General features: G+C 47.8%; 2 protein-coding genes and 2 long non-coding RNA genes across 8 annotated transcripts; 2 read left to right on the forward strand and 2 right to left on the reverse strand.

Moving 5' to 3' along the window:
• Positions 1 to 990: 990 nt before the first annotated feature.
• Positions 991 to 6,235, reverse strand: LOC129620675 (uncharacterized). The gene is made up of 3 exons (XR_008698655.1): positions 6,098 to 6,235; positions 3,324 to 3,373; positions 991 to 2,031 (listed from the first exon to the last, which is right to left on the reverse strand). It is a non-coding gene; the product is annotated as an uncharacterized LOC129620675 (long non-coding RNA).
• Positions 6,236 to 65,530: 59,295 nt separating this feature from the next.
• On the forward strand, positions 65,531 to 87,297 carry VASH1 (vasohibin 1). Its single transcript, XM_055538740.1, has 7 exons — positions 65,531 to 66,017; positions 73,865 to 73,953; positions 75,372 to 75,428; positions 77,005 to 77,079; positions 79,780 to 80,161; positions 82,010 to 82,122; positions 83,301 to 87,297. The coding sequence occupies exons 1-7, from the start codon at positions 65,715 to 65,717 to the stop codon at positions 83,371 to 83,373; spliced, it is 1,092 nt and encodes a 363-aa protein (XP_055394715.1). The 5' UTR covers positions 65,531 to 65,714; the 3' UTR covers positions 83,374 to 87,297.
• Positions 87,298 to 89,694: 2,397 nt separating this feature from the next.
• On the forward strand, positions 89,695 to 94,627 carry LOC129621839 (uncharacterized). 2 transcript variants are annotated; one of them, XR_008699716.1, is made up of 3 exons: positions 89,695 to 89,834; positions 93,946 to 94,050; positions 94,491 to 94,627. It is a non-coding gene; the product is annotated as an uncharacterized LOC129621839 (long non-coding RNA). The 2 variants fall into 2 exon arrangements; XR_008699715.1 differs by lacking the exon at positions 94,491 to 94,627 and having other exon boundaries at positions 93,946 to 94,171.
• On the reverse strand, positions 91,291 to 113,246 carry ANGEL1 (angel homolog 1). 4 transcript variants are annotated; one of them, XM_055538739.1, is made up of 10 exons: positions 113,107 to 113,246; positions 109,235 to 109,813; positions 107,621 to 107,847; positions 107,090 to 107,159; positions 106,080 to 106,513; positions 103,660 to 103,786; positions 103,240 to 103,350; positions 94,611 to 94,680; positions 93,923 to 94,022; positions 91,291 to 92,732 (listed from the first exon to the last, which is right to left on the reverse strand). In XM_055538739.1, the coding sequence occupies exons 1-10, from the start codon at positions 113,168 to 113,170 to the stop codon at positions 92,646 to 92,648; spliced, it is 1,869 nt and encodes a 622-aa protein (XP_055394714.1). In that variant the 5' UTR covers positions 113,171 to 113,246; the 3' UTR covers positions 91,291 to 92,645. The 4 variants fall into 4 exon arrangements, with proteins under 4 accessions (XP_055394714.1, XP_055394713.1, XP_055394711.1 ...); XM_055538738.1 differs by having other exon boundaries at positions 93,923 to 94,086; XM_055538736.1 differs by having other exon boundaries at positions 92,590 to 93,249.
• Positions 113,247 to 128,067: the final 14,821 nt, after the last annotated feature.

The following is a 128,067-nucleotide window of genomic DNA, read 5'->3' on the forward strand; positions in this document are numbered from 1 at the left end:
GCCTAAAGCTTATCCATGAATGTTCTAGAGCTGCATCATCCAAGATGGTGGGCACAAGCCCCACATGGACACGGAGCCCTTGAAACGTGGCTAGTTGGGATTGAGGTACACCAAAGTATATGAAGATCACCTGGAGGAGGAAAGGGCAACCCAATCCAGTATCCTTGTCCAGAAAAAAACTCCCATGGACTGAGGAGCCTGGCAGACTACAGTCCACAGGGTTGCAAAGAGGAGGACACGACTGAGTGATACAGCATGCAAAATACGACGTATAAAATGCATACTGACTTTCAAAGACTTAGGATGAAAAACAGGAAATGATCTCATTAATAATTTTAAGTTGAATAGTATTTTTACATATTAAGGTAAATAAAATACATCGTTAAAATGCATTTCACCTTGAGATTCTGGATTCCCAAATTATAAATATTTGCTTTAGCTCCTGCCCCACCAGATTCCCTACCGCCCCGTTTCCTGAGGTCATCGAGGTGGCTGTGCTAGGCAGGGCTGCCCAGGCCCCACCTCTACCCGTCTCTCGCCCACCAGCCCTGGCACTAGGAAGACATCACAGCCTCTTGGCAGAAATAGAGCACTGAGCCTCCACATGTGGGCAGGGGCCATTCAGCACAAGAAATGCCCCAGGGCCAAGGTTTCATGCTTCCTGCTGGTCCACCAGCCTCAGATGAAAATCCTCAAGCCCAAGTTCTAGGGTCTGTAGCTCCCAAAGACGTGGACCTGCCCAGCTGGCCATGTATAGAGTGACGCTCTCACGTCCCCAAGGCTACGTGAAGACCATGTGGTGGTCTCCTCCACAACCCACCGTGTCCCGAGGCCATGGAGACCCCATTCCCAGCAGCATGGGCATCATCTGAAAGATCACTAGAAATGCAAAATTTCAGACCCCACTCCAAATCTACTGAATCAGAATCTGCTTTTTTTTTTTTTTTTTTTTTGGCTGCGCTGGGTTCTCACTGCTGTGCAAGTTTTCTCTAGTTGCAGCGACCGGCGGCTACTCTTTGATGCAGTGCACAGGATTCTCATTGTAGCGGCTTCTCTTGTTGCGGAGCCCCGGCTCTAGACACATGGGCTTCAGTAGTTGTGGTTCCCGGGCTCTAGAGCACAGGCTTCAGTAATTGTGGTGCTTGGGCTTAGTTGCTCCACCACATGTGGAATCTTCCCAGACCAGGGATCAAACCTATACCCCCTGCATCGGCAGGCACGTTCTTATCCACTGTACCACTGGGGAGGTCCCAGAACCTACACTTTTAACAAGATGCCCAGGTGATTCATTCACAGTTGAAATTTTTGAGAAGCTTGGCTCTAATAGATAAAGTGGTGGGGTTGAGGTCTGAACAACTGGATTTGCATGCCAGCGGCATCCCATTCAGCCACTTACTAGCTGCATCACCTTGGAAAATTTACTTATCATATCTGAGCTTCAGCATCTTCATCTAAAGAACTAGAAACAATTATAACACCCCTCTCCATCTCCTGTGAGGATTATTGGAGCATATACTGAATATTGAAGTGATTTGTAACATATTGTGTGGTGTGCATTTCAGTCACTCAGTTGTGTCTGACTCTTAGCAGCCCTATGGCAACCAGGCCCACAGAGTCCTCTGTTCACGGGATTCTCTAGGCAAGAATACTGGAGTGGGTTGCCATTTCCTTCTTAAGGGGATCTTCACAACCCAGGGACCAAACCCACATCTCCTGAGTCTCCTGCACTGGTAGGCGATTCTTTGCCACTGAGCCATGAGGTGCTAGATAAACGTAACATTCCATTTCCTTTCACTGCGTGCATTTTTTCAAGTAACTGCAATGCTCTATGGGCCAAGAGGACTCCAATCCGTCTCCCTTCTCTCGTGAGGATGGAGCTCAGTCCCACTGAAACGATGGCGGCTGCGTCCATAGCGGCTACTCCTTGGACGTGGTCCTGGCCACTGTTTCTCAGGGTCCCATGTGGACTACTAAGACCAGGCAGCCTCAATGTGAGCGGAAGTCAAGCTGTTCACACCATTCCTGGGAGATCTGCCAGATTAACATTTATTAAGTCATAAAGAGGGAATATTGCAAAGAATATGGGCTTCTGAGACTAACAGATACGGCTTTAAATCCTAATTCTGCCACTTCCTAGCTGTGACCTTGAACAAGTCAGCTCACTTTCTCTGAGCCTCAGTTTCTTCCATTTGTACAATGAAAATAACAACACAGACTTTCCCAGACTGTTTTTGAGATCATGTATGTAAACGATCTAAGAGAGCACCTGGCGCTTACGTGCTCAATAAATTTTGCTGGATGCAGTAGTTACTGTTATAACCAATAAGAATTATTATAATGCCCATTACAGAGGTCTGGTTTCCCAATGACCATGAGGAGCTTGTCCGAGGCAAATCTTTTGGCCAAGAATACCTTAGGAGAAACATTCAGTAACTGACTGGTTATTAAGCTCCAATGGTACGCAAGGAAGCTTTGTGTGGCAGAAAGAGCGTACACTCTACTGTCAGAAGAGCCAGGTTTGTATTTCCAAGGCTCCTCCTCCTCCATTAGGATTCCAGAATGTGCCCGCTTACAGTGTAAGGAGGGAGAGAAGAGCAACCCAGAGCAGGAGCAACTCTGAGTCATAAATCAGAGAAGACTGTCCCTTTGCTGAGGGGAAAAGAAATGACTGGGGGAACAGGGATGAAAAAGGAGGGTATACCAGAGCACCCCCACTTCACAGGAAGTCAGAGATAACCTGCCGTCCAAGACAGAGTCCACAGGGTAGTCCCCTACCCTAAACCAGAGTAACGTTTGATTTTTTTACTCTTTGAGCAGCTTGGAACGTACTGGAAGTTAAGATAATGCAGTTTGTGTGTGTGTATACTCAGTTGTGTCCAACTCTTTGCGACCCCATGGACTGTAGCCCACCAGGTTCCTCTGTCCATGGTATTTCCCAGGCAAGAAAACTGGAGAGGGTTGCCATTTCCTTCTCCAGAGGATCTTCCCGACCCAGGGATCAAACCCTGTAGAGCAGCAGTTCCCAAACCCACATGTGCATCAGTCACAGAGAGTTCATTAAATATAGATTAGCAAGTGAAAGAAATTCTGCCTTAGAAATTGGAACCCACTTCTTCTGACTCTAAATTCTGTCCTTTTTTTATCACCCTTAAGTCTCCTGGAAGGATGGATAGGCACATGGATGGATGGATGGATGGATGGATCCATCCAAGTCAACAAAGATGGACCAAGTGAATGACTGTCTCCCCCATATAAGGCCACAAAACTGTGGATGGATAACAGAAACTGGGGTCTAACTTTGTCCATTGCCACTGTGTCCTTACCGTGGTTCTTAGGAAGAATCACTGAGCCCTGGAGTCCTGGCCAGAGAATTCTGGAACACAGATCAAAGGCAGCTTGATATAATAGAAATGGTGTGAGCTATAGGGTTATTAATAGAATACATGTGTTCAAGTCTAAGTGCTGGTAGTCCCTGGTTGTATGACCACATAGGACAAACTTTTACTGAACCTTGATTTTTCTCTTTTATTAAAAGAGGATATAAGTGTCCAACCCACAAGAGTGTTAACTACTCAAGTATAATAAATACTAGTTAATGTCTCTGTTAGGGACACAACCTCCAGGCCCCACTTCCTACCTGATCTGAAATCTGCCCCTGTGTGCTAAATCACTTCAGTCGTGTCTGACTCTCTGCACTCCAAGGAACTGTAGCCCACCAGGTTCCTCTGTCCATGGGATTCTCCAGGCAAGAATATTGGACTGAGTTGCCATGCCCTCTTCCAGAGGATCTTTCCAACCTAGGGATTGAACCCAGGTCTCTTATGCCTCCTGCATTAGCAGGTGGGTTCTTTACCACTAGGGCCACCTGGGAAGCCCATGAAATCCTTAGGGGGGATCTAATTACCTCTCGCATTTATAAACACAGCACTTTCAGGTACATGGTCTTATCTGAGTCCCACAACAGTTTGTGACTCTTGTAAGGTTGGGGGTTATAATTCCCAATTGACAGATAGTCGAGGCAATCAGAATGCAGAGAAGTTAAGTCACTTATTCAAGGTCACCCTGGCAACAAGCAAAGAGCCACAGATTTCAAGAGCATTTTTGGGCTCCAAGGGCTTCCCCTGTGACTCAGCTGGTAAAGAATATGCCTGCAACATAGGAGACCTGGGTTCGATCCCTGGGTTGGGAAGATCTCCTGAAGAAGAGAATGGCTATCCACTCCAGTGTACTGGCCTGCAGAATTCCAGGGGACTATATAGTCCACGGGGTCGCAAAGAGTCAGACATGACTGAACAACTTTTCACTGCACTTCGCTTAGGGCTCCAAGTCCAGTGGCCTTTTAACTACTCTCCACCGCCTTTCCCAGCAGAGGGCGCTGTCACATTAAACCCTAAAATCGCCTTTGCCATAATTTGGGAGTAGGGAGGGGTTACAGCTAAAATTAAGTTGGTTCTTCACATTTGTTCCAGGCTTCCCCGATGGCTCAACCGGTAAATAATCCGGTTATAATTTGTTATAATCCAGTTATAATTTGTTACTAAATTATAACTGGAGCATTCGAATTTTCAACTCCTATTCATATCTTGCTGTTTAAGACTGACTTGGCTGAAGGCATTCCTGGAAACTCTCTGGGAATCTTCTCTTCAAGGCTGTTTCGTGGACTCTTCACCCCTCTGGCCTTCAGAAGGCATGTGCGTCAGGGTTTCCGAGAGAGGAGGCTCTGTGAGGGGACAGAGTCTATTTATCCTAACTCGCTCTGTCGCCTCTAATGTACTGTCACATGGTGACTGGCTGTGCGACGCTAGAAACAATAAAACGCACGATTAGGAGCGTGGCTAATGCCTCCCAGGGAGTCAGGCTCTCTGGAGGTCACATCTCCCCGTGAATTCATCGTCCATGACGGTTTCCCCACGGCCTTCAGAGGGGCTCTGCTGTGGGGTCCCTCTCTTGCCCTTTCTCCTCTTTTCCCTGTGGAGCTGACAGTTGGGTGGAAAGTGCGGAGGGGGCAACAGAGAAGGTAGCAGAGCCCTCTCCACCCACTGACCCTCCAAGGTGAGAATGGACCCGCCTCACCCTTTCCGCGGGGTTGTCGCTCCTCATTCTTGCGTTCAACCCTTGCTTTCAAGAGCCTATCTAGCTCCGGCTTTTTTGACTCAGATGACCCAGAAAAAACAGATCCCACTGCAGTATTATTCCTCTGATTTTCTAAGTCTTCCTGGTTCTTTCCTTTTTGGAGAGACTAAAGGATTCGGGTCTTCCTTGGACTCTTTAACAAACATAGCTGACTTGACAAGCATGTCTCTTCCTCCAACCACACAGTCCCAGATATTAAAGCACTATTTTTTTTTTAAAGCACTATTTTTTATAAAGTCTCTCAGTTGTGTCCACCTCTTTGCGACCCCATGGACTATAGTTGTTTTCCAGGCCAGAATACTGGAGTCGCCTTTCCCTTCTCCGAGGGATCTTCCCAACCCAGGGATTGAACCCAGGTCTCCCTCATTGCAGGTGCATTCTTTACCAGCTGTTAACCCATCCTTCTGTCAACAGATGGGAGTGGCAGGAACTCAGGAAAAAGCTACAAAGAAGGGAACCATATAATCAAGTGCTGGGCATTTACAAGCCTACCTCCAACCTCACCCAGCCAGAGGTGGTGGAGTCCTCGTCTAGCTGACTCTAAGGCGGTTTTCTTCCCACCGTACCTGCCCTGAAATGATCCTAAATGTGGCCTTTTCTCAGGAGACCCATCAAGAGAAAGCCCAACAGTGCCACGGGCAGTAGGAGGAGGTGACACAGTCTTGCTGGGACAGTCATCAGAAATCTAGATCTTACTCAAGAAGCTGCATCCAAGCACCTGCCAGGGTATCCTTGACCTCGCTCTTGGAGGAGTCCAAGCACAGAATCCCTTATGTATCAAGGGCACATAAGGAAAAAACAGGTACTGGCTTAAGTGTGAAGTAAAGAAAGATGGTTATGAGCTCCTTTGCTCTCTCGAGCCTGGTTTGTTTCAGGCTCCCTCCTGCCTCACCTGTACCCTGTTGATGCACCTGTCCTGATCTTCAGAACACCAGGTACCACCCGGTCCATCTGATAAACTTACCTGCATTCCTGGATGTCAGAAGGTGAGCCAGGGAAGCAGCGTTAACTGGGGTCTTCTGGAGCTGAGATTAGCAGCTAGCAGGCACCCTTTCACTGACTCCAAGCCTGGGAACTTCAAGCCAAGCAGGATGGAGACCAGCCTGGAGAGTAAGGAGAAGGGGCTGTTTGGCACCCGTCACGTCACATTCCAGCAGCTCAGGGAACCCCGTTTCGGGCTCCTGTGACTCCCACCCATCAGCTTATGCCCTAAGGAACTTCCTTCGAGTCTCTAGGCCTCCAGCTCAGGCTCCCCTGACTGACAGGGTGCTGAGGTCACCCCCTCCTCTGACAGCCAGCGACAGCTCTGCAGGGTGCGGGGGCAGTCACCTCCAAGATGCTACCACATCTTTGGACGTCCCTTCTCTCTCGTCCCCAGCCCTTGCTACTCCCACCTACATCTAGACCCGGAGGGAAGGGTGCAGACTTGGCCCTGCCCATCTCCTATCCTCCCAGCCAAGGAAGGTCTCTTTGAAGGTCTCTTTGAAGGTCTCAAGGAGCTCATCTGGCCCCCATCACTGAACGCTTAGGAAGGGAACCCATCGTTGCAAAGGGAGCCCATTCCTGAGGAGGGCCAACATTGAGTGGAGCCAAGTCCAGTCCACTTGCCAGATAACAGAGGCTTGGATCTGGGAGTAAAGAGCTCCAGCTGAGCAGCTGCTCAGGCCCGGGGCTGGAGAAGTGGTCAGAGGAGGTGATGGGGCTTCACAAGGGAGGCAAGGTCCCCTGGACATTGCAGGTATCTCTTGCTTTCAGCGAGATCAATTAGGGGCCATCGTGTGCATCTCGAAAGGAAACTACCCTTGATAAAAGAAAATTTTAAAAAAGAAGAAAGAGTAACCATAGGGTTTCTCTGAGTAGCAACCACCCCCACTCTTTCCAAACCTGCTTCCAGAGAAACCAAACTCAAGTTTGGGGTCAGTTCCCTTGGCCTTGTCTCCAAGTCCACGCCTATGGTATTGGCACACCCACACCTCCCGGGAATTCAAAGACTCCCAGGAGGTTTCAGGGCAAACCAGCCTGGCTGGATTTCAAGACACAAGGTCTGCTAAACAAACCTAGAAGGCACTTTCCGAAAGTGGCGGCGGAAATGCCACAATGCAAATCGTGAAAACTCAGACCAGCGAGCGTAAGACTGGGCACAGCGTATTATTCTTCCCTTTATGTATTTAATTTTGGGGCATCTTGGGCAGTGCTGGATCAGCTGGAGCTAGAGATGGACTTACAGGCTCGGAGCCAAAGGAAGAAAGGCCAGAGGAGGAACAACCAGGGAGAAACAAAAAAGCAGGGAGACTCCACGGGACTGGCCGCTCCAGAGCCAAACTTGCAGCTCCAACAAAGCTGACTTTAAGCCGACCTTCAGCGGCGCTTCTTAGCAATGTACACCGGGCGATCGCTGGTAAATCTTTATTAATTTTAATTGGCGGCACCCATTTATAAGAACCATTAAAAAGGATAAATTGAGCCCATCCGGCGTAATGTCTTTTGTTAATTAGTTTGTCAGCACTGTTTTAATATCCCCTAATGACTTCATATTTCAGACCTGACATTAAAGGAGACGCTGTGAGAAAGGAAATGGTCTTATCACAGTGTACTGTAACGTTTTTCTTTTTTGAACAAAAAGTGTCCTTCCAAATGCTGACCAAGGTTAGATGTCATTTAATTCTCAAAGGCAGGTGCCCGAGGACTTCTGAGGTCCCCAAGTCCTGCCAGCCAATCGTTTCCCAACTGGCCCCCTTCCTCCAACCATCTCAGACACCCCAAAACGATCATTCATTTCTTCCCTCCTCCCTTCATTTATTCAACAGTTCCTGAGCCCCTCCGAATCAGGGAAATAGTTTGTTATGAAATCAAGCGAGACACAGATACTTTCTAAAAAAATAAAAATAAAAAAGGCTTAAACACTTTTCATTCTCCCTCCCACGGAGGGGCTTTCCTCTCAAGTTCTAGCCCATCGTTTCTGTTTGGGCAGGAAACAAAATACAGGAGGGAAGAGAGAGACCGCTATCTCAGATGGGCCTTGGCGGCGGGTTGCAAAGTTTTGCTCTCCAATCAGATGGAGAACTGATACCAGGTGGTTCTTCCAAGGAAGGAGAATGGGTGAGAGAGAGAGCGAGCCCTGCGTATGTCCTAGCACCCCTGCTTAGCCAGCGTTTGCCGTGGGGCACACAGGATGAAGCGCAGAAGTATTGAAAGCTTTTACAATTATTTACACACTTCTCAAGTCTAAACAAACAAAGAAAAAAGAGTAAATTAAGCTTTGCTAGTGTGCAATGAAGAGTCTCACGCCTTCTCTCTGCCTCAGCCTGCACGCCCAGGGCCCCCGTGACTCAGGGGCAAGGGTGAGGGAGCAAGTCAGGGGCAGCGTCCACCTGGCTCTCTGGGTGTTGTCCCACTCAGTTTATCTTTGCCTTGTTAAGTGAATTTATGGGTAATATTATCCAGGTTTAACTGCATTACTCTGACAAAAACCACAATTAGAGACTGAAGCTTAAAATCGCAGGATGACATGAAAAATGGCAGAGCTGAAACTTCTCTGGGTCCTGGGACAAGCTCTTTGTCAACCATATTAGGAGGCAAAAATAATGTTGCTCTAATCACATCTGACAAGCAACTGACCAGGAAAAAAAAAAAGTATGAAAAATTATCAAGAACAGTATTTGAAATGTGGATTTACATCCACTATTATTCACAGTAAACTTTGCCCTAGGCACATTCGGTGCCTTGAGATAGCAACTAATTAGTTCCATAATGGGATTAATTTATGCTTTGTGGATAAATAAATAGACATTAACGGAGGTGCATGCAAATTCAAAAACATTCCTACTGAGAGGGTGTGCAACCATAAATGCCTGGAGACCACCCAAGGATGGGACTCTTGGCAAGTCCTTAAACTCCTGAATCCTCAGTTATCTCATCTGTAAAATGGTAACAATTCCAACTATCTTGTAAGTTGTTCTAAAAATTAGAAATCAAGCATTTAAAGCACCCAGGCCAAGGTTTCCTTGGCGATCCAGTGGTTAAGAATCCTCCTTGCAATGCAAGGGACACCGGTTCAATCCCTGGTCCGGGAAGATCCCACATGCGACTTAGCCCATGTGCCACAACTGCTGAGCCGGTGCTCTAGAGCCTGTAAGCTGCAATACTGATCCCACGCGCTGCAACTGCCGAAGCCCGCACACCTAGAGCCTGTGCTCCAAAAGAGAAGCCACCACCATGAGAAGGCCAAGCACTGCAACAGAGTAGCCTCTACTCGCTGCAACTGGAGAAGGCTGCATGCAGCCTAGAAGACCCCGTGCAGCCAAAATAAAGAGTAATAAATATAAATAAATAAATCTTTAAAAGAAATAAATCTTAAGTGCCCATCCCAGAGCCCAGCACTGGATAGAACTCTCATCGTCATCAACACCCTTACCCTCACCATCACTTCAAAAAGCAATATGTTACCATCGCTTCCAACACAGTCTACAGCAACTATGGAATCACTGAAGATTAGAAACAGACAAAACTAAAGTCCCCTTAAGAGACAATAAGAATTTCTTACAGGGCTTAAAGCTCCCTGGATGCACTTCCTCAGAAGAACTTTATCCCTGGAGCCTTGTAGGAAGGCGGGCAGATCAGAAAGGAAGATGCCCTTAGGTGACATCGTTCCAAGTTTTAATCCTGCATCTGTCTGTTACGGTGCCTAAAAGAGCACTTTGGAGGTGCCTTTTGAGGGTTCTTGCAGGGGGTTTGCCATAAGTGGTCCCCTAATGAAAAACAAATGTTCGTGAGTGCATTTGGTCTCAACCAACATCTAGAAAGAGATTTTCAAGTCAGGATTTTGAGAGTGAGATCGAAGCCCGGGGGCAGGGGTGGGCAGTTGGGAGCAAGGATAGAGTAAGGGAGGGGAAGGGCAGGGCTAAAAGACAAAGTCAGGGATCCTGAGAGTCTGGTTGGCATTAGGCACACCCTAGCTTTGCTGAAATTGGCCCTTAGTCTCAACGAGGAGCTGGTCGACTTTTGAATATCTACACCTTCTCTTTTTCCTCCCTTCCTCTTCTCACTTCCCAACCTTGTCCAATCTCTCCCCCTAAAACAAGCACACACATATACACCTCAAAGCTTCTAGAGTTTTGAATTAAAAAAAAAAAAAAAAGAAGAAAGAGTTGGGATGAAAACAAGGTTCAAAAAACCAGGGACTCGCCCTGGTGGTCCAGTAGTTAAGAATCTGCCTTCTAATACAGGGGATGAGGGTTCGATCCCTGATCTGGGAACTAAGATCTCACATGCCGCAACAAAGCCTGCCCGGCAACGACTGACCCCTCATGCCCCACCTAGAGGAGCTACACCGAAGATCCTGAGGGTCGCAACTGAGACCCGATGCAGCCAAATAAATAAATATTTAAACAGAAAAAAAAGAACGAAACTCACTAGATTCTAATGTGGGGCAAAACTGAGAGGAAAACAGTGTGTGTGTTTGTGTGCATGTGCTGTATATTGTTTGCAGCTTTCAGCAACAACTAACCGTCATTCTCCAAAAACAAAATGCTATTAGCCCATACTATGAACTACATCTCACATTGAGTGTCAAAGATATTAAGGCAAATAAGAATAATAATAAACCTTGTCTTCAAGGAGCTCACCATTTAGGTGGCAACACCAACAAGCACGGCTTTCCCGGTGGCTCAGTGGTAAAGAATCTGGCTGCCAATGCGGGAGCCACAGGAGACGAAGGTTCGATCCCCGGATTGGGAAGATGCCCTGGAAGAGGAAATGGCAAACGACTCCCGTATTCTTGCCTGGGAAATCCCATGAACAGAAGATTCTGGTGGGTTAGAGTCCAAGGGGTCACAGAGTCAGACATGACTGAGCACCACCACCAACAGCAATAAGCACATCATGATAGAAAAATTGCCACACACTTTGATAGAGGTAAATCTATGGGGCATGGATGAGGAGGGTACCACCTGTTCTGCTGGTGAAGTTGGTTTGGGGAAAGCCTCATAATGGGAGTTGTCCCATAAAATAAATAGTTCTTAAAGCTTTGGTTTCTTATTGTGCAACGCTTCATGGAAAAGAGTATAAATGATGCACATGTACCATTTAAAAATAACAAATGAGTACCTGTGAACCCATGACTCAGCTGAACCCATGACTCAGCTTCCATATCTTTCAAATCCCTCTGAGTGTCCCTTTCTGATAATATCCTTACATGTAATTAATCAGTCCTTTGTTTTTACTTATAATTTTACCACATTTATATCTCACTAAACTAAATGTATTTTTGGTTTGCTTTGTTTTGAATTTTATGTAAATTATTTAATGCAGTATTATTCTTCTGAGGTGTGTTTTTTTCCTCAACATTTTGTGAGGTTTGTTGAGAATTATCTATATTCATATATGTAACTACAGTTAATTAGTGTTAATTGATGTATAGTAATCTGCTGTATGAACACACCCTAATTTATTGATCCATTTCACCACTTATAACTATTTAGTTGTTTCCAGTTTTTTGCTTTTATAAACAGGGACATTGGACATTCTTTTATAAGTTTCCTGGTTATATATGTCCCCTACAAGAGAAACTATGGGGTTGTCACTGGTATCCAGGAATGCAGTTGGCTTAAACATTGATTTTGTATCCCGAAGCTTTGCTAAATTGTCTCATTAGTTCAAAAATTTTACCTGTAATTTGTTTGGTATTTTTTATAGACAACCATATCATCTGAAAAATGGTAAACTTGTTTGTTTCTTTCAAATCCTTACATATATATTTATTTTCTTATATTACTATACTTGTTAAGACCTCCAATATGATGTATGGAAGTGATGCAAGCTGACATCTATGTCTAGCTCCTGATTTTAAAGAGAATGCTTTCAACATTTTACAATTAATTTTGACATTGTTAATATATTATTAACATTAGGCTAAAGAAGATTCCTTCTATTCAAAATTTGCTACGATTTTTTTTAATCGTAATTGAATTTTTAATTTTGCCAAAGTTCCTCTGCTTAAAAAAAAGTTGTAAGATTTTTTCACCTTGAATCTGTTAATATGGTAAATTACCTTATTCAGTTGTCTAACATTTAACCAACCTTGTATTCATAAGAAAAACCCAATATTAGATAACACAGATAACACATTATCTATGTTAATGTATGTAGCTACAATTAATTAGTTTTTATTAATGTAGAGACATCACTTTGCTGACAAACAGGTCCAAACAGTCAAAGCTATGGATTTCCCAGTAGTCATGTATGCATGTGAGAGTTGGACTATAAAGAAAGCTGAGCGCTGAAGAACTGATGCTTTTGAATTGATGCTGTGGTACTGAAGAAGACTCTAGAGAGTCCCTTGGACAGCAAGGAGGTCAAACCAGTCAATCCTAAAGGAAATCAACCCTGAATATTCACTGGAAGGACTGAAGCTGAAGCTCCATTACTTTGGCCACCTGATGTGAAGAGTAGACTCATTGGAAAAGACCCTGATGCTGGGAAAGACTGAAGGCAGGAGAAGGGGTGACAGAGGATGAGATGGTTGGATGGCATCACTGACCCAATGGACATGGGTTTGAGCAAGCTCTGGGAGATAGTGAAGGACAGGGAAGCCTGGCGTGCTGTGGTCCACAGGGTCACAAAGAGCTGGACACAGCTGAGTGTCTGAACAAAGTATTTTTGAATTTAATGCCTTTTAGTCCTAGCTGGCAGTGTTTTTGCCAATACAACTTTCACATAGATCTTGTGGGTTTCCAATTTATCTGATTCTGATTTGCTTTCTGCCATACAGCCACACTCACAATTCTTTTTTAGATAGGGCTTTCCCTGCTTTTGGAAAATTAGAACCCTTTTGTCTAGCTGAGCAGATCTAATAATATCACTATAAACTTCAGAAGTCTTATCTAAGGGTCTGATAGCCATACTCTTGACTCAATCTTTACTCTGAAGCCATTACTTTGAAAATAATTTATTGGCTTGAGGGACTGGAATTAAGACGTAGCTTTGGTTTCCAGCCCGTTAAGTCCTGGCTTTTCTAAAAGTCACTCTGAATTCTTCTTGCAAATTGAATAATTCTTTGTTTAGCTCATCCCTCTCTTCCCATACCTTATCATAGGCAGCCAAAAGAAACTAGCTGACACTTTCCACATTTCGCCTGGAAATCAGCTTATCAAAGTCCAGTTTCTCTGCATCATCACTAACATTTGATATTGTCACTAATTTGTATCTTAGCTGCTCTGATACATGTGCAGAAGTTTCTTACTATTTACTAAGTTTTAATTTACAGTTCCTTGTGCTTAGCCATTGAATATCTTTTCATGTACTTATTTTCCATGTGTATATAATTTTCAGTGAAATATTTCTTTATGTCTTTTTTCCATTTTCTAATTGAATTGTTGGCTTTTTTACTGTTGAGTAAAATATATATATGTATATATACATGCATATATAAATGTTTCATATATACATGAAACATACAGTCCTTTGTCAGACACGCAGTTTGCAACTATTTTTTCCCAGTCTGTAGCTTGTTTTTTTTTTTAACTTTTAAACAAGGTTTTTCTTTTATTTTTATTTCTTTGGTTACATTGGGTCTTAGCTGCGGCACACAGACTCATTAGTTGTGGCATTTGCATATCCTAAGAGTTTAAGTAAGATTTTTTCCAGAAAAACCTAACTGGAAAAAAATCCCAGGCTGAACTGACAGCTGCCTTCCAGCAACAGGAGACTGCTAGCAAATTTTAGAGGTCAACTTTCCAATTTCAAAACCTAAAAAAAAAATTTGGAAGAAGTGTTTCTAACTAAGTGACATTTGTGATGATGTTTCCATTGAGCCACCCCCTTCGCAACAGAGCAGAAAGTTTATTTGTATTTATGGCCACGCTGAGTCTTCTCTGCTGCATGCAGGCAGGCTCTATAGGGAGGGCCCAGTTAGTGGTATGTGGGATTAGCTGCTCCATGGCATGTGGGATCTTTCTGGATCAGGGATCGAACCCATGTCCCCTACATTGGCAGGTGGATTCTCAACTGCTGGACCACCAGGAAAGTCCCTGGAGCATAAAGTTTTAACTGGCACTTCTGAGAAAAGTGGGCTTCCCTGGTAGCTCAGATGGTTAAGAATCCGCTTACAATACAGCGGACTTGAGTTCGATCCCTGGCTCAGGAAGATCCCCTGGAGAAGGAAACGGCAATCCACTCCAGTGTTCTTGCCTGGGAAATCCTATGGACAGAGGAGTCTAGCAGACTACAGTCCATGGGGCCACAAAGAGTCGAACATGACTGAGCAACTAACACATTTTTGAGAGATGGCCAATCTACACATCCACTGCTCCTTGACCTAATACACAGACACACCGCGGTAACACACAATGCACCACTCACCACTGAATAATGGGGCTTCTGCCGTGGGTGCTTGCTAAGTCACTACAATCGTGTCCAACTGTATGCAGCTCTATGGACTGTAGCCCGCCAGGCTCCTCTGTCCATGGAATTCTCTAGGAAAGAACACTGGAGTGGGTTGCCATGCCCTTCTCCATCTGGTGTGGGTATCTGAGAGCTATTCTTCGATGAAACAGGGCTCTCCTCCCACCACGGAAGCTGGAACAAGGACAAGTGACCTAATCTCAGGACCCATGAAGACATAGAGAAGTGGGAACCATGGAGATCCTGCCTTCATGGCAACATCCAGTTTCCAGGCCCAGCAGGTGGCCGTGCCCACAGCCCCACACCCGTGTCTGGCAGTAAGGCCAGGCAAATGGGATGTCCAGTGTTGAACAGTGGCGGTGATAGCTGTCACCATTGGGCTGGTCCATGCTGCTATCTCTGCACTTCCGGGTGCCCGTTCCCCGTATCTGCCCCAATCCACTGCTCAGCCTTCCCAGACAGCCAGGGGCTTCCCAACATCCCTTCCAAAAGAGCCACTTTTGTAGCTTTCAGCTAAAACCTCAGCTGAGAATACATTATTTCCCTAAATCAAACCAACAAAACCTCAATGTAAATTTAAAGCTAAGTGAGTGAATTCGTGAGAGCCAAAAACTCTAAATGAACTCTCATCAACACCAGTTAATGGTTGTTTTTCACGAACCGCACATTGTTGTAGGCAATGCATTACCCTAGAAATAATTTTTTTAAGTGTAACCTTTTTCAGAAGAAAAGAAAAGATACATGGGTGATGGTTTAGGAAGACAAAATCAAAAAAAAACAAGTAAAAGATGACACATGATATATGAACTTGAGCACATAAAAGGCACAGAAAAACAGTCTTTAAAGATACTGCACAAAAGAGAATAAAGGAAAATCTTTTGCTGCTTAATTAGATGGGGACAGAGAGGAATGAGTAGCAGATGATAGGAAAAAATACAACATTTTGATCTGGTTCAGGCTTGATCCATATCAAAAAAAAATGATAAGGTGCAGAAAAGTCTAGTTAACACAGGGTCTTGGAGAAAGAAAGGACAAAGTTGCAGACAGCTTGAAACCAGGTCAGAAGCTAAGAAAATTCATTTGAATGAGCTGAGGTCCTGTAGATGCGCATATTAGGAAACTAAGTGAAGTTATTGCCCACAAGTGCAAGCTCAACAAACGTGTCAATTATTATTATTATTATGTTTGCAGTGCTGGTAATTACAGACATATTCATTCACAATGTTTTCCAGTAAGAATTGTTATCCGTTATAATCTGCAGGTGAATAAACTGGATCCAAAAGTCACGTGACAGGAATGGCATGGTCCTACTGCGTCTTTCTCAGAGCTACCTTCCTAGGTGGGGAGGTAAGGAGAGGGACAAAGACCCTAGAAGTACCAGGGCCTAGACTCTAGGCCAGATTCAGGGTAGCAGGTGCTAGAGGTAGGAGGTGTGCCAACTGCTGGCAGAGACAGAGAAGCCGCAATTGTACTGGGAATCAGCTCCAGGTCCTGTCTCAGCTCTGCAGCCTACTAGCTGTGTGACCATGAGAAAGTTAATCTCCGGCTCTGGGCCTCAGCTTCCCAGTGAAATGAGGAGATGGGTCCAGATGATCTTTGCCATCGCTTCATATTCAAAGTCTATGAGCTTGGCTAGGTTTCAGAAATTAATAAAGGGCTTCTAGGAAAGCTCATGAAGCCTGAGAAAGACTATTGTTTTTCATTTTCAGAACACATATATGTTTCTCTGGATTTCTGTTGCTTTGCCCAATACCCCTTCCATCCTGAGCTTAGCATCTTACTCCCACCTCCCTGTCTTTCCTTTGATGCACTATCCTTCCCATATTCCATGGGATTCTGACAGGGCCACCAATCACCTGTGGCCTAAGTGATTGGCCCAGCAGTTGGGCACATGACTCAAGATGACCAATCAGAATCTTTCCCTGAATGTTTATGTGTGGATACAGGGAGAAAAAAATGAACTCAGTCCTGGGGTTGGAACCACATTGTTTGAAGACCTCAGAGTCAGCTCCACTCAAAGCTTCTTAGCATGGGAAGCCCCAAATTCTACACATTTGGGGGTATCAGCTTCCTGTGGTTGCTATAAGAAATCACTACCAACTTGATGACATAAGTCACCAAGTTATAAGATATAAGAAATTTAATATAAGATATAAGAAATTCAATATAAGATAACAGAAATTTATTCTCTTATAATTCTGAAATCCTGAGCCCGAAATCAGTATTGCTGGACCAAAATCAGGCTGTCGGTAGGGCAGTGCTCGCTCCAGAGGAGAATCTGTTCCATGCTGCTTCTAGCTCCTGGTGGCTGCCTGCATTCCTTGGCTAGTGGTGACATCACTCCCGCCTCAGCCTCTGTGTCCACACTGCCCCGCTTCAGGCTGCATCCAATCTTCCCTGCCCTCCTCTTAGAAGGACACTTGGGATGGCATTTAGGGCTCACTTGGATAATCCAGGATAATCACATCTACAAAGGTCCTTTTCCCAAATAAGTAATGCTCACAGGTTCCAGGAATTAGGACCTGACATCTTTGAGGGGCCATTATTCTGCCCATTACAAAGTGTAAACCAGCTTGAATTCCATTTCTATTATTTGCTGCAGAAAGAGTTGTAACATAATATTTATTGTGCAAAATTAAGGAAATACCAGATATAAAGAAGAAAATATTAATAGACTCCCACCTCATCCAATCATTCAACTTAAAGAATGCCTAACATAGAACAAGAAGCTGATTAACAATCCAGAACAAAACTGACCTAATTTCTAGCTGCTGGAGCCTCATAGGAAGCTGATGAAAGAAAAAAAAAGTAAACAAGCAAATATAAACTGCTTTGAGGGGAACTAGGCTAATGCTTTATTGGCTTCCATTATTTTTATGCACATTTTTGCTATTGATATATGCAGTTTTATTATCTCACTTTCTTCACCTGGTTTTATATAATTAGCATTGCCCATGCCATTAAAAGTTCTTCTAAAGCAAGATTTTTATATTGCAAATATTCCTTTATCTGGACAAGCTATGTCATGCTTTGTTGTTGTTGAGTGGCTCAGTTGTGTCCAACTCTTTTGTGACCCCATGGACTGTAGCTCGCCAGGCTCCTTGGTCCATGGGATTTCCCAGGCAAGAATTCTGGAGTACATTGTCATTTCCTTCTTCAGGGGATCTTCCCAAACCAAGGATCAAACCTGCATCTTCTACATTGGCAGCGGATTCTTTATCACTGAGCCACCAGGAAAACCCATGGTATGTTTAGTCATTCTCTAATACTGTTTAAATTTCCTTTTTCTATCACAAACAATATAATGAACATCTTTACTTGAGTGGCTAATTGCTTCCATAGGAAAGGTTCTCAGAAGTGGAGAGAGTTACTAGGTTAGAAACTCTTTTTTGAATGATTCTGGATGAACACCACCAGGAGTCTATCCAGAAAGAACTCTAGTTCACATCCCTACAAAACTGTTTCACAGTGCCTCTCTCTACATTTTATTTTAAACTTCTGTCAAGCGGATGGGTTAAAAATTATATCTTTTTTTCAATATGTATTTTCTGATTATCAGAAAGAATGAATCTTTTTTTAATCTCAGCAATCAACTTTCTTTCTTCTATGAATTTTTTATGTCCCTTGCCATTTTTGCCATTAAATCATTAGCTTTTTTCCCTATGAATTGGCAATGTCCACGGCAAATAGCTTTTCCTGTTTTGCCACCTGCCTTTGTATTTTGTTTGTGATACTAATTTCAGATTTACGGCACCCAGAATTACGAGAGGCCACCGAGTTTGTGGTAATTTGTTACAATGGCCATTGGCAATGAATACTCCCCAAATGTGAACTTTTTAGCAGAAAGTGTTCTGGCTCTGCCTCTGGAGTTACTTCAGCACCTGCCAGGGGGCTTATTGTGAGGACAGGGTCAGCACTCCAGACGTCCTGATTCAGCCCCACAGAACTGCAATGTGACAATGCTCGTTTCTTTAGACTGGCCTTCACCTTCATTTTATGATTTACCATTTTTTTGGTACATATATGGTTCACTCTCAGGATTTACAAGTCCTAAAAACCAGTTTTGGTTTGTTTGTTTTTTTTAACCCTATTAATGCAGTAAGTTCTCTACTAAGCTGACATGCTTCTGACAAATCTACCCCATATGGAAAGAAAGATCTTGCAAGTTGGAATGCAAGGCCCAGCTGGAAGCATGCATAGATGTAGGACAGGATGCGCTCCTCTCCAACCCCACCCCGGAAGAGCACCAGGGTTTCACTGTCTCTATCGTGTTCATCTGCTTTCTGTGCGTTTTGGAAACCACCTAATATGACACATGCCTGAGTGTACAACGATGGTCCCTAACTGTACTGTAAAGTGGTCAGGCCAGCTAACATTCAAGGTTTTGTTTTTAACAAGTTGGGTACCCAAGGTGAGGGCCAGAGTTCAAAGGCTGAGTAAGAAGAATGTGAAAGTGTTGGTTGCTCAGTCATGTCCAACTCTTTGTGACCCCATAGACTTGGAGCCCGTCAGGCTCCTCTGTCCATGGATTTCTCCAGGCAAGAATACTGGAGTGGGTTACCATTCCCTTTTCCAGGGGATCTTCCCGATCCAGAGATTGAGCCCAGGTCTCCTGTATCGCAAGCAGATTCTTTACCACTGAGCCACTGAGGAAGTGCAATTTTAGAGGCCATCAAAGCAGAAATAGAGGAACCAGGTGTCTGGCAGCTGGAAAGAAACTAAGGAAGGAGTGGAGATGTTTAAAGGAGAATTTCATGAGTTTTATCACAAGGAATGTGATGCAAGCTTTCTTTTTCATCTCCTGATGAAAACTTCAGGGAAATATACATGCTCCACAGGTGTACATGGAATGGAGCCATCAGACAAGAAATGAAATGGTGAGAACAGTCTGGAGTTGCATGCTGGAAGGAGAGAGCCAGCCAAGCCCAGATGACAGAGGCCTGGGGCCCTCTGGCAGAGGAAGGTCACTCCCTGTGGTGTGACCGAGGGGAAGGCGGTGCTCTGGCTCAGCGGCCCACACTGGGCTGGGTTAACAGGATGGCACTCTGTGTGCCTTTCAGCTACCCTGACCAGAGTAAATTCATGCCTTCATCACTTTTCACCTGGAACTCCCCAGCAGCCTCTCACCCTCAGCAACCGGTATGGTCTAAGTCACAAGCCTGGAGCATTTCTCCTGGATTATAACCTTTGATGGCTCCCACTTGTCAGTCCTCTCCTGTGCACACAAAGGCTGGAGACACGGCCCCATCCAAGTTCCCATCTTCGTCCCTTCTGCCCTGAACGCAGAGCCACTGCCTCACCGGGCACCCACGCTCCAATCTCTGCACTCTGACGCATGCCCTTCCCCACCTGGAATGCCATCCCGACTCCCACGTCTCCCCAACAGACTCATGGGCTCCTTTCTCTGTGCTCCTAAAGCACATTAAACTTTACAAAGTGAAAGTGAACTCACTCAGTCGTGTCTGACTCTTTGCGACCCCATGGACTGTGGCCCACAAGACTCCTCCATCCATGGAATTTTCCAGGCAAGTGTACTGGAGTGGGTTGCCATTTCCTTCTCCAGGGGATCTTCCTGACCCAGGGCTTGAATCCGGGTCTCCCGCATTGCAGACAGACGCTTTACCATCAGAGCCACCAGGGAAGCACCTAAACTTACAAGGGTTCTTGCAAAACCAAGTTAAGTCTCTAGTAACCTATGACACACCAGGACTTCTGCTAAGTACTTTACTGTATTAACTCACAGAGCCTGCAACCCTGCGAGCTCAGTCCTACTGTTAGCTCATTCATGGATGAGGACATGGAAGATTACCTGTTCAGGTAACCTGTTCAGAGAGGTTACCTGTCTTGCCCAAGGGCATACAGCTGGTGAGCATGAGCAGATCTGACACCTAAGCCCTGGCCTCTTAACCGTCACGTCATGTGTCTTCTCGAAGCACTCCCCACCTTGTATTTTAACTGTGTGTCTATCCTCAGGATAACCTATTCCTAGCCCACTGAATCAGAGTGTCTCTGTCATTTTTATAGAGCCATCCAGGTGGTACAGGTTCTCAGTCAGGCTTCAGAGCGGGATGACCAATCATCTTGATTTGTCTGGCACTAAATCTTTTTGAAGACTTGTGCTTCATCTTTACAACAAAAGCACATTTTGCATTCTATTCCCTGAGGTAGCCATCTTTGTTTTTATGTTTTAACTGATATTCGGAAATAATCAAATAAAATGAATGCTCCAAGAGGTTGGCCATGTATGTGCTATGACCTTATGGCTCCCTTGGCATACCACCAGGCTCCCCAGCTTGAGAAATGCCCATCACTTGTCAGAGGAGACGGACGAAAGCCCAAAGAGACAGGATGAAGTGATTTTCCCAAGCCCATCCAAGTTGTCATAGAAACAGGAAGTGCTGGTTTCTTGGGCTTTCTGAGTATTGATTCTAACGGGCAGCTGTGTCCTCATTCAAGTATATTTTGAGGGCTTGGTTTATACTCCACTGGCTCTTCTCCGTTCCCAAGCTACCCCTGTTGGCTACATGCTACTTGCTGCATTTTCCTGCCAGGCTTTGGGAGGTGAAGAGCCAGCCAGACCCACAAAAGGGATTCTGGAGAGCCACCTCCCAGGACCAGCTGCCCTCACAGACCAAGGGAAGCATCCTCCAAATTCTTCTGGGCCCCCATCCACAACGTATTAGAAGCCAGTTCTCTAGCAAAGAGGAGAACGTCTTCACAAGGCTTTGAAATCCCTAGATGGGCTGCGTGTGATGTATTGTGCTGCTATTTAGCATGAGACTTAGAAAGAGCTTAACATGAAAGGAGAAAACCTTATGCTTTGATGTTAGTAAAAGAAACAGGCAACAAAATTAAATATGCAGAGTGAACTCAACTAAACTAGTGGGGGAAAGCATAAGAAAAAGGAAAGACTACAAGGAATTAAGCCAAGAAGTTAACAATAGTAGTTGCAGGAAAATGAGATTGTGGAGAATGTGGGGATGTGGAATTTGGGCTGTTTTTTATGTTTTTTTTACATTTTCTAAATTTTTCTCTGTGTGTGCTGGGTGGAGAGGATTGAACAGAAGGTGTCCTTCTCAAATTCCCAGTTCAGGAAAATACCAGTATGAGCACAGACTATTTTTAAAGTCTTGAAGGTGAGTCTTCAATGTGTTTATAGAGAAAGCCGTGTGGAACTTTCTGGGCTATTGTAGCTGCCAATTAATTAATGGTGGTAAAATAGCAAGTAGATTGCTTTGAAAAGAGTGCTTCTAAAATTCTTGAATTACTTTCAAATGGACTAAACATTCTCCATACAACTCTGTTCATATGTCTTATCATTTGGGGAACCCCTTTGACAGTTTAAAAGGAAAAGCAGCTTAACCCTTACCTAAGTCATCACAAATTCATAGACCCCATGTATTAATACTACAGGGTACATCTGTAGTATTAAGATTCCAGGGCACATCTGGCTTGACCCAACCACCCTGGCCTGCGGCAAAAGGGAGAGGGTCCTGAAGAAAATGACCAGGAGGCTCCCAGCCCAGTTGTCCAGATTCCCTGGGACCTTATAGGGGGCTGACCTCAGGACTGAGTTTCCTGACCTGTAATATGACGAGCACAGCCCAGACATATTGAAGATCTCTCCAAGCTATTCATGTATTCACTTTTACTTATTGAGCACCCACAGGCATGGCTCCAGGCACTGGGGACGGCACTGAATGAAGAAAAATCCCAGTTTTCTTGGCATTTCCTCTTCTTCCCACGCATGTAGAGCTCTGACCTTCTCTAGCATCTGTTACAGACAGGGCTCCTTTCTGCACATAATCACACACCGCCTGTCATGTGAGTTTGACCAACGTAATAGGGGAGAATCTTTTGCATTCTATTACCAGTTAATCACTAAAGGGATGTTGCTTAAATTATACGTAATAATCCATCTCTGAGAACCCTGACTTTCAGGTAATGAGCATTAAGCTGCAATACCTTTGTTTAGCTCACAGAAAATATCCTGACCAGACCCCCCTGTGAATGACTACACAGAGGAAGAAATTAACACATGTCCTCTGGAGGCTGACCAAAATCAGGAAACGTCTGACTTTACTCCCTTTCCTTTTAGTATAGAAGAAGCCTGGATTCCAACTCAGGCAAGATGGTCCTTTGGGGCATGAGTCCACCGTCTTCTTGGTTTGCTGCCTTTCCGAATAAAGTTGCTACTTCTTGCCCCCAACAACTCACCTCTAGATTGATCAGCCTGTCTATTGTGAGACAAGCAGTACAAAGCTTAGTAACATCAACTCGATTATAAGCCCCAAGGGAACAGAGACCAGGATTTCTGTTTCTGTATTCCCACAGTCCTTAATGCAACCCTAGCACCTTAGTTCTTTTAATTAGGAAAGCACAGTATCTACACATAGTAAGGACTTGACAAATGTTTGTTAGATAAATAATAAAGATCATACAACATGTTGGGCCCTTACAGATACCAGTTCCTGCGCTTCTCATAAAAGCCCTAAAATGTGGCAATTTACGATGGGGAGAGGTTAAGTGACGTTAAGATAAACAGTGGTGGATCCAGTATACAAGCCTGAGTCTCGACCTTCATGAAATAAAATGCAATAAGAAACAAGACAGTTTCTAAAGTATAAACTTTACAAAATGATGACGATGAGTTCTTCAGAGAAGGGAAGGATTTGTGAGGCCAGAATGGACAGGGAAGAAATGATGGCAAAAGTGGGGCTTCAGCTGGACTTTGAAGAATGGAAGAGAGGAGAAGGATGGCAAATATGACAGTGTATGAATCCATCAGGGCTTCCCTGATGGCTCAGCGGGTAAAGAATCCGCCTGCAATGCAGGAGACACTAGTTTGATCCCTGGGTCAAGAAGATCTGCTGGAGAAGGAAATGGCAAGCCACTCCAATATTCTTGCCTGGGAAACCCTAGGGACAGAGGAGCCTGGCGGACTACAGTCCATGGGGTCGCCGAGTCAGACGCGACTGAGCAACTAAGCACATAAATCCATGAGGTTCATAGCCCCCAGGCAATGGCAGAGTCAGACACGACTGAGCGACTAAGCACGTAAATCCATGAGGTTCATAGCCCCCAGGCAATGGCCTGGGATTAGGCTCCGCTGACTCAGGCACCCTAGTCAAACAATGGGTCTGATGCACGTTTCTCTAACAGCTGGAAAGTGATGAGAAAATAATTGTTCAATATGTGCAAAATATCGCTAGCCTAACTAAGCATGTGAACGAGCTTGAAATGAAGCCAGACGCCCTCCCTGCTGTGAACTCCAGGCTGCAGAGCAGAGCTGTTGGTGCTGTAGCACCTGAGTCTGACCCTGAGCAAAGCACCGGGGGGCAGGGAGCAGGTGGCTCTATGAGGCCTCCAGTGTGGTAATGGGGCCCCTTTGTACACTGCTTGTGTCCGCAGAGACTTGACCTCTGCCCTGTGCACTCTGACCCAGTGACCTCCCAGGAAGAGGTTATGTCACACCCACAAGATGCACCCACGGGCCTCCCGGGATGATGCAGGGAAGGCATCCTGGCCTTTAATCCTGGTGACTAGGATTCTAGACCCAGCTCTGCCATTTGTGAGTGTGTGACTCTGAACAATTTATGACCAGACTCTTGGCCTCTGAATGGGACAGTACAGTGCCTTCCTCACATGGTGCAGCACTCTCAAATCAGTTGAGATCAATTTAGTGCATCCAGACCAGGACTTCTTAGAATGATATGAAATGGAATAGCACAGGGAGGGTTCTGGCTTCCTCTGCCCAGACCCTCAGATTCCAGAGCTGTCCTTCATTCAGAGGCAAGAAGCACCAGAATCCTCTGACAGCAAGCCTGTCTTGGAGCTCCAAAATGAACAAACTCAACCGCAACAGAAACTGGAAGAATGCCCCCCCATCCCTACCCCCACACCCAGGAATGAGAGACTCAGTGTTGGTAAGAGAGACAGCTATTAAACTGTATTTTTGCTTTTGCTTGTTTGTTCCTCTAAAGTCACACAGTTTTACAAAAAAATAAAATATAGATCACAGTCTGTTAACAGTCTTAGAGCATGTGCTAAATATTGTTAAATTGCTCTCAAGGATAATACTAATTTAAAATATGAACAGTTACACAACATATACAGTCAGTACACATATGACACAACAGTAATTTATAAGTGACTGGCCTTATTGGGGCTTCCCAGGTGGCAATAGTGGTAAAGAACCTGCCTGCTAATGCAGGAGACATAAGAGATGCAGGTTCGATCCCTGGGTCTGGAAGATCCCCTGGAGGAGGGCATGGCAATCCACTCCAGTATTCTTGCCTGGAGAATCCCATGAACAGAGGAGCCTGGTGGGCTACAGTCTGTGGGGTTGCAACGAATCTGGACACGACTGAAGCAACTTCACACACACACACACACACATATACACACGCATCGTGTCAGAACAAAGATAGTGGTTATTCTTGGGTGGGGATAGTGAATGTTCCTCCTATATAAAACAGAAAAGCAAAGAAAAACAGAAAGAAATACACTATAGGGAAAATTTAACACACCATTCTCAGTATAAGATCAAATGGCAAAAATTGAGCAAAGACGTAGAAATCTTAACAACCGAATCAACAAGGTAAGCCTTTAAAATCACTTAATCCTGATTTAAGTGCACACACACACATGCACACACATATTTGGATTCTGATTAGAAGGGCATTGAACTTATATATTAATTTTAGAAGAAGTATATTTTATAAGTTGTTTCATCTAAGAGTATAAAGTAAATCTCTCCATTTGTTAATAAAGAGAAAAGCTATTGATTTTTGTATCTTTACCTTGTACACCACTGCCTTTCAAAATTCTATTAGTAATTTTAATAGTTATTCATTTTAGGGGACTTTCCTGGTGGTCCAGTGGCTGAGACTTCATGCTCCCAACACAGGGGGCCCGGGTTCGAACCCTGGTCATGGAACTAGATGCTACATGGCACAACTAAGAGTTCACATGCTGTCGCTAATGACCCCACGCGCCACATTAAAGATGGAAGATCCCACGTGCTACAGTTAAGACCCAGTGCAGACAAATTAAATTAATTAATTAAATAATAGTCTTTAGAAATAGTTATCAATTTTAATCATTTGTTATGAGACTAAGTTTGCAATCTGGCCTGACAGAAAGATAATTTAATAACATTCATATGGACTATTTCATTTATTTCATTAGTGAAAATCTCTAAAATTATTCCTCATTAACAATGATAAGGCAACCTTGTCCTGTTATTGATATTGCATGGACGACTCACTCTCTCAGGCGCTGCTCAGAATCAAAAGGAGCCTGTGTCCTATAGCCGCATACCCAGGAGGTTACCAAGGTCCTGATACAGTGTACCGAAAGTGAAAGTGAAAGTCGCTCAGTGGTGTCCAACTCTTTGCAACCCCATGGACTATTCAGTCCATAGAATTCTCCAGGCCAGAATACTGGAGTGGGTAGCCTTTCCCTTCTCCAGGGGATGTTCCCAACCCAGGGATTGAACCCAGGTCTCCTGCATTGCAGGCAGATTCTTTACCAGCTGAGCCACGAGGGAAGCCCAAGAATACTGGAGTGGGTAGCCTATCCCTACCCAGGAGGTTACCAAGGTCCTGATACAATAGGGAATACAATACAAATCTGACTCTATATTGTATCTGTTTGTTTTGCTTTAACCTTTGTATTCTACTACTCTTGATTCAGGTTAAGAATGTTGCCTATAACCTGAAATACACAGGATATCCCATTCTCTGAACTTCAAAATGATAACACTTTTCCATGCACATAGAGATAAAAAGTTACAGAACAGAGAATAATATTTTTCTTGGAGGTTTATAAAACACTGTGACCAGACCTATGTGGAGAGCAGCAGAAGCAATATTTTCCAGCACCAAGAAGTGTGCAGCAACCAACCATACTCCCTCTCCTTTTAGCATAAAAGAAGACTGAATTCTTAACTCAGGGAAGACTATTCTTTGGGACCCTAGTCTGCCATCTTCTCAGTCTGCTAGCTTTCCAAATAAATTCACCATTCCTTGCCCCAACATCTCTCCATTTATTGGCCTGTTGTACACTGAGAAGTACCAGCTTGGACTCGGTAACACTAACCATCACAACCCTTCACTCCAGGAGCCTACAATAGCCTTTAGCTGTGGCCCCTGGGGAGGCCTGGCAATCCCAATCCTCTCTTCACACCCTTCACTTCTATGTCCCTAGCTCGGACCCCCATCACCTCGCTCCTGAGCTATTACAGTGGCCTCCCAACTGGCTTCTCTCCTCCTCCCATCCCCTCCTGTGTGCTCATGCCATCCGTACAGCACAGGGAAGACGGTGTGAGCTTTCAAAAGTACAAATCTGGGGCTTCCTTGGTAGCCCACTGGCTAAGGCTCTGTGCTCCCAAGGCAGGGGGCCTAGGTTTGATCCCTGGTCAGGGAACTAGATCCCACGTGGTACAACTGAAAAGATCCTGCACACCACAAGAAAGATCCCAGATGCTGCAACTAAGGTCCAGCTCAGCCAAATAAATACATTTTTTTTTTTAAATGCAACTCTGACCACGCCCCTCTTCCTTATCCCACTCTTCTGGGGATAAAGCTGGTACAAACCCATGAGGTGTCCTCCCATCCCCACTCTCCAGCTTTGTCTCCTCCACTTCCCCATTCTCTCAAGAACCCACTGTCTTTCATTTCCCCGAAAGCACCCTGCCCCTTCCTGTCTCACCATCTTGAACCTGCTTTTATTACTGCCTCACACACACCCTCCCTAACTCACACGTATCACCAGTCAATGACTCCCCAGGTGTACACTATATAATTATTCATTCACTTTTCATCTCTAGGCTATAAATTCCACCAGGATAGGGACTGTGCATTTCTGCCACTCTTAACTCCAGCACCCAATACAGAGCCTGGCTTCCTAGGAAATGTCCAATAACTATTTAAAATGAGTAAACTAGTGGGGATCAGTCTAACCCGCCAACTCCTCTTTTGTCCCCCGAAGAGGTAGACAGACATAAAAACGTCTTTTATTCTTATTTTTGAAATTCAGTTTGGCCGGGCACATGATGGTACTGTAGGCTGGTTTCTTCGTGGTCTCAAGGCTGGGTGTCACAACTGTTCTTTCCCCTGCCAGACCTTGGTCATGTCATGAAGTTTCTTTACCAGCCAGAAATGGATTATCTGTTGAGATTTCATCCCTGCCTGATCCACTACAACAAGGCTCTGAGTGGGGCCAAGTGAAGGAGGTATAATTCTTAATCACCTCCAGCACCTGGCTGCTTCTTCCACCGAAACCCAGCCAACTGCTACCCAACTCAGACTTCTTCCCTGCCTCTGCCCAGAGTTTTGTTCTTTATGATAGCCCATCTCATGGGTAAACACCAGAATCAGTTGGAATACGGGACAGTCCCAACAATCCCCCTTTTAAAGATATGCTCTAGAAAAGAACTCCAGCTAGTGCCCCTCCTTGGAGGCTGAAGTCTTAAGGCAGACATAGGATCCCCTGGACACTTATAATTTCAGCCTTCCTGCTGGTCTGCCCAAAGTGCTCATGAGGGCATGGCAGAGCCTGCAGGCAGTGTTTCGGAACGATTAACTATGAACGCAACAGGCACCCCTTCTCATGTGGTCAGCCAAATCACAAGTGTATTCCTTTCACTTATTATATTGTAGCTGAGACAATTAAGTATTGTGGCTGTAGCACAATTAAAACTCATGTAATTAAGGCAGGTGGGGGTGAGAAGAAAAGGACTCTGGTTCCAAAAGCTCAGCCTTGAAGTTGAACAAAACAGCAATATACATTTTCACCACTAGATGGAATGCTTCCTGCTTTATTCCCCCAGCTAGTCCAATCTGAAGTAGAGAAATGATCCCCAAGCAGCCCTCCCACAAACCAGTCCTGAGAAATATTCCCATGCAGACTCATAGAAGGTTAAGGGTGCACAAAAAATTGGTGAGATATTTTTGGCCAAACCTTTGCAGAAGAAGAAAGAGCCCAAGAAATCGGTGGACCTCAGGTTTACAAATTCTCCCAGGCCAACTTACTTTTGTATTATTCCACCCTGCCTCTTGACAGAAGTCATCCAAAAATCGACTTAAAAAGAGATAACAGTATGGGTGTCCTCAGTTTCTGAAAAATGTGTAGAGCCGTGTAATGATATGTGCACTTTTTTGTGGGTATGTAATACTGACAGATAGCATTTAAAAACCAGAGATATTACTTTGCCAACAAAGGTCCGTCTAGCCAAGGCTATGGTTTTTCCAGTGGTCATGTATGGATGTGAGAGTTGGACTGTGAAGAAAGCTGAGCCCTGAAGAACTGATGCTTTTGAACTGTTGTGTTGGAGAAGACTCTTGAGAGTCCCTTGGACTGCAAGGAGATCCAACCAGTCCATCCTAAAGGAGATCAGTCTTGGGTGTTCTTTGGAAGGAATGATGCTAAAGCTGAAACTCCAGTACTTTGGCCTCCTTATATGAAGAGTTGACTCATTGGAAAAGACTCTGATGCTGGGAGGGATTGGGGGCAGGAGGAGAAGGGGACAACAGAGGATGAGATGGCTGGATGGCATCACCGACTCGATGGACATGAGTTTGGGTAAACTCTGGGAGTTTGTGATGCACAGGGAGGCCTGGCCTGCTGCGATTCATGGGGTCACAAAGAGTTGGACATGACTGAGCGACTGAACTGAATACTGACAGAGAGAGAGGGAGAGCTAAGAATTACTCTTCCACAGATGGAGTGGGATGTTTGCCTAGATTGGCCTTGTTTATTTGTGAGCTTGGCGAGCCCTTGGCTGCTGAGCACTTGAAGTCTGGGATCCTTTACGCAGCTCTCTGCTCCCTGAAGCCCTCTGCAGCAACGGACGAAAGGACAGCCGAGGCCTCCAAGTCGATTGGAGCAAACTAAAGTGACTGCAACCAGCTGGGTGACTTTAGCCATGGGGCTTGCTCCTCAGAACCTCTATTTCAAAAAATGCAATATTGAACTACAGTATCAGCTAATCTCTGAGTGCAAATATATCAGAGAAATACCCAGCAGAGTGCTGCAATTATGGTAGTACAATGTTTCTCCAAGTATGGTCCAGGGACTCCTAAGGAGTCCCCTTCCCTTTTCCAATCCCATATCCATGGGAAGGCAGTTTTCTTTGCATACTTCCATCAAAACAATATATCGCAAGAGATTCAATGCATAAGCAGATATGATAATGGATAAACTAAATATTAACGAGATTTGAAAAAACAACAGCATTTTCAAAAATTTCTTTACTTGAAAAAGTATTAGTTATAGTTCAATAAAATACATAATTTATGTTAACATGCAATGGAGTTTTATTGTTTTTTAAATATATTGATAAGTATTTAGATTTTTCTCTGTTATACTTGATAATATGGGAAATATCAAATATATAAACAAAAGTTTTGGGGGGTTCTCAATTGCTTTTAAGAACATAAAAGGGTCCTGAGACCAAAAGTTTTGAGAACCACTATTATAGGAGCTTAATTAATCCTTTTATCAGCTCTGTTATTTATCTTTCATTCTTCAAAAGAAGAAAGTTATATATATAACAATGTTAATTGCGGTATTATCAACGTTAGGAAAAAAAAGACAAGCTGAATGTCTAATATCAGGAGAAAGGTTTAATAATGATAAAATATGCTGCATTAACCCAATGGGATTATATCATATAGTATTACATAATAATACAATTATTGTATGACATAATGTTGAGAGTGTAAAGACATAAATTGGTTCTGCCATTAACTGTAAAAATGTGAGATTGAAATCTAATACATAAAATGAAAACACTAAACACCTATTATGTTTGGATACTGAGACTATGGGCACTATTTTTCTTTAATTAAACTACCAGATATTAGCAGTAAGTGCGCATTTTAAGGGAGAAGGCAATGGCACCCCACTCCAGTACTCTTGCCTGGAAAATCCCATGGATGGAGGAGCCTGATAGGCTGCAGTCCATGGAGTCGCTAAGAGTTGGACACGACTGAGCGACTTCACTTTCACTTTTTCACTTTCATGCACTGGAGAAGGAAATGGCAACCCACTCCAGTGTTCTTGCCTGGAGAATCCCAGGGGCAGGAGAGCCTGGTGGACTGACGTCTATGGGGTCACACAGAGTCGGACATGACTGAAGTGACTTAGCAGCAGCAGCAGCACATTTTAAGACCTGGCTTTCCCAGGTCTCTCTCACACTAGGGCCAAAGAAGCCATTGCCTTTTTCTATTTAACAAGCCAAAAGCTTCCTGATTTTGAAAAGCCAACTTCCTCCAGCAGACCCCAATAAAAGTCTCTGTCTCACAGGCCTCTGGGAACAATCTCTGACAAATGGCAACCCTGTACAAACATACAACCCCCCAGCAGTAGCAACATATAAGAGAACAAGTACTGAATGGGAAAGAGTCCGGCGGTCAGTGGGTCATCGAGCAACCCCCGATCTTTGTAAAGGAAACAAAACTGCCCCTGCCCCGCACCTACAGAGTCTCCAGGACCCCTCCTCTCCTGTACCACTCCACCTCACAGTGTGAATTTGTTTTGTTTCATAGGCGTATTTATAAACTCCCTCTTAAGGCAACTGCTTCTGAGATGTTGAAGCGAAAAACACGGCCAGAAGGAGGATGCATGCTTCAGGGAACCCTTACCTCCAGTCCATTAACTGGGTGATGTTCATGTCTTTCCCGAGACCAGCTAGGGTGATTCCCCTTCTTAACTCCAAATGTGCTTATGGTTCTATTTTAGACTCCCAGGATGGGCAGCACCGGATAATTAAGGAGGTGATCTTATTCAGGCTCTTACAAGAGGGAGGTCATTCATTAAGGCAGAAAGACTTCACAGAGAAAAGGCAGGGGGGCCTGGGGTTTTATAGGCGAGAGAGTGGGGAGGACAGTGGACAACAGGTCTCATCTGAAGGGCGGGATGATCTCATCTGGAGCGGGGTGGGTCTCATCTGAAGGGTGGGATGGGAATAAGCTGAATCAGTGAAGGCAGGGTTATCCTTGGCAATTTCTCTACTGTCTTAGCTCTCAAGATTTCTGAGAGCACAGTGCTCAGATAAACTGCAACATGATCAACAGATAACCAAAGATCTGGACTCCCTTGCAGCAGAGAGGGGAAGAAATAAGTGGTGAGAGTGAGGCCCCAGATGCCTCCAGGGGAGGCGGTGAGACAGAGAAGGAAGAAGGGAGAAGGGGAGAACCCAGACATTCTCCTGGTGGCTGGGATTTTGGTCCTCAAATTCAGATCGCGTCTCCTCTGCCCTCCTCCTCCTCTCTCCCTCTTTCTTTCTTGGTTGGTGGATGAGAGAGAAGAATGTCAAAAGAAAACCAGGTCATTTCTTTTTTATTCTCCCAGACACACACACATGGAGAAAACTGGTCAGGAGCAAAAGATTCCAGCTAAATGCTTAGGGCTCCTTAAAGATATCTTTTGGAGAGAGAAAAAAAAAAAAAAAAAAGAGTTCACATGGTTGAATAGCTACAGTCACGATGAAAAGTTATAATTTTCCTTGGCATTACTGCTATTCTTACCAGTAGACCTTTTCCTAACAACTGTGGTAAAGGCAAGTCCCCCCAGCTTCTTTGTCCTAAAGCACTTGGTGTCAACCAGTGTAGCCAGCTGTGTGAATTTTTCCATTCACAGGGTTTGAGGATGGAAGAGAGCTATTTCCCTCATTAGTGGCTCTTTCCACCCCTGCAGGAACTGTTTGTGGAGGCTCCGTGCTGCTGGCTGCAGATAAAACAATCCAGGGAGGGGGGGCTGCTTTGGAAACTGGGGAATGGATGGGATTTTTCCATCTGGAATCACAAGGCTCTCGGTGGCAGGGCCAGATGGAACCATGGTCTGTCTGTGGAGACAAAGCTCCTCTATAAACTGGTCATGCAAACAAGAATATGAGGGTTTTTGACAACACGATGGCCAAGAGAGAGGAAACTGAGATTGGTTAGGAAATGCCAAGAGCAGATGACTCCAACTTTGGCGAATTAAGGCCTGGATGTAATTCAGCAAGGAGCTTCCTTGGGCTGATGAAAGCAAGGATTGGAAAGCTCTGAATTCAAAGTGGGAACGTTAGAAAAACAACTCAGAGTCAGCCAGTCTCCATCCTCTGAACTTAAGTCATCTTTCAGCTGGGAGCGAACATACTTCCTTAACGCACCAGAACAATGTTGGGACTTAGATTACTGTAAAGAATTTTACAAATGCTGAGTGTCCCTGTCAACACTGTTAATGAACATCCTCTAAGCAGCACTTAAGCCAAATTCCAAGGTCTAATTAGGGATTTGAAACAATGATATTTAACACAGGTTGCAAGTTTGCTTGAAGCTCCCAGCATCCAATTAGACGGATGGTAGCAGATTTCCCAGAGCACAGGAGATGAAAACCACCTGTCACAGCCTGTTCCCTAAGTCCTTCCTTCCAGGAGAGTTCTTTGTGTCACCGACTAATGCCAAAAGGAACACTTCTTGATCCTCAAACCCTATCTTCCAACCGAAGGTCTGTTAACAAGTTCTGTGCCCTAGAGCAGGTCACTTCCGCTCTCCAAACCTTAACTTTCTCTTCGATAAAAGTGCAGTCATTGGACAAGGTCCGTGTTTTCAAACTTTTTTTTTTTTAGAGCAGTGGAACCTTTTGTTTTTCCCCAGGGGAAACTTTATGATGGAGCCCAATTTGTAAATATTGTTTGGCATTTGGAGGAACTATAGTCAACACGTCACAGATCAGAACAATGGAAAGAAATAGCTCAGGTTTTTGTGCCTTGAGTCCCCAAGCAGACTATCCATTCCAGTGTATTCAACCACTTCTTGCAAGTATTAAGTGCTTTATAAATATTGTGTAGGAAAAAAAAAAAAAACGTGCTTCAGTGGAAAACTACGTATTGTTTAGAGCACACTCTTCCAGGTGACCTGACTGTGATGCTATGGGGACTCTTTCACGGCCTCTGAGCTATTTTACAACTCTGTAAATTGGAGATAAGTGATAGCAATGCAAATAACTATTGTTTATGGGCATACAAATAAAATCTGCCCTATGGAAGTTCAATTGACTTCCCTCTCAATTCCCCAGAGGAAAAAAGCCAATTTCCATCTATTTGTAAACATATTTCAACATTCCTTTACTCCATACATGTTTGTGTTCGACTTCTCATTTGAACAAGTTGTGACATTTCACCAACTCTCATTTATAATGAGCTAAGACATATATTCATATATTCGTTTATATTTATTATTATTAACATATATTCATTTATATTTGTATTGGTTTTTAGCTTGGTTTGAAAATCACCATAGTGACAGCTCTGAGAAATCGCTCCAAATAAAACTTAACCCGCAACTCTCACGTTGTGCATCTTTTTTAGTCGGCACAAATATTAAATCACAGTGCTTAGCAATCCCGATCAAACATGGGCCCTCTACATTGAAAGAGTCACCTAAAGCCAGTCTTCAAAGTCTCAGTAAATCCCCCAACTTGGTCCTCCTGCTCTGGGTGTGGTTCTCCCCATCACTGTAAGCAACAAACTTACAATGTTGCCCTCTCATCAGCTTGTTTTGATGATTTCGAGGAGATGGCATTTGAGAGAAGGGAAAAATATTTGGAGGCAATTGTGTGCATGAGCCTGAATTACTCAGGAAACTTTCTTCCCTGGTCAAGCTCAAGGGAATGATGGCATTTTTTTTTTCCTGTGTGGACACCAAATCTAGAGTTTAGGGGGCTGGAAGGAATCCAGGAGATGATCTAATCGCATCCTTCCTTTATGGATGAGGTCACTGGGACACACAGGAACAGGTCAGCCAGGGGCTGGGATGTGCATTCCAAGCTGCAGCTCTAGGCCAGGCGCCCAGCTTCCATTTGTTCTCTCACTCATTCGTTTTTCAACAACCACCTCCTGCAGGCCGGGCACTGTCGTGTGTGACGAGTGCTCAGAAGCGGGGTCACATTTTTGAGATATTTATTCCCTTCGCCCGCGTCCTCTTTTAGGCAAATCCTGAATTCTTTGTTCTTTTCTTTTCAAGAAAGGAGTGACAGGGGAAGAAGCTAAGACCTGCCTGTGAGCGCTTCCACTTCCAACCCCCGAAGTCTAAACACGGGAAGAACAGAGAAGACTGTAGGCAATGACTAAAAGTCCAGAAAAGGCTCTGCCTGGGCTGGTGTCGGAGGAGAAAGCAAGGGGGTGTCTGCGCCCTGGTCTGGGGCACAGGCCCCCGGGATGCCCACAGCAGAGCCCCTGTAGACAGGGCCCCAGGGGGCTCCAAGTTTCTGGGAGGCAAAGCAGCAGAGAATCCCCCTCCTCCCCAGGGCCATGTGGATGAGACTGACAGGCAGCTCCGGAGTGACCTGGAGGGCCAATAACGAGGACCAGACGCCCCGCACTATTAGGGTCTTGCCTCCATTAAGACTCTGAGATTTAAAAAAAAAATGGGGGTACGGGAAGTTGGTGCTGCAGAGGGACAGACACTCAGAGCCAAGAAGTTCCAGGATTTCACCTCAAATCGAGGACACGAGGACCGTTGTCTCTTTGCTCTCGGCCTCAACTAATCAAACTCCTGATCAGCACCGGGGGTAGTGGCCACTGCAGAAATAGAGGCCACCCACCCTCCAATACACTCTGGTCATAGGAAAAAGAAAAAGATGCTTCCTGCCTGGAGGTGGTTAAGGAACTCCTCGACAAAGAGCAATCCTGGAGAAATGATGCTGGGGTGGTGGACGCTGTTGATGCTTTTATCATGTCAGTATCTGCTGGGTGTCACCATATCCCGCTAGAAGAGCATCACTGACTCAACGGACGTGAATCTGAGCAAACTCCAGGAGAGAGCGAAAGACAGGGGAGCCTGTCATGCTGCAGTCCATGGGGTCACAAAGAGTTGGACAAGACTTAGCGATTAAACAACAACAACCACATCCAGGAACTGGGAGCAGAGGGGATGGGGGGAGGTCTGCCCCCACCCCCACCCCCCGGGGCAGGGAAGCACACACCAGCCTCAGTTCCGCCTTCCCAGGCAGGAGCGGATACGACCCCTGTGTGACCCCACAGGTGCAAGCTCCCCTCTTCCTTGCCAGCCTCCCAGTCAGATCCCAGATTCCAGTCCTCCCCAGTGCCCAAGAGGACCAAACTTTCAAAAGGAGGAAGGAAGGGGAGGGGAAGAAAGGATCATAAGAGAATGGAGGGTTTGGGAGAGGAGGGACGCAGGGATTGGAGAGGAAGGAGAAATCAGACAGGAAGAAATGAAACAAGGGACTAATTGTGAAATTGTGGCATCTGAGGCCTTGCGTCCTTTGAGGGGATCACAGGGCTCTCCGGAGGGCTGTTTCTGGGGTCTCTCATGCATGTAGTCGCTCAAATTTAGATTCACAAAGACCTCCAAATGAAATACTGAGAAGCACAGACCTGCATTTTAAGGAGATGATGCTCAATCTTCAACCTGAAGCTTGCCTTCATCCTGATCACCCCAGATGCAGTGCGCCAAGAGTCAATATTGTTCACCAATTCAATGATCATCCTGGCCAGTTCCACTGCAGTGTTTCCTTTGTATTTAGTGGACTAATCTGTTGAAGGCAAACATTTAAAATAAATCAAATTTTATAATGTTGTTAGGGTTCTGCTCTTTGTATTTTAATTCACAGGGAACCTTTAAAACTGGAAGCGATCCAAGTCTCTCTCAATCCCTGAGAGTCTGTGGTGCCACCTTCCACAGCCCCAGGCCATTATGGGGCCTGAGTTTCTCTTGGAGGACCCCCACAAGAACAAATAAAAAGCCCCATCAAATGCTCAGGTGGGAAGAAGTCAGGGTAGCATAACTGTTATAGAAAAAAATAATTCTGACGCTTGTTGAAATGAGAAGGAAGGTTTTATTTAGGACCATCATAGTATGTGTCAAGACTATTGCAGTAGGGTAGAGATATCAGGCCCAACTCCCAACACAAGAACAAGTGAGGATTTATAGCCAAGGAGCCAGGAGAGGGATGGGATATCAGTGGATGGGGAATCATTAAGAGGAGACATCATGAGTGGGGCATTCTTGCTAAATCAACAGGATTCTTGGTCAAGGCAGCCAGGGTGATCAGCTACCAAGAGTGGGGGAATCTCCCTAAACCTACTTAGCAGGATTCTTGCTACTGCAACTGGGCTGATGCAAGCCCAGCAAGGACAGGCTGAGGTTAGGGCATAGTCATGAAGTGGGCTCAGAGGAGCCTGACTCAAGAGTCTTTGTCAGTCCCAGGCAGTCCCAAGAACTCTGTCCCAGAGGGTGCCCAGCTACTGTGACCCCACACGAATTAGTTCTTCACAGGAGACTAAGAGGAAGGGAGAAAGGAGATGATCTGGATACCAGCTCAGGGCAGATGTGAGCCCTGGCACTGGGCTCTGTTTGTTGGTGACCCACCCAACAGCCTTTTCCTGACTTCCTCCTCTCACAGGAGGAGCTGGAAACACCAAAGACTCACCTCTCCAGTCTCCTTGGCATCTGGAAGAAACCTTGTAACCAGTTCTGGCCCAAAAGGGAGAAGGGGAATTCTCCATGAGCGGCTTTTGGGAAATATTTCCCTCTCTGGATGAGACTGTGGGAAGATAGCACGCCTGGTGACGAGGCAGGCATCCTCCATGGTCAGATGCAAGCCCAAGGACATAGCGTCCTTGGGGTATGCTGAAATGGAGGGGGAAAGAAGCCCGGGTCCCTGGTGACACTACCCACCTGCTACAGCAACCCCTAGCTGTCTACACCCAGACTTCTTAATTATGTGAGCTAACTAAGCAGCTTTTTGATGTAAACTACTCTTATGCTGGTTTCCATAACTTGCAGCCAAAACCACTGCCAGTCCCCAGGGCTGTGCTAGGATTTGTAAAGGACACCTAGGCATACAAGCCTTCTATTCTAGAAGTTATGGTCAAGGTGGGGAAACTAGACATATGTCCATGTGTTCAATGTCTTTTAACAATTTAGGATATAATCAGGGTTTAAACTGTAGTCACAATAATTCCACTCCCAGTGATCTTTCCCCTAAAAGTATATGCAAAGATATCCACTAAACTTTAACATATAATAAAGAAAATATGGCCATACCCTAAATGTTCAACAATAGGGGTTGAAATTACAGCCCATGCATAATATCATTAAAGATGATGATGTTGATCTATACTTAATGACAGGAAATCTCTAGATAATAATTGGGTGAAAAAAAACCAAGTTATTAACTGTGCACTAGTAAATCCACTCTTGTGCAGAAAAATATCTCTGAGTCCAGGTTAAATGTGAAGCTGTGAACCATGCTTGTTGTTATATGGTGCAATTATGATTGATTTTATTTTCTTTACACCTTTCTGTACCTTTTGCATTTGTTTCAAGAAACACATAATTATTTTATAATAACACCATTAAGAATTTTTAGAAATGCAACTGATTATATATATATATATATATATATATAATAGCAAGATTATTGTGAAGGAAGTGGAAGTGAAGGGAAGTGAAAGTCGCTCAGTAGTGTTCAACTCTTTGTGACCCTATGGACAATACAGTCCATGGAATTCTCTAGGCCAGAATACTGGAGTGGGTAGCCTTTCCCTTCTCCAGTAAGTCTATTAGTAATAGTAATATTACTACTAGTAATATTAATAGTAATTAATAAATATATATTAAGTCTATATATGGTAATAGAACTCAGTGGAGAGCTTTACAAAATCTGTCAATGAGACTTCCCTGGTGGTCCAGTGGTTAAGATGCCACGCTTCCATTGCAGGGGGCACAGGTTCAATCCCTAGTCAGAGAACTAAGATGCCACATGCTGTGCAGTGTGGCCAAAATACCAACAATTTGCAGAACAATATGGTATATGAGGAGGGTGGTGGAGAACACCAAAGATGATCCACAGTCACAGACACAGTTCATGGCTTTAAGAACCAGGTACCTACTTGGGGGCACTAAGGATCTGACCTTGGGTCCTCTCACTCACGTGCAGTTAAGCCAATCTACTGACACCAGGTAGCGGTAAAGAAAAGTACAGTATCTACTGTCGTCGTTGTTCAGTCGCTAAGTCGTGTCCAGCTCTTTTGTGACCCCATGGATTGTAGCCCACCAGGCTTCTCTGTCCATGGGGTTTCCCAGGCAAGAATACTGGAGTGGGTTGCCATTTGCTTCTCCAGGGAATCTTCTCCACCCAGGGATTGAATCTGTGTTTCCCATTTTGCAGCTGGTTTCTTTATCACTGAGCCACCTGGAAAGTCCAGAGCATTTATTATGTTTGTTATGTTTAGTTGTTCAGTCATGTCCGACTTTTTGCGGCCCCATGGACTGTAGACTGCCAGGCTCCTCTATCCACGGGATTCTCTAGGCAAGAATACTGGAGTGGGTTGCCATGCCCTCCCCCAGGGGATCTTCCCAACCCAGGGATCGAACCCAGGTCTCCTGCATTGCAGGCAGATTCTTTACCATCTGAGCCACCAGGGAAGCCCTAAGTAAACTAGTGTTCATGAGTATTTATTGCAGGGCTCCAAATAAGAAGGGGCAGGTCATGCTCAAAGGACCTTAACTTCCCAATGACTTTCAGGGGAGGAATTTTAAAGGCAATGTGAGGGAGGGGTCGCAGGCTCGCAATCAGCTCATGTACAGTTCTTGGCTTGGTTGGCACGGAAGTGGTTTCAAGTATCATCAACCTTTTGGTTTCAACTGGCCTAGGGTCCATGTGCTTGTGGTCACCAGTTTTCACGTGGCAGGGAATCTGCTTACTGTAAAAACAACTTAGGAATGTATGTCAAGCCTTTATCTTCCAGGGAACTGGGAATTCGGTGATTCTGCTGTGTGACAGATTTATAGTCTAAAGTGTTACCCGTTTCCCAGCCCAAGAGTTATTCTTTGTTTCTACATCTTCACATTTCCTAGTCATTAACTCTTGAACCAATCTTTTGAGACTCATGGGAGGCCTGGGAGACTGAAGCCTTTTAATTTATAAAACAGGGACAAGGGATTATATTTTGTTTCATAGACAGGTTCTGAAGTGGTTCTGTCCAGTTCTATGAACTATAGAGTATTCGTTACATATCTTACCCTCCCCAGGGTATAATATAGGATGTATAGCAAAGGAAAACACTAGATTGTAAGTATTTGGAATTATGGGAAATAACCCTAAATAAAACTCTTTGTAATTCAGGCATTGTGAATAACATCTAGGAAATGCTTTTGGATTCTGTAAGTTTTGCCTAGGAATTGTTTGAAAAGTCTGATTTAACACTCTGTAATATAGAAACCTAATTCTCACCAAAACCCTTTGTATTTCTTAGAGGCACAAATACATCAAAGGAGATTTCAATTTCTAACATACTTTCAAATCATAAATAGTGCTATCAGTTTGAACTCCGTGATATCCCGGTAGGCTTATCACTCACTTGGTGTGACTGTTTGATGCTGCCAGTGGCAGAGCGTAATCCTTGAGCTTGACCCTCTTTCCCTGTTTCCCAGGATATTCTAGCAAAATAGCATTCCATCACTCCTTAGACTAGAACAGCATTAAAATAACTGTGATTGCATTTAGCATTTGAATACAGGAAAAGATGATGAAGGTGGCAGAATGTGTCATCTCAAAACATGCCACCTTAGGGACTTCCTTGGCGGTTCAGTGGTTCAGGCTCTGCACTTCCACTGCAGGGGGGATGGGGTTCATCCCTGGTAAGATCATGGCATCCGGTCCCATCACTTCATGGGAAATAGATGGGGAAACAGTGGAAACAGTGTCAGACTTTATTTTTGGGGGCTCCAAAATCACTGCAGATGGTGATTGCAGCCATGAAATTAAAAGACACTTACTCCTTGGAAGGAAAGTTATGACCAACCTAGATAGCATAGTCAAAAGCAGAGACATTACTTTGCCAACAAAGGTCTGTCTAGTCAAGGCTATGGTTTTTCCAGTGGTCATGTATGGATGTGAGAGTTGGACTGTGAAGAAAGCTGAGCACCAAAGAATTGATGCTTTTGAACTGTGGGGTTGGAGAAGACTCTTGAGATTCCCTTGGACTGCAAGGAGATCCAGCAAGTCCATCCTAAAGGAAATCAGTCCTGAATATTCATTGGAAGGACTGATGCTAAAGCTGAAACTCCAATACTTTGGCCACCTCATGCGAAGAGTTGACTCATTGGAAAAGACACTGATGCTGGGAGGGATTAGGGGCAGGAGGAGAAAGGGATGACAGAGGATGAGATGGTTGGATGGCATCACTGACTCGATGGACAAGAGTCTGGGTGAACTCTGGGAGTTGGTAATGGACAGGGAGGCCTGGCGTGCTGCGATTCATGGGGTCACAAAGAATCAGACACGACTGAGTGACTGAACTGAACTGAACTGAAGGGAACTAAGGTCCCATAGGCCAAGTGGCATGGCCAAAAAAAAATTTTTTTTAAATGACACGTTGGCATAAGGGCTATTTTTAGCTAAAGAATAGCAGATGCAAGAATGTCATTCTGACCTTTCCTTTCCCCCCTGAAGGCAGGAATTAATACTCCCATGTGAAAGACCCCTCCTGTAACAGAGAAGAGTGACCTTGCCTCCACACCGGATCTACCCCTTTAGCGCTCACCTGTGTGCTCTGTTGTCTATGCTGAGTCATGCTGGCTCTATACCTTTTGCAAAAGAATGTTGTATGTAGCCTGAAATACACAGGATGGTCCATTCTCAAGGCTCTGACCTTTAAAGGTATAACACTTTTCAGTTCACATAGAGATTTAAAAAAAAAAAAAATGTTGCAGAACAGAGAATAACATTTGTCTCATTGGAGGTTTATAGGAACTTTGTAACCAGACCTACATGGACATTGCAAGAACAAAGGATTCTGGCACCAAAAGTTTGCAACAATCAGCCACCTCCCCCTCCCCTCCACTTTCTTCTTATAAAAGAAGCCTGAATTCTAACTCAGGTAAGACAAGTTCTTTGGGACCCTAGTCCTCCATCTTCTCAGTCTTTCTGGCTTTCCAAATAAAGTCACTACTCCTTGCCCCAACAGCTCGTCTCTTGATTTATTGGCCTGTTGTGCTGCAAGCCATATGACTTGACTCAGTTAACGCTCCTGATAACAGGAGGAAAGAACCACCAGAGATGGGGAGTCAAGGCAGAGAGAAATCTGTACAAAAACAGACCTTGTTAAGATTACTCTCATCTCTCTTTAGTCTCACTAGTGCTGCAATTCATGGGGTCGCAAAGAGTCGGACACGACTGAGTGACTGAACTTGAGCAATTTTTCCACAATTGCTACTCTTTGTTCAACCTAGCGTATGAGCACTGTGGCCTATTGGTTTCTTGGGGGGTCTTCTTTGTCCTCTGGAAAATCTGTATACTTTTATCCTATCAATCTGTCTTCAGTCAGTTCAGTTCAATCGCTCAGTTGTGTTCAACTCTTTGCGATCCCATGGACTGCTGCACGCCAGGCCTCCCTGTCCATCACCAACTGCCGGAGCTTGTTCAAACTCATGTGCATCGAGTTGGTGATGTCATCCAGCCATCTCATCCTCTGTCATCCCCTTCTCCTCCTGCCCTCAATCTTTCCCAGCATCAGGGTCTTTTCAAATGAGTCAGCTCTTCGCATCAGGTGGCCAAAGTATTGGAGTTTCAGCCTCAGCATCAGTCCTTCCAATGAACACCCAGGACTGATCTCCTTTAGGATGGACTGGTTGGATCTCCTTGCAGTCCAAGGGACTCTCAAGAGTCTTCTCCAACACCACAGTTCAAAAACATCAATTCTTTGGCACTCAGCTTTCTTTATAGTCCAACTCTCACATCCATACATGACTACTGAAAAAACCATGGCTTTGACTAGATGGACCTTTGTTGGCAAAGTAATGTCTCTGCTTTTTAATATGCTGTCTATGTTGGTCATAGCTTTTCTTTCAAGGAGCAAATGTCTTTTAATTTCATGGCTGCAGTCACCATCTGCAGTGATTTTGGAGCCCCAAAAAATAAAATCTCTGTTTCCATTGTTTCCCCATCTATCTGACATGAAGTGATAGGACTGGATGCCATGATCTTAGCTTTCTAAATGTTGAGTTTTAAGGCAACTTTTTCACTCTCCTCTTTCACTTTCATCAAGAGCCTCTTTAGTTCTTCTTCGCTTTCTGCCATAGGGATGGTGTCACTTGCATATCTGAGGTTACTGATATTTCTCCCTGCAATCTTGATTCCAGCTTGTGCTTCTGTCTTATGTCAGTTTAATTCTCAGGGCCAGCAGAGACCCTAAAAGGGTAGAGATAAAGTTACGCCTCCCCTACAGTATCTACACTTATTTGCCAAACCAAGCCACCCAGGATTTGGATAATATTGGTCCATCCCACGTTCCTGTGGTCACCTGCAGCTCTGAGGAACGCCCGCTGCATTACTTGACTGTAGGAATCACCTGGTGATCCTGATGGTATGCCATTGTCCTGTGTACCATCAATTCTGGCATTGGACTTGCTGGGACTCAGAGCAGGCTGCCTCAAGCTATGACGCAGTGATTATTTTGAATTAAAGTTACCTAGGAAACAGCCAGTGGGGGAAAAAATAATATAAAAAGAAACACTACAACACCCTCTCTTTCCCCCCTGAAAGGAGGAAATAAATCTCCCATGGGAAAGTATCCTCCTTATGCCAGGAGCATAGAAAGTTTTCTTATCACCAGAGTTAGGGAATTCAAGGCTAAGAAAACAGTATAAACAACTTTTGTCACTTCTTCATTGGTCTGCTATCCCAAGCACAAGGCCTCTTGTTTAAGCTTCACAAAAAAATTATTTCCTTGTCGAAAAATGATATAAACACAGTCTGCTTTAGTCATTCCAGGGGCCCTATTTCTATGAAACCTCCACACATATAAATTAAATTGCTTTTTTTCCCTTTCTCCTGCTCATCTGCTTTGTGTCAGTTGAATTATTTGACCAGCCCAAAGAACTCAAGAAGAGTAAGGGGGAAATATCCCCTTCCCCATGGGCTCAAACTACTTTTCCAATTTGCAGTGTGTATGTGTGTGAGCATGAGTGTGTGTTGAAGGCTCCGCTAAAAATCCGTGCATGGCCCTCTTGCCTGTTTCCTCCCACTCCCCAGATACAGGAAGTGGTTTGTCTCTCTTTGGTTGTGTAGGCACTTACTGGCCAGCCCCTTCAGCATCTCAACTTCTGTATTCATTCAAATATTTACTGAAGGCCTTCTATGGGCCAGGCACGGGGCTAGGTGCTGGGGGTGGGCAGTCATGGGCCGCAACTTCAGAGAACTTACAGCCTCATGTCAAAGACAAACCTTATTCAAAGAATCACACAATCAAATATAGTGCCTCTAAGTGCTTTTTTTGAAAAGATATTTCTATGTGGACCATTTTTTAAAGTTGTTATTGAATCTGTTACAATATTGCTTCTGTTTTATATTTTGCTTTTTTGGCCTCCAGGCAAGTGGGATCTTAGTTCCCCAACAAGGGATTGAACCCGCACCCCCTGCATTGGAAGGCGAAGTCTTAACTCCTGGACCACCTGGGAAGTCCCCCTCCAGGTGCTCTTTCTTCTTACTCTGAAATAGATTTAGATTCACATAGAAATAGTAAAGACTTCCTGTGTACCCTTTGCTCAGCTTGCTTCAATAATAGTACCCTATGTAGTCCCAGTACAATCAAAACCAGGAAATTAATATGGATACAATACTAAGCTATGGCCCTTATTAGATTTCTCTAGATGACACCACCCTTATGGCAGAAAGTGAAGAGGAACTAAAAAGCCTCTTGATGAAAGTGAAAGAAGAGAGTGAAAAAGTTGGCTTAAAGCTCAACATTCAGAAAACGAAGATCATGGCATCTGGTCCCATCACTTCATGGGAAATAGATGGAGAAACAGTGGAAACAGTGTCAGACTTTATTTTGGGGCGCTCCAAAATCACTGCAGATGGTGATTGCAGCCATGAAATTAAAAGACGCTTACTACTTGAAAGGAAAGTTATGACCAACCTAGATAGCATATTCAAAAGCAGAGACATTACTTTGCCAACAAAGGTCTGTCTAGCCAAGGCTATAGTTTTTCCAGTGGTCATGTATGGATGTGAAAGTTCGACTGTGAAGAAAGCTGAGCACCGAAGAATTGATGCTTTTGAACTGTGGTGTTGGAGAAGACTCTTGAGAGTCCCTTAGACTGCAAGGAGATCCAACCAGTCCATCCTAAAGGAGATCAGTCCTGGGTGTTCTTTGGAAGGACTGATGCTGAAGCTGAAACTCCAGTACTTTGGCCACCTGAGGTGAAGAGCTGACTCATTGGAAAAGACCCTGATGCTGGGAGGGATTGGGGGCAGGAGGAGGAGGGGACAACAGAGGATGAGATGGCTGGATGGCATCACTGACTCGATGGACATGAATTTGAGTGAACTCCGGGAGTTGGTGATGGACAGGGAGGCCTGGTGTGCTGTGATTCATGGAGTCACAAAGAGTCAGACACAATTGAGCGACTGAACTGACTGAACTGACTGAAGGGCTTTTTATTACATTAATTCTTTAGTAATTACAGCGATCTTGGGAAGTGCATACTATCATCACCCCCCTTTTATAGATGCGAAAACTGAGATCCAGAACAATTACATGACTTGCCCAAGATTGCAGCTTGGAAGTGGCACAGTGAGGACTGCAAACCCCCCAGCCAGGCTGTAAGGGGTCTGCTCCCCACTGCTGAACCACACCGCCTCTCAACACTCTCAACATTAGCCGAGCAGGTTTCCTTGTTCAAGCCCAAGAATCTTTCTACAACAACACTACAATAAATGGCCGGGGAGCTATTAGAAGAAGCTGTGACTCTTGGATGCCACCTTTAAAGTCAAAACATTTGCTTCTAAAATCAAAGTTTGTTTCAATGGCAAAGGCTTCCCAAAGGAAATTACTGTTTCAGTCACCATGGATGAAACAATGCTCTTGAGCTAACAAAGGCTGAGCTCTCAAACATTTCCCTCTGGTTGAAAACAACTTCAGTTGAAACATTTTGACTCTCAAAAGGAAGTTTCTTTGTAAGACACTGCAAGAAATGCAGGTGCAGTTATGGCACACTCCAAACAAAGCCTTCACAAAAGCCAACTTCCTCTCAAAATCATACAGTTTCCCACCGTCTCACTCCCACATAACTCAATGCCAAGGGAACTCTGCAAGAATACAGGTCTGCTTTGCATAAGAGAACATCAATCCCAAAATGGGGGTGAGGGGGGATCAAAAAATGTGAACAAGAAAAAACACCTTTTTTTGCTCAAGTATGCATCTGTGGGATTTGTTCTTACTATCAAAATGCAGAAGTTACTTAAATGACATCAGAGTTCCCACTTCTCCAGTGCTGAGATGAGCACTTCTAAGCCTGTTCCAAAGGCAATTGCATGACTATAACAAGGAGTCTCTTTTTTTAAGGTATCACTGTTAACATCAACATTTCATGATTCCATCTACAGCAGATTCTAGCTTGGGTTTTCTCTCCACTGTATTTGTCTTTCCTCTGATTTCAAGCCAGAAGTCAGGCCCTTTGAAATTGCTTACCTTCTGGATTTTGCAGCACAGAAAGCAAGAGAGCTGTAAATCAATGCCTCCTTTGCTTTTTGGGGGGTGGAAAGGTTGAAGAGGAGAGAGATAAGAACTAAGAAAATGTAGTGAAGAGGTATGTCCTCATAGTAAGAGTACCAAGAGAGAATCTTCCAGTCTGCAGTGTAGAGCCTTGCATCTCTTTCCAGCAAGACCTGAAGGGATGGATGGCTAACTGGTATACCTAGGGGTGCTGAGCCCCAGACACCAAAGCTTCAAGTCTCCTCAAGAGTCCTTTGCCTCAAATGTGGCATAGACACAGCGAGGATCTAAAGGAACATGCAAGACAGACACCAGGGTCTCAGAGTAGCCAGTGGGACTCAGGACAAGCAGAGTATTTCAGATGAGGTTTTAGAGCTTAAGGGTTCAAGATCTACCTGGAAAAGACAGGTGCTGTGGGGGAGACTCAATAATCACTGGAATTTAACTTCTCACCAGTTCAACACGTGGGATAAACCCAAGTTGACTTAATACAAAGAATTTAATGTTCTTGACTATCTGAGTTTGTGAACTGACATTCACACCAAGTATACATTCATCCACTGGTTCATTTGACTAATAGTTGCTGAGTTACCATCACACACTGAGAGGGGACCTCAGGACACAGGGGTTCCCCAGGCTCCCGTGATCACACGCTCACACATGTCCAGCCTAAAGCAAGGAGAGGCTGCTGCAGTATCAGCACAGGGAAGACAAAGCCCTGGGGTGTCTTACAGCAGTTCTCATAGAAGATCCAAGTTGCACTCGGATTTATCCGTTATTAATATATATATATATAGTGCATGAAGTTCAAAATGATACATGTAGGAATTTGTTCGAAGGAAATAATCATGGAGAGATTCAATGATTTTGCTGTAAGAATGATTATCTTACTGTCGTTTATGATAGAAAAAGCCTGGAAACAACAAAAATAGGTTCCACTCATTGGAATACTATGCAGGCATGAAGAAGGATGTTGAAAGTGTTATTTCTATAATTAAAAATTTATTTGAATTTAAGAAAAACAATTTAGAAGAGCATTTGATAATGTGGAAAGGCATGTTAAACAACAATACATTGTTGTTAAATATATATATATAAATCTGAGGAAATGTATTTTTAAAAATTTTTGTAAAATCAATATAAATATACATCTGTGTAAACATGTGTTGCATAAACAGGATACAGGTGCACTGGGAGGTAACAACAAAATATTAAAAGTGATTATTTCTACCAGCATCACATCATGACATTTGTGGGCCTTAGGAAATCTTGCTTTCATGGGTGTCTTCCTTCACCAAAAAAATGTTGAAAATTATATGTATTTGTTAATGATAATGTTACTTTATTTAGCTATTTATTTGTTTTTGGCTGTGCTGGCTCTTTTTTGCTACAGATGGGCTTTGTCTAGTTGCAGCGAGCGAGGGCTGCTCTCTAGTTGCAGTGCGTGGGCTTCTCATTCAGGCAGCTTCTCTTGTTGTTGAGCACAAGGTCTCGGGAGAAAAGGCTTCAGTAGTTGCGACTCATGGGCTCTAGAGTGCGGGCTTCAGGAGTTGTGGGCACCAGCTTGGTTGCCCCAGTGTCTCTGTTGCATGTTCCTTTAGATGCCCACTGTGTCTATGCCACATCTGGGGCAAAGGACCCTTGAGCAGACTCGAAGCTTTGGTGTCTCAGACTCAGCATGTGGGATCCCCCCAGACGGGGGATGGAATCTGTGTCCCTTGCATTCGCAGGCGGATTCTTAACCACTGGACTACCAGGGAAGCCCTGAAAATTATATTTTTGATGGCACCAGTATAAAGATGAATAGAATCCACGCTAGATTCATTGTTATATGTTCATTTTTTTCTTCTTATTTTAAGAGAAATTGAAATGAAAACATTTTCAGGCCCTAGGCTGTATGCTTCCCAGAGCTATTCCATATGGAATTACTTGATTTTTATTTCCTTCTTTTTGTCTGACTGCATTTTCTAAATTTTTCATACTGAAGACTTATTCTTTCATCATAATGAAAAACTATGTGAACAAATAAATTGGTAAACATAAGCACGTGGCTTACTTTATGCAACGCCAACATGCAAAACCGCCAACACAGCCCGAGAGGCAGTGCCTTCCAGGGACATTACGTGATGGACACGGCCTGGTCTCGCCCATCACGTGGCTTCCTGCTATAACTCACCACGAGACAAAACCTCTGATTCTCAGAACAAAGTCTCTCTCCTGCCTACCAGAGTGAATGGGTCCACACTCTGTGCTCCACACACAAAGACGACACAGCGAGCCCACACTGGCTTTACTGCTCCAGGGGTGGAGATGGTCAGCTATGTCCCAGCCACTCTCTGGCCCGGTCTGACAAGCATTTAGACAAGAGGGCAGACTCTGGCAACTGGGGAAAGGCCCGAAGCAGCACTTCTAGTTTCACTCGTGGCACCAGCATGTCATCAGCTGCTGGTCTTGGCCCAACTGTGAAGTTTGTCGAGACTTAAGAGATTTGATTGTACAAAGTCAGCCTTTCAAGTATGAGTTTTTAATTTATGAAAGAAGTGAAAGTGTTAAGTCACTCAGTCAGTGTCCAACTCTTTGTTATCCCATGGACTGTAGCCCGCAAGCCTCCTCCGTCCATGGAATTCTCCGGGCAAGAATACTGGAGTGGGCAGCCATTCCTTTCTCCAGGGGACCTTTTCAACACAGGGATCAAGCCCATGTCTCCCGCATCGCAGGCAGTTTCACTTGTTTCTTTAATTTATACATCCATGTATTTATTCCTGTGTTTGACAAATATTGATTAAGCATCTCTTCTGTGCCAGGCACTGTTGTAGGAACAGGAGACATGTGAAGAGGTGGTGAACAAGACTGATACGTTCCTGTTGTCACATTGCTGGAAGGAGAGACACTGAACCAGGGTACAGGGTGCTTTAAAGAGGGAGAAGCAGTGGGTGCTTGCGCAGGTGACAAGGGGACTGTGCCCAATCTAAGGAGGCCAGGATCCACCCTCCCCAAGGAATGAAAGTCTAAACCTAAGCATGGAAGGCCAGTAAGGGTGGACCAAACAGGGCAGGCAGAGGATCAGGAGAAAGAAGAACACACCAAGCAAAAGATGTACTTACTAATGTCAGAACCCAGGACTGGAGCCTGTGAGTAGCTAAGGAACTGAAGGTGTCCAAAAGGGTTGGTGAGTGTAGAAGAAAGTCAGGCTGGAAAGGCAGGCAGGGGCCAGAAGGATTATTTAACTCCAGTTAAGGAGCTGAGACTGTCCTTAATCCAATGGGAAATCATCACAGAGTTTTAAACAAAGGGGTGCTTTACTCCAGGGGGAAAAATGGATTGCCTGAATCTCCAGTAGAAGCCCTGAGTCACCAGTAATCGTTCTTGCATAAACCCTATAGTAAGGCTTACCCTAGCCTGGTTTAGACAACTGAAAGAAAGCAGAGATGTACGCTGGGACCTCTATGCCTCCCACAGTCTCCATCCCAGGCTTCAGAATCACATAAACAAGGAAACCTTAAAACAAAATGGAGTAGAAGTGGGAATACCCCACTGTCCTGAGTACTCCAGATTTACAATATTAATACATCTTGATCTTGCTGGCATACATCTTCCAGCTTTCTTTTTCTTCTTCAAAATTATCTTAACTCTTCTCAGCCGTTTGAATTTCCATATGACTTTTAGAATCAGCCTGTCCATTCCCACAAAATAAAACCTGCCAGTATTATGATTGGGATTGCACTAAATCTAAAGATGAATTTGGATAGAACTGACATCTTCATGGTATTGTGTCTTCTAATCTATGAAAATGATCTAGTTCTCAATTTATTAGGTTTTCTTGAATTTCTTTCAATGATATGCTGCTTCTAGTGAACAGGTCTTATGTATGTTTTGTCAAGTGACAGAAGTGATGTTTTAGGCAATTGTAGTGGGCAAATATTAAAGATACTAATTAAAGGAAATAATGTCTGGGGAAAGTTTGCAAAATACGAAACTTAATGCAAATCTGAGATATTCTTTCTCACCAACACTACAGGACACATCATTTTGGAAAGCCAGGATTCTACACGCCCGTAAGGCATCTTTCCCAGTAGCTATTGATTAACCAAGATGCTGAGACTATAGAACCAAGAACAGCCAAAAAAAAGGGGGGGGGGCACACCAGAGGCCAAGAAGAGAATTACTGGTCTGGAATAAACTCTTATAAAAAAAAAAAACACCAGCGTCTCAGTCTGAGATTGAATTTTCCCCAATAGCCACCAGATGGCCTCAGAAGGAAAAAGAACTCAAAAAGCACATACTTCGATGAAGCCTCAGGCAATTGAGACACTTAACACAAGATGTCATCCAATCTACGAGCTCCTGAAACTACTGCTGAGAGTTAATGTAGACTGGTGCTCAGTGCGAGCTGAGGCTCTGCTTCAGCTTCTCTGCCCGCCTCCAGCGTCACAGGAATTCCCCTGCACAGAACACACTAAGGTCAGAGCTGGCTTCTTCCTGGGAACAGTCCCCGGCGGTGCTAATGGCCTCACTTTCAGCTGCCTCTGAGTCTGAGCTAGTGACTCACAGCCGCTTCTCCGAGGCCAGCCTCACAGGCACCCTCCCGCTCCTGGCAAGCACTGCCTGCCACAGACCACAGCTCGGGTTCCCACCTCCTTCCTCTTTCCGCTGGTCTGGGGGAGACAATGGCCAAAAATGAAATCTTCAGGATATGAACAGTACTTCTAAAACACAAAAACGAGGCAGACGTTGTTGCTTTTTTACCCCTACATCATTCCATGGGAGTCTCTCGGACTCCTCTCTCTTATGATCAGTGTAACAACACTCATTATTCATGGAATCAACAAATATTTTTTTGAGCATGCGCCATGTACCAAGCAGTTTTTTAAGCACCCGTGATACAGCATGAATAGCACTGTCCCTTCCTTCCTGCAGCTTATACCATTGAGGGGAGAGGTGACTGTGTCCTCAGGGTGGGAGGAAAAGGGCAGGGAATTGGATTTTAGAAGCCCAGGGTTTTAGTGTGGCTCCCCCCACCCAAAAGCAGACCCTAAGATAAGGATTTGAGAGCAGGTCGCTTATTGAGGAAGTGATCCCAGAAGGCATATAACAAATGGGGAAGTGATAGGAAAAGAGGAAGCCATGGTGTGTTAATGGGGTAGGGGGAGTGTAATAAAACTGTGGGCAACTGAGGCTCAGTCCTGGAGGTCCCTCGTAGAGACTGTATAAAATGTGCCTAAAAGTACCCCATGTGGAGCAAGGAAGCTCAGAGGCTTATCCACCGACTCCCACCCCTGATCATTCGAGGGTCACTCCTAAGATCCTCACTCCCTGATAGCTCAGGCAGAGAGGCAGGAGGCCATGAGCACATGCAGGAGCTGTCTGCAGGTGACCTCTGAGATGAGAGACATGGGTGTGGGTAGCACCAGCAGTATCTGCTACTCCCGGTCATCTCGTTTCCTTAGAAGCCCAGCACCCAGAGTGGCAGGTGCACAGCAGGCATTCAATAAATATATGTAGAGTAACTGGGTGTTTTAGGCCACCATCAGGTGGCTCAGATGGTAAAGAGTTTGCCTGCAGTGTGGACTGCCAGGTTTGATTCCTGGAAGATCTCCTGGAGAAGGCAATGGCTACCCGCACCAGTATTCTTGCCTGAAGAATCCCATGGATAGAGGAGCCTGGCGGGTTATAGTCCATGGGGTTGCAAAGAGTCTAATACAACTGAGCGACTAACACAGACACACACACACACACACACACACATACACACACACACAGATGTTTTATTATATAAAAATCTCTTTAAAGCGGCCCTAGAGTCATCAGGCTGAGTGCCGAAGAATTGATGCTTTTGAACTGTGGTATTGGAGAAGGCTCTTGAGAGTCCCATGGACTGCAAGGAGATCCAACCAATCCATCCTAAAGGAGATCAGTCCTGAATATTCATTGGAAGGATTGATGTTGAAGCTGAAACTCCAATACTTTGGCCATCTGATGCAAAGAACTGACTCACTGGAAAAGACCATGATGCTGGAAAAGACTGAAGGCAGGAGGAGAAGGGGATGACAGAGGATGAGATGGTCGTATGGCATTACCGACTCAATGGACGTGAGTTTGAGTAAGCTCCGGGAGTTGGTGATGGACAGAGAAGCCTGGCGTGCTGTAGTCCATGGGGTTGCAAAGAGTCAGACACGACTGAGCAACTGAACTGAACTGAGAGTCATCAGGAGGAAGGACCCTGACCTTGGGAACTTGAACTTGGAAATAGTAGGCTTAAAGCACATTAAGCTGTATGATCTTGGGCAAGTCCCTTCCACTTTCAGATCTCAGTCTTCACAGTCTCCTTCATAAAAAGGAGACTCTCACATCTGCCTTGCTTGCCTCACTGGACTGTAACGAAGAGCCAATGAGAGACACGCTGTGAAAGGGCCTTGGAACACCAGAACACACTAGAACGATCTTTCTTGTGGAAAAAGCCTGGAATGGAATGGGATCTGAAAAAGTCGATTCATGGTCAAGTAAATTCTGTCTGTTTCCTCACTTTTAAAACAGGCACAATAATAATCAGGCCACAGCACATTTCAGAGTGCTGTGACGGGGCTCATGAGGCAAGACGATGGATTTCGTGGGTGCCGCTTCCTTCTGAAACTCTACAAAAATGGCAACAAAGAGATGTGGATTTTTAAAGGAGGGAATCATAAACTCACGATGACAGAGCAACAGGAGAGGAAATGACAGCAACAAAACGTTGGACACTGGAAAGTAAATGGCCAATTAGCTGACAGCTTAGCCAGTAGAGAAAGTTAAATACTTAGTGCTAGGGAAAGAAGGAACACAGCCTGCCCCAAACATCAGGCACCAGAAATCTCTGGAAGTGAGGGTGAAGGTGGGGCAAAGAACAGGAAGATCGGCTGGAAGTCTTTTTAAGAAGTCAGAGCTCCAAATCTCCTCAACCCTGGCAGAAACTCTGGGGGTGGCCCAAGCAAGCTGTGTTTCCACAAGCCCTCCAAATGATCCAGGGGCTCTCTGGAGATTGTCAGATTCCACAAAGATGCAGGCTTATGGTTGTCCTTATATGGTCTTAGCTAGTTTACAACCCTGTAAGGATAGACGTTTAGTTGTAGAAAAACTGAGAGTAATGCAAATGTTTCTTAGCCATGAAAGTGAAAATTAATTTCTCCTATATAGATACACTAGTTTTTAGAAAAACTAACCCCATTCCTTATGGATTTGAAAGTTGGACTGTGAAGAAAGCTGAGCCCTGAAGAACTGATGCTTTTGAACTGTGGTGTTGGAGAAGACTCTTGAGAATCCCTTGGACTGCAAGGAGATCCAGCAAGTCCATTCTAAAGGAGATCAGTCCTGGGTGTTCTTTGGAAGGAATGATGCTAAAGCTGAAACTCCAATACTTTGGCCACCTCATGTGAAGAGTTGACTCATTGGAAAAGACTCTGATGCTGGGAGGGAGTGGGGGCAGGAGGAGAAGGGGACGACAGAGGATGAGATGGTTTGATGGCATCACCAAGTTGATGGACATGAATTTGGGTGAACTCCGGGAGTTGGTGATAGACAGGGAGGCCTGACATGCTGCAATTCATGGGGTCGCAAAGAGCTGGACACAACTGAGCAACAGAACTGACTGAACTGAACCCCATTCCAGTTCGCTGCTCTATATTAAGTAGTAAATCCATTGGCAAATTCATCTCAATATTACTGATTATATAAGTCTGTTCAAATTTTCCTCCTAACTGGTTTTAACAACTTCCTAGTTCTCTCGTTATATAACAAATAAATCTTTAACACATATTCATTTTATACATGTATGACAGCTGTTTTTATCTTTTTGAAAAGTATGCTTTAGCACATGATTCTCAAAGTGAAGCTCTGGACCAGCCACAGCATCACCTGGGAACTTGTTAACGATGCAGGTTCTCAGATCTCGTCCAGAGCTGCTAAAGCAGAAATTCTGGGGGTGGGGCCCAGCCATTCATTCCATTAGGAGTCCCCAGGTTCTGATGCACACTCTGACACTGCTTTTGCACTTCTACAAAATGCTACCAAGATGCTCCTTTAGTCCAATCAGGTTGCTTATTGAGGAAATGATCCCTTGAGGCACTGGTAAGCAAATGGGGAAGTGACAGGAAAGGAGAAAAGTCGTGGTTTGTTAATGAGAGGGGTAAAACTGTGAGCAGCTGAGGCTCAGTCCTGGGGGCCCCTTATGGAGATTATATAAAATGTGCCTAAAATTACCCTACTGTGGAGCAAGGAGGCTCAGGGGCTTAGTAACCAACTCTCACCCTTGATTAGTAAAGGGTCACTCTTTTAATCTTTTGGACGAGCAGCATATGAGATCTTAGTTCCCTGTCCAGGGATCGAACCCCTGCATTAGCAGCACAGTTTTAACCTTTGGACCACCAGGAAAGGCCCACTCCTAGGATCTTTACTCCCTGGTATCAGGCAGAGAGGGGCAAGAGGCCATGAAACCTTGGAACTTGACAGTCTATGTGGTCTCAAACATAGCTCTGCCTGTGAGAACAGGCCAGGATACTCTTTTCTCGCATCTCCAGGGATGCCTCAACTGTCCCATCACTCACCTTCTGTCTCCTTGCAGCACCAAGAAGAGATGGAGCTGGACATAATATAAAATTCAAGATTCCTTGCGAGGAATAATTTTGGACCTACTGGCACCTGCTGGTCTGACTCTGTGGGACTAAAATCCTCAATTTCTGGATCTAATGGTCCCAAAGGGGTCATGATCCCAAAGAGAAGGGATCAGCATGAAGGGAAAAATGATCTCAGAACCCAGCCCCAAATGTGTTTATTTATTCTCTGCCTCCTGCCATAATAATAGACTGTTATTTCATTGCTGGCAGAGGCGAGATAACAAGCCCATTGTATGCTGCTGATCTGGGGCACATATGCCACCCATTTGTCTTGCAGCCCGACTGGGCGCTCTGCCCTGTTCGCAGGAAGCCCTCCCTGACAGCCGAATGCCACACAAGCCTGATAACTGCCCTTCACGGGGCAGAGGGGGGGGATCCACCAGAAACACGGCCTCCTCTTCCTCTGTATGATGGATGGGGTGGGAAGGGCATTCCGGCTACTCCTCACGACCACGGCCCAAGTCCTGCCGCTTAGCAGAGGTGTGAACTCGGACATGCTGCTTCGCCTCTTCTAGCCTCAGAATGCCGATGATAAGAACGCTTTCCTCAAGGGGTGCTGGTGATGGCTACAAAGCCCTTAACACAATCAGTGCAGGTGTTTGCACTCGGTGGTGGCGTTAGCTGGGTATGCGGTGGGGGGTTGATGATGAAATAAATTTCCTAAAAGTTCCCTGGAAGGAGAGTAGGGGCCATAGGTTAAAAAATGGGCAATAAGTGCAGGCTGAACTAACTGAGGCCGGGAAGGAGCTGGCTATAGAGGACCTGCTCCATCCAAGAGAAGCCCACAGCTGGCACTGAGGTCCTGGGGCAACTCATGTGACTATCCTTTGCTTTGTATGTGACAAGAGTGAGTCACAGGGCCAGTGGGAAGGCCAAACTGGAAAATCTGAGTGGACGCTCTTTGTCAAGCAGGAACACACTAATCAAATGATTCTTTTCCCCTCCTTTATTTATCACCCAAATCCTGTCTTATCAATGAGATCCTCCTAGGCCCAGCTAGAAGGGCTCTGCTTACCTAAAACCAGCGGTTGCCAATGGGGGTGACTGTCACAAGTGGGGACTTGCTTCTGGCTTCAGCGGGTAGAGGCCTTGGATGTTGTAAATATCTCACAACGCACAGGACAGCTCATCACAATCAAGAACTGTGCAGCCCCAACCACCAGCAGTGCCTAAAACCAAGCACCACTGCCTGGATTAGAGCGCATCTCTCCCTCCTCAATGCTCTCCAAACACCTCGTTTGAGCCTGTGTTGGGGCACTGGCCTGACTCTGCCAGGTGTTGTGGTTAGCTGGTGGCCTCCTGGGATAGCAGAAAGGACACAGCCTCTGAAACCTGGCTCTCAGTCACCTGCTGGCGAGGCCCCAGAAACAGTCCTTTATCTTCTCTAAGGCCATCTCCTCATCTGACAATGGAACTTGGAATCCTAATTTGCAAGGTCATGGTAAAGATGGTATAAAACTCTGTAGACAGCACCTGGCATGTGGTAAGTGCTCAGCAAGTTATAGGGTCTCGTCTTCCTAGACACAACCCAGAGGGCCGTAGTAATGTCTTACATATCTTTACATCACCTATAGAATCTTAGGCTATGCCATGCACAAAGCAGGTGCTCAGAAATGGCTGGACTAAAGTGAAATCTTGCCTGAAAGCCAGGGCTCAAGAAATAAGCCTAACCCTCCTCATGGACCTATAGTCCGACAACCTGTAAATGGTTTTGCTTTAATCCTTAGGATGCACCACTATTTCAGAACAGGATCTGCTTCTTGTTGTCACCAGGTCTTGGGTCCTTCCAGTGAGCAGGGAGGTTGAACTTTGATTCTTTCTGTTAAAGCCAGAGCCTTGGCTAGTGCTTGGGAGCAGCTACCACCATCCAGCCATTCCCACCCAGCTGACCAACTCGATAACCTGCCAGGAGCCAAACACCTCCAGGCCGCAGGACAAGGAGAACAAAGTCAAAGGAAACGCCAATTTCCTAACAAAGGAGGGAAGCAAGTCTGGATAAGTATGATTTGCTTGGAAAGTGGGAGAGGCCACCAGTCCATCCTCCAGATTAAACAGAGCCTTCCTAAACACACACCCGTCCACATCTACCCACGGATACACCCAGCTCGGCCACATTGTGGAACAAGTGTGAGAAGCCCAACTCTATCCCTTTGTACTGTAAAGCTCTCAAGGGCTCATCTACTGCTGGCTTTCTTCCCTGATACCGAAGACATCAAGAGGGGCTTCCCTGGTGGCTCAGCAGTACCGAATCCACCTGCCAATGCAGGAGACACAGGTTCAATTCCTGGCCCGGGAAGATCCCATATGCCTCAGAGCAACTAAGTCCATGTGCCACAACTGCTGAGCCTGTGCTCAGAGCCTGGGAGCCTCAGCTTCTGAGCCCACATGCCACGGCTACTGAGCCCATGCACCCTAGAACCCGTGCTCAACAACAGGAGAAACCACTGCAATGAGAAGCCCATGCACTGCAACCAGAGAGTATCTCTCCCTCACCACAGACAGAGAAAAGCCCAGGCAGCAACAAAGACCCAGCACAGCCAAAAATAATTTTTAAAAAAAGACATCAGGGAAGGCATATTGGACGAGAAGGGAGACAATGCAAGTGCGGCCCCTGCCAATAACAGGCTATGCAGTTTTCAGCAAGTCTCATCACCTCTCTGAGCCTCAGTTTCCCAACTCTGAAATGAAACCTGGACCAGCAGGGTCCTTCTGGCTGTGATATCCTTTGCTCTTTCTATGGCCAGTCGTGGCTTCACTCCCACGTAGACCTGCTGAATGCCATGCACACGAACCTCGATCCATTCTGAGTCCAGCCCTTGCTGCTCTCCACAGTCTGGATCTTAAATAGGTGGCCCCAGAGAATGGCAGGGGTGCGTGGTCTCCATCCCTCACTGTTAAAGTTCTCTGGAATAAGCACAATAGTCCTGCCCCTTCGCAGCCCCCCGAGGCCAGGCCAGGCTGCCCAGGAAGCATCAGGCAGGGTCTCAGATTGCAAAGATACGCGGTGACACAGACACTCTGCCAGCCCCCAGGAATCCAGGCCAAGAATAGTAATGCTCGCACCAAACATGGGCTTCTCTCTTAGCTCTGTCGGGAAAAAAAAATCTGCCTGCAACGCAGGAGACCTGGGTTCGATTCTTGGATCAGGAAGATCTCCTGGAGAAGGAAATGGCAACCTACTCCAGTTTTCTTGCCTGGAGAATTCCATGGACAGAGGAGGCTGGCAGGCAACAGTCCATGGGGTCACAAGAGTTGAACGTGACTTAGTGACTAAACCTACCACCACACCAAACATACACCATAATTTCTAGGTGTTTAAGCACTAACTGCTCCAGGTACAACACTGCTCTTAGCTGCTTTCTCCAAATCCCTTTAATTCCCTTAATAAAAGGAATCCAGGCACAACCATTCGTGAAAAGGAGAACTCCAATTCAAATCCCCTCCCCTGTCTTATCTCTGAATTTTCTTCCCTCCAGTTTCCCAGGACCCTCTCTGAGCTCACTGTCTGGGTCACATCAGCTTTGGCACTCCCCCTGACCCACAAAGGACTGCATCTCACCTGCACAAAGCTTTCTTTTCCACGCAGATCCACAGTAGGGCACCACTGTCTGCCAGTCACCCTGCACTCTCAACTACGGGGTAGTCTCAGGGTGGCGAAGGAGAAAGAGTACCAACTCTGGGATTGGAATCCCAACTGTACCAAGTCAGACGAGTTATAGCTCTCAATCTTTTTGCATCTTTGTTTGCTCATCTATAAACTGATATTAGCAAAACCTACCTTCCAAACGTCCTGGGGATTAATGAACAGACCTATAGTAGAGGCTCAGGAAAGGGTGCTATCTTTATACAGGTTTTTCACCAACTTGGCTGAGTAACACAGCTCCAGGCAAAAAAAACACTCAAACAACTTAAAACAGAAGCATTTTAAAACCAGAGTTCTGTTGGCACTCTATCGGAAGTGAACTGGACTCCTTTTGGTCTAAAGAAGAGCAGACTCATTCTTCTCTGAGAACTGTGCATTTGATTCAGACAGATGCCAAACGCAGGGAGAACTCTGATTCTGTTGTAAGAAGCCCAGGATGGAGGTCAGACCCACGCTGACTCAGGTTTTCAGGTTATCTAAAGCAACTCACGTCACCGGTCAGACCAGATTGCAGTGCTTCTCAAGCCCAGATACACATTAGCATCAGTCAGGGAGCTGTTCCAACCTATGGGTGAGCATGCCCCATCCCAATTTCACCAGAATCTCTGCTGGGAAGGGTGTGGTGTGCATGTGTGTGTGTGTGTGTGTGTCTCAGTCATGTCTTTGCGACCCTATGGACAATAGCCTACCTGGTTCCACTGTCCATGAAATTCTCCAGGCAAGAATACTGGAGTGGGTTGCCATTCCCTTCTCCAGGGGATCTTCGTGACCCAGAGGTCAAACCCAGTTCTCCTGAATTGCATGCAGATTATTTACCATCTGAGCCACCAGGGAAGGGCAGGGTATCAGTACTCTAAAGAACTCCCCAGATGATTCTCATGTGAGATCCACTGGACCAAATATCTCCATTATCCCTTCCAGGCATCCTGGAGCCTAAAATAATGTATGATTCAGAGTAGACACTTAGTATGCGTTTGCTGAATAAATGAATGAAGAGTCTGACTTGCCTTTTTGGCTATTTCCATATTCACAATGTATGGAATAAAAGAAGAGCAGAAAGAGCTGGATTCCAAGTAATAATCCCAAAGCAGTACTGTCTAATAGAAATTTCAGCAATGGTGGAAATATTCTGTAATCTGTGCTGCTCAGAACAGTAACTGTAAATGGGAGGCGGCTACTGAGTCCTTGAAATGTGGTCAGTGTGACTGAGGAATTGAATTTTAAATTTTATCCAATGTTAATTAAATTCAAATAGTCACATGACTCTGGCTACCATATTGGACAGTGCAAACACAGAGTATCCTTAATAAACACATCTACAACCGTGTACTTCCATGTCCTTCTTTTACTGACAGGATCCCATTTTCATTTAAGGCAGCCCCTCTTCCACCACCACCTGCAGTCTTTTGGGGACAGCTAATGAAGTTGCCCTGGCCTCCTCCCACCAAGGGGTGAGCCCAAGACCCAAGCTACGTCAACCAGATTCTCCTCTCCAGGAATTTTACTCTAGCTTCAGTGTCACAAGAACAGAAAATGAGTTGGAGTAGATTAATATCAGTTTTGGTGTTGCTATAAAGACACTGTGTATCGGTTTCCAAGACATTAGTCCAGAGTTTCACCACAGTGATACATGATGTGAGCTAGGCATCTGTGTATTAGTTTTCAGAACATTAGTCTGGAGTGTGATGATCACCACAGTGATATATGATGTGAGCTAGGCATCATTATCACCATCACCCTTGTCATCATCAAAGTCACTGATGTGCCAGCTCCTGAACTAAGTACTTAGTTTGCCTAGCTTCGCCGCGCATCCTTTCTTCATCCATAAAATGGGAATTAACTTGTCCTGACCTCTTCTATTTCTGCTTTATTGACTATGCCAAAGCCTTTGACTGTGTGGATCACAATAAACTGGAAAATTCTGAAAGAGATGGGAATACCAGACCACTTGACCTGTGTCTTGAGAAACCTATATGCAGGTCAGGAAGCAACAGTTAGAACTGGACATGGAACAATAGACTGGTTCCAAATAGGAAAATGAGTACGTCAAGACTGTATATTGCCACCCTGCTTGTTTAACTTATATGCAGAGTACATCATGAGAAACGCTGGACTGGAAGAAGCACAAGCTGGAATCAAGATTGCCGGGAGAAATATCAATAACCTCAGATATGCAGATGACACCACCCTTATGGCAGAAAGTGAAGAGGAACTACAAAGTCTCTTGATGAAAGTGAAAGAGGAGAGTGAAAAAGTTGGCTTAAAGCTCAACATTCAGAAAACTAAGATCATGGCCTTTGGTCCCATCACTTCATGGCAAATAGATGGGGAAACAGTGGAAACAGTGTCAGACTTATTTGGGGGGGCTCCAAAATCACTGCAGATGGTGATTGCAGCCATGAAATTAAAAGACTCTTACTCCTTGGAAGGAAAGTTACGACCAACCTAGATTGTACATTAAAAAGCAGAGACATTACTTTGCCAACAAAGGTTCGTCTAGTCAAGGCTATGGGTTTTCCATAGTCATGTATGGATGTGAGAGTTCGACTGTGAAGAAAGCTGAGTGCCAAAGAATTGATGCTTTTGAGCTGTGGTGTTGGAGAAGACTCTTGAAAGTCCTTTGGATTGCAAGGAGATCCAACCAGTCCATCCTAAAGGAGATCAGTCCTGGGTATTCATTGGAAGGACTGATGCTGAGGCTGAAACTCCAATACTTTGGCCACCTCATGCGAAGAGCTGACTCATTTGAAAAGACCCTGATGCTGGGAAAGATTGAGGGCAGGAGGAGAAGAGGATGACAGAGGATGAGATGGCTGGATGGCATCACCAACTCGATGCACATGAGTTTGGGTGAACTCTGGGAGTTGTTGATGGACAGGGAGGCCTGGCGTGCTGCGATTCATGGGGTCGCAAAGAGTCAGACACGACTGAGCGACTGAACTGAACTGAACTGAACCTCTTCCAGCATTTTCGTGAAGACAGACAACATTCATAGAGCTTTGAGCCAAATAATGAGTTACTCAAGTGTTGGTTAGTAGTATTGCTCTCCGGGCATTGGTATAGGGGAATCATGAGAGGATTTGAGGCAAGACACATTATCTGGGCCCAGTTCACAAGCTGTGTGACACCAGGCAAGACACTAGTCCTTTATGGGCTTTCAGCTAAAATGAGAGAGCATTAGATACATCCTTTTCCAGTTTGGCCATTTTCTAACTTATTTGCATGCCCCACCCTCCTTGCCTGACACCATCCCTCACAACTTCTAAGAATACACTACAGAAAAGTCTCTGGCCAAGACCATGCTGGCCTTGTGGCCAACTCATTTCTTCTTTCCCCAACAACCCACCTGACCAAAAAGTTGTTTGGGGTAAGCACTCCTGTACCGTGCATTAAAGCATCTAGCAAAGCACTCTACTGGAATCATGCTTAAACATCTCCTCCACTGGTAGACCACAGGCCTGCCAGGACAAAGACCATGTCCCTCTTATTCACCACTGTATCCCCAGTCCCTAGTACAGAGTCAGGCACATAGAAGGTGCTCAATAGGTATTACTGTTTGAATAAATACCCCCAATCTATTTTACTATTTATCATTTCAGGAAACCCACAGTATTTGTTACTTAATGCTGTATAATATAAAGTATCTCAATAATAAATATCAATGTAATAAATAATAAAATCTCAAGAGTATCTCAAAACTTACTGGCTTAAAACATCAATGATCACTTCTTATCTCCCAGTTTTTGTGGGAGAGAAATTCAGACAGGGCACAGTGAGGTTGGCTTGTCTCTGCTCCACATCTGGGACCTTGGTTGGAAGACTCAAAGGCTGGGGCCAGAATCAGCTCAGTTCACCACCTGTCCAGTGGTTGAGGCCAGCTGTTGCCCGAGAGCCAAGCTGAGCTGAGCTGAGCTGAAGGTATCGGCCAGGTCACCTCATGTCACCTCTGCCGTGTGGCTTGTGCTTCCTCACAACATGGCGGCTCAGCTCCCAGGGTGGGTGTCCTCAGAGAGTAGGAGACAGCCTCCTTAAAGGAGAAAGACAGAGGATATGTCACCTTTTAATGACCTAGGCTTCAGGGGTCATCCCATCACTTCCACCACCTTCTATCCATGAAAAGCCTGTCACTACGTCCAGCCCACATTAATGAGAAGGGAATTAGACTCCATCTTCTGAGAAAAGTGGTAAAGAACTTGCACATCTACTTTAAAACAACCACAACCACTTAGTTAGCACAAGAGGCAAGATGCCTAATGAAAGCTAAGTGTCTGGAGAAGCAAGAAAATTTGAATTCAGTTCAAATTATTAGCTGTGTGACTTGAGGAAATGATTCTCTGAGGCTGGGTTTCCCCACCAAAACAACGAATAGATTGCAATTATCAGTCCCTGGTGGTATCCACCAGCTTGGAGTCTTCTTGCCTCAGTTCAGTTCAGTCCAGTCTCTCAGTCGTGTCCCACTCATTGCAACCCCATGGACTGCAGCACGCCAGGCCTTCTTGTCCATCACCAACTCCGGGAGTTTACTCAAACTCATATCCATTGAGTTGGTGATGCCATCCAACCATCTCATCCTCTGTCGTCCCCTTCTCCTCCTGCATTCAATACTTCTTGCCTCAAGATCTTAAAAGCATCCCCTCTTAACTAGCCTTTATTCATTTTGGCAGCATCACATGGCATGTGCGATCTTAATTTCCTGACCAGGGATCGAACCATGTCCCCTGTATCGGAAGGGAAGGGTCTTATCCACTGGACCACCAGACAAGTCCTTTAACCAGCTTTCTTGAAGTCCATTGACCCTTCCCATTTCTGATCACCTCCGGTTTCTGACACTGGAGGCAGCAAGAGGTTGCTCCTGGATCTAGGGGCCCCAGGATTCAGACACCAGGGGCAACTATAAGGAACAGATGTTTAACCACTGAGTACCTCGGGATTCTCCAAGGCCCTTTCAGTCCCAGCCCTGGGGACGTTGAGAAAGAACAAGCAGCAATCACAGCCTAAAGAAGCTGAATCTGCCTGCCAGGGGGCCCAGGAAGCTGCATTTACTTTTTCACGCCAACTGCTGGTGGAGGGGCAAGGGGAAGAGTCTCAAAGCATGTACCGTCACCCCAGCTGTCTCATTTTGGTGTTTTGGTCAAGTTCCTTGATTTTGCTCCTGGTTCATGGCACCACTTTGTGGAATGGGGAGGAGGGGGGAGGGTGTCTTGGGTCTCCGCAGTCCTGCCCACCCCCACCCCCCACGCCCTGCACACAACAGTGACCCGTACTTTCGCCATTTTTCTGGGCCGGCTGATCCTCCCTAGCCATCGCCACCCATGGGTCACGGTCCTAAGACCCAGGCGCAGCACCCTCACCGCACCCAACCCCCACCCCTCCACCGTCGTGTGCGCCAGGGTTCCCAGAGTCCAGGGAGGCCCACAAGGGGAGAAGCCGGCGCACCCCGCTATCGCCGGTGCAGGTCACGGGGTGGAAGCGGATGGGTTTTTAAGCCTTCACTTGCAGAGATCGTGATCCTGACCTTTGGATAGCCTCCTCTAAGGAACACGCGCGCTGGGAAGTCTCTGCTCACCCAGTGGGAAGACCTCGGCTGACAAATGGGGGAAACCGAGGTCCACAGAGGGCAGTGATCTGTTGGACGTCCCCACGCGAAATCAGACCACTGAATCCGGTCTAGGACCCTGGACTTCCAGGCCACAGTCTAGTTTCTAGACCCTGAGCGCCCCAGCCAGGCAGTCTCCCTAGGAAGTATCCAACAGCTAGCCTTCCGAGCCCGGAATCTCCGTGGAGTTTGCGCTCGCTTTGGCACGCTGCGAACACTTCCCACGCCCCCACCCTCCAGGAGCTCTGCTCCGGCTTCTCAGCTCCCAGAGAGGGGATAAGAGAGGAGCGCACGCCCACCGGCGTCCCGGTGATGACTTGGGGGTGAAGAATGGCTGCGGGAGGCGGAGGCCCCGGCGGGGACGCGCTGGCCCTTTAAGGGGGGGACGGAGCGCATGCGCGGCGCGGGCCAGAGTCGAGCCGGGTGGGCGGCAGGCCGGCCGGGTACCCCGCCGCCTGCCTGCTCGGTTGGCCTAAGCTTCGCCGGAGCCGAGACCTGCGCTGGGATCCGCGCGCGCGCGCAGCAAACTGCTCTCGGGGGACTAGCGTAGCCCGCGATCCCGGAGGCTTTGCCCCTGGGCTCCGGCTTCCTCCACGGACGTGGCTGCGCGAGCCTCCAGGCTTGCTCTCCCCGCCCCGCGGTCCTGCCTCCAGCCCTTAGCCGGGGGAGGCGGGGGTTCCGCGGGAGGCCGAGCGAACAGCCGAGGAGCATCCTTTGCCCGTCGCGGCCGCGCCACCGCCCATGCTGCAGCCGATCCAGGGCGGCGACCCTGTGGCCGCAGCCCGCCGCTCGGTGACCCTACGCACCGCCCGAGCGTTCCCAGCTGAGGCCCGGGACCGGGACCCGCGCCCCGCGATGGCTCGGCTGGCGCAGCGCGGCGCCGGGTGCCCGGCATCCGCCCGCTGAGACGCGCCGGGCTGGGGACCGGCGGGGCCTGGGCGCTCCCCACTTCGCCTCCCCGCCGCGCCCTTCCCGGGGGACTCCACTGCTCCTGCCCGGGGCGGGGGTGCGAGGGGACAGGAGACCAAGACAAAGCCCACTTTGTGCGGGGAGTTGGCGGCGGGCGTGGAATGTGCGCGTCGGCGCGCGCCCCCTCCCCGCGCCCCTGCCAGCTGCGAGTCTCGGCTCCCAGACTCGTCGCGTCCGAGAAATCGCGCCCTATCGCCGCCCTCCGATCCGGGGGTCGCGACCTCGGAGCCGACTCCCGGCCTGTAGTCGCCTCGGCCCCCCACCTCCGAGCGCGCACAGGTGTGAGCGTGCGGTATTTTGTAGAGGAATTTGTTGCTCTTCAAAAAACTGGGACCTGGGGCGCCCGGTCGCTGTGGGCACTCGTGCCTCGACCCTTTCGTGGCCGCAGATCTGAGCTGCCTGGCCTCAGTTTCCCTCCGGCTTTTCTCCTCGGGCAGCCCAGACTGCTGTCCGGTATTGTTCTCGCTCTCAAAGGGGGTGGGGGGTGCTTTGGTGAAAGCTGCCAAGTTGAGATGTATTCTCTGCATCCCGTTTTTCAAAAAGAACCAGGCTTCTAAGGCTCACCCTGGACAACCAAGCCCCTCTGCCCAGCACTTCACTTTGAGGCACTGATTTCCCCCCCCCCCCCCCTCCGCACCAAGTAGTGTTTTATTGTACGGAGCCACGCCCTGGTTTCTTAAAGGTGCCCTGCGCTCTGTTTGGCCATGTGTTATCTCTGCAGCTGGTGTGTGGGAGTCCTCCTGTGAGCCACCTTTTTTTTCTTTACCCCTGCCTGCTGCTACGTCCTCCCACCCACCCGTCAAGGATTTGGGGATGCCAGGGGGGAAGAAGGTTGTCGGGGGCGGCAGTACCGGCGCTGCCCCCACTGCCGCGGCTGTCCCCTCTGGGGTCCGGCGTTTGGAGACCAGCGAAGGAGCCTCTGCCCAGAGAGATGATGAGCCAGAAGAAGAAGGGGAAGAGGACCTACGAGATGGAGGCATCCCCTTCTTTATTAACCGGGGTGGGCTGCCTGTGGACGAGCCCACCTGGGAAAGGATGTGGAAACACGTGGCCAAGATCCACCCCGATGGAGAGAAGGTGGCTCAGCGGATCCGCGGGGCCACAGACCTGCCCAAGGTGAGGGCTTTGTTTGGGGCTTGGCGGGGGGCAAAGGGTAGGGGGGAGCTAAGGTTTTAGTGACTTGGGGGCTTCCAGAGCAAAGTGCCACTTTTCCTGTTGGGGTAGGGAGTTACTGGTAAAGTGTTAAAAATATAGATAGGTTGAACCTGTCCAGAAGAACTTTTACTTAATTGCCATTGAGGCTTTTTTGTGAGGTCCACATGCCCTGTTTCTAGGAGTGTCCTCCTCCGTCTCTTAAAATGCCCATGTGTTGTGGGCAGAGCAGCAGATAAACTTAGTAACACTAACGGGTGCCTCTACATCTTATTCGCTAAGCCAGAGAGCAGTGGGCAGAGAATGAATGACTGAGGACAGTCCAGGATTTCAGATATTGAGTAAATATTTTCATGTGTTTCGCTGAATTCTCCAAGAGCGTTGTGCATGAAGTGCAGTTTGAGGACCCATTTTTACAGACAAGGAAGCTGAAAACTCAAGTAGGAACTCAGGGCTCCATAGCCAGTAACTGGCAGGGCTGAGTCTCTCCCCCCGCAGGTCTTCTGGTTCCAGGGCCTCTGCTCCGTAGGATGAGGTTCCAGGGCAGTTAGAAGAGAGCCGTGGAGAGGGGCAAAGTGCAGGCATTTTTCTGTGCACGGCAAAAACAAAGTGCAGTCACTTTTCACGATGGCTGGCCTTCAGTTGTGTCCCCATGAGGGCCGAGGCTGTCTCATTCATCTTTGTCTTCCCAAGGCCTCCTGTGTGCCTGGCACAGAACCGGCACTTGTAAGCATTTGCTGAATGAAAGAGTATTTAAAACATTCTGTGCCCTATAGTACTTGGTGGGAAAACACGCCTGATTTTCTTTCCCCCAAAGTTATGGTTCAAGACTAAGGAAATACTCTCTCAAATGCAGAGACCTGAAATTCCCTAAGAAAAGTCAGTTGGACAGAGGTCGGAGCCCATGCTTATGTGTACTTGCCCAGATGAGAAGGAAGGGACCAGAGAGAGTGGCAGTTAAGGTGGATTAGACATGGAAACAGGTGGCCTGTTTTGTTCTCTTTTTACTAAGTTATTGGTAGAACCATCAGAGACTATCTTCTGGGACAAGCTGAATTCAGACAATCCCCAGGTTGAGAGTTGAGCTACTGCCTTATATTTTCAAGAGAAATTGAATATGATTTGATTTTGAATGGCTACATAATCACCTTCTGAGCTAATTCAGAATTAACTAACTCCCTGTGGTTGGCCATTGTTTCCAATAATTTTTTTCTTAAAATGAACACTGTGGTGCCCATTCTACAACATAAATTTAGGGACTCACCTCTGATTATTGGAGAAGGAAATGGCAACCCACTCCAGTATTCTTGCCTAGAGAAGCCCATGGACAGAGGAGCCTGGTGGGCTGCTGTCCATGGGGTTGCAAAGAGTCAGACATGACTGAAGTGACTTAGCAGCAGCAGCAGCTCTGATTATTTCCTTGAGATAAATTCCTGGAAAAGGAAGTATGGCATCAGAGGATAAGGACACCTGTTCCAATCACCCGCCTAGTTATAAACTCAAGCAGACCCCTGTTTGAGCCACAGTTTTCTCGCCTGAGGTTAAGAGTGGTGTTGATTGTAGTGAAGTTAAATGAGACAAAATGTGTTAAAGCATTTTTTTAATATATTAAAAAAAAAATTGTTCCGGGTCTCAGTTGCACGTGCAGGATCTTAGTGTGGCATACAAACTCTGAATTTCTGCATGTGGGATCTAGTTCCCTGACCAGGCATCAAACCCAGGCCCCTTGCACTTTGAGTGGAGAGTCTTAACCACTGAACCACCAGGGAATCCCTGTGTTAAAGCATTTAAGAAACTGTAATGCCTCAGACTGGTACAGATTACTGGGTGTTCATTCCCTCTGTCCATGCCCTTAATCAGGAGGGGTGGCTAGGTCTCACTCAGCATTTGTCCCAGTGAAGCCAGAGCCACATGCTTCTCCCACATGAGCAAGTCAGGGATTAGCAGATGGCCCTCTAGCCATCCTGCTGATGTCTAAATCAGGCTCTGGGAGAGTGTGAATGTTCCTCTATAGAACTGTCACCACTTCAAGGGACTAAAAACAAAATTGACGAGCTTATTAGCCACTGGTCTTGTAATGTCATCTTGTCATCTTCAACCTTCACACATAGAAAAGAAACTGATGAGGGAATAACGCTATTGTCTGTGGGGGGTGTCATGACTGACAGGAGCGTGGAAGGGATTTTGTGAGACGATTGAGAGAATTGAAACTCTCCCTCCTCAGTCAATTCAGTTCAGTTGCTCAGTCATGTCTGACTCTTTGTGACCCCACGGACTGCAGCACACCAGGCCTCCCTGTCCATCACCAACTCCCGGAGCCTTCTCAAACTCATGTCCATCGAGCTGGTGATGCCATCCAACCATCTCATCCTCTGTCATCCCCTTCTCCCGCCTTCAGTCTTTCCCAGCATCAGAGTCTTTTCCAATGAGTCCGTTCTTTGAATCAGGTGGCCAAAGTATTGGAGTTTCAGCTTCAGCATCAGTCCTTCCAATGAATATTTAGGACTGATCTCCTTCAGAATGGACTGGTTGGATCTCCTTGCAGTCCAAGGGACTCTCAAGAGTCTTCTCCAACACCACAGTTCAAAAACATCAATTCTTTGGCACTCAGCTTTCTTTATAGTCCAACTCTTACATCCATACATGACCACTGGAAAAACCATACCTTTGACTAGATGGACCTTTGTTGGCAAAGTAATGTCTCTGCTTTTTAATATGTTCCGTCATAGCTTTTTTCCAAGGAGCAAGCGTCTTTTAATTTTATGGCTGCAGTCACCATCTGCAGTGATTTTGGAGCCCTGAAAAATAAAGTCAGCCACTGATTCCACTGTTTCCCCATCTATTTCCCATGAAGTGATGGGACCAGATGCCATGATCTTAGTTTTCTTAATGTTGAGCTTTAAGCCAACTTTTTCATTCTCCTCTTTCACTTTCATCAAGAGGCTCTTTAGTTGTTCTTCGCTTTTCTGCCAGATGGGTGGTGTCATCTGGAGAAGCTCTATATAGTCAGCAAAAACGAGACTGGGAGCTGACTGTGGCTCAGATCATGAACCCCTTGTTGCTAAATTCAGGCTTAAATTGAAGAAAGTAAGGGAAACCACTAGATCATTCAGGTATGACCTAAATCAAATCCCCCTCCTCAAACCACAGGAAAAGTGTGGGGGGGGCAGTTTCCTCTACCTTGGCCCAGAGCAGGAGTCTTGGCCCCAGAGTCTGGGCAGAGTAGAGATGTCCAGGAGGCATCAGGGTCTGATCCCAGAGTGCCAGCAGCGTGGACCCAGCACTGGGCTGCCCCACCCCCACCCCAAGTGGCCCTGCCCTGAAGCTAACACAGAGGCAGCAGAGGTTACACCGTAGTGGGACCAGGAGTTTGTGCTAAGCCACTTCAGTCGTATCCAACTCTTTGTGACCCTCTAGACTGTAGCCCACCAGGCTCCTCTGTCCATGGGGATTCTCCAGGCAAGAATACTGGAGTGGGTCGCCATGCCCTCCTCCAGGGGATCTTCCCAACCCAGGGATCAAACCCGCATCTCTTATGTCTCCTGCATTGGTAGGCAGGTTCTTTACCACTAGCACCACCTGAGTAGTCCGCCAAGAGTTTGGGGGATAGCATAATGTTTTAAAAAGACCAGGCAAGCCAAAATTCAAAATGGGGAGATTTTACATCAGAATCCAGATTTTTTCAGGAAATGAGAAGATCTGAGAGCAGAGAATCTGTGACCCCACATGGCAGCAGGCAGCTGGGGCTAAGGGCTGGTTCCCCTCCCTGCAGGTGGTTGAGTCTGAGGTCCCTGCCATGTTGTGTGATAAAACATTGGATCCACCGTGTTGAAATCCTGGGTCTCCAGGAAGGGACGCAACCTTCTTGTGCCTCAGTTTCCTCAGCTATAAAATGGGCATAAGCACCATACCCACTTCCGAGGGGTCACTGGGAGGAATTGATGAAATAAAGCCTGTGAAGTGGGTAAGCTGTCATACGTACTCAGCAAATAGAGTCTGGAGAGACCACCCCAAGGGCATTTTGGGGAGATGTCCTCTAAAAGGGTGACACCAGTATGTTAACGGGCGACAGTTCCTAAAAGGATCGCAGATCTAGGAGTCATTTGTGTTCCTTTGTAAGACTGTCTCCTTGATGTTTCAAGCTGCCTCTAGCTTTTTTATTTTAATTATTATTTATTTATTCTTGGCTGTGCTGGGTCTTCGTTGAGGCACGTGGCTTTTCCCTAGTTGCGGCCCGTGGGGGCTGCTCTCTGTTACGGTGCACGGCTTCTCGTTGCAGTGCTTCTCTTGTTTCAGAACATGGGCTCTAAAGCGCTCAGGGGCTTCAGTAATTGTAGCACGTGGGCTTAGTTGCCCCACGGCACGTGGGATCTTAGTTCCTGGAGCAGGGATCAAACCCACATCCCCTGCATCGGTAGGTGGATTCTTAACCACTGGACCACCAGGGAAGTGCCCTGTCACCGCCTTTTTAAAAGCCCAGTGGCCAGGCATCCAGACCCAGCTGCCCAGGTTCTTCTGACTACGGCTCTAGACACTGAGCTCCTGCAGAAGGTGAATTTGGACATCTCCCCTCAAAAAGGCAGCACTGCCAGCGTCCTCATGGGCTGACCAGTGTCTGACACGCCCAGGAATAACAGCGACAGTGGGCAGGAGCCAAGTCCCTGCCGTGTGCCCGTCCCTGTCCCAAGACCTGGCTATGCAGTGTCTCATCTGGGCTCTGAGGCTGGTTCTGTTTTGGCACCCACTTTACAGGTGAGGTGTCCGAGGCATGGAGACGGTAAGGATCTTGCTTCCAGACAGTAAGCTGCGGGGCTGGGATTTAGACAGCGATGGGCTGGTTCTAGGTCCAGGTCTGTCAGCCTCTGGGCTTTATTGCTTCTTGTCCACACACTCAGCTGCAGGCTGCCTGACCTCCCCCAAGACTCCTTTCTGTTCTAGACTGAGATGGACTCCACCAGGGGGGACGCCTTAATAGAACTCAGGATTTCAGGGGGTTCCTGGAGCCAAGGTAACCCTTGGCCTTGGTAGTAGAGGAGGAGTCTTTCCTGGATGGATCTGGGCCAATATCACTTTCCTCCACTGTACGCCACTTAACCCCACCGCTCTGCAGCAAGGGAGCATTTCTGGAGTTCCTGGTTTGGGGTGGGGGTTGAGGGATTGCCAGCCCTCTAGTAGGTCTGATTATTTGGATATACAGACTCTTGCCTGTTTGTTTTGTTTTTGTGAACGTTCAGAAGAAAGATGCTGGCCTGTTGGTTGACATGAGTTAACATGGCACAGCCGTCAGCTCCCTCCAGCTATGCCACAGTGGTGGTGTCCTTTAAGGCCCTACTCATGAATCCAGGGTCTTTCTACACTTTTTATCTGGAGCCCTTTAGTTCTTACAGAGCCTCTAGTTCCTGGGTCCTGTGTCTAGATGGCAGGTGATACCCTCATGGTACCACCCGGCCCTGGTCCAGGGTTGGCTTGTGCAAGCTTGCTCAAAGGATTCTTGGACTACAGAGCCCTCCTTGTTTGAAATGTCTCGGGGGAGGGTGTACTTACAGTCTCTACCTCAAGCTCCTAGAAGTCACTAGATGCCCTCACGGGAAGTGGAGATGACTTGCCTGGGACCTTCCACCTGAAAAAGCCAGGTGCCGTGCTGTTTATAGTAAATGGTGCCGTCATTCCTCTGATAGCTCTCCCACCCTGTATCCTTGACCCAAGGAGGCCAGCCAGGCCCTCAGAGAGTTCTGGAGCCTGTCTTGTACATGGTGGCCGGGCAGGAAGACAGAGCACTCCCCATCTGGGGCTGTTATCCCCCTGCTGATTTTAAGCAGTGGCCACAGTTTGGGCAGCAGTGGCAAAGTAATGCCAACAAAGGTCTGTCTAGTCAAGGCTATGGTTTTTCCAGTAGTCATGTATGGATGTGAGAGTTGGGCTATAAAGAAAGCTGAGCGCTGAAGAATTGATGCTTTTGAACTGTGGTGTTGGAGAAGATTCTTGAGAGTCCCTTGGACTGCAAGGAGATCCAACCAGTCCATCCTAAAGGAGATCAGTCCTGAATATTCATTGGAAGGACTGATGCAGAAGCTGAAACTTCAATACTTTGGCCACCTGATGCAAAGAACTGACTCATTTGAAAAGACCCTGATGCTGGGAAAGATTGAAGGCAGGAGGAGAAGGGGACAACAGTGATTGAGATGGTTGATGGCATCACCGACTCAACGGACATGAGTTTGAGTAAACTCTGGGAGTTGGTGATGGGCAAGGAGGCCTGGCATTCTGCAATCCATGGGGTCGGAAAGAGCTGGACACGACTGAGCAACTGAACTGAACTGAACTAGTGGGGTGTGAAAGGGGAAGTAGCTGCCTCCAGACTGAGGTGTCAGCGGCTGGGGACTGCCCAGACCGGAAGGAGGGGGCCGGCAGGGCTGGGGAGGACGTTCACGCAGAGTAGTCTCCTGGGCAGGGCTTTCTCCCTTGCGCCTTGGCCCTTTGGGGCAAGTAGGTGCCTGTCAGAGGCTGTGGTGCCATCAGGAATCACTGGTGTTTCACTTCCTTCATGTCAGATCCCTGGCCACCTTACTTGAGAGGCTGTGCCCGCACCACCCCACAGGGAGCGCATCCCTCAGCCCAGCCCCGCCATGGGCTCCCGCTGGACCCGGCCCTTCACTCCCTGTACAGATGGATGCGCTCAGCAGCCCCCACCTGCTGGGGAGTAGGCTGAGGCCTAAGGGTGGCAGGGTGGGGCCTCGTCATGTGAGGAGCCCTGAGGCCACCTCAGAGCTGCCAGCGCTGGGAGCCAAGGGGGACCTCAGGGGGCTGGGCCATGGACCTGGAAAGCTGGTTCCTCTCTACCCAGGAAAGCCCGACCTGTTACCCTAACGACCTGGTGGGTGCTTCCCTTGGCTTCTGAGCCACACTTGACTTGTTGCGGCCAAACTGCCAGCCTTCAGGCTCCCCAGGCCAGAGCGGGTGGCCTGGGGGCACACACCCAGATATGGCTGCTTTTCTGACAACTGCAGGGTTGCCGAGGGACAACTCCAGGGGGCCACGGAGCCTAGCCTGACTGCCAGCACCTGGGCAGCCCAGGCTGAGCGTTCCCAGTCCTCACCCACCCCTCCCCACCACACCCCCACTCTCCCCATGACAGCCCCTTCTCCCCATGTCTGGCCAAACTCTGGAGAGTCTATTCCGGTGAGGAGGACTGTCCAGATGCCCGGTTAGCCATGCTGCTGTAGGTGTGGCGCTGGCAAGACAGGAGAACCAGGGCTCCTGCTGCCTCCATGGAACCCTTCCAAAGAGGCTAGTCCACGGCAAGTCTCCCCCTGCACTTCCTTCTTTCTCCCAGGGGAGCAGGAAGGCCTGGCCATTGTGCTGTGATACGAAAGTGCAGTGGGGTGACACCCCCTGCTGAGGGTGTGTTCACCAGGGACAGGGACACCTGGTCAACTTGACTTTGAACCAGAGTTGAACCCCAAACCCAAATGAACTTAACTTCAAGATCAACATTCCTGGGGACGCCTTGAAGTTCATGAAATGTAAAATTCTAAACAGTCAGCCTGTGTTTTTTTCTAAAATTATGAAAGAAGCATAAAATTGGAATATCAACACAAACTCCAGATCAGAAATGTCGTCAAGGGCTAGGAGGGTGAGGAGTGGCCAATGGGAGGGTGGGGGTTGAGGGGGAGAGAAGCTCAGCAAAGGAGGGAGCGGGGAGCCCCTCCTTGGGATGTGGCTTCTCTGGGGGCTAATCTGGGTGTCCAGTGGGCTGGAAGCTCCAGGGTAAGCCTCCCTCCATGACCAGAGCTTTCTCTCTCCGTGCCCAGATCCCCATACCGAGTGTGCCTACGTTCCAGCCCTCCACGCCCGTCCCTGAGCGCCTGGAAGCAGTGCAGCGCTACATCAGGGAGCTGCAGTATCCTCCGTGGTCAGAGTCACAGCCGCTGTCCGGCTGGTCCGGAGCCGGCTGGGGCTTGTTTCCAGACAGGGCCAGAGGGCACTGGGCCGAGCAGCTGCACCCCACGACTCCAGGGGGTGCCACTCACACAGCATCTCTGAACCCCCAGAGTCATGTGCACACAGCGCGTGTCCTCCTGGGTATCGGAGCGGGTTTGTCTGATGAATGCCACACCTGCTCTGGCCTCCCTGCTTCCTGCGTCCTCCTCCGTGTGATGGGGTCAGTGTGTCCTGAGTGACCTGCTCGTGGAAGCCTAGTCCAGGTCTACTGGCTCAGACCTCCTCTGCTGACCCTCTGGTGCCAGCAGAGAGAGAGAGAGGGGAAGCTCCCTTGGGGCTGTTTAAAAACTGGTCTAAAAGAAGTGTGTGTTGGGGGAAAGGCTGTGTGTTGGGGGGAGGTAGCAGGTAGATGGAGAAGGCAATGGCAACCCACTCCAGTGTTCTTGCCTGGAGAATCCCAGGGACGGGGGAGCCTGGTGGGCTGCCGTCTATGGGGTCGCCCAGAGTCGGACACAACTGAAGCGACTTAGCAGCAGCAGCAGCAGCAGCAGGTAGATGGAGGAGAAAAAGGATTTTTATGCTCCAGGAGACAGCTTCCACATCTAGGACGTATCCCCTAGTTCTGCGCCTTTTTCCTCCCTGGCAGAAGGCCAGCTGCCCAGCAGGGGAAGAGCCTTGGGACGCCCCCAAGCCTGGGATTCCCCGGTGTCTCTGAGCTGGGCCTCTCCAGCCCTGGGCCCTGCCTGGAGCTCTTCCACCTGGCTCCCTCTGACTCTCCTAGCTGCTGATTCGGTCCAAGATGGCAGGACCCCTAAGGGCCAGGCATGGGTCCTAAGCAGAAGAATAGTCAGACTGGTTACTGAAAACTGGGTCCAGCCCAATTTGGGGGGAGAGGACAAGGGGCAGAGATGGGGACTGGTGGCCTAGAGAGGGGCCGGTTGGCTTGGGAGCAGCACCCAGCAACAGAGCCGCACAGGAATCCCACCCCAGCCTCCTCCTGTCCGTTTGTGCTGTTTCTCACCAATTGGAACATGAAGTACTGCTGAGAGCTGTCCAGGGCTCAGGCTTGTCTCCCAGCCCTGGCCAACCTGGCTGCCTTCTGCCTGGCTTCCTTCCTGGAGAGGAAAGCTGGGAACAGAGGATGAGTGAGGACAGAGAGGGGCCCTGTGGGGGAAGGAGCCAGCGGCGTGCTGTGCCCTTCTCTCCCTTCAGACGATCACGCCCTGAGCATCCTCCCGGGCACCCTCCAGAAGCACTCTGTGGGGTCTTTACCCAGCCTGCACCCCCGAGGAGTGCTGGACCCCCGGGGTCTGGATGGGGGCAGAGGGACACGTCTCTTCCAGATCAAGCCAGAGAGCCCTTAACCAGCACCCACAGGTACAATCACACAGGGACACAGTTCTTTGAAATTAAGAAGAGCAGACCTCTGACAGGGTAAGTGTGGGGAGCACGGGTCCCTCTGCACCAGTTCACAGGGCCTGGTCTGGTTGGGGCCCCTCTGTCACCTGTGGGTGGAAGCTTATCAGGCAAGCAGAGAGTCTTCCCAGGGGAGCCCACCAGCAAAGCAGGTACCACCGTGGGACTCCCCTTAGGACGTCCTAAAGAGGGGATTCTAGCCAAGATGGGCAGCCAGGGCTCCCTTGAGGAAAAGGAACCCCAATATCCATGCTGAGCCAGGAGGGGGATCCCCAGTATCCATGCTGAGCCAAGAGGGTAATGGCAGCCCACCTGCTTGCCTTGGTGATGACAGAGGATGGTCCCAGGTGGATGTCTGTGTGTGACCCTTATCTTCCTTTTAGGAGAGGTGGGCCTCACAGGAGAGGGTCCTCCCCCTTCTCTCTGTTCCCTGGCATCACCCCCAGTTACCTTCTGGACTTGATTCTGGGCATTTGGTACAAGGCCCAGTATTTGAGCTGCAGGGACCCTACTGGGGAGAACACTGCATGTCTCACTTCCCATTCTGCCCCCCAGGTGTAGACCCCTGGCTGGATTCACCCCCATGGAAACCCTTAGGGCAGAGTAGAGTGGAGAGTGAATACCACAGCTGGGCCTGGGGGCTCAGCTCAAAGCTGTCTACAGGTTTAAAACCCTGTGCTTTTATGATGAATATGAATTTTACATCTTGCCCCACATATAATCAATCCATGATCACTTCCTTATGAAAAATGCTTTAGATGGCTTATTAGCTAAATTACTTAATTACCCCTTCTCTAAGCCCTCAGGGGGAGTGCAGCCTTCCTTATCCCAAAGCTTTGCTCTTGTTGTCCTGTGCCTGCTGTATGTGCAGGCCCAGTTCCAGCCTCATGGGGTGGAGGAGTCTGACACCCTGCCCTGCAAAGCCAGTGGCCAGGCTGCACTCCCAGGGCCAGGGGGCAGCATTTGGTGAGGAGGGAGGAACCAGGCTTCAGAGATAAGTCTGTTTTAAAGCGGCCTGAATTCCAAGTTCAAGAGCAGGTGGGGGAGTCACTGGGCAGCTAACTCCCTGAGACCCCATGTCCAGGCTCCAGGGAGCTGGCCAGCCATGAAGGAGCAGTTACAACAATCAAAGGCTCTTCAGAGAAGTCACAGTTGGGTCAGGGGTGTCCACTGTGCTCCAGAAGAAACAAGATCAGTGCCAAGGTCTCCGGCCTCTTTGGCATGCTATCCCATGCACTCCCCAAACACCATCTTTACAGGAGGCCCCCAGCCCAGTGGCTTTCAAAGACCTGCCTACCACTGCACGCCACCCCCAACCACCCTCCCCTCCAGAGGACTCTGCAGCAGGACTCTGAGGGAAGAAGGAAATGGAAGGACAGAAGGGAAAGGGGAAGGGCCTCTTTCCTTATCTTCAGTGGTTGTCTCTTCTCTGACCCCTTAGGCTCAGGAAGGATGTGAGGGGGAGGTGCTGGGCTTGAGCTGCGACAGCTTGGAAGGCAGGGGAGTCTTTGTCCATCTAGTCTACCTCCCAATGCTCCTTCACCAGAGGGGACTGGAGCTTCTGACCTAATGACTCTGCCTTCCAACCCCCCAGGCTGATGGACCTGGCCAAGGAAATGACCAAAGAGGCTCTGCCAATCAAATGCCTGGAAGCGGTGATCCTGGGAATGTATCCTTCCTCTGAGAGGTCTGGGAGGGGGCAGCCAGCTACTCACATCTCCAGGGCCATCTTCCTCCTCTGGAAGGGCCCTCCCGGCTCCCTTTCCCAGAAGTCACGAACTTGGCCCCAAAGTGAAGGAGTTTGAGGGGGGCTCAGTCTCTTGCACCTCAGTTGCTAACTTCCAAGGCTTACTGGGCAGCTTTTTTTTTTGATCAGTGGACACAGTGACCCTGTTCTCCAAACCACAAATCAGGGCTTATGGTCTCATAAGCCTGCTGTGCTATTTCCAAGAACCAAAGAGTCTGGGAGAAGCAGGTTGGATGCCCAACTGTTGGCATTTCCAAGACATGTGGATCTGTGGAGATGATGGACATCCCCTGATCTTTAAATGTAAATCTGCATATAAAAAAAAAAATAAAAAGGGTTTCTCAGTCTCTCCCCAACCCAAAGGATAAAACTGGACCTATAGCTGGATCACCAGAGTAGTTAGGTAGGACAGACAAGGCCCCTAGAGGGGGCACCCAATATCCCCAGTTAAAGCAAAGTTAGGAGACTGGCATATGGCCATTTCTCTGTTGTAAGTGGTTCCTGCCGGAATCCTACCTTGTTTTATTACAGAAAATTTTAACCTCATATAAGCATAAATTAACATAGTGCAGCCCATGTGCCCATAACTCAGTTTTACCAATTCAAGGCCAGTCTTGACTCATCTCTGCCCACCCCACACTCTTCCCTGTACCTACCAAGGCTTGTAAATATTCCATCTACCACTCCTGGAGTAGGCACTGGGCTCTGTGCCCAGCAGGGTGAGGGGGCAGGTGCCTAATGGAACAGGGAGGAATCGTTTGCTCAGACGGGTCAGGGAGAAGACGACAACGCTCACAGGCCAGGAGCACAGCTTCTCTGAGGGGGATCAGAGGGGATACTCACCACCCCCATAGACATACCTGCCTAACTTGTACAAAGAGAGTGCAGGGGTGGCCCCAGTCCTCCTCCCTGAGGGCTAATCCCTCTGTGGCAGTCCTTTGCTGCCCAGAGACCCACCAGCATTGCCTTGTCCAAAGGGTTCTCTGCTGAGATGAGTGTGAGGCCAGCCCAAGGACTCCAGGCCGCTGCCGGCACTTCCTTCACCACCCCACATTTGTTTCTCCTTCAGGACCATGCTCCAAAGTGGAGGTTCCCACCCCCTTGTAGGAGGGAGACCCTGCTCCCCTCCCCATGAGCACACAGAGAAGCTGGTCCAGATGGGATCACATGGTCCCAGAGGCCTTCCAGGGGTTATCTGCTGGCTTGTGGGCAGGAGGAAAATGGGAGTAGCCCCCCATCTGGATAGGACACCACCCTGCTGTCCCCATAGAACTGCCATGGCTCCCTCCTGAACACATGGGACGCTCTGAACTAAGTCTGTTCCTGGTCTCATCCTCACTGCACTCAGTCTGCACCTGGCTCATCTGTGTTCCCAGTCATTTGCTTGCAAGGAGTCAGGCCTGGTGAGCATGGCAGTGACTGCTTGCAGACTGCAGGCTCAGGCCAACCTGGACCTGAATCCTAGCCCTGCTATCCTCACTGTGGCCTCAAGCAAGTTCCTTAGCACCTCTGAGCCTCGGAGTCCTCCTCTGCAGAGGGGACAATGGCAATGCCATCCCACAAATTTGTTAATACAGTTAAACAACCAGGAGCACACTGGACACTGGACGCAGTGTCGACCTGGTCTGTACACCAAGCTTTTATCCTGTTCATCTCATTCTCCCCATTTGTTCAAAAAAGAGTTTTGAGTGCCTGTCATGTGCCATGTCTGTGCTGGGCCCCAGAGATACAGCAAAAAATAAAAATAAATGACAGACAAGGTGGTCCCCATTCTCAAAAGTTTACATTCTAGCCAGGGAGACAAAAAATAAGCAAGTAAACCAAGAAATAAGAAAAATAATCACAGATTGTGGTGATGTGCCATGGGGAATATAAGTAGAGCAGACTTGCTTTAGGAAGGGAGGTCAGGGGTCCCAGCCAAGCCTGAGAAGGAGCCAGCAGGGCCCGAGGAGCAGCCAGAGAGAAGAGCTGGCGTAGACGGTCCTCCGTGGAGGTTGGAGTGGACAGCTGATGGCCCCCCAGGCTGCCGGCAGCCTTGGTTTTATCAGAAGAGCAGCAGGCACGGTATCTACGCATGGAGGGGTGGGGGCGCTGAGAGAAAAGGAACAGGGTTGTCTGTGCATCTCTGATGCACACGTGTGTATCAGCATGTGTGAGAGGGAGGGCAGGGGTGAAGAGGGCTGTGTGTGCAACAGAGGGGAGGAGGGAGGTGAGGGGGAGACAGACAGACAGGCTTGTGGACGGAGGGCCTCTCTCACCCTTCCTTCACCCCACCACGCTGGAAGGCCCGGCAGCTCGAGGTGCCCTACTCACTGTTACTTGGTGAGGGCTGCTTGACGTCATGGCAGCAGCCGGTAATCACTGAGCACCCTGACCCATAGAGATTGAGTTCACTGAGTGCCTACTGTATGCTGGGCCCAAGCCTGATGACAGGTTGTGGATGAGCAACACCCACCGTCCTCGCTGGGGAGCTGGGGTCCGCACTGGAGAGCTGGCATCCGCACTGGGAAGCTGGGCTCTGGGGCGGCTCACACAGCCTCTCCCGGGTGGGGTAGGTGGGATGGGGTCGCCACGCCCCGCTCCTGCTTCTAGCCGTTTCCTTAGCTGCGGCGGCGCGGCCAGTTACCTCACCAACAGCATGCCCACCCTGGAACGCTTCCCCATCAGCTTCAAGACCTACTTCTCAGGGAACTACTTCCGCCACATCGTGCTGGGGGTGAACTTAGGGGGTCGCTACGGGGCGCTGGGCATAAGCCGGCGCGAGGACCTGATGTACAAGCCGCCGGCCTTTCGCACGCTCAGCGAGCTCGTGCTGGACTACGAGGCCGCCTACGGCCGCTGCTGGCACCTGCTGAAGAAGGTGAAGCTGGGCCAGTGCGTGTCCCACGACCCGCACAGCGTGGAGCAGATCGAGTGGAAGCACTCGGTCCTGGACGTGGAGAGGCTGGGCCGCGAGGACTTCCGCAAGGAGCTGGAGCGGCATGCCCGCGACATGCGGCTCAAGGTGCGTGCGCACTGCCCTGCCCGGGGCACCCAGGGCCTGGGCAGGGGTGGAGGTGGAAGGGCAGGGGTGGGGGGGTGGTGGAAGGGCAGGGGTGAGGGCAGAAGGGCGGGGGCGGAAGGGCAGGCGTGGGGATGGAAGGGGTAGGGGGTCAATGGAAATGTAGGGCTGAGGGTAGAAGGGCAGGGGTGGGGAGGAGGGGCAGAGGTGGAGATGCCGCTTCCTAGAGGCTCACTCTTCCAGGGAAGTCCCCCCTTCCTCCCCCACCTTCCCAACCCACCATCCCCACCATCTTCTTGGGAGGAGGTGGAGCCTGGAGTTGGGGAGGTGAGGGTAGGAAGTTTCTGGGCTTCGCTCAAAGGTCATTGCTGATGAGACAGCCACCTCAGGTGGGCAGCCCCAGGGAGGCTCTGGTCGGGCTGCAGGGGAGCTGGGCTTGGGCCTGGGCAGGGGTGCTGCCATCCAGGTAGAGGGGCTGCGAGTCAAGGCTGGTGGGGAGTCATGGCCTGTCTGGAGGGAGTGGTATCGTGTGGGCTGGGCAGCAGCTTCCATCACCCCTGTCATCCCGACTCTTGACCCCCAGCCCCAGGGGGAAAGTCAGAAAAGAGAAGCGGGTCAGACTCTGGGGAGACAAGGAGGGACGGCTCCTTCTCCCTCTTGCCCAGCCGCAGTGAGCAGGGGTCATGAGGGGGAGCTGCTGGACCCAGAACAGTGGGCTGAGCTGCTGAGATGTTTGTCCCCCTGTACTTGGGGGTGCCTTCCGTGAGGCCTGCTGGCCCCTCCCCTTTGCCCGGTCTCTGCAGCTCTGCGCTCTGCCTCTCCGGGCAGCCTGGGGCCACAGCCGTGACCGTGGCAGTTTCACGCCCATTGCTGCTCCCCAAGACCACAGGAGGGCCGCAGCGGGCACGGGGGGACACTGAGGTGCAGGGAGCCCAGAGACTTGCTTGCAGCCTGTGGGCGGCAGATGGGCCTGGGGCTCAGTCTCCGGATAGGGAACCCCGGCACGTCGCAGGTGCTTTCAGGAGTCCCGGCCACCCTGCCCCGCCAGTCCCCAGACCAAGACCTTGGGGTGACAGCTTCGGTGCCTTCCTTCCCCAGGGCAGCTGCAGGTGACCCCGCGGCTTTCGGGGGCTGCCCTCCTCCCCTCCTGAGCTGGTCCTCCCCCGTCCCTCCCTGTGGAAGTCTGGGTGCCCAGCTGCCCAAGTGTCACCGCACCTTCAGGGGAGCAGGTTGGATATAGAGCTGGAGCCAGCACTACCTAACTTCGAGTGCTGTGTTTCCCAATCTGTTCGGTGCTTAAGACTTCCCATGCTATTTGCACCCCCTCCAGCACCCGTCCTGTATACCCCACATTTTGAAAATTCAGCTCAAAGGGACTGTGTCGCCTAAGTTCACTTGCTCCCCCCACCTCCTTTATTCTCTTTCATCAGAGGTGTAGCCACTAGTCTGAGCTTCTGATCAACTGGAGATAACCAGTGTTACCTGTGGGTCTTGTAGGCTCCCAGCCCCAAGCTCAGACACGGGCTGCTTCTCCGGCTGGCCCCTCTGCCCGGCCTGAGTAAATGCCCCTTTTCTCGGGGGCCACCATGAACCCTCCCCAGTCACTGCTGTCCACGTCCATGCTGTTTCAGGGGCTCATGGAGTTTGGGCTGCCCTGCTGTGGAACCTCCAAGGCCCTGGCCACTTTAGCGCCTGGGAAACAGGTTCAGGAAGACCCTGAGACAGGGCAGAGCAGGGCTTGAGGCTTCCTGGGCTCTGCCCAGAGCAGCTTTGGGGCTTGTGGCTCCGTCAGGACAGGACGGACTCTGGGGCAGTCCTGGAGCAAGTCTGTGTGTCTTCCTCCCCACCCAGATCGGCAAAGGGACTGGCCCTCCGTCTCCCACCAAGGACCGGAAGAAGGATGTGTCCTCCCCACAGCGGGGCCAGTCCAGCCCCCACCGCAGGAACAGCCGCAGCGAAAGGCGGTGAGCCCTGGGTTTCCCCTTTCCTGGAGGAGTTGGGGGTGGGGGGAAGGTGCAGAAAAAGGCTTCATCCTTTCCGCTCATCTTCCCCTCCCTCTGATCTCCCCCCAAGCTCTTCGCATTCCCACCCTTCTCTTTGTCGCCCCCACTGGGAGGGTGGGTTTGTTTGTATGTTGAAACAGCTACAATGAAGTCCCGTTTCTCTAGGGAGAAGGACATCCCTGGCCCACTGGTTACCCTGTGTGGGCACCCTGGTGCCCAGCAGGAGGCCCATGGGGGAAGGTCCGAGGCTACAACTGCAGAGCTGCAGAATGGGCTCTGGGGGAGGGATGGTAGAAGGGTGGGGCCCAGCCAACAGTGAGCTCTTCCAGGAATATCGCTGGAAAAGGTTTTAACCTCAGATGGCAGCCGGTCGGTGGCTTTGAATGTAACCTTTGCCCCCATGAAAGTCTGGATTTTGTCGGTAACCAGACAGCAGAAGCATTCGGATAAAGCACCCAGCGGCCTCATCAGATTTGTCTCCTCTGTGTCAGTGTGGCTCTTGCTTTAAAGGTCATTCTGGAGACACCTCCAGGTTATATGGGGTTCCCTGGTGGCTCAGATGGTAAAGTGTCTGCCTGCAATGCAGGAGACCGGGGTTCGAGCCCTGAGTCGGGAAGATCCCCTGGAGAAGGAGATGGCAACCCACTCCAGTATTCTTACCTGGAGAATCCCATGGACAGAGGAGCCTGGTGCGCTACAATCCATGGGGTCGCAAAGAGTTGGACACGACTGAGCAACTTTATTTTTTCACTTTTCTGGAGACACCTCTCTGGTGTCAGGGGCACCTCGCTGCCTCCCATAGCCAGCCTCCTTCACTTTGTCCTGGGAGGCTCTCAGAGAGAACACAGGGTCCCTCACAGGGATTCACTGTTACTTTATCACTTAACCTGCAGCCAGAGTCGCTGACCTCAGTGAAGAGCAGTAGCTCCTGAGAGAGTGTGGGGCCCACACTCAGGCTCGCATGGGGGGTTGGGGGATTCCAGAAACGCACTTCCTCGGGGACCCTTCCTGCTGCATTTGGGACACCTTGGAGAATGGGGAGATGGGAGTTGGGGGGCAGCCACCCTGGCTCCCCGCTCTCCCACCTCCCAGAGAGGCTGCTCACCCTTTCCCCTTCCTCTCTTCTCCCCTCCCTGCAGGCCTTCCGGTGAGAAGAAGCCTTCAGAGCCCAAAGCCATGCCAGACCTCAATGGGTACCAGATCCGGGTATAAGGCGGGTGGCAGCGCCCCCTGCCCCACCCACTTCCCAGGGGACCAGCATCCTCCAGCCAGACCAGCCTCGGTCCTGGGGAACGCGGGGCTGATGACGGGGCGAGCGTGTCCCAGCTCAGCTTCCAAGCTGCTGTCCCTCCGCTGGGCTAGGCCCTCTACCTGTGGACCAAGAGGCAGTGAAGAGTTGAATTCTGAGGTTTTAACTTGATGACCTGAAATTTAAAGTATTGGGAAAAAAAAAACTTAAAAACTAGTGGATCTGGCCAGGGGCCGGAAAGCCAGTGCTTAGAAGATTCTAAGTGTCGTGGGGCTGGGTGAGGAGGGGTTGCCGGCTCTGGCTGGTACCCCTGCCCGTGTGTCTGGGGTTTGGGTCCATCCTCCCCATGGGAAACCTCCCAGCTCCACTCGGGCTGTGGCGTGACAGGGGAGCGATGTTTCTCCAGTCCTGTCTGCCCTGGCAGCATCATGACCCAGGGAAAGGAAAGCAGGGTAGGAAGCACCCCGAGAAAGGTCTGCATGGTCCATATCGGGAGCTTAGCACAGGCCCCGTGTGCCCCAAGAGCCAGAGTGTGTGACCCAGGAGGGCCCTTGGAGCCCCATGGACAATGCTACGTGGGTGGACACTGCCCAGTGGTAGCGCCTATTGCTGGGATGCACTGGACGAGAGCCCGGGAGAGAGCCGCTGGGGGAAAGAGTTCCCAGACCCCTCCTTGGCCCCCTTGCTCAGCGCAGCTCTGCTTGTTGCTGCAGCTGGGGCCTCCCTGCAGAGGGGCCGGGCTTGGCCGGGGGCCCAGAGAAGAAGCACTGGGCTCAGCGTGCCTGTGGGGATCTGAACAGACCTGGTGGGTCCAGGAACCATGGCTGAGGACGGGGTGGGACCCTCAGGCCTGGGTCGGGAGGCCCCCAGGGACTGCTCCCGCTTCCTGTTACCTCAGCCCTTGCTAGGGAAATGAAGACCAGGCCACGGAGGCCTGTATCCCAGCCCCCGCTCCCTGTTTAGCAGCCTGGGTTAGGTGTGGAGGGCCCAGTGATGATCGGGCCTGGGGCATGAGGCAGCTCATTAGGGAAGGGCCTGAGCTGCTGGAGTCTGCACCATCTGCCTGGAGGGCAAGGGAGAAGTTGTGGAGACAAGTTGGCGGAACTGGAGGAAGGTTCTGGAGGCTCAAGCAACAGCAGAGGTGGAAGGCAAAGGGTGCAGTGTGGCCACTGGGGAGAGGCAGAGCCCAAGAACTGGGGAGTGTAAGTGAGAAAAGAAGGTGAGGGAGAATTTAGAACCACGGGGAGTAGTGAGTTCCCCTTTGCTGGAGGTATTCAAGCAAAGATTAGATGGTTTCTTGTCATCTAGAAAGCTATAGACCGGATTTAGGTTACGGGAGGATAACTGGGAAGAGATGACCATTAAGGTTTCTTAATACTGAGAGGCAACCGTCAGTAAGGTTGCCTAGGGACTGAGGGCCTGACTGAGCTCTGAAAGAGGAAGAGCCCAGAGTTGTGAACTCAGATTCCCCCAGGGCCCAGCAGCTGATTGAAAGGAGGGCTGCAGGGCTGGGTGGGGACTGTGGCCAACTAAAGAAGGCCAGCCTCAGCCGCTGCTGCTCAGCGGGTCTAAAGGCAGCCCTGCATACCAGATGGTCAGATGTTTTTTCATTGCAGAACTCTGAATTTTTATGTGAAATATGCAGATTTTTAAATGGTGGCAATCAACTCAGAAAATTTAAAAGCCCAACCTGAAAAAGAATGACTGTCTGTAATCTTAAAGAGAGTAGCAAGAGCTTGGGCTGGGGAGATGGATGCACTGAGATGGCGTGGAGATGGAAGGGATGGAAGTTCTAGGCGTCCCAGAGCAGGCTGGACATCCGAGGGCAGCATCCTCGCCACAGCGGCTGCTCCCAGATGAGCAGCTGCCTCCTTCCCACCCGACTCTCCCTGCAGACCAGAGACACTCAGTCGTGTCCAACTCATTGCAACCCCATGGACTGTAGCCTGCCAGGCTCCTCCATGGGTGGGATTTTCCAGGCAAGAATATTGGAGTGGGAGGCCATTATCCTTCTCCAGATCTTCCCGACCCAGGGATCAAACCCAGGTCTCCCGCATTGTAGGCAGACGCTTTACCGTCTGAGCCACCAGGGAAAAGGGGGTGGAGTGGAATAGAAACAGTGCTGTTCTCAGTCTGCTGGGGAGATGGATGAGGCCTGAGGAGCCAAGAAAGGGAGAGACAGAGACAGGATGCGTCTGCTGACGCAGGTGCCCACCAGGAGAGGCACTGGGCTGGCAGCTCTTCAGACCAGCAGATCTTGGCCCAGAGTCAGGCCACGCAGAGAAGCCGGCTGCTCACTCCCTTGGGTTCCTCCTGGTTCAATGGACCCTTGGCAAGGTGCCTAAGCTGCCTGCTGGGCTACATCACGGCCAGAGCAGTCTGGGGGCCACTGTGAGCCCCAACTCAGCCTCCCATCCCATCCTAGTTTTCAGGAGGGGGGGCCCCACGTTCACACCTTCACCTGGGTCAGAGATGGATCCATTTGGGAGGCATGAGGCTGAAAACAGGGCCTTTTGTGGGTGTGGAGGTGGGTGCCTTGTGATGTCCACCTGGCAGGTGAACCACAGAGCTTGAGGGTGAGACGTGAGAGGGGGCGCTGGGGTCAGGGAGATGTGGGGGAGAGCTGCTCCTGGCATGGGAACCCAACGGGGTGCTCTGATCCCCCGTCTCCCTCCCGAGCCCCTTGGGGAGAAGGAAGCAGAATACAGCCCCAGCCCCAGCTGCTGTCTGCCGGTGGAGGGAGCCGACGCCCTCACCGAGAAGCCCCTAGCACCTCCCCGTTTCCTCGCTGAGACCTCGGGCCTGTGGACACCCACGGGATACAGCGGTGCTTTTTTAATTTATTTTTTAACACATTTCAAATATATGTAGCAAGCCCTCCTCCCCTCCTGGGCGTGTTTACACAGGCTCTGCTCCGCGCGGGGCCGGCCTGGCTGCAGTGTTTCTGGGGAGGCAGGGGGCAGGGACTTGGGGCCTTAGTCACCATCGTCAGCATCACCTCATCTCACTTCCCATGAGGGACCAGGCCCGGCTCCTCCAGACTCAGGGCTGCCTCCCAGCACTCGGTGTGGGCTCCTCTGTCCCTGGGGGTCGGCGCTCCTGGCTGGGGAGGGGTCAGGGGAGGTCCGAGAAAGCTGTGTGATGAAGGTGGGCCGGCTCGGCGAGATAGTGACTGCTCCCCAAGGCCGGGCCGCCTGTACCCTGTGCGGGCTGCCGGGTCAGAACACTGAAAATCTGGGTTTCCAGCCGTGTCCCACCCACTCACACCTGCCGGTCCTCTCCCTCCCGTGGCCTCAGCAGAGTCACCATCCCCTGGCCCCTCTCAGCAGCCACCCCATCCTTCCTGAGCGTGGCCAGGTACGGAGAGCTGCACCTCCCACCCCTAGGTGCCATGACAAAGCCAAGGGCCAGCCTAGCTACAGGGAGAGCCCGAGTTTGGCCACGTCTGGTTTCTGACCCTGGGTCATATCACAGCATCCCCCCCTCCCCGCAGCTTCCAACTTGGACTTGACTTCCTGGCCCAAGGACTGGGTCTCCTTCTGACCAGGAGTGTGCCCAGAGGCCTGTGTGCCTGGGTCCCTGCCTGGGTGGTTTTCAGCTTAGCTTTGTTGGCTTCCCCCAGGCCCACCCTCTGGCCTCGAAGTACAAGGAAAGTGTGAGCTGGGGGCCTAGCCTATGGACTGTGTTCTGAGTGCCAGAGTCCCGCTGTGCTGAACTCCCCACCTCCCTCGTCCCACTGGGAAACCAGGGAAGGGCAGGGAGGCGTGCCCTGAAAGAGGGGTGCGTGGGGTAGGAGGGGAGGTCTGACCCCGACCAGGCAGGGCTGGCCAGGTGCTAGCTGCAAGTCTGTCGGGTCGGTACTGACCCCACCCCCCTACCCCCACCCCCACCCCATCTTGGTGCTCCAGAGTTCCAAGTTTCCCTTTTTCTTCCAAGTCTGATGAGAGGAGAGATCGGGTGTGCTTGGCCTGGGGCTTGGTGATGGTGTCGGCTGGCTGCCGTGTTGTACTGGACTTTGTTCTTCTCGTATCAGTATTGCACCCCACCTTTCCCTTTTACACTTCGTCTCATTCCTGTTCTCACTTTTTCCTTGAAAAGAATAAAGTCTCCCCCCAGCTCAGCTGTGTGGGCTGTAAGCCTTGTCTTCTTCCCTCCAGAAGCTGGGGCTGCAGCCGCCCCACCCGCCACTGTCAGCCATGGCAGCTCCAGGGGGGTGGGGGGTGGGGGTAGAACCTGACCAGAGGTTGGGGGGAGCCCCAAACCAGTCATCAGGACACCTCACAGCCCCGGCAGTCATGATACAACTTCTGGGGTCCCAGACTGTCACACCCCTCAGCCTGCTGAAGCCATTCAGCCCTTTTTACTCATCTGGGAGATCTTTCCTGCTGACTGTAAAAGAAGCCCTTTCTCCTTCATACAGCCAGTTCCGCCCCCCTGGAGGCCCCAGGCGCATTCCAGAGCCCAGCTTGTCCTCTCCTAGTCCCCAGCCATCCACCAGGAAGGAAGGAGGAGGAAGGCTGGGTGTTCTCCTGGGAGAGGAGGCTATTTCAGAAAACCATAGCAATGGGGATCTCAAGTCCCTTCTCACCACGGTCGCCAGTGCAGAACCTATCGAGGTTAAAGACACAGCTTTGGAAAACACCCCTGGTTCTACCCGTTACCCCTTCTTCCTCTGCATTGTCCGTCCAGCCCTGGACCTCTTCCCATGCTTTAAGGCAAGTCCAAACAATTGCAAGCTGACCTGCCCAGAGGCATCTTTTCACCTGTAATCCTTGCTCCCTACTTCTCTGCTCTCCTTTCATTCAGCTTGAAAGGAAACCCTAGGCTTAGGAGAAGGGAGCGTATTTCCTACTTCTTATCCCAGCCAATCCCCAAAGAGCCCCAGCGAGACGTGTGGTCTAGCACAGCAAGACTCCCTCACTTTCAGGAGCGTTGTGGTGAGGCGTGGCCACTGGGAAGAGGAGAGGTGGTCTGTTGGGATCCATGAAGGGCTTGGACTGTACACCATTAAAAAGAGGCAGTTATTTACAGGATCATTTAAATCCAGCTTAAATGATACCAAAAAACGAGCCTTTCAATAAAGGTAACCAGAGTTTGTAAATAACTTGGCTTATACCCCCTTCACACAAAAGGCAGTGTGTGAAATGTACATATTCAAGTCCAGCTGGTAAAGGGCCTTGTGGGTGGGTTTCAGTGATGTGGGCTCATATACCATGGGCCCCTGGACTGCTCTCATACATACAGGGGCTGGGTTAAGTGCTGGGCTGAGTTGGTCGTGAGTCAGCCAGGCTCACCGTGGATACCACGCGGCCACTTTCTTGGAACTGACGCAGAGCTGAGTGCCATCACGGACTCCCAAGAGGACCAGAAGCCAGCCTATTGGGAGGATGGCCACATTTCCTGCTGCTCCCTTTGCTTCAAGCTCACAGCACGTGCCTGCCTAATTTAGGCACGTGACTATCGTGGGTTGGACCTCTGAAGGCAGGTGGCACTTCTCAGAGCCCTGGACATGAAGAGGTTGAAGCTCTGCACCCCCGTCTGCCAAGATCTGACAAGGATCCTGACCACGACTGCAGAGGGCAGTGGTGACAGGGTGCTGGTCACACCAAAGCCCAAGTCGACCGGCCCACGTGCGGGCCGCCTGGTAACCCTTACCATGTTTGCCAAGGGATGAGGGGCCCGCTGAGGCCTGGCAGGTGGTGGAGATGGGTGACCTCAGCTGGCCTGAGGGGACCGCACCCTGAGCAGCCCACATGGGAATGTGCGGTCCTTCCAGTCCCCAGCCAGAAAGGACTTGGTTGTGGGAAAGACAAGACATGGAAGGATGTTAAGTGTGGAGCCTCCACGCTAGCTGTGTGAGGACTCCGGCCTTATGGGCATGGTAACTGACGAGGGTGGGGCAGAAGGCAGTTTTCCCGTTGACGTACCTTAAGGTCATAGCCTCCTAACCCGGGAGAGCTCACCCTACCAGGCCAGTTTGTTGGGGAGAGAAATGATGGGAGAGGTGCAGGGGGAAGAGTGTATAAGTGTAGAGCCTCGGGGCAGCTCTCTCCCTAAACATAGGGAGCGGTAGGGGGGAGGGAACTAGAGGAGGTAGGCCCCCGCCTGCTCCCCACCAGGGGGAGGTAAGCCACGCTTTGCCTTAAGTAACCAATCAAGAAACGACCCCCCCCCCCCCTCCGCCCCGGGTGAGTAGCTACACATGGGGAAGAAGAGAGAGAAAAAACAGGGCTTAAGCTAAGCCAGCAGTGGACTGGTTGGTTGCTTCCCTCCTCCGAGAGCCAGGCCCGTGTCTGCCTTACGAGACAACCTGGCCCTCCTACTCCCAGAAGAGGCTGTGTTCTGAGGAGCTGGGTGGCAAGAAATCAAGCAAAGGAGAGTCTCAGTTTCCCTCTTTGCGATCTCTGCTTCCTCAGATGTAAAGGTAAGACATGCGCACCTGAACTGATCATGGAAAGGGAAGCGCCCTGAAAGCCCTGAATCAATGCCCCGTGCAGATGCTGCATAAATCCAGGTCACTGCGGGGAAGCCCTTCAGGCCAGGAAAGGAGTCCTGGGGACACGCCTCAGAGCTTAGGGGCTATAAAAGAATTCTGAGCCGAGAACTGTCCAGACTGCCTAGGGGAAACTGCTGCTGCTGCTGCTAAGTCACTTCAGTCGTGTCCGACTCTGTGCGACCCCATAGATGGCAGCCCACCAGGCTCCGCCGTCCCTGGGATTCTCCAGGCAAGAATACTGGAGTGGGTTGCCATTTCCTTCTCCAATGCATGAAAGTGAAAAGTGAAAGTGAAGTCACTCAGTCGTGACCAACTCTTAGCGACCCCACGGACTGCAACTTACCAGGCTCCTCCGCCCATGGGATTTTCCAGGCATGTGTACTGGAGTGGGGGGCCACGGGCATCCTCAACTCCCAACTGTTACCAATAATTGCCAATTACTATAATTACCAATAATACTCTGGGATTCCTAGCATCCTTTCAAACAATGTAACTTCAGATCTGAAAATTCCTGACAAATGGAAAACAATACTACTTTAATTTCCATTTCACCAAGATATCTGAAACACAGGGAGGGGTTAACTTACCCACAACCACTGAGCGACCAGGCCAAGATGACAGGCGGTGCTCCTAATCCCTGGCTAAATTCTCTTTCTGCTGAATCGTAACCCAGGTGTTTCCACTGGTGCCCGGGGAGCTTTAAGTAACACAGATTCTCAGGTACTGATTTAAAGGTGTGGAGCCTGGGCTTCAGTTCAGGTGAGGCATTAAACCCCACCTGGCCTCAGGGCTTCTCCCCACAGGCACAAGGGCTGCATGAGGAGGCCGGGGGAAGACAGAAGTCCCAGCGGAGTGAGGCCTGGTAAAGGAGGGACAGCTTTCCGGCAACAGATGGCCCGCAGCTCAGGCCTGGCTCCAGAATAGGGAAGAGATGATGATCAGAAATAGAAACGCGGCGAGTGGCATCAGCCACGCGCATCGCGCCTCATGCAGCTGCCACAGCTTTGACCGGGGAAAACGCTTCTCTCGTCCTGCTTTTTGCCACAGACCCTCCTCTGCTCGGACTAGGGGGAGGGACAAGGGCAGCAGACAGAATAAGAATGAAAGCAGCTGACTGGACCACTCTCCTCGAGCTGGGAGAGGATAGAGAGCTGCACCATTTGAAGGTCGGGGCAGGAGGCTGCACGCAGGCCCTGTTCCTCCCATGAGCCTCAGAGCAGTGGGCATCCACTCAGTTACCTAGGGGAGATGACAACCCTTTTCTGTGGTCTAGATGTAGGGTTAGAGGCCCCAACCCAGGTCAATCTCTTGCTCTCTGCCCAGCTCATTCTCCAGGCCTTCCCTTCCCCCATGCCCTTGGGGATCCTAATAAAATAACCAACAGTTGGGGGGAAAAAGGTAAACCTTTATTTGGAAAAGAGAATTCAAATGACCATTTAAACCCCCCTTTCATTTCCAAAACAGAAACAAGTAAGAAAACAAGGAAAAGATTATCTATCAAGCTCTTGCCCTCTGCCATCTTTAGCCATTTTTAAACTACACTGCCTGGCAGAAGAGAAGAGCTGATGGGCCCTAGTTGTAGGAACCAAGGAGACCACCTCAGGAGATGTCCAAGAAGAGACAAACAGAATGGATGGTGGGGTGTGGACAGATGGGCCTGGGGCTCAGACAGGCACATGCCCAGTACCCAGGAAACAATGTTTAAAAATACACATGCGAAGATAAATCCCCCAGAACCAAGGCATGGAAAGCTTATAACCATGAATGCAGCAGCAGAATCCAAGCTGGGTCTTTGGCTCTCAAAAAAAAAAAAAAAAAAAGAGAAAACGTGAACCTCAGCTAACTGTCCCTAACTTTAGCCTCTCTCAGCTATATCCTCCAGTCCCGCTCTGGGGGCCACATCTGCAGGGCCAGCAGCAGCTACTCCAAGTGACAGGAGGTGTGAGGAGGAGCCGGCCAGGAACACCCCACGCCATGCCCAGCAATGAAAGGCTATAAGGCCTGCAGGGGACTCGTGTGGGCGAGGGAGCCCCCTGAATGGGCCAGAGGGGGGGAAAGCACGGACAGCCAGCAGCGGCGGCGGGGCCAGCTGGAGCAAACCCTCAAGCACTGCCGTGTCCGCTCTGGGGCCACTTGTGCCCAAGGCCGCCTTTCTGCTGAGAACGCTTGACCTGGGCTCAATCTTGGGCTTTTCTAGGGGCAAAAAAAGGGAGGGAATGTGGTCGGCAGCAAACAGTAAAAAGCAGTGGGAGGAGAGGAACAGAGAGCTGCAGCTGAGGTGTGTGAGGCAAGAGGGCAAGTCCCTGAGGTCTCGAGTCCGCTGCCTGCTCTCCTGCCCCGGGACTCCCACCCTCACCCCGGTCCTCCAGGGAGACCAGAGTTTCCTGACAGTTCTTTCTCCTCAGCCTTGAAGCGCTCTGAACCTCAAACCACACTCTCTGCCCACTGACCCTCCACCCGCCGCCACAGGGCAGCCTGGGGAAAGGGCCGAGCCCTGGGGAAAGCACGCAGGCTGGTGAGGCACTCTGGGCAGGAGACTCAGAGGCTGCAAAGACTGGAAGTGCACCCAAGTCTGCAGGGCCCACTTGTTCCAGAGCCCCAATGGAGAGGATCCCCGGGTTGGCCAGATGAATGCCTAATGAAACAGAAGATAAAGGGAGAGCAGGGCCCATGACCCACGGCCCCAGTGTGGCAAGCAGGCTGGTCAGAGACAGGCGTGACCACACAGAAGAGCGCGTCTCAACATGTGCGTGTCTGCAGGAGGGCTGGGCCCACGGGTCTCAGGCAGGGAGAAGGTCGGGTCAGAAGGCACCACCAAGAAATGGCCTAAAAACAAATAACCAAGGAGATCAGTAGCTCCCGCAACCCTGGTAATCAAAAATCAGTGGGCAGCGCTGGATACATGGAGGGAAGGGGGGACCCCCCGCTTGTGCCTCTCCCGAGGCCACCCCCTCATGTGGCACAGGGTTAGGAAGAGGCTGGGGCGGGGCAGGGACCACAGGCAGAGAATGTGGACAGGCCTGGAGAAAATCTAACCGTGGGGGAGAAGGGAATGAGGAGGGGGTGGGGAGGGGACGTTAAGTTTCTTGGATCTAAGTTTCCAGAAGCGTGGGATATTTCCACAGTCTCTGATCCGATGAGCTCTTCTGGAAGAGAAGAAGCGCTCTTCCCCTGGGAGCCCATCATGGGGTGGCGATTTCCATCCCGAAGCTAGCCAGTAGGCAGAGGTGGTCTGAAGAGCAGAAGGGGTTGGGTAAGCCGTTGGCAGCCCAGAGGATCTCTTCAGAGAGGAGTGAGAGCCGGCCCAGGAGCTTGAGGGTTCCATCCTGATACAGCCTGCGATCTGGAGCACAGGGAGGCCGGTGGGCGATGCAGCCACCACCACACGTCCCGGGGCGGGAGGGGGCCTGTGGGGGCTTCACCTTCAAGACGCTGCATCTTCTCAGCCACCCACCCTCCCTCTCACCTCCTGCGGCCTCTTGGACGCTCCATAATATGTCAGTGAATGGAGTGAGTGGGTTCGGGGGCTGTACCAAACTAGAGAATGCACCTCCAAGCCCAGAAATACAAGATCTTCCGATTTTCCGAGAGAAGTCAGAGAGTTTCTATGTAAAATCTGATTTTTAAACATAAAATCCAAACACTGTAAAAGACATGCTTTAAAGAAAATAGGCGTGGGGCTGGCAGACTGCCACACTGTGACTACAGTGAGTGGCGAGAAGACAAGAAACTGGCTGGGTTTCTAACCTCGCCAAGACCCTCACTAGCCAGCCGCACTGAACAAATCCAATCACCTCCGAGTGCTCTATTTTCATCTTGAGAAAGGAGGGATGGCTTGTTCTGCTACAAAGATAAAAACAGAAGCTGGGCAAAGGGCCCAAGGGAAGTACGATGAGGATGACCAGCGTCAGGCAGATCGCAGCAGCCCAAGTCATGTGATCAGATGCCTGACCTACCATCAGCTCCCAGAGACTCTTGGGGGTGGCGTCCGGGAATCCAGGATCCACCAGGCTTACCAGTTCTGTTCCCATTCTCGCAGGACTCGGCTGAGAAGAAGATGTAGTCCACTGTCGTTCCCAGGCCCAGGGGCATCGTGGTGACCTCAGGGCGGCCGTGCTGGGGCAGGAAATGAGTATACACCGAGGTCAGGTGTAGGCAGTGCTGGATGGTGCCCACAGTCCTACAGGGGTGGAGGGGGTGACAACCAGTCAACAAATGCTACTGAACTTCTCCTAAGGTCACTTCTCTGTGGATTTTATAAAGCTTTTTAATGGATGACCCCAAATAACTCAACCTCAGCAAGTTCCTTCCCATGCTAACCAGAGACGGAGAGTCTTAGCTAAATCAGCCTAGAAACAGACACATTTATATTCAGCCCTGTTGATGTTCCTTATCCCCCACCCTCCTCTTGCTACCTGGTGAAGTGTATACCTCATGTACCCTTGTCTGTGGGTCAGCAGGCTCTTCTGTGAGGCCTTACTCCCTAAGGAAACGTGCACGGGGTTTTCATCTGTAAGAACCTGGGTGGGTCGCCTCTGGCCTCTGCACACCTCTATGTTCCTCCATAACCTTATCATATATTAGGGGGAAGAGAAAGCTCGGCAAAGTGTTCCCCCAAATCAGGCCCAGGAAAGCCAAAAGGAGCCTCTCTAATACACCTCAATGGAGCTGCGATGCAAGCAGAGGAAACTGGAAGAAAGTTACCTGGGGACATCCAGCTCAGACTCAGACGTGTCTTCCTCAATGACAGACTCAGCCCAGCCAGCAGGTCGCTCTGTAGAAGACCGGAGAGTGGAGTTTTATCACTCAAAGACAGGGAAGGAGGGTCAGAACCTTGTACCCTGAAACGGCAGTCAGATCCTTGACTGGATTGTTCCAGAAGGGAAAAGGGAAAGAAAAAACATGAAAAGAGGAAGAAAACAATGGACCGGAGTCAGGAACCTCAGGGAGCAGACAGACAGGGGCCTCTGACGCAGACATCTCTTCCCTGGTTCGGCAACTTTTTAAAAAATTTACACTTTAAGTTTTAGAATAGGTAATAGTCACATGGTTACAAAAACCAAAATGTAGAGAAAAACCTCGGTGAAAGTCTCCTTCCTACTCTGGGGCCCTTGCCACTCAATTCCTCTCCCCAGGGGCAACCAACATTACCAAATCCCTGGTGTATTCCTCTAGAATCTTTTATCCCACACAATCCATTGTGTATTTACACATATCTACATATGTATGCATATACATATGTATGTATACCCTTACACATATATGCATCCATACTTACACATACCTATATATATACACACACATGCTCAAAGAAAAAAAGACACACGTTACCATTATCAGCAGAGAAAGAGGGAATATTATTACAGGTCCTACTGGGCGTGCTACAGTTCCTGGGGTCATAAAGAATCAGACATGATTTAGCGATGAAACAACAACTACTGACATTAGTAAGTGTTATGGACTGAATATCTGTGTCTCTTCAAAATATGTTTAAATGCTAACCCTCAATGGGATACCATTTAGGAAGGGGGGCCTTCAGGAGGTAATCTGGCATTGAGGGTGAAGCCTTCATGAATAGGACTGATGCCCTTTTTTTTTAAAGGGATCCCAGAGAGCTGTCTCACCCTCTCTCTGCTGTGTGTAGATGCAACAAGTTGGCAGTTAGCAAACAGAGGAGAGTCCTCACCAGAACCAGACCATGCTGGCACCTGGGCCCTGAACTTCCAGGCTCCTAAACAGTGAAAAATAAAGTTCTGTTGTTCATAACCCACTCATCTATGGTATTTTGTTTAACAATCCAAACTAAGAAAATAGAATAACAAGGATCAACAAAATTGACAAACACTTAAGACAGACTGACCAAGAAAAAAAGAGAAGACTCAAATTGCTAAAACCAGGATTAAAAGAGAGGACCATCACTACTGACCTTACAGAAATTTAAAAATTATAAGGATACAGTTAAAAACGGTATACCAACAATCTAGATGACTTAGGTAAAATGGAAAAATTCCTAAAAAGACAAAAACTACATAAACTCATTCAAGAAAAAGAAGAAAATCTGAATTAGCAATTGTTATATATTATGACCAAGTATTTTTATCCTAGAAATGTAACGGTTTAACAACTGAAAATCAATTAATAGAATATTGAAGAACAAAAACCATGATCATCTGAATAGACAGAAAAAATCTTTGACATAATTCAACACTCCTTTATGAAATAAAAAACCCAAACTAAAAGCAAAACAAAACTTACAACACTAAAAAAAACTAGGAATGGGGCTTCCCTGCTGGCTAAGTAGTAAAGAGTCTGCCTGCCAATGCAGGAGACATGGGTTCAATCCCTGGTCCGGGAGGGTCCCACATGCCTCGGAGCAACTAAGCCCATATGTCACAACTATTGGTGGTTTGATATATGGCCAAGTCTCAGGAATTTCCTGTGGATATTTTAAAAACTTGTCTTTGCTCTGCCTTTGAAGTTCAGAGTTTAATATGTATCAACGAGATTTACCATACAACATGTTACTTCAGTTCAGTTCAGTCACTCAGTCATGTCTGACTCTTTGCAACCCCATGGACTGCAGCATGCCAGCCTTCCCTGTCTATTGCCGACTCCCGGAGTTTACCCAAACTCATGTCCATCAAGTTGGTGATGACATCCAACCATCTCATCTTCTGTTGTCCCCTTTCCCTCACACCTTCAATCTTTCCCAGCATCAGGGTCTTCTTCAATGAGTCAGTTCTTCGCATCAGGTGGCCAAAGTATTGGAGCTTCAGCTTCAGCATTGGTCCTTCCAGTGAACACTCAGGACTGATCTCCTTTAGGATGGACTGGTTGGATCTCCGTGCAGTCTGAGGGACTCTCAAGAGTCTTCTCCAACACCACAGCTCAAAAGCATCAATTGTTCGGTGCTCAGCTTTCTTGATAGTCCAACTCTCATATCCATCCATGACTACTGGAAAAATCATAGCTTTGACTAGATGGACCTTTGTCAGCAAAGTAATCTCTCTGCTTTTTAATATGCTATCTAGGTTGGTCATAGCTTTTCTTCCAAGGAGCAAGTGTCTTTTACTTTCATGGCTTGCAGTCACCATCTGCATTTTGGAGCCCAAGAAAATAAAATCTCTCACTGTTTCCATTGTTTCCCCATCTATTTTCCATGAAGTGATAGGACCAGATGCCATGATCTTAGTTTTATGAATGTTGAGTTTTAAGCCAGCATTTTCTCTCTCCTCTTTCACTTTCATCAAGAGGCTCTTTAGTTCTTCTTCACTTTCTGCCATAAGGCAAGAGTCATATGTATATCTGAGGTTATTGATATTTCTCCCTGCAATCTTGATTCCAGCTTGTGCTTCATCCAGTCCAGCATTTCACATGATGTATTCTGCATAGAAGTTAAATAAGCAGGGTGACATATACAGCCTTGACGTACTCCCTTCCGGATTTAGAATCAGTCTGTTGTTCCATGTCCAGTTCTAACTGTTGCTTCTTGATCTACATACAGATTTCTCAGGAGGCAGGTCAGGTGGTCTGGTAGTCCTCTCTCTTGAAGAATTTTCCACAGTTTGCTGTGATCCACACAGTCAAAGGCTTTGGCATAGTCTATAAAGCAGATGTTTTTTGAGAACTCTTGCTTTTTCAATTATTTAACGGATGTTGGCAATTTGATCTCTGGTTCCTCTGCCTTTTCTAAATCCAGCTTGAACATCTGGAAGTTCACAGTTCATGTATTGCTGAAGCCTGGCTTGGAGAATTTTGAGCATTACTTTACTAACGTGTGAGATGAGTGCAATTGTGTGGTAGTTTGAGTATTCTTTGGCATTGCCTTTCTTTGGGATTGGAATGAAACCTGTGCCAACAGTGATGCTTCTTAAGGCCCACTTGACTTCGAATTCCAGGATGTCTGGTTCTAGGTGAGTGATCACACCATCACGGTTTATCTGGGTCATGAAGATTTTTTTTGTATAGTTCTTCTGTGTATTCTTGCCACCTGTTCTTAATATCTTCTGCTTCTGCACTCATTTCACATGCTAGCAAGGTAATGCTCAAAATCCTCCAAGTTAGGCTTCAACAGTACGTGAAGCAAGAACTTCCAGATGTACAAGTTTGATTTAGAAAAAGCAGAGGAACCAGACATCAAATTGCCAACACTCGTTGAATCATAGAAAAAGCTAGAGAATCCCAGAAAAACATCTACTTCTGTTTCACTGATTACATGACAACCTTTGACTGTGTGGATCACAACAAATTGGAAAATTCTTAAAGAGATGGGAATGCCAGACCACCTTACTTGTCTCCTGAGAAACCTGTATGTGGGTTAAAAAGCAACAGTTAGAACCAGACATGGAACAATGGACTGGTTCAAAATTGGGAAAGGAGTACAACAAGGCTGTATACTGTCACCCTGCTTATTTAACTTCTATGCAGAGTACATCATGTGAAATGCCAGGCTGGATGAATCACAAGCTGGAATCAAGACTGCCATGAGAAATATCAACAGCCTTAGATATGCAGATGATACCACTCTAATGGCAGAAAGTAAAGAGGAACTAAAGAGCCCCTTGATGAGGGTAAAGGAGGAGAGTGAAAAACTGATTTAAAACTCAACATTCAAAAAACTAAAATCATGGCATCTGTTTCATAACAAATAGAAGAGGAAAAAATGGAAGCAGTGACAGATTTTATTTTCTTAGGCTCCAGAATCACTGTGGACATTAAGTGCAGTAATGAAATTTAAAAGACACTTGCTCTTTGGAAGGAAAGCTATGACAAACCTAGACACTGTATAAAAAGCAGAGACATCACTTTACTGACAAAGGTCCCTGTAGTCAAGGCTATGGTTTTTCCAGTAGCCATGTATGGATGTGAAGTTGGACCATAAAGAAGGCTGAGCACTGAAGAATTTATGCTTTTGAACTGTGGTGCTGGAAAAGACTCTTGAGAGTCCTTTGGACTGCAAGGAGATCAAACCAGTCAATCCTAAAGGAAATCAACCATGAATATTCATTGGAAGGACTGATGCTGAATCTGAAGCTCCAACACTTTGGCCACCTGATGCAAAGAGTAGACTCACTGGAAAAGAGCCTAATTCTGGAAAAGAGCCTAATGCTGGAAAAGACTTAGGGCAGGAGGAGAAGAGGCCAACAGAGGATGAGATGGTTAGATAACATCACTCACTCACTGGACATGAGTTTGAGCAAACTCTGGGAGATAACAAAGGACAGGAAAGCCTAGCATCCTGCAGTCCATGGGGTTGCAAAGAGTTGAATACAATTTAGCGACTAAACAACAACCATATCCAATTAAGTGAAAGTTGCTCAGTTGTGTCCAACTCTTTGCGACCCCGTGGACTATACAGTCCATGGAATTCTCCAGGCCAGAATACTGGAGTGGTAGCCTTTCCCTTCTCCAGGGGATCGTCTCAATCCAGGGATCGAACCCAGGTCTCCCACATTGCAGGTGGATTCTTTACCAGCTCAGCCACAAGGGAAGCCCATATCCAATTAAAAGGAATTCCAAAAAGAGGAAGCAGAAAGTAGAAAATTATTGAAGAAATATTACCAGCAAACCATCATGAAATTTCAGAAATCAAGGGATTAGAGAGAATGACCAGTCTCAGGGAGGCAAAATATGTGACATACAAAGAAAGGATCAAGAATCAAAATAGAAGCAGACTTCTCCCAGAGTTTGCTCAAACTCATGTCCATTGAGTGAGTGATGTTATCTAACCATCTCATCCTCTGTTGGAGCCTGCAAGACAATGGACTAAATTACTTTCCAAACTAGACCTTTACCCTTACCAAAACCTCATACAAGTGTGAGAACAAAAAACAGGAAAAAAAAAAAAAATCAAGTGTTTTTGTTTTTGTTAGCACATGAAAAGAAAAACCAAAGAGAAAGAAAACTGATTCCCTCAGCAGCAAGTTCTCCTCCTGCAGCTCTGTGTACGAACAGCACCTCTCTGGCAGTTACAAGGGACCCACACCTCTGCCTGCCCCACCAGGCCGCATGAGCACACTGGCCCCAACTGCCCCCATCTGAGCTAAGGCAGCTTCCTGAACCATTCAGCACTGGTAGCAACAGAGCAAGTAAGGTCTGCAAATACTTGGGAAAAGGATAGTAAGTTGTGCGGAAATAGGCCAGTGCGAAAACTGTATTTTAAATTTTCCTGGTTCAAAACCTGATCAGATAGCCTTTGCTCTATGGCCATCTGGCCAGTTTGTAAATAGTAGTTGCTGCTGCTAAGTCACTTCAGTCGTGTCCAACTCTGTGCGACCCCATAGACGGCAGCCGACCAGGCTCCCCCGTCCCTGGGATTTTCCAGGCAAGAACATTGAGTGGGTTGCCATTTCCTTCTCCAATGCATCAAAGTGAAAAGTGAAAGTGAAGTCGCTCAGTCATGTCCGACTCTTAGTGACCCTATGGACTGCAGCCTCCCAGCCTCCTCTGTTCATGGGGTTTTCCAGACAAGAGCACTAGAGTAGGTTGCCATTGCCTTCTCCCGTAAATAGTAGTTAGTCCACTGTCTTACGAAAGTCATCTATTAGCAACTGTTTTTTTTTTCCTAGAATGCACTTAACTAGGCTCATGGTTTATTCTTGCATGTTAAAAGACCCAAAGCTCTGTAAATAAATGGAAATATGCAAGTGCTCATGAAAAAGAAAACATAGTAAGCCCTTTCGGTGTCTTTAAGAACCATACTGGAAGGAAGAAACCACTAATAATTAAAAATATTTATAAGAGGGGGACTTAAAATTTAGATTCCCATCTTATGAAGTATTCCCTCAAAAAGAGAATGAGGGAGCGTGAGAATCACAGTGTTTCTTTTTTTTCATTCGTGTGATGTAGAACACACTAGCACATCCAATGTCAACCTGTGGGAAAGGCAGACATCACTACCTACCACTGAGCTCCTCTTGCAACGCAGATACTTCCCATTAAAGTCAGTATCACAGTCAAGCTGGCAAGTTTTACTGTGCACAGTTGGGCTGGATGAGTCTGGCAGCAGATTGAAAATATTATTTGATAGCACATCTGAACAAATCCTCCAGAAAAAAAGATGACTCACTATGATGTCCTCGTACTGAACTCGTCTTTCTACTCATGGTCTAAAAGTGATGGTAGCTTTTTAGACTTGGGGTCTTCAAAAAAGATTCATCAGGAGCCTGTTCAGCCCTGGATGGGGCTACTGAACAAACAGAAAGGCACGTTGACAGTTTGTGGAGGATGGGTGTGTTTAATCTCAATTTTGAAAATACTGCTATTACTGGGCACTGTTAGTGAACTGGATATTTTCCCCCTACATAATGATTCTACTTACAAAGTGATTGTCAGTATGTATTTAAAGTTCTTATTTTGTTATTAAATCAAAATGCTTCTTTTATGTTTCAAGTAGAGCACTGATTTTTTAAAAACAATCTATTCTTAACATGGAATTACCTATGCGGGATCCTACTACTGTTTAACTTGAGGATTCTGAATTCTTAAAACACTCATCCACAGCTTCCCTGCCTGAGTGCAACTGGCACAAGCGCCCACCGCATCCCTGGCACACGCCAGTGCCCTGTGAACAACTTTACTGCTATCACCGCAGCTGTAATAATGCATTAGAGCTTTGCAATTAGAAACACAAAACCCAAGCCATTGAAATGCTCACTTCTTTGTGTAAAATGCCAATGCAAGTTAAATTCCTTCAAGAAAACAATGAGTTCATTGCTTACCACCAGCCCTTTTATTAATACTACAGTTTTTTCAGTCACTGCTTGGTCATCTTAAGTTGAATGAGTTTGGGCTGAGTATAAAATTCTTGAGACATACCTTCTTTCCTGGAAACTTTGCTCTCCAGTGTTCTAGAGTTGAATGTTAATTTTAAGAAATCTGAAACCTACCTAATTATTTTTACCTTTAAAGGTAGCCCGATTTAAAAAAAAAAAGGTATCCCACTCTTTTTGGTTCAATTGTCCAAAAGATTCTTTCATCTTTGACTTCTGTTAACTTCATTAGGAGGTCTTACTGTTGATTTTCCTATGTCAGTTTTCCCTGAGATGTGGTATATCCATCTCAATCCAAAGATTCAGATCTCTTCATCTGGGGAAAATCTTCCTTATGTCCTACCTTTAAATATTCCTTTTGTGCCATGATATTATTGGCTTTCTTCCTTGTAAACGCCAATTATGTATATGTTCAATCTCTGTAACTCTCACTCCCGTCATATTCTCCCCGGCACTTTCTATCTTTCCTGGCCTCTGCCTCTTGTTTTCAGCAATGCCTCTTCTCTCTTGTGCTGCATCTAATTTTGGCTTCATTTTAAGTGATTTTTTTTCACTTTTTATTCCACTTCTTTCCTGAGCTCAGCAGCTTACATTTCATCCTCTGGATCTGCATTCCAAGTAATGGGCATTTTCCTTATGACACAGGGTTGTGTGAGTCCTTTTAACCTTTACGTCTCCCAGCCAAAAGAAATGTGCGCTCCGTAAGCATTTCATCTCCCCCTGCCACTTAAACAGACTGTTTCATGCAAAGATGGCTTGATTCCTTGATCAGTCTTTCCTCCAATGCCTCTCTGGACCAAAAGGGTTCATGCAATTTCATTTCACAACCTGTGCCATCCTATTCCTGTTGATGAAACAAGGGATTCTGATTTTGTGCCTCAAGGTTCACGCCTAACCATGAAGAAATGCACCCTGCCGGTCCTTTTTGAGATTCATACACGGCCCCACAGACGAGTCTCTCCACACCTCCTCCAGCTGGATCGCCAGTGCTTCTTGCAGCCATTCCACCTGTGCTGTGCTTCCCGATTTCAGATATCTTCAGGTCTCCTGGCATTCTCAAAGATGGGAGTTTGATTTTTTTTCTTTTCCATTCTCCTTGTTGCTTTGCAGTAGTAGTTTCAAAGACAAGAAGTGGAGAATGCCAAGTATATACTCTGCTATGTACCATCTGAAAGTTCCCAGTAGGAGTAACTTTTTATTACAACCAGGAATACTGTCACCTTACGATTTTCACATCTGTTTTCTCTCTCATGTATGCTGTACACATGCTAGGTATGTATTAGCAACTTTAGCTTACAAAGCTTCTGGCATACTCAAGGTCTCAAACCTGGTTAGAACCCAAGTCTCTTGATTCCTAGTCCATGTTCTCAACACGTTGCACATGGCCAGTGAACCTCACTAACCTTCCCCTTAAGTGTATTTTTTACCAGAAGCTGATATCTAAGAATTATACCTATAGAAGACTAAAAACCCACATAACTGACAAACATCAGAAGTGAAGAGGAAAGAAGACCAAGCTCACTTAGTTGGACAAGTCAGGGAGCAAGCTGAGCCCCCGTTACCTGGCTTAGTGTCTGTCACTCCTTCCAGAAGAACCAGTCCCACAGGTCGCCGGCAGGCCACGCTGCAGAAGCGGAAACGCAGAAGGAAGTCTCGGCTATACTTGCGTCTCTCTGTAAACCAGGGAAAGCCATACAGTGAAAGAAAGGAAGAGGAGCCACGTGCTAGGACTTCCTCAATCCCAAGAAGCTTCCAGTGCAGGGACACAGAGGGAGTCTGGCCCTGAAGATGAGGAGATTTTCCAAAAGCTATGATGGACAGTTGTCCATTTCACTGGGGGACCACGAGGAGGATGATGAAAACTATAAAGGAATGTGCTCAGAGAACTGCGGGAATTACGCCTTCTCTTGTCAACGAGGTGCCAGCTTTCTCCCAGAAGGGGCAGGGAGGGACGGCCAAGCGAGACGATGGCACGTGCTCACCTGAGCTTGCGGGGCGGCAGGAGGTGACATACTGGCAGTGGTCAGTGACGCCCAGGGAGCTGGGCCACAGCGGGGCCTGCAGCCGCCTCTGATGGAGCTGGTGAGAGAAGTCTTCCTGTCCAGACACCTACGAGCAAAGAGCACACAGCAATGAGGAATCCGAGATGGAGAAAGAGAGAAGCCCGTGTTTGGGGACATGCGGACATACACACACACAGTCACACACTACATACGAGACACGTCAGTCTCAGGGGAAAGTTAAACATAAGGAACGAATTAAAGCTATTTTTTGTTCATTAGAAACACTGCAATGTCCACGAGACAGGGATAAGGGGAAAGAGAATAATGTGAAACAAAGAGAAGAGAACCATGTGAACACAGGGTCCCCTGAATTTCACCTTGGAAAAATCTACACTACTCTGCCAGGGAGTATCCGCTTTCAAGGGCTTTAATTTGCCATGGGAAAAGGTTTATTTGGATCTTTGGATCTTCTGGATCGAAGTCTAGCATCTAAAGCCCATTACTGGGAAATCACAGGGTCAAACCAAATGGGAAATGCACCAAAGCACTTTACCGTATCTACGCCACCATCCTCGGTCAAAGCCCATGAGCAGCCTGGGAGCAGACAGAACGTAGTAGGGGAAACCTTCGGCAGCATCAGTCATCTGCACATCTCCAACGCGTGTAGCAAAATCCCCTTTATTTCATTTACAAACAACAAATATTTGAATGCCAACTATGTGCAAGACACTAGCCATGTGCTGGGGAGATAATCTCTCTGCCCGCAAAGGACAAACATTTTCAGTATGCCATCAGAAGAAAACACACCTTCAACTGAATGGCCATTTACTAGCCGTGTCACTTTGGGCAAGTCAGTTAACACCTCTTGGGTTCAATATCCTCTCCTATTGAATGGGATAATAATACCACAGACAACTAAGAATCTTGACAACAATAACCACTACCAATTATTGACTGCTCCCTTTGAAGCAGGAACTGGAAAACACTTTATGTGCATTATTTTAATGAATCCACCAAAGAAGACCCTCAGAAGTAGGTCTCATCATATTCCCCAGGGTCTGATGAGGCCAATGGGGCTCACGGAAGGGAAGTAACTTGCCCAAGGTGGCAGAGCAGGGATCTGAATGCAGGACTGTCTGGCTTCCAAATGAGTGCTCTGAATCACTCTGCTTAATGGCAGCTGTCATGTGGGAGGCCCTTTTCAAGTCTACTTCTCATTCCCTGAGCCCCTTGGTAACAGCAGCAGCCTCCTGGCAGGATAATGCCTTCCTCTTTGCATGTGGCAACCAGGACATCGCTGGCACTTAAGTAACCTCATTAAAATAAAAGCCCAAAGGACTCGACAATAATTCAGTCATCTTATGTCCTTTCTCCACTGCACCTTGCCAAAAGTTAAGGAACAAATTGGATCAGCAGGGGCAAAAGAGAGAAACAAGGAGATTAAGTGACATATAAAGGAATCAGCACAAGCTGAATGCTCCTCAGCAGGGCTAAATGAACCACAATAAAACTGTAATACAGCTATGTTACAAAGATTCAGCAGTCAATAGGAATGAGATAGATACGTATGTACATTGTTGAGTAAAAAAAATAAAAGCTAGAAAATGAAATATACAGTAATATGTCATGTTTATAAACACATACAATAGATTAGATATCAGCCGTTAGAAGCAGTCTCAGCATAGTATTGGAGGGCGAGAGCCCTGGGGCCAGACTGCCTGATTACAAATCCTGGCTCCACCACTAACAACCTGCACAAACTAGAGAGAGTAAATGACCTAACTTTCTCTATGCCTTAGGTTTCTCACTTCTAAAATAGAAGCAATGATAGAACTTGTGGAAACTGATGAGTTAACGTAGGTAAAGTGCTTAAAATAGCATCTGGCAGAGTAAGTGATTAATAAATAGAGACTATGACAGTCACATCACCACAGCAGTTTAGGTAGCACTGCAAACGCACAGAAAATGACCTGGAAGAACACCACCAAACTCTGAACAGTTATTACGTGACTCTAAGGGGAGACGTGGGAAATGCGGGTAATAAAGCAGGCTTTGGTCTTAAGCCTGCTTTATTACCCGCATTTCCCACATCTCCCCTTAGAGTCATGTAATAATCCTTGAATCCTTATAGAGAGGTACTTGTGTACATCAGTGCTTTTACTTATGTACTTGTAAACTAAACATAAATTAATGATAAAAACTGGAAAGGATTCCAGTATACCAAAGGCACTCAAGAGCTCCTAACTTCCAGGTGTGGGTACCAGAGCTATCAACAGGACAAGAGAAAGCAGGAGGGAGGCAGCACAGGTGTCCCTTGGGTCCCTGCCACAGAAGCAGCCCTGCATGCCGCACCCCAATCCCCCTCTAAGCCAACCCCGCAGTGGCCGCTCCCCTCTCACCTTCCAGGCTGGCATCCCGTGGTACTGGAGCTCCCCGTCCCTGATGAAGTTGTAGAGAGGCGAGTCGGGGACAGAGTTCAGGTCCCCACACAGGACGATGGGGCAGTGGCTGCCATCTGACAGCCTGGCCACCTTGTCCACTTCAGCCAGGAGAATGGCCATCTGGGCCAGCTTGACGTCGCCCCGCCGTGGGTTGTACAGGACGTGGGTATTTGCCACACATAAGGGGGCCACCGAGACTTGCCCCAGGCCTTCTGGGACCAGTGGCTGCAGCAGCAACACTAAGCCCACGTTGTCCCGATTGAGGAGCTCCAAGCCAGGCCGGAAGTACTCCACGGGGCTGGCGCAGAGCAGACGGAATCTCGTGGGCTTGTAGCAGACAGCACAGCCATCTGTCTTACACCCGGTCCTCCTCTTGTAGAAACAGGTAAAGCCTGCAAGGAACACCCCGCCAAGGAGATGGGTCAGGGCCCTTGAACCGATGGCAGTAGCCCAGGTGTGTGCGCCCAGTGCACCGCTCCTGCTGCTCAACACGGGGGAGTCCGTGCCCTGACACATCCCTGGGTTCTGCAGAGGTTCCCTTACAGCGGTAACCAGATGGCTGTGCAGCTAGAAGGGGAAGGAGGGACAGAAGGGTGTGATAGGAAAAGCATGGACTCCAGGGTGAGACAAGTTGGAGTCCAGGCTCCACAAGCTATGAGCTTTTTTATTTATAGCTTTGTGACCTTTGAGCTAGCCACTCAAATTTTATGAACCTCAGTCTCCTCCCTATAAAATGGGTATAATAATTTCAGCCTCAGAGAGTTGGTAAATAGATGTAAATAAATGGCAATGTATGTCAGAACCACTTTAAAACTTCAGGACTCTTGTTTTTCTTCTAACTCCACACGAGGGAGCTAGCTCACAGGTGAGAGGGTTTACTGAGATGAAAGAAGAGATGGTGTGTTCAAGAGAGGGCAGACAGGGTGGGAGGAAAAGAGACTGGCACACGCGCCAGGGAGCGGCATTACCCATCATTCTCAGAGAGGGCTCCAGCTGCTCCCAGTAATGATCTTCCTGGACTTCCTGGAGACACAAGATCTGGGGAAACGACACAGAGACCAGTCACTCCAGGGTAACGGAGGGCACCGCAGTGCGACTCCCTCCCCATGAGCAGACGCTGAAGCCACGTGGGAAGCTGCCTTGGGTCTCAGGCTGGGCCACACTGACACTTCCTCTGGGGGCTGACTCTTCCCCGATTGCCACTCCAGCAAAGAACAGGCCCCGAGTGAAGCTGGATTTTCCTGCTCCTTGAATCCCTCAAGTCTTCCTCCCTGCACAAAGGTGCTAGCGAGGGTGTACCTGTGGAGAGGCGTGTTAGTATCTGCCCAAAACTCATTTACACCAGGCAGCAAGCTCCCATCCTAAGCCGGACTCCAATCACATGAACAACTGTGGGTGAACTCATTTTTCTAAGGGCACAGGGAAACAGCCAGGGTCCGGAGCAAATGCAAGATGACACACCCCCATCCATCCCACCCTCCCCGCCCGCCTTCGCTTACGTCAGGGTCCCAGTGCTGGAATTCCTGCATGAGATTCGCAAAGCGATAGCTCCAGTTCAGGATGTCTGGGTGGCAATGCAGATAGAGCTCGGAGCTCTGCTGCATCAGGTCCTGGGCCAGGATATTATAGGACATCAGAGTGAACTGGAACTGAGGGCCATCCCCTGCCTCCAGGCCCTGAACATCTGGCTGAGTGGAGAAATCCTCCCATTCTCGCCACAAGATTTCTGCAAAGGGGTTGGGAAGAAGAGGTCCGTGGTTGAGTCCATGCTATCCACAGGGCGTACCATCTCTACTCCTGGCCCACTGATACTGTGACAAAGTTCCCTTTCTCATTTTCCCTGTCATCCATCCCTTTCTGTGGTGATCTGAACAACACTCTAAGGACAGCCTCAGACCAGAGTAAGCTCCACAAAGCCAGAGACGATCTTGGCCTGTTCATCACTGTATCCCTGGTACCTGGCATAATACCTGGTATTTAGTACACTAAAGTCAAGGCTATGGTTTTTCCAGTGGTCATGTATGGATGTGAGAGTTGGACTGTGAAGAAAGCTGAGAGCCGAAGAACTGATGCTTTTGCACTGCGGTGTTGAAGAAGACTCTTGAGAGTCCCTTGGACTGCAAGGAGATCCAACCAGTCCATTGTGAAGGAGATCAGCCCTGGGTGTTCATTGGAAGGAATGATGCTAAAGCTGAAACTCCAGTACTTTGGCCACTTCATGCGAAGAGTTGACTCATTGGAAAAGACTCTGATGCTGGGAGGGATTGGGGGCAGGAGGAGAAGGGGACGACAGAGGATGAGATGGCTGGATGGCATCACTGACTCAATGCACGTGACTCTCAGTGAACTCTGGGAGTTGGTGATGGACAGTGAGGCCTGGTGTACTGCGATTCATGGGGTCGCAAAGAGTCGGACACGACTGAGCGACTGAACTGAACTGAAAGTTCACTAAACATGGACAGCAATTCCTCACTTTTGATAAAGCCATGGGTTTCCAGGGAATCACTCAGATGAAGGCGCTTAACAGTCATCTGAGATTAAAGACATTTCTAGAGTAATCTCAGCCTTGGCTGTTTTCTGACCTCTACACCTAGAAGGGCCTACAGAACCAGAAACTGTAATGTGTCCCCTATATCCTCTGGAGCAGGGAGCTAGCTAGCTGTAGAGTGGATTGCAAACCTATGTGAGGCACAGCCCTCATTCTCCAAATTTTAACAGAAGCCCAATACGTAACACAGATAAAAATGGAGTTATCCTGTTTGGGGCAGAGAGCGGAGTCCCTGAGAGCTCTCCACCCTTACCCCAGGTTCCTCCAGAGAATCAATAACACAGAGAATGAGAACTGGGGTCTGCTTTCAGTTCTACCACTACCTAGCTATGTGACTTTCAGCATGTCCTGCCACCTCTCTGAGCCTTGATGACTTCATCTCAAAAGGCCACAAGGGCTGGATGAAATGACCTCTAAGGCCCCTCTGGATTTGCCACTGCAAGTCTCAGAAAACCAAAATGTGGCGGCAGAGCTCCACAAAAAAGGGCCTTCTCTTTAGCAACGGCTTTGCCCACCTCTGATTCGACTGCTGCCCTGGCTCACTCAACCGGCTGTCAAGACTCACCGTGATATGGGATTTCCACTGGGGGAGGCTGCAGCTGCCCCAGACCCTCAAAGGGCCAGACGGTAGCCTCTTCCTGGGGCACAGGCTCCGGTGCGATGCTCCAGGCCACCACCGCGGGGTCCTCGTCCCACTGCTCTGTGGCCAGCGCACCCATGGGGAGGACGGCACAGTCTGTGTACTGGGGGCCCGTCTGCACGGGCACTGCTGCCCACATTGGGCCCTCGGCCTCCGGCAGCGGTTCCTCCTCTCCTAGCACCTCGGGAAAAGGCTCCTCCAGGTTCTCCGCTGCCCGCAAGTCACTCAGCTGCCTGCTGGACCACTTGTCCTCCGGAGCAGCATCCTGTTCTCCGGGATTATCCATCAGGAGGGCCAGGCTGCTCTCGGCGAGTCCCTTATCTACAAGGGGACCGTCGATCACAGTTGACAGCACCTGGCTCGACCCTTCTTCCCGCCACTGCTGCAGCAGGCCCTCACACTCCTCCTGGTCAGGGCCCCGAGGGGCCATGGCAAAGTTGCCTTCTACCTGGGAGGACGAGCTCTTTGCCAGGAAGACATTTTTCCGACATGTGAAGAAAGCATCTAAAAAGAAAGCCAAAATACCATGTTATGATGGCATCATTCAACTCACACTCCTCTCTCAACTTCTGACATAAGTCTCACGTGCGTGCGTGCTCAGTCGCTTCAGTCGTGTCCGACTCTTTGTGACCCTATGGACCGTAGCCTGCCAGGCTCCTCTGTCCATGGGATTCTCCAGGCAGGAATACTGGAGTGGGTTGCCACGCCCTCCTCCAGGGGATCTTCCCGACCCAGGGCTTGAACCTGGGTCTCCTGCACTGCGGGCAGATTCTTTACCACTGAGCCACGGGAAAGCCAATAAGTCCCATACAAGCATGAATTATATCCACCATGCTCATTGTTGTATCATCACTGAACCTGCCCATTTTAGGGTCTGGAACACAATCATCACCAGAGCCAAGTGCTTACTATGTGTCAGGCACTGTTCTAAGTACTTTACAAGTATTAACTAATTTACATGGTAGGGATCTGATAAATACTCTGTGCGTGAATGATAAGAATGGCTATCCCATATAATCGAGAACAGAGATGATCACATATAACCACACTCCTTTTGTCTGGAGGTTAAGAATCCTATTAACTTCAACTCTCTGGTTCTAAGAGCCACATGACACTGGAACCAGCTGCTGCTACTGCTGCTGCTAAGCCACTTCAGTCGTGTCCGACTCTGTGCGACCCCATAGACGGCAGCCCACCAGGCTCCCCCGTCCCTGGGATTCTCCAGGCAAGAACACTGGAGTGGGTTGCCATTTCCTTCTCCAATGCAGAAAAGTGAAAGTGAAGTCGCTCAGTCGTGTCGGACTCTTCGCGACCCCATGGACTGCAGCCTACCAGGCTCCTCTGTCCATGGGATTTTCCAGGCAAGAGTACTGGAGTGGGTTGCCATTGCCTTCTCCCTGGAACCAGCACTTGACCATAATCATAACTGTGGGTTGTGGCCCAGCACTGAAATGAACAAAACTGTGTGACCTTAGACAATGCGCCTAGTGAGATGGACTTACTCTTGACTGTAAAATGAGGACGAGGGAACTGTGAACTGGATAATCCCCAAGAGCTTTTCTAGTTCTATAAATTTCCCCATCTATGAATGCATTCCAATAGGAAGTAGACAAAAAGGGTGTCTCAAAATCTGGACAATCTACCTTTTAGCAAAGGCCTGGGGTCCTCTTCCCAAAGCTATATACTCTACTCATAAATCTTCACAAATATCATTATCAGCTTTCCCGTTCCATAGCGCTCTAGAGGCTGCAATCAGAAGATGCCAACAACTCACAGCAAGAGACAGCTGCCCCCTCTCTGCTACAGCAGCCGCAATGACAGACAACAGGCAAATGAAAGTAGGTGGGAAAAACTCTAAAATTAGAGGCCCCAAAAATCCAAGCACAGTACTGTGGTGCAAACAAAACGTCCCCCAACCAACACACACTAGGTCACTTGTTTATATCATCCAAGTGACATGGATGATGTCCATCACTGGAGACACATTTCATCAGTTCCTTTTTTTAAGGCAAGAAAAACTTCAAAATGGTTCAAATGTTGAAAGACACTCTTATTTATGGCCTGTGTGGATTTAGGTCCCTCAAACCTCAAAGTGGTTTTCAACCGGGGGTGATTCTGCCCTCAGAGAACATTTCCACGTTGTCTGGAGAAACGGCGGTCGCCCCAGCTGTGGGGACGCTACTGGCATCTAGTGGTTATAGGACAGAGAGATTGTGAGCATCCTGCAGTGAGAGAGGCAGCTCCCAAGGAACCATCAAATATCAACAGTACTCAGAGTGGGAGACCCCGCTTTACACCCACGTGCTGGGTTGCTGGCTTTAGTCTCAGGGACTCGCTAATTCACTGCCCTTTGAAACATCCTCTATTTACACCAAATGGCAGAAGTTCTTTGATTTATATGTGTGAGGTTACTAGTTTTCAAATTTAGCATGTTTTGATTGCTGGTGGTTTGTGTCTTTCAGCAGAATTCTTTTATTAAAAATAGAAAATCTGTAGAAACCAAATGCACAAATACAAATGGGACTACTTTAATAGGTGTGTACCTATGGATGGGGGGAGGCCCACACCTATGGGTGGGAGGGCGGCCAAAACTCTGGCTACTGGTCAAGAAACCTCTGGACTAGAGGTCACTAAGTATAGGTCACTAAGGCTGCCATTATGAACGCTGGCAAAGCTCAAGAAACAGCAGCAACATGGTTAGAGGAATATGCGATGGTCCTCTGCAAGCAACGGCTTCTGTGGAGTTCCTCATTTCTAAGGAGTATGTATGTATACACAAGACATTCTCGGATTCCTGAATTGAGTGCCTACTATGGTCTGGGTAGTATGTTAGCAGTAGATAACAGTGAGCAGAACAGACAGCCCTGCCTTCCTGGAGCCTGCATTCTAGTGGGCAGATACAAACATACATGTACATACTTTAAGTGTTTTATATGAAATATGAAGTAACAGAAATTACACACACACACAAAAGCACAGAATGCACACAGCTGGACCTATTTCTAAGAAATAGAAATTACTCTATTCTATTATAAAACTCCTTCTTAGTCTGTCCTGTCCCCTAAAATGCCAGAGAGAAGTCCAGGAGTTCTGTGCGATCTCCGAGAGGAACGGATGGTCTCTTAAGAACCTCGGAAAAGTCAAAGGCCAGGAATGGGGTGCGCGGGCAAACCCTGGCAAAGTTAAACAGTAACTCTTCTCCAGGCCGCCGCTGAGCACTGCCTCCACCCACGACATGTCTAAGCGCACGGAACAATTGCTTCAAAGATGAAGTTTCAACGTGTCTCTGGATTCTGTTGTTTTGCAACCAAAGACTCCACAGAGAGGCAGCTGGGAAAGGCGACTGTGGAGTCGACCTAGGGGAAGGCAAGGCAAGTCCAGGTCTTCAGTACACAGACCCTTAAAAGGCCGAAGGGCCCCTGTCCACGGAGAATTCGGGCACTCGCCTCGGCCCCCAAGGGGGCCAACCCTCCCTGACCCCCCGAGAAGTGACTCAGCGGGCCCCGGCGGCTCTCCGCGCCCGCGGGGCCAGAAGTGGGGGAGAGGGGAGCTCCCGCCCCCCTCCCAGCCGCCTCCACGTTGTAACTGTGGCCCGACGCCTCCAGGCCACCGGCGTGAGAAGGTCGGTGGGGGGTGCCGCCCACGAGGGTCGCCGGCCAGGCCTGGGCCTCACGGAGTCCAGGATAAGCCGGTCGTGAGGCCGGCCGCACAACGCACGCCGCCCAAGACCCCGCGGAGGCCCTGCCAAGGCAGGCCCGGAGGCTTGGCACCCGCCTTTCAGGACGCGGGGCCGGTACCTGAGAGGGCGCGGAAAAGGCGCGCGGCCGGCAGCAGCAGGTAACACAGACACGACGCAATCATGGCCGGCCGCCCGCGCCTGCCGCCCCTTCTTTCCGCCGCGGCGAGCCAGTCTCCCTCCGCGAGCCCCGCCCCCGGATCCGCCCCGCCCCCGGGCCCGCCCCGCCTCTCCGGCTCCGCGCCCCGCCTCCCCGGCCTTGCTCACGTGACCCCGCTGCGCCTCAACAACAACTTTATTGGGCGTGCAGGGCCAAGATTGGGAGCCAGTTCCCAAGGCAACCGAGCGGAGCCGGCAGGGCCTGGCTCCCTGGGGCGGCGGCAGCTGGTGCTCCGGCGTTTGACATTAAACCCCTCCTTGCAGCCCCCGTAGTGTTATTACTAGTCCACGGTTTTATTCCCACTTCTGCCGCCTGAGTGTCCACCTTGGGTGCGCCACCTAACCATTCCTTCCATCGGTTACCACGTCTGTAAAATGAGGGGCTAGACTTTGTCTCTTTAAGGTCTCACCCAGCATGACTTTTGTGATCTTGCCCTTCTCTGCTTACATTGGAGACAGAAAACTCTTCCTCAGTTTTCTCCTTTTCTTAACTCTCTTCCTCAGCTCAGATTTAGGTCACACATGGAGTCCATTCCTTGCTTCAGCACACACGATTTTGTCTCCTGCCTCACCCTGTTCCAAAGGGGCCCTTTCCCCCGTAATTTGGAAGAAAGCGGGTGTCCCACTGGCAAGGGAGCCAAAAAGAGAGTGGTGAACCCTCCACAAAGGCAACCGGGCCAAGTCTGGTTGGTTGGTTCATTTTCCTCCGGGTATCTGTGACAATGCCAGGCACATAGTAGGGACTAGATAAACCTTGTTGACAGAACAAAATATATGTCACTAAAAGAAGGCCAGTTCTTCCACCAGCTCTGTGCTACCCAGACCTCTTTAATCCTGTCTTCCCCTTTCCCACTCTCCATCCATCGCCTGCCCGACCACACTGTAAAGAAGGAGCGACCGTTCAATATCCCCAGTTTCAGTACCCAGTGTCTGAGCCGTGCGATTTCCGATTTGGGACTGGCGCCTTGGTTGTTCCGGGAAGCCCTCTGGAGAGTCACCAGATCCAGGACCAGCTGGGTACATCATAACACTGCAAGGCTGGAAGGAGGAAGGAGGAGTCAGTACAGTGGCCTTCCCACCCTGGCCCCTTAGCTCTAGAGGCGGCGTGTGCCTTCCTGCAATCCTACTCTTACCTTCTCCAGGGATGAAGCAGAGGCCGCTGGGGTAACCTGAAGATTGGGAAGCCTCTTAGGAACTAGCACATAACTACCTAAGGAGCCCCCCAAATCAGATTGACTTCCTTAATATGTGCTTAAATAAACCTTCCTTGCATGTCCTTCCATTTTGTCCCAATAATTACCTAAAGTTGAAGTTCCAAATCAGATCCTAAATCAAGGCATTTATCTGGAGACTCTGTGTGTGTGTGTGCATGTATTTAGTGGCTCAGTCATGTCTGACTTTTTGCAACCCCATGGACTAGAGCCCACCAGGCTCCTCTCTCCATGGAATTCTCCAGGCAAGAATACTGAAGTGGGTTGCTATTCTCTTCTCCAGGGGATCTTCCCGACCCACGGATGGAACCTGGGTCTCCTGCATTGCAGGCAGTTTCTTTACCACTGAGCCACCTGGGAAGCCATAACTGGAAACTAAGTTATGGTTCCCTTAGCCCTTGCAAATATTTTAAAAACACAACTTCCTAAAGCTCTTATCCCACGGCTCTGACTTAACAGGTCAGATACGGGGCCCTTAAACACTCACCAAGTTATCCTAACACATGTTCTCTGCTAAAGGACCTATCCTCAGCTTGGCTATTCAATGTACATGTGGGCAAAATGTTTCAGGCCAACTGATGCCATGTTCTTTCAGAGACTTTTCCTGAAGCCAATTAAGTGAGGCTGGCTTCATTTTTTTCCTGATCCATAGTCAGCTGTGTTGGAAAGCATCACAAGCTTCGGAGTGCAACCACCTCAATTCAGATCATGGCTCTGACTCTGTTTGAGGAATTACCTTACTTCTTGGAGCCTCAGTTTCCTCACATTGCCCAACACAGGGTAAGTTCTCAGTGTTTATTATTAAATATATATTTTTTGAATTTAGGCCAAAAACAGCTATGACTACTGCTAACGTTAGTGTCATCTTCCACAATTCTGGGCAGAAATGAAGGTCTTCCAAACTATAATGTAGCATTGCTAAGCAAGCCATAATTGCAGATCCAAGGAGACTTGATTGGGAAAAGTGCAGCCTCAGGCCTCCCTAGTCAAAGGTAAATTACAAGTATCATCTACACCATTTGCAGCCTCGTCATGTCGGAAATATTCTAAACAAGGGACCACAGTTCATTCCCAGCTGTGATTATAGTGCGGGCAATGATAGACATCTGTCTCACCCACTGAATGGTTCAAGGATACAGAAGCCCCTAGTAACCATATGCTCCTAGTAACATTCTTCTGGAAGAATGTGCCAGATCGGTCTGAGTTGATGCATTCATTCATTCACGCTTTCCCTGATTTGTGCACTCGATATATTCATCAGCGATGTACCAAGCACTCATCAACGTTTACTCCAGCTTCACCCCAGTCTTTTCTTGACTTCAGGCCCACTTCTCCTCTTTCACCGAAAACTCTAGCCCTGGACTCACAGTCTGCCCTACCTCAAAGTCCTCCTATCATCAATGTGGATAAGCACCCCCAAATCCGAAAAGCTCACTGTCACCACCTCCTGGTGACCTCATTCCCACCGTACTCTAAACACCCTTGATGTACCATCATCGGATACCGCTCCACCTCTGAAATCATAAATTCACACCCCCCAGCTTTCATGGATCACCTCACGGCTTTCTGCCTCTCTCACTTTCACCCCTGCAACATCTGTTCTTTAACTCCATCGAACCCGTGAGCCATTTTAAAAGTCAATCTCTTCCTGCTATCCACTGTCTTACCCTCTGTTCTTTGACGACACCTGCCTAGGTAAGTTAAACCATATTCTCCTTGGCTCTTACACCTGGGCTGCCGAGTGCCAGGGAATATAATTACCAACCGCACAGAGTGGAGCTGGTGCGCTGGTCCGCAGCCTCACTTTAGCCCGTAACCTTCCCGCAGCCATCCTGTGTTCTTCCCTAGCGCTCTCCCTCCTGTTTCCACAATGGCCATTCTTTTCAGACTTGCTGTTCTGTTGCTTCCCTTCCTGCTTTGAAGATCATCTCCCTACCAACTTGAGAGGAAAAAACAGAACCACTCAGTGAACACTCTGTTCCCGGTTGCCACACCAACACGCTGGCCAGCATCAATCACCACCTTTTCCTCTTTCCCTCCTAGCACAGTGCTGACCACTCCACCATCTTGGGCTCCCACCCACCCCCCAACTCTTGCTTCCTCAGAGACTGTGCTCCTTCTGCTCATCCCTCTCCTTTCCTTCCCCAACTCTTGCCCATCAACATGTGAAGTCAAGTTGCTCAGTCGTGTCCGACTCTTTGCAACCCCATGGACTCTAGCCTGCCAGGCTCCTCCATCCATGGGATTTTCCAGGCAAGAATACTGGAGCAGGTTGCCATTTCCTTCTTCAGGGGATCATCCTGACCCAGGGATCGAACCTGGGTCCTCCGCAGTGCAGGCAGACTCGTTACTGTCTGAGCCACCAGGGAAGCCCCATCAACATGTAATCATGCCCAGGTAACTCCTGTATTATGAGACATTCCCTTAGCCCATGTCCCCCCTCCAGCCATTCCCCCATCTCCCCACATCTCCTTCACGGCCAAGCTTCTTGAAATAACTTGCCTGCTCCAGTCTCCTTCCTCAGCCCTCATTCATCTTCATTTCACTGAGCTGTAGCTTCCACCCTCAGCACTCCGCTGACTCCCCACCAAAGTCCCCGATACGTTCCTCATGGATAAATTCAAAGGACACTCTTCGTGCGTCATTATTTCTTGAAAACTCTATAAATTTGCATAACTCCCCCTACTTACAAGAGTCTCTTCCCTCGGGTTTCTGTAACATTCTTACTTTCCTTCCAACTCTGTGGGCGTTTTGTCCTAGCACCTCTTCTTTCTGTTCCTCTGAACACCCACCTTTCAATGAGGGTGTTTCTAGGATTTTATCCTTGGCCTCTCTCTTCTTCTTTAAAATGCCTCTGTGAAATTTTCATCACTGCAGCAGCTTCAGATAGCATCACATAACCCACATATCTACATTTTAACCCTTTTCTTGGGCCATAGACTCCTAAATCCTTCTCCTGTAGACCCCTCCAATGGAAGTCCCAGATGCACCTCAAAGACCCACTGCACATGAAGTTGCGCTCACTGCCTTCCCCACCACCCCCCAGCTCTGCCGCCCTAGCTCTTCCGTCCTCTGCATGTTTATCAAGTTATCCTGGCCTCCTGCTTTTTCTTCCCCTCTTTTACTCTTGTATCTGTTCTGTCCCCAAGCCCAGGTGGTTTGAACTTCTTTATATTTATTTAGTCAGTCTTCTCTGTCCCTGCAGTCACTTCTAACTGCTGTGGGCCCTTCTCCTACCCTCTGTCCACTTTCCACACTGTGACTGGAACAATCTTTATCCCCATGCGAATCTTGTCAGATCACCCTGCTAGGTTTGACAGGAAACAGCAAAATTCTGTAAAGCAGTTATCCTTCAATTTAAAAATAAATTGATTTAAAAAAAAAACTCTTTGCAGGACTTCCCTGGCAGTCCAGTGAGTAAGACTCCAAGCTTCCCCAAAGGAGTCTTGAAAAAGAAGAATTGAGCTGGAGGAATCAACCTTCCTGACTTCAAATTATGCTACAAAGCTACAGTCATCAAGACAGTATGGTACTGGCACAAAAACAGAAATATAGACCAATGGAACAAGATAGAAAACCCAGAAATAAGCCCACACACCTATGGGTACTGTATTTTTGACAAAGAAGGCAAGAATATACAGGGAGGCAAAGATAGCCTCTTCAATAAGTGGTGGTGGGAAAACTGGACAGCTGTATGTAAAAGAAGAAATTAGAACACTTCCTAACACCATACACAAAGAGAAACTCAAAATGGATTAAAGATCCAAATGTAAGACCAGAAACTATAAAACTCTCAGAGGAAAACATAGGCAGAACACTCAATGACACAAAGCAAAGATCCTCTATGACCCACATCCTAGAGTAATGGAAATAAAAACAAAAGTAAACAAGTGGGACCTGATTAAACTTAAAAGTTTCTGCACAGCAAAGGAAACTATAAACAAGGTGAAAAGACAACCCTCAGAATGGGAGAAAATAATAGCAAATGCAACAGCTGACAAAGGATTAATTTTCAAAATATACAAGCAGCTCATACAACCCAATACCTGAAAAACAAACAACCCAATCAAAAAGTGGGGGAAAGACCTAAACAGACATTTCTCCAAAGAAGACATACAGATGGGGGAGGGAGGAGGGAGGAGGGAGGAGGGTTCAGGATGGGGAACGCATGTATACCTGTGGCAGATTCATATTGGTATATGGCAAAACCAATACAATATTGTAAAGTTAAAAAATAAAATAAAATAAAAAATTTAAAAAGTCAAAAAAAAAAAAAGACATACAGATGGGTAACAAACACACGAAAAGATACTCAGCATCACTCATTATTAGAGAAATGCAAATCAAAACTACAATGAGATATCACCTCACACTGGTCAGAATGGCCATCATCAAAAAGTCTACAAATAATAAATCCTGGAGAGGGTGTGGAGAAAAGGGAACTCTCTTGTCCTGTTGGTGGCAATGTAAATTGATACAGCCACTGTGGAAGATGACATGGAGATTCCTTAAAAAACTAGGAATAAAACCACCGTATGACCCAGCAATCCCATTCCTAGGCATATACCCTGAGGAAACCAAAATTGAAAAAGACACATGTACCCCAATGTTCATTGCAGCACTATTTACAATAGCTAGAACATGGAAGCAACCTAATGTCCATCGACAGATTAATGTCCATCAACAGATGAACTGTGGTGTTGGAGAAGACTCGTGAGAATCCCTTGGACTGCAAGGAGATCTAACCAGTCCATCCTAAAGAAAATCAGTCCTGAATATTCATTGGAAGGACTGATGCTGAAGCTGTAGCTCCAATACTTTGGCCACTTGATGTGAAGAATTGATTCACTGGAAAAGACACTGATGCTGGGAAAGATTGAAGCCAGGAGAAGGGGATGACAGAGGATGAGATGGTGGGATGGCATCACTGACTCAATGGACTTGAGTTTGAGCAGGCTCTGGAAGTTGGTGATGGACAGGGAAGCCTGGCATGCTGCAGTCCATGGGGTTGCAAAGAGTTGGACATGACTGAGTGACTGAATTGAATGGAGAAACGGACATAGAGAACAAACTTACGGACACGGGGAGAGAAGAGAAGCGGGTGAGATGTATGGAAAGAGTAACATGGAAATGTACATTACCATATGTAAAATAGATAGCCAATGGGAATTTGCTGTATGTCTCAGGGAACTTAAACAGGGTCTCTGTATCAACCTAGAGGGGTGGGATGAGGAGGGACATGGAAGGGAGGTTCAAGAGGGAGGGGACATATGTATACCTATGGCTGATTCATCCTGATATTTGACAGAAAACAACAAAATTCTGTAAAGCAATGATCCTTCAATTAAAAAATAAATAAGTTTTTTTAAGTCTAACATGGTCAAACAAACAAACAAAAAGACTCCGCGATTCCAATGCCAGGGACTTGGGTTTGATCTCTGGCTGGGGAGCTAGGATCCCACCTGCCGTGGAGCTACTAAGTCCACGTGCTGCAACTACTGAACCCACGCCCTCTGGACCACTCAGGCCACAACTAGGGAGTCTGTGTGCTGCAGTGAAAGAACCTGAGTGCTGCAACAAACATCTCATGGCTGCAACTAAGACCCGACGCAGCCAAATAAATAATTTAAAAAAAAAAAACCTCTTTGAAGGATCTCTCTGGTGATCCAGTGGTTAAGACTCTGTGCTTCCAATGCAGGGGGTGCAAGTTCAACCCCTGGTCTGGGAACTAAGATGTCACATGTCACCCAGCACGGCCAAAAACGAAAATTGTTTACAAACCCTCACTGTCCTCAAAATACAGTCAAACTCCATAGCATAGCACTAAAGACCCTTCATTACTGCCCTCCATTCACCTCCCATCTCATCTCTCAGCTCTTCCTTCCCACCACAATTCATCTCCAGCCTTGCTGGAGACTGTAACTTGCTGTTGAGACTTCTACATGATTTTTTCTCAGCCACATATACCTCTCCTTCCCTACCGGGCCTACCCTGCCCTCTGCCTTCACCTGATTACTGCCTAACAGACCTTTAAGTTTCAGCCTAGACCTTCCTTCCTCAAGAAGGCATTTCCAGGCCTCTAACACCCACCCACCTACAGACACATGACTGCCCACATCTGGACCACAGCCCTCCTTATTTGTTTCTGAAACATCCTCGCTTACTCTGGGTTCCAGACTGTCACTGTCTGCTTACTCATCAGTACCTCTCAGAATACTGTATCCTTCACAAGGTTCCCCACTCTATCCCCATCACCCAGTGATTATCCTTCAATTAAAAAGAAATAATTTTTTTTAAAGTATAACATGGTAAAAACAAACAAAAAGACTGCAGAGCAAAGGAAACCATAAACAAGGTAAAAAGACAACCCTCAGCATGGAAGAAAATAATAGCAAATGAAACAGCTGACAAAGGATTAATTTCCAAAATATAAGAGCAGCTTACACAACTCAATACCAGAAAAACAAACAACCCAATCAAAAAATGGGAAAAAGACCTAAACAGACATTTCTCCAAAGAAGACAGACAGACATTCAGTACCAAGATATTCAACACATTCATTCATTAATAATTAATAATAAATCCTTCTTTCTGAAGAGCTCCAGTTCCTAAGGAAACCAAGCATAATAAAACCCAAACTTGCAGAAGTAGACACGTAGTGGGGAACTTCTCTGTATTTTTCAAAGGTTTATTTGCTTTAAAAAATAATTCTGAAAGTGCCTTTCTTTCAGAGTCTCCCACATACTTGAAATCCAATTTGATTTGCAGTTGCCATTTAAAGAAAACCAGCCCTTACATAAAATTGGATATTATTACACCTAATAATGAAGGCTCTGTTTCTTTCTGTGCTTCTGCTTCCTCCTCCCACCTCCTCACATGATTTCTGCCTGCTATTGTTGACCCTTGGCTCTCCATTCCTTCTTACGGAATATTAGGACCTTCGGTAGTTATCCCATGCAAATGGTCATCAAACACAACAGCAAACTTTTTCCTAAAGGACCAGATAGAAAATGTTTTTGGTTTTGCTGGCCGTGGATCTCTGTAGTAACTGCTTGACTTCACCATTAGAGCATGAAAACAGGCACAGAAATACCTAAACGAGTGATCACAGCTGTGCTTCAACAGAACTTTATTACAAAAACAAGCAATGGACCAGACTGGGTCCTCAGACTTTAATTTGCCAACTCTTGAAATACATAACCTGAGCACAGACCCTCCTCTGAACCATGAACAGCAGCTGCCTTGAGTGGGGGACAACCTTGTCTTGTTCAAGGAATGGCAAGAGGGTCAGTGTAGTGAGGCAGCAGCCAGACTGAATTCACTTGTATCCCAGCTCTAGCTGTGTGACCTTGAGCCAGTAACTTAACCTCTCTGTGCTGTTTCCTCATCTATAAAATGGGAATAAAAATAGCATCTCATAATAGCTGTTAGACAATTTGAATGTGTTTGTACATGTAAGGTGACTTCCCTCATAGCTCAGCTGGTAAAGAATCCGCCTGCAATGTGGGAGACCTGGGTTCGATCCCTGGGTTGGGAAGATCCCCTGGAGAAGGGAAAGGCTACCCACTCCAGTATTCTGGCCTGGATAATTCCATGGACTGTATAGTTCATGGGGTCGCAAAGAGTCGGACACAACTAAGTGAAAAATTGAAACACATGTAAGAACCGTAGAATATTACCAGCATTTATGAGGGTGGTATAAATGGTTATAGGATAGTAAAGGGTCCCTCTACCATGATCCCCACTAACGAATACACTGTAACATGAATATTGGCAATAAAGAAGAAAACAGTCCTTCCCTTAGTATTTGGCCATACCTTGCTCTGGGTGGCTTTCTTGTTGACTCATTTTCGATCAAAATCACAGTTCCCTCCCCCCAGAGACTGTCTCTCTTGCCCAACTCTGTGGATTGACTGTAGAGCCAGTTTACTGCCTACCCACGAAGTGCCTTAGGCCCACCTCCCAGCACCATAGCGGCGTATCTCACAAACTAGTAGCTTCAAGTACATTCTGGTTGCTGCTGCTGCTAAATTGCTTCAGTTGTGTCCGACTCTGTGCGACCCCACAGACGGCAGCCCACCAGGCCCCACCGTCCCTGGGATTCTCCAGGCAAGAACACTGGAGTGGATTGCCATTTCCTCCTCCAATGCATGAAAGTGAAAAGTGAAAGGGAAGTCGCTCAGTCGTGTCTGACTCTTAGCGACCCCATGGATTGCAGCCTACCAGGCTCCTCCGTGCATGGGATTTTCCAGGCAAGAGTACTGGAGTGGGGTGCCATTTAGATGCTGATTATGTGGTTTTGGTTTGTCAGTTGATTTTTGACATTGGTGAAAAGGTAATAAATCCTTGCCGGGGTTGGGAAGGATGAAGGGGAGGAATAGTTAGGGAGTTTGGGGTGGACATGTACACAAAGCTATATTTAAAATGGATAACCAACAAGGACCTACTGTATAGCATGTGGAACTCTGCTCAGTGTTATGTGGAATCCTAGATGGGAGGGAGCTTGGGGGAGATGGATACATGTATATGCATGACTGAGTCCCTTTGCTGTGCATCTGAAACAATCACATTATTAATTGGCTATACGCCAATGCCAGTAACGCTGAAGAAGCTGAAGTTGAACGGTTCTATGAAGACCTACAAGACCTTTTAGAACTAACACCCAAAAAAGATGTCCTTTTCATTATAGCGGACTGGAATGCAAAAATAGGAAGTCAAGAAACACTTGGAGTAACAGGCAAATTTGGCCTTGGAATACAGAATGAAGCAGGGCAAAGACTAATAGAGTTTTGCCAAGAAAATGCACTGATCATAACAAACACCCTCTTCCAATAACACAAGAGAAGACTCTACACATGGACATCACCAGATGGTCAACACCGAAATCAGATTGATTATATTATTTGCAGCCAAAGATGGAGAAGCTCTATACAGTCAACAAAAACAGGACCAGGAGCTGACTGTGGCTCAGATCATAAACTCCTTATTGCCAAATTCAGACTTAAATTGAAGAAAGTAGGGAAAACCACTAGACCATTCAGGTATGGCCTAAATCAAATCCCTTATGATTATACAGTGGAAGTGAGAAATAGATTTAAGGGACTAGATCTGATAGATACAGTGCCTGATGAACTATGGAATGAGGTTCGTGACATTGTACAGGAAACAGGGATCAAGACCATCCCCATGGAAAAGAAATGCAAAAAAGCAAAATGGCTGTCTGGGGAGGCCTTACAAATACCTATGAAAAGAAGAGAAGTGAAAAGCAAAGGAGAAAAGGAAAGATATAAGCATCTGAATGCAGAGTTCCAAAGAATAGCAAGAAGAGATAAGAAAGCCTTCCTCAGCGACCAATGCAAAAAAAGAGGAAAACAACAAAATGGGAAAGACTAGAGATCTCTTCAAGAAAATTAGAGATACCAAGGGAACATTTCATGCAAAGATGGGCTCGATAAAGGACAGAAATGGTATGGACCTAGCAGAAGCAGAAGATATTAAGAAGAGGTGGCAGGAATACATAGAAGAACTGTACAAAAAAGATCTTCACGACCAAGTTAATCACGATGGTGTGATCACTGACCTAGAGCCAGACATCCTGGAATGTGAAGTCAAGTGGGCCTTAGAAAGCATCACTACGAACAAAGTTAGTGGAGGTGATGGAATTCCAGTTGAGCTATTTCAAATCCTGAAAGATGATGCTGTGAAAGTGCTGCATTCAATATGCCAGCAAATTTGGAAAACTCAGCAGTGGCCACAGGACTGGAAAAGATCAGTTTTCATTCCAGTCCCAAAGAAAGGCAATGCCAAAGAATGCTCAAACTACCGCACAATTGCACTCATCTCACACGCTAGTAAAGTAATGCTCAAAATTCTCCAAGCCAGGCTTCAGCTGTATGTGAACCATGGACTTCCAGATGTTCAAGCTGGTTTTAGAAAAGGCAGAGGAACCAGAGATCAAATTGCCAACATCTGCTGGATCATGGAAAAAGCAAGAGAGTTCCAGAAAAACATCTATTTCTGCTTTATTGACTATGCCAAAGCCTTTGACTGTGTGGGTCACAACAAACTGTAGAAAATTCTGAAAGAGATGGGAATACCAGACCACCTGACCTGCCTCTTGAGAAACCTGTATGCAGGTCAGGAAGCAACAGTTAGAATTGCACATTGAACAACAGACTGGTTCCAAATAGGAAAAGGAGTACGTCAAGGCTGTATATTGTCACCCTGCTTGTTTAACTTATATGCAGAGTACACCATGAGAAACGCTGGGCTGGAAGAAGCACAAGCTGGAATCAAAATTGCCGGGAGAAATATCAATAACCTCAGATATGCAGATGACACCACCCTTATGGCAGAAAGTGAAGAGGAACTCAAAAGCCTCTTGATGAAGGTGAAAGAGGAGAGTGAAAAAGTTGGCTTAAAGCTCAACATTCAGAAAACTAAGATCACGGCATCTGGTCCCATCACTTCATGGGAAATAGATGGGGAAACAGTGGAAACAGTGTCAGACTTTATCTTTTGGGGCTCCAAAATCACTGCAGATGGTGACTGCAGCCATGAAATTAAAAGATGCTTACTCCTTGGAAGAAAAGTTATGACCAACCTAGATAGCATATTCAAAAGCAGAGACATTACTTTGCCAACAAAGGTCCGTCTAGTCAAGGCTATGGTTTTTCCAGTAGTCATGTATGGATGTGAGAGTTGGACTGTGAAGAAAGCTGAGCACCGAAGAATTGATGCTTTTGAACTGTGGTGTTGGGGAAGACTCTTGAGAGTCCCTTGGACTGCAAGGAGATCCAACCAGTCCATTTTAAAGGAGATCAACCCTGGGTATTCTTTGGAAGGAATGATGCTAAAGCTGAAACTCCAGTACTTTGGCCACCTGAGGCGAAGAGTTGACTCATTGGAAAAGACTCTGATGCTGGGAGGGATTGGGGGCAGGAGGAGAAGGGGATGGCAGAGGATGAGATGGCTGGATGGCATCACTGACTCGATGGACGTGAGTCTGAGTGAACTCCGGGAGTTGGTAATGGACAGGGAGGCCTGGCGTGCTGCTATTCATGGGGTCGCAAAAAGTTGGACACAACTGAGTGACTGAACTGAACTGAACTGATAAGCCAATACAAAATAAAAAGGTTTTTTTTGGTTAAAAAAAATTCTCCAATAAATGGAAAAAGGACAGTCTTTTCAACAAATAGTGCTGGAACATGTAACATCCGCATGCATTTATATGTATATTGTATACCTCACACCTTATCTAAAGATTAACTCAAAATGGATCATAGAAGAAGTTCTGGAAATGGATAGTGGTGATGGTTATGAAACATTGTAAATAAAATTAATGTCACTGGATTGTACACTTAAAAGTGTTAAAATGGCAAATTTTATGTAGTATATTTTATCATGATAAAAAAATTAATGAATCATAGGCCTAAATGTAAAAGCTAAAACTATAAAACTAATAACATGAAACAGGAAAAAAATCTACTTGACCTTGAGCTAGGTAGAGAGTTTAGATATGACACTGAAAGCATGATCCAGAAAAGAAAAAAATTGATAATTTTGATACGATTTGACTTCATCAAAATTAAAATTTGTATACTCTGTGAAAGACACTGTTAGGAGTAAGAAACTAAACCACAGACTGAGAGAAAAAATATTTGCAAATCACATTTCTGACGAAGCACTTATATCTAGAACACATCGACACTTAATGAGAAAATGAACAGTCCAATCTTAAATGGGCGAAAGATCTGAACAAATAGCAAGAAGATATAGGAATGGCCAATAAACATATGAAAGGATGCTAACGTCATTAGTCATTAAGGAAATGCAAATGAAAACCACCGTGAAATACCACTACACACTTTTTAGAATGACACTCAAAAGCAAAACTGGCAATATCAAGTATTGGTGTGAATTTGAAGCAACTGATGCTCATATATTCCTTGTGGGAATTCAAAATGATACAGCTGCTTTGAATGACAACGTGACTCACCCAGTGCCCTTTCCCTCCCCTCTGTTTGCTCAGAGCCCATGAATAATATGGGATGTTTATTTTATCCTTTGGGTCACAGCACAATACTATCATTTATTTTGCTCTTCAAATTCCAAATCTGGCTATGGGAGCTCGTTCAAGTTGGCTCCTGTGTGCTTTCTACATGCCCCTCTTTTTTATTTTTGTTTTTGATCCCTTCCTTCTTTGCTGGCACCACAAAAATTACCCACCTTTCCAAGGAAAATAGAAACCTAGATCTGGGCACTGGCATGCTCATCACTGCTAAGTTGTCTCTGCTTCTGGTCCCTTCCAGTGGGTAAAGATAGAAAATATATGTATGTGTAATAATCTCTGCATAAAACATGTCTATATTTATATCCATCTACCTGTATACACATATTAGGCAAAACCTCTGAATCCACTTGTAAACCTCTGACCCCATTCCAGCATCACTCTTTGTGAGGCCATGATGCCCCCCAGCACAACCTTTATCAATTGCCAGTACTACCTTTAGACCCAGGTAAGTGGTGTCTCTGTTCAGTGGTTATTTGAGATGCCTTCCTCCAAATTTTCTAATTCACCTGTAGTACCTTAGACCACATGGCACCATTCAGGCAGAGCACCCAGAACTTAGACCAGGATCTAAATACTTTCTGGTCACCATTTTTCTCTTTTAAGAGAGAAATACCTCACTTTCTTATCCTCTGCACCAGTATGGGGGTTGACCAGATATCCCTAGGGTCTTCTGGACTCATGCCTACCAAGGTATCCTAGGAGGTGCCCATTTCCTCTGGCCTGTTCAGTGTTTCTTTCACAGAACCACAGGAGATTGGACCACTAAAAATGTTGTCATGCTGATTTAGGATGACTCAAGTTGTTTATTTGAACAGAAGTTCTGCCAAAAGTATTTGCCCAGGACCCTCACAACCTAGGAGAGGCCCTGTCGATTTCTATCTTGTATTATACACACACTGGAAGACCCAAGTCTTAATCATGTCTGCATTCCCCTCCCCACTGTGGTGCTTATCTTAGTGCCTTGTATGTAACAGATGCTCCATAAATTTTCAGAATGAATGCCTGGAGGAATGAGTCATGTCTCAGATTTACATATTTCTTTTGATTCAAGGTTATAACTATGTTTTCCCTACATGCATCCCCAGATCGTCATCATTCTTCTGAGTGGCAAAGAGGGATTCTCACGTCCCCAAGCCCTCCAGTCACTGACCTGCCCGTTGATGTGCTGATAGTTTATCAAGAAGGAACAAACACGCCTCCAGATTCTCTTGACAGTAAAACTCAAGTGAGCTTCAACTCCAAGGCATGTGAAAACAGCCAGGCGTGGGAATGATGGGTGAATGGTTTCAAGTTAGGCAGCCCAGCAGTTTGAACAGTGCTTTGGCTGCAACCAACTGTAGTGATAGAGCATATGTTTGTCGTGCTTTGCTTTTGATCTTCTGCTCCAAGGTTGAGGATACTCTCCCAAGGGGGGAAGAAAAAAGCAAGAAGAACTGGGAAGAAGAAAACTGACCTCATCCATCACTGAAATATTTCGTACCTGAAGCACAACCACCTTGAGAGAAGAACATGGCGGTGGCTCTTCACGGTCACTTTTTTAAGGGGCTTGGGTTTGGTCCTGACTCAGAGGGAAATACAA

Source organism: Bubalus kerabau, chromosome 10 (assembly GCF_029407905.1).
Source record: "Bubalus kerabau isolate K-KA32 ecotype Philippines breed swamp buffalo chromosome 10, PCC_UOA_SB_1v2, whole genome shotgun sequence".
NCBI lineage: Eukaryota > Metazoa > Chordata > Mammalia > Artiodactyla > Bovidae > Bubalus > Bubalus kerabau.

Bases quoted from the DNA above. Each gene is read 5' to 3' on its own strand.
- VASH1 (XM_055538740.1), top strand. From the start codon at position 65,715: ATGCCAGGGGGGAAGAAGGTTGTCGGGGGCGGCAGTACCGGCGCTGCC. The intron at 66,018-73,864 runs GTGAGGGCTTTG...CTCCGTGCCCAG, and splicing joins GGGCCACAGACCTGCCCAAG to ATCCCCATACCGAGTGTGCC. The intron at 77,080-79,779 runs GTATCCTTCCTC...CGGCGCGGCCAG, and splicing joins GAAGCGGTGATCCTGGGAAT to TTACCTCACCAACAGCATGC.
- ANGEL1 (XM_055538736.1), bottom strand. From the start codon at position 113,170: ATGATTGCGTCGTGTCTGTGTTACCTGCTGCTGCCGGCCGCGCGCCTT. The intron at 106,514-107,089 runs GTAATGCCGCTC...TGTTCCTTGCAG, and splicing joins GCCCTCTCTGAGAATGATGG to GCTTTACCTGTTTCTACAAG. The intron at 103,351-103,659 runs GTGAGCACGTGC...CCTGGTTTACAG, and splicing joins CTGCCGCCCCGCAAGCTCAG to AGAGACGCAAGTATAGCCGA.